The following is a 143716-nucleotide window of genomic DNA, read 5'->3' as shown; positions in this document are numbered from 1 at the left end:
GCCCGCCTCCGGCTCCGCACCGGCGCGCGGGCCCATCAGCGGCTCCCAGGACGCATGAAGCACGCAGGCCGCGGCGCGCCCTGTGACGCATGACGCCACGCGTCGCCATTGGCAGCGCGCCCCCGTCCTTTGTCTCGTTGGCAAGTGGGTGCGTGAGGGAGCCCGGGAGACCGCAGGCCCCGCAGTCACGGAAGTGGAAGGAGCGCCCCAGTTTCTGAACCTTCAGGACACACAGATTTTTCCATCTTCCTTATGCTATTTTGGATGTCCCTCTCTCTCTAGTTTAGGGCGGTGGGGCAGAAGGGCTTCCTTTCCTCAAGAGATTTGGTCTATATCAACAAATCTCCTCCCTTTTATCTTTTCGGTAAAACCCTCAAAGCTCTTCTGAGGATTAGGGCTTTTGGAAAACAAACGCTAGAAAGGCTTACAGGCTCTCTCGCTTTTATGCCCTATTTTCTACCTTTCCTGAGTAATGGAGTGCCAGTTGTATGCTTAAAGGGGAGGGAAAACAGAGAGGGGAAAATTAGGTAATAGTCTCAAAATACTGTTCAGGCATGGACCATGCTTCAAGTCCAAATGTTTTAACTATTAGGGCAGCGGTGCAAGGAATTCTGGAAGCCTTGAAAAGACAGGGGAGAGCAGAAACAGGTCATGGAAGAGGTGGCACTTCAGAAGAGCTTTGAAGGTTGCTGATGTAATTTGAATGTAGATATATTCCAGACAAAGGGACCCACATGAGCAGAGGTATTGAGGTGGAGATTTACAGAATACACTGGAAGAGTTTTTTCCAATCTTCCAAGCTTGATCTCTTTGCAGCACTCATAGCAAATGGGGTAAACAGAGGCAAGCTGCTGTGGCCTTGGCCATCCTGAGTTCCACCTGGCCACCCTGAGGCTGAAGGGCTCTATAACTTTGCACACCTGTAACCCTCTTCTGGCACACAGAATGGCATGCTGACTTGGGGGCATCAGACCAGAATTGGTTATACAGTTTGACCAGTCTTAGATTTATCAAGAACAGTTATTTACAGATCATCTCTGGGCACAGAAATGATCCATAAAGTCAACCACGGTAATGGGGTAATCTCACCACAATATCTCACCATTTTCACCCCACTGGTAGGTCATCACATCGGCTCTCCCACTCATCATGTGATTTTTCCTCTCAATATCCAGACACTCACTCTGAACAGTGACCAAGTCTTCCCCATGAACCCTCCCAAATTTGACAAGATCGAGGACATGGCCATGATGACCCACCTACACGAGCCAGGAGTGCTGTACAACCTCAAAGAGCGTTACGCAGCCTGGATGATCTACGTGAGTACCCTTCAACCTCTCTTTATTCCATTTCCTTCTCTTAGTAAAGTCAAGATCCATAGGTTGAATTTTCTGATTTTCTCAGACCTACTCAGGCCTCTTCTGTGTCACCGTCAACCCCTACAAGTGGCTGCCGGTGTACAACCCTGAGGTGGTGACGGCCTACAGAGGCAAAAAACACCAGGAGGCCCTGCCCCGCATCTTCTCCATCTCTGACAACGCCTATCAGTTCATGTTGACTGGTGAGTAATTTAATCCATATTTTTAAAAATAGTTTTAGTGAAGTATTCAAGTCCTTTAACTGCACTGGTTCTTAGTTAATTACTCGAGCCCTTCACAGGCTTTGGTCATCCAAACGGTGCAATGACCAAAGTGACCTCAGTAGATTCAGAGGATGTCAGGATGGAAAGCCAGGGGCGCAGTATCTTCCATTACCAGTCACGGTTCTTAAACCAGAGCTTGGGACTGAAGCCACACTAAGTACATGCTTCTCTGGGGGTGGATGTGAAGCACAAGGAGATGCGCTGCCCCCACCTCCAAAGAAATCCCCAACAGGAGCACACTTGGAAGAGAGACTATATTAGTAGCCACTTAGGAATGCAAAGTTGGAGAAATGGGCACAGCAACTTCCCTTCACCTGTTTTCTCAGGCTCCCTCTTTCTCCTCCTTAAATTTCCAGAATAGCAGATGAAATAGCAGAGATGTGGTAATACTGTCACCCTTGTCATGCCTAACATCACTTCGGTCTGTTCCACTTTCACCTGATTTGACTTGGTGCAGAGAGAAGAAGTAGAAGCAAGCATCTGAGATCTGAAGATGCTTAAAAGTCATCCAGGACAATGTTGCCCAAACTTCAGCCATTCCAATGTCACATTCGCAATCCTGGCCATTTCTGCATATTTAAAATCTTTCCTTATAGTGACTGAAGTTCCGTCCATTTCAAAAAGGAAGAATAGGGACTTCCCTGGCGGTCCAATGGTTAAGACTCCGCGCTTCCACTGCAGGGGACACGGATTCGATACCTGGTCAGGGAACTAAGATCCCACATGCCACGTGGCGTGGCCAAAAATAAAAATAAAATAGGAACCGAACAAATCTGCCCTTTGATCTGGAGGAAATCTATTTTTTTAAAAAAGGAAGAATAATATCACTATTAGTATTAGTTTCTTAGGACTGCCGTAACCAAGTACTACACACTGGGTGGCCTAAGCAACAGAAATGCATTGTGTCACAGCTCTGGAGCCTGGAAGTCTGAGATCAAGGTGTCAGCAGGGTTGGTTCCCTCTGAGGGCCGAGAGGGAGAATGTGGTCCAGGCCACTCTCCCAGCTTCCGGTGGTTTGCTGGCCATCCTTGCCATCCCTTGGCTTATAGAATCATCACCTTGATCTGCACTTTCATCTTCACATTGTGTTCTCATCTGTCTCCAAATTTCTCTTTTTATAAGGACACCAGTCATATTGGATTAGGGGCCCACCTACTCCAGTATGACCTCATCTTCACTAATTACATCTGCAATGACCCTATTTCCAAATAAGGTCACATTTTGAGGTACTGGGGGTTAGTTAGGGCCTCAACATATTAGTTTGTTGGGGGGAACACAATTCAACCTATAACACTCTTGTAAATGGAAAACCACGGTCACTGTCCACAAGTAGAAAGTAAAGATGAAAGAAAAAGGCAATGACAACAAATCAGTGTCCATAAATTCTAATTAGAAGCTGTGGCTTCTTACAAGTTCTAAGTCTGAGACTTGCTTTCTTTGTTGAAAAGGGAGATAAGAAAGCGCTATTGAGGAGGTAAAGATCTGTGAACACGAATAACTTCCACACTGTGGGACTCACCGTTCACTTCCCATGCTGCCCACATTACACATCCAGCATTTGGGAAATCTGCACAAATTGTCTCCAAGAAGATTCGACATGCCCAAATCATCACACCACTAGTTAATGGCAAAGCCAGAACTAGAACTCATGGGCTCTGTCTACCCCCAATGTTGCCTGATTTGTATATCCTGCCTGTATCTTGTTTATTTATTCTGTCCTGCTTCCTTCTGCATTTCTAGATCGAGACAACCAGTCCATCCTCATCGCGTGAGTAACCTGTGTTGTTGCCATGATAACTTGGAAGGGGCTGTCCATTCCTTCTGCTCTCCTTTAGCTCACTTACTTTTTAAAAAAAATTTTATTGAAGTATACTTGATTTACAATGTTGTATTAATGTCTGCTGTACAGCAAAGTGATTCAGTTATACATATATATTCCTTTTCATATTCTTTTCCATTTTGTTTTATCACAAGGTATTGAATATAGTTCCCTGTGCAATGCAGTAGGACCTTGTTGGTTATGCATTCTATATCTAATAGTTTGCATCTACTCATCCCAAACTCTCAATCCATTTGTCCTCCATTCCCCCTTTCCTTGGTCCCCTTGGCAATTACAAGTCTGTTCTCTATGTCTGTGTATCTCACTTTATTTTATTTTATTTTACTTTATTATATTTTATTTATTTTTGGGTGCGTCGGGTCTTAGTTGCAGCACTCGGGATCTTTTGTTGGGGCGCGTGGGCTCTTCGCTGTGGTGTACAGGCTTCTCTCTAGTTGTGGCAGGCGGGTTTTCTCTTCTCTAGTTGTGGCACGCAGGCTCCAGAGTGCGTGGGCTCTGTAGTTGTGGCACGCGGGCACCTGAGCACGTGGGCTCTGTCGTTTGTGGCACGTGGGCTCTAATTGAGGCGCGCAAGCTCAGTAGTTATGGCGTGCGGGCTCGGTTGCCCCGCAGCATGTGGGATCTTAGTTCCCTGACCAGGGATTGAACCCGCGTCCCTTGCATTGCAAGGCGGGTTCTTTACCACTGGACCACCAGGGAAGTCCCTCTCACTTACTTTTAAATCAACAGCGGAGAATCCGGGGCTGGGAAGACAGTGAACACCAAGCGTGTGATCCAGCACTTTGCAGCAATCGCGGTCACTGGGGAGAAGAGGAAGGAGCAGCGGCCGGGCAAGATGCAGGTGAGCAGCTTCCTGCACCTGGAAGGCTTGCTGGAATGAGTATAACTGAAACCCCAGGTGAGCCCCAAGTGTCTGCAGGGCTTTGTGCTCAGCAGAGATGCACAGCACGAGGTCCTGCCCCAGGGGGTGTTTACCGGGCAAGGCAGGAAATGGCTCCACCTTGTGGACTCGGGCTCTAGCACCAGCTCCATCAGCAACAGCCGAGTGACCTTGAACAACTCCACATCCTCCTTTGGCGAAGGAATGGTTTAGGCCAGTGGTTCTCAAACTGGAGTGCACGTCAGAATCACCAGGAGGGTTCGTTAACAACGGATTGCTGGTCCCCAGGCCCAGAATTTCTGACTGAAATTCCTGTCTCACATTCAAAATCCTGGCATGTTGCATTTCTGTCATGTTCCCATTGTTCATGCCCTGTCCAGGGATCACACTTTGAGAACCACTGGGCTGGACAGTAGTTTCCAAACAGCTCTGAAGTCAGAAAGGCAAGCAATCATGTGGGGAAGGAGGAAAGGTGAAAACTCTGCTTTCTATAAGTGGATTTCTACGTAATAATTCTCACAAAATATTTTATGCAACTTAAACATTTTTTTTGAGAACCACTGTTTCTATCATATGGGTCACTTTCATTGCTCACAGTCTGTTTCTACTTCTGAACCCGAATATCTGTATAAATGGGTCCTGGTGCATGCAGGAACAGAGGTCTATATTTTACAAATCCATAATTTATAATAAAATGTTATCAGAGAAGAAAGGCCATCTGGGAGATTGAGAGGTAGCGGGTAGGGTTCCAACCTGGAATCTGGTGTGGCCAGAAGCCACTTTGATGCTGTGCTAAGACTCCTTCTACGATGGGACCTTGAAGCCTCCTTGGGTGGGGTGGGGATGGGCCTGTGGGTACTCAGCACAACTGTACCTGCCACCAGCCTGAGCTGGGCGACATCTCTCCCTGGGACCTTCCCAGAGCATCCACACTTTTGAGTCACTGGGAAGTTACTTCGGAAGACGTCCAAAGTCCTCTCTTTTCCTCTTCTCACTTATTATTAGGGAACCCTGGAAGACCAGATCATCCAGGCCAACCCCCTCCTGGAGGCCTTTGGAAATGCCAAGACCGTGAGGAATGACAACTCCTTGAGATTCGTTAAGACTCAGTCCAATTGTCAATGACCCCCAGAAAGAAAACCCTCTCCTCCAATGCTGAATATGAAAAATGGCCACATAAACTAGGATATACCTGGCCTTAGTCTACCCCCAAGCGCTTCAGATCAAGCTGCCCAACCGGGATATTCTGATAACCCTTCAAAGAACATTTTGTCTTATTCCCAGCCGAAGGAAGATTTAGCTGTCCTTCCCTAACTAATCAGCATCACCTCAGAGCCTCCTGAAGTCACAATGATTCAAGATTCAAATTCCACAAGTACAAAATGACTTCTCTATGCTAAAATTGGTCTCTTCAGGTGGAAGCATTTTAAAATACATAAGTCCATTGAACAGTATCCACTGACTTATTAGCCATGAAAACCTTAGTGTGAAGTTAGTTAGCAGATCTGACCTTCTCCAAGTCAGGAGGTGCTGGGAGGAGGGAAAACCTGGTGGAGGCAGCAGAGCTCAAAAATTGGGAAGAAGTTGATACTGAAGATACTGAAGGATATGTCCCATCCTTCAATGTTTCGCTTAGGATTAGCTCAACCAAAGAGGCATTTACTTCCGACACTGGCAAATAAACAAGTATCCAGTCTCCTATCTAATTTCATTGGCCAGTAGAGCAAGTACCCAGAGGCACTTGCATTCAGCAGCTAGAACTCCTGAAGAGCGAACACATAATTCACATAAACCTACACTGGTCCTTCATTAACTCTTCTTAGGCTTCATTCAGAGAATACTGAGAATACTACTGAGGATGTACTACATTCCAGGGTCTGTGGGTGAACAAGCAAGGCAATATTTTTGCCCTCCAATTGGCTCACAGAGTGGTAGCGACCAATTAAGCAGATGATGTAAGAAGGGAGTATACACACACACATATATACTATATATAATTTCACCCCTTATTCCCCAAGATTGGGGGAACCCAAGTGCTGAGTGGGTCTTTGGGGAGCCAGGAGGCCTGGCCTGGGAGCTAGGTTTGCATGTAGTAAGTAGTAAGGAAAACTGAGGCAAGAAATCTCAGAAGTAACATCCAGAGGCAAAAAAGAAGTCAGATAGTCCAACCAGGTTATCAGTTCAAAGAGTTTGAGCAGGATAAAGACCAAGGAGACAGTCAGGTGTGAGGTGGTCCCAAACAGAGACTTGAGAGGGAGCCTGCAGGCATCCCCAGAGCTGTGGGAACAGGGCCAGGTGCTTTGGGCAGAGCTACCTGAGTCTTGGCTGAGCCGGCGTGGGGACCAGATGCCAAGCAAACAGAGAGGAGGAAGGTCCTCATGCTTCTGGCATCACCTCTTCCGTGAGCCTACACAGCCCACCCATCCTCAGTAGTACCTAACAGAAGCTGGCTACAGTACCATAGAAAGAAAATAACTGTGTTTTTCAATCTGTCTTTGGACAGGGGACGTTCATTCGCATTCACTTTGGAGCCACAGGAAAGCTGGTGTCAGCAGACATTGAAACCTGTGAGTCCAAACACTCTATCTGGCACCTTGGCTTTGGCCACAGAGGCATCTCCTGGGGACCCTAAAATCACATCGTTTTTTGTTATCTTAGATCTCTTAGAAAAATCCAGGGTGGCATTTCAGTTATCCCGTGAGAGAGGCTATCATATTTTTTACCAAATCATGTCAAACAAGAAGCCGGAACTTATGAGTAAGTTCCTTGGTTATCATTCTCATCTTCCAAATCGATCACATTGGAAAAAAACTCAGAGTCAGTTGTGCATAAGATGCTAAAGGGATCCTTCTGCTTCACAGACCTGCTTCTCATTTCAACCAACCCCTTTGACTTCCCCTTTGTGAGCCAAGGAGAGGTCACCGTGGCCAGTATTGATGACAGTGAGGAATTGTTGGCCACTGATGTAAGTATTTTGTGTGTTTATTTACTTAAGTAAGGAATTGTTGAATTTATGAACTGAGAGGTACCCATGATCTCAGGAGGAAGCTGGGATGCAGGGATGCTCAGTGATTAGACCCAAGAGCTCAGAGAATTAGTACAGATCACACCCCTCCCCCACTTGGTTCCATTTCAGAAGATTCCAGGAAATGGGAATACAGAAAGTTCTCCAAAATAGGCCTTCAGTTCCATTCTCCAGCTTTTGAGAGTAAATGTTTGCATGGATAAGGTCTTTAAAGTTTTTGTTGGAAGTTTTCAGGGTACAAAACCATCTACATGGTTCTTTTAAGAAAATCTAGAAAATACAGAAAAGTCTAAAGCAGGAGAAAAACAGTCCCGCTCTGCAGCAGCCGTTCCATTCCTCCGGCTACCTGCCACCTCGGGCTCACAGTAGGCACCCACCTCCTCAACACACCTGTCAGGCCTCTGGCCTTTAGCTTTGGGGAGTATCTCCAGGGTCAATAACCATAATATTAACTGAGTGCATTGAGCACTCACGCATGCTAGGAACTGAGAAAAGAGCTTTGCCTCAACAAAACCTCTGGGATCAGCACCACTGCTACCCCCGTTTCATAAAGGTAGAAGCTGAGTCTTAGGAAAAAAACACACGATTTGCACGAAGACAGTTTGTAAACGACGGTCTGAACCCAGATCTGCCCAACCCCAGAACTTGCATTTTTAACCCTAACCCTAAGACCCTGACCCTGACCCTGACCCTGACCCTGGCCCTGGCCCTAACCCTAACCCTAACCTCATAGTGTTGCTGACCCTTCCATTGATATAATTGTATGTAATTGAACTTATTCAATAAATCTATTAAACATCTGCCCTCTGCCCAACACCCTCCCAGGTGTTGGAAATGCAATGAAAATACTCCATAAGGTGCGCACCTGGTGGGCACATTGTTAACAGAAGGCTTTTACATTTTCACCAGTAGTTTCTCCTTAAGGTCATCACTTGCCAATTAATGACCATGCTGTTTAGGAAGCTCATTAAAAACCCAGGAGTCACGGTTCCCGGCAGGCTCTCCTGTTCTCCCTCGGGCACTCTTCCACCCTCTATAGGTTTCAGTTTCCAGGAACTCGAGCCTATTGAGAGAGTGAGGAAATAGCTAATCTGGTTTTTGGATGATAGACCATAAACCAGATTTAAAGAAAAATATGTCATTGCTGGTTTTCATTCAAACAGACAGGTATAATGAAGGAAGGAATCCCTCTGGCCCTCCAGGAGTTGCCTGGGAACCTAGTCTGCGAAATACTTATACATCAAGAGATGGCTCTGAGCTGGAATTCTACAAAAGAAGAGTAGAGCAACCCAGTACAGCTTTATACCCCCTCAGCCGCAGGAGGAGAATGGCTGCAGGCTACTGAAAGCCAGCAGCATTGACAAATTAACTCCCCCCAGCCTTTGCCAAACTACAGTGGTACCTCTGAGTTCTCTGTTTCCTTCTCTATTCTGACTCTTTTCTCAATAAATCCACATTTCTTAATATAGTGTCACAGTGGAAGCAAAACAGACCTTCAATTTTCAGACCTCAATTTATAAAGCAAAGGTTCTAGGCGTTTTGTTTTTAAATTAAAGGACCACATAATTTGAAAATTGTACAGGTTCTAATTCTTCAGTTCCAAGACACCAAACACACTGCATGCGGTCCCCAGGGAAAGGCCCCTCTCAGCAGAAGCGCCACCGATTCCACAATGAAAGGGCAGCAAGGTGCCCTTCTCCCTTCTCTGCTGCCTGGATGGCCCCCATGTTTTTCAACCCATGCCCCCTGGCAAGTTTCTAAGGTGCAATTCTGAGACCCTTCCCTTTCCCATCCCAGCAGGTGGGCAAGGGCCGGCCCGGACTGGAGACGTGCAGGAAGCAGAGCTGGGCCAGCTGACCAGAGTGGGGTTTGGGGGTTCTCAGCAGGAGAAATCACCATGCAGGATAAATCCCTTGGCCTTGCCATAAGCCAAGGGCAAGTCTCTCAGGGCTACGGGCCCTCTCAGGTTCTCCTTGCAGATACCTCACGTGGGGCACTTGGCTACTTGGGAAAACCGCGCGGGAGCGAGCTTTACACCAGCAGATGTTTTGTAAAATTGGACGGGGTAGGCTCGGGCCTGTCCTCAAAGCCTCTACTCAAAGGCGAGCCCTTCCTGCGGCCGCCAGGTTAGGGGGCTCCGCGACTGTGCCGAACAGCTCTGGTGTGAGTTGTGGTTCCCTCCTCCACCCACCCCCACGAGCCCCCGTCCCCTTACCTGCGGCCCGCGGTCCTCCGCTCCGCGCTCGGATGCCGCTGGGGTGCCAAAGACCCACGGGAGGGGTCGTTCCCGGCCGCCGCGCGCTGGCTCCCTGGACCCGCGCCGGCTCGCCGAGGACCGACGGCGAGGACCCCCAGGACGCCCCGCGCCAGGTGCGCTCTGGCCGGGACGCCCACATCCGGAAGGCGCGCTCAGGTGAGCCGCAGCCAATGCCGAGCGAGACCCGCCCCGCCGGCGCCGCGTCCGCGCGGCCCAGCACGGTCTCGACGCTCCGGGCACAGGCGCCTGGGGTCGGGAGTCCCCTCTCCTGCGAGCGCGAGGCAGGAAGCGGCGCCCCTGCGAGGCCGCTAGCGATGCCCCGGCGCGCGGGCCCCTGCGGCGCGGAGACCGCTCCAGGCTGGACTCAGCGAGGCCAAGGCCGCCAGGACGAGCGCTTGCCGGGACCCGGCTCGGGCGGCGGAGCTGAGGCCCCTGCAAACAACCCAGTTTTTTAAATGGAAAAAGGACTTGAAAAGACCCTTCTCCAGATAAGACATACAAATGGTCAACAAACACCTGAAGAGATGTTAAACATCGTTAGTCACGATGGAAATGCACATTAATACCACAACGCCATACCCCTCCACAAACACTAGAAGGCCTATAATCAAGAGAATTAAAAATAACAAATTTTGGCAAAAATGTAGAGACATTGATACAGAGTTTCCCATGGGGAAAATGAATGGGTCCAGGAGACGGATGGTGAGAATATTTGTACAACAATGTGAATGTAGTTAATGCCACAGAACTGTATACTCAAAATGGTTTAAATGGTAAATGTTAGTTTTAATCACAATGAAAGGAATGAATGAAGCACTGATGATACATGTTAGAACACGGATGAACACTGAAAACATTCTAAGTCAAAGAGCTCATGCAGAAAAGGTCACCCAGGTCATACTTAGCTCGTGTGTTTTAAATCCATAAAGGTTTTGAAAATGAGGGAAAGTCTCAATAATGGTTTCAGAAAAAGAACACTGGATCAGAATGGGAAAAGACATTTCCATAGAGTTGCAGAGATGGTGAATGTTGAAGTGGGCCCATGGATAGGATTATAAGGTGGAACCATAAAATTTCGTCTTTGGGTCTTTATGTGCTGGTTCCCTGGGAGAGGACCCCAGTACTGCATAAAACACACTGGAGTAGTTTATGTGAGGTGGTGTGTTTTGTACTGCTACTTACAGTTTTTTTATACACTTGAAATTACTGGGAAGTAAATTACTTTTCAAAAGAACCATGTCAAAACCATGCCCAAAAAAAGCAGAGAAAACATCCAACTTCATAATAGAGGCCAAGCCTTAACCAGATGCGGTTCACCTAAAGTGGTGACGCTCATCATTCTTGTAGGGTCCACGCGTTATTAACAGGCACCATGGGAAGATTATATTAGGAGCCACTATGCCTTGGGTGCTGTGGATGACCTGGATGTAGTAGAAACAGTGGGATATCTGAATTCCAGTTTTCCACATCAAACCACCAAAACCCTGTTAGAACTAACAATTGAATTCAGTAAAGCTGAAATCAATACACAGGGTACAAAATACAAAGGGTATAAAATCAATACACAAAACTCAGTTGTCTTTCTACACACTAATAATGTGCCATCAGAAAGAGAAATTAACAATCACATTTACAATTGCATCCAAAAAATACCTAGGAATAAATTTAACTGAGAAAGTGAAAGCACACCTGAAAACTGTAAGACACTGATGAAAGAAACTGAACAAACACAAATAAATGGAAAGATAACCAGTGCTCATGTTTGCAAAGAATATTCTTAAAATGTCCATTCTACCCAAAGCAATGTTCAAATGCAAAGCAAGCCTGGTCAAAACTCCAACGGCATTTTTCACAGAAACAGAACAAACATTCCTAACATTTGTGTGGAAACACAAAGGCCCCTGAATAGCCAAAGGGATTCTGAGAAAGGAAAACAGGCTGGAGGCATCTCGCTCCCTGACTTCACACTACGTTACGAAGCTACAGTCACCAAAAAAGTGTGGAATTGGCACAAAAATACACTCACACGCCAGAGGAACAGAGCAGAGAGCCGAGAAATAAACCTACAGGTGTGTGATCAGCTGATTCACAAGAAAGGAGCCAAGAACATACACCAGGGAAAGGACAGTCCCCTCAGTGAACGGTGCTGGGAAAACCGGACGCCACACGCCAAAGAACAACACTGCACTCTGTCTACACCACACACAAAAACTGGCTAAAAGGCCAGTTTTCCACATCAAGCCCTTCCTCTCCTGGGTCCACTAAAGACAGACACCCGCAGCGGTCAGCCACGCACAGGAACTTCTCCCCACTTTTCCTCACCTTTTCCCTCAGCGGCGTCACCTCCCGGCAGGTCCTGAGGAGACCAGGCTTCCATTACTGTGGCCTCGACGCCTGTCCTCCCGGAGCTGGGGCCGTCAGCATGGCCGCGGCCCCGTGTGTTCCAGAAGCCAGGGCTCCGGGGGCTCCTGAGGAGACGCAGCTCTTCTCAGCTGCCCGGGCAGGGCCAGGTCCGCGGCGGGTCGGGGAGGCGGGCTCGCGTTCCCCGCCAGCCAATGGGCATGTGCCGGCCAAGCCGCCCTCACAGTTCAGCAGAGGCCCCGCCCCCTGAGAGCACTTCTGCTGAATCCATTAAACTGCAGTTCAAACTGAAATAGAGCCAAGTATCCCATGACTTCTCCAAAATCGTTAAGGAAGAATTAACTGGAAACCATATGAAATGACTGCAGACACAAACTTTAAAACTTACACCAAATTCATTCAAATTTATGAACACACATTCAAAATGCAAAACTATCAGAATTATAGAAAAACATAGAAGAAAATCTACATGACCTTGGGTTTGTAGGGAGTGGGTGAGGATAATGAGGAAACAAGATTGGCCAAGAGCTGATAATTGTTAAAACTGAAAGATGAGTTCATGGGGTAATTATACTTTGTTCTTGACTTAAAAAAATCTTTTTAGGACTTCCTTGGTGGTCCAGTGGTTAAGACTCTGCACTCCCAATGCAGGGAGCTCAGGCTCGATCCCTGGTCAGGGAACTTGATCCCACATGCCGCAACTAAAGATCCCACATGCTGCAACAAAGATCCGCATGCTGCAACTAAGACCCAGCACAGCCAAATAAATAAATAAATATTTTTTAAAATGATTTTTTTTTTAAGATTTAATTCTTTTTAATTATTTATTTATTTATTTATTTATTTATGGCTGTGTTGGGTCTTCGTCCCTGTGCGAGGGCTTTCTCTAGTTATGGCAAGCGGGGGCCACTCCTCATCGCGGTGCACGGGCCTCTCACCATCGCGGCCTCTCTTGTTGCGGAGCACAGCCTCCAGACGCGCAGGCTCAGTAATTGTGGCTCACGGGCCCAGCCGCTCCGCGGCATGTGGGATCTTCCCAGACCAGGACTCGAACCCGTGTGCCCTGCATTGGCAGGCAGATCCTCAACCACTGCGCCACCAGGGAAGCCCTAAAATGTTTTTTAATTGAAGTATAGTTGATTTACAATGGTGTGTTAGTTTCAAGTGTACAGCAAAGTGATTTGGTTATATTATATAAATACTTTTTCAGATTCTTTTCCATTATAGATTACAAGATATTGCATAGATCCCTGTGCTATAGAGTAGGTCCTTGTTGTTTATATTTAGTAGTGTGTATCTGTTAATCCCAATCCTAATTTATCCCTCGCCCACCCCTTTCCCCTTTGGCAACCATAAATTTCTTTTCTGTGTCTATGAATCTATTTCTGTTTTGTAAATAAGTTCATTTGTACCAGTTTTAGATTCCTTATATAACTGATATCATATGATATATTTCTCTGTCTGATTTACTTCACTTAGTATGATAATCTCTAGATCCATCCATGTTGCTACAAATGGCATTATTTCATTACTTTTTATGTCTTAGGAATAATCCATTGTATATATGTACCACATCTTCTTTATCCATTCATCTGTCAATAGACATTTAAGTTGCTTCCATGTCTTGGCTACTGTAAACAGTGCTGCTATGACACTGGGGTGCACGTATCTTTTCAAATTAGAGCTTTCGTCTTTGCCGGATATGCCCAGGAATGGGATTGCTGGATAATACAGTAACTTTATTTTTAGGTTTTTTTTGAGGAGCCTCCATACTGTTCTCCACAGTGGCTGCACCAGTTTATATTCCCACCAACAGTGTAGGAGGGTCCCCTTTTCTCCACATCCTCTCCAGCATTTATTTTTTGTAGACATTTTGATGGTGGCCATTTTGACCAGTGTGAGGTGATGCCTCATTGTAGTTTTGATTTGCATTTCTCTAATAATTAGCAATGTTGAGTATCTTTTCATGTGCCTGTATATTTTTTTGTATATGCTTAAATTTATCCATAATAAAATGTTTAAAAAAATAAAGCAACCAATCAAACAATATAGAGAAGGTAAATGATCATTTCTATGTAAGAATGGAGAAATGGAGAGAACAATTAACCAAAAACTACACAAATGGCTAATAATATTTGAAAAGACAGACACACTACTTCAGTCATAATTAATGAGATGAAAATAACATGCTGTATCTAGCAGGTTGGTAAAGGTTAGTAAGTCTGATAAGGCCCAGTGTTTGTGATGATGTATGGAAACAGGCACTAACACTGGCAGACTGTGGAAACTGATGCAACCTTTTGGAGGCCAGTCTGGCCACATCAACATTTTGAAGACAAAATTCCACTTCTAGGAATTTATCCATCAGATATGCTTGGTTAAATATGCAAAAGGTATGTTAAATGACACTGAAGCAATATTTATGTCAAAAGTGGGAAAAAAACGTGAACGCCCATCAGTAAAGAACTGTGCATGGGATTTAGCTGTTCCCTCCCCACGTTTTCCTACCACCATCTAGGCTACATCAACTATCCAGTCCATGCATCTGTATGTTTTGTGTGATCCTCTAGGAAGGTGACCAAAAAGGGGGAAAAATAATTTAAATGTTAAAATTTGTGCCAGATGGGCTACCTCCAGCCCATCCCTACCCAAATCCATATTTAGAAAAAGTGATAAATAATTCTCTCCAAACCAATGTATGATTCCATCAGTTCCAATCAACATATCAATGGTTTTTTCTGGAAAATCACCAGATTGTTGAAAAATTAACAGAAGTACAGGGCCAAAAGGAGCAAAGAAATATTTGAAGAAACAACTTACCCTAACATATAGGGTGATCTGTTGTAACAAAATAGTAATGAAAAGAAGGTGATGATGGAATAATAATAGCAATAAGATTCATGAAACAGAACACATAGCCCTTAAACAGACATTCATATATAATAAACACTGAAATATATGAGTTGGTTCTGATAATGGATGGATAAAACTTTAATATATCCCTACATTATTTACATAAATGAATGCTAGATGGATCAAGTGATAAGAATGAAATATGAAAACATTCAATGCAAATTTTAAAATAAACACAATGACTTCAGAACAGGAGAAGATTTATTTAGAAAGATACAAAATACAAACTACAAAGAGTAGATTCATACTCTGCAACATTAAAGTAGTAAATCCTGTCTTGAAATAGTTTAATCTTTAAAGTAGAAGGATATATTGTAAATAACCATTATCCAGAACAAAATAAGGTCCAGAATAGACTTTTTAAAAATACAACTTTATAAACAATTGAAAATAACTCACAAATAATAGAATTATGACTACAACCAAGCAATTTGCAAAGAAGTAACTAAAGGTGGTGGGCAATATATTCCACTATAAACAGCATCATTAGTAATCAAATAAATGTAAATAAAATCAACAGTAACATATCATATACATATAATTCATAAAAATTTGGACATTAACCAGAGGAGTATAGATGTGGGAAAATGGAGACTCTCCTCCAGGTTAGTGCTGGTAGGATGGATTTAATCATTTTGGAAGACAGAAAAAATGGTCTGATAGAGTAAACTTGAAGATGCACAAAAAGATGCAGCAGCAACTCCATTCCTTGCGTTCTGTTTATGACAACAAAGATATGTGCCTAAAAGTATTCACAGCAGCATCACTAGTGAAAGGGAAATATACACCAGTGTATCTCTGTAAAGAAACAAAAATAAAACCCAATGACCTAGATATACATTTGTCAAGATGGTAATTTTTAGAAACAAATATCTGACTGAAAATAAAAGATGCACGTGTATTGGCACATGTACAAAGTTAGCATTAAATAGAGGGAAGAACAGAAGGTTGCAGGAGTGTTGTTTAGTGGTCAGGTAGTGTTCTGTCTCATCCCCACATGGAGAAAGAGGTATAGGATTTTTGTCTCTGAGACTTTATGACTTTTTTATGTCAAGAACATAGATTTTTTTAGAATTTTATTGAAGTATAGTTGATTTACAAGGTTGTGTTAAATTCTGCTGTATAGCAAAGTGATTCAGTTACACATACATATACATTTTCATGTCCTTTTCCATTATGGTTTATTATAGGATATTTAATATAGTTCCCTGTGCTATACGATAGGACCTTGTTGTTTATCTAGTCTATATATAATAGTTTGAACCTGCTAATCCCAATCCATCCCTCCCTCACTCTTTCTCTCCCTTGGCAACCACAAGTCTGCTCTCTATGTCTGTGACTCTGTTCCTATTTCCTAGATAAGTTAATTTGTGTCATATTTTAGATTCCACATGTAAGTGATGCCATATGGTATTTGTCTTTCTGACTTACTTCACTTAGTATGATAATCTCTAATTCCATCCATGTAGCTGTAAAAGGAATTATTTCATTCTTTTTTATGGCTGAGTAGTATTCCACTACACACACACACACACACACACACACACACACACACACCCTACATCTTCTTTATCTATTCATCTGTCAATGAACATTTATGTTGTTTCCATGTATTGGCTATTGTAAATAGTGCTGCTATGAACACAGGGGTGCATGTTAGTATTATACAAATTATAGTTTTGTCTGGATATATGCCCAGGAGTGGGATTGCTGCAGCATATGGCAACTCTCTTTTTAGTTTTTTGAGGACATGCCATACTGTTTTCCATAGTGGCTGCACCAATTTACATTCCCACCAACAGTGTAGAAGGGTTCCTTTTTCTCCACACCCTCTCCTGTATTTGTTATCTGTATGCTTTTTAATGATGTTCATTCTGACTGGTGTAAAGTGGTATCTCATTGTCCAACTTTCCCAGCGCCACTTGCTGAAGAGACTGTCTTTTCCCTATTGTATATTCTCATCTCCTTTGTCTAAGATTAACTGGCGGTAGGTGTATGGGTTTATTTCTGGGCTCTCTATTCTATTCCATTGATCCATATGTTTGTTTTTGTGCCAGTACCACACTCTTTTGATTCCTATAGCTTTGTAATATTGTCTGAAGTCTGCAAGGGTTTATGGCTCCTGCTTTGCTCTTTTTCCTCAGGTTGCTTTGACAACTCTGGGTCTTTTATGGTTCCATATACATTTTAGGATTTTTTGTTCTAGTTCTGTAAAAAAGTGTCATGGATAATTTTATAGGGATCACATTAAATCTGTGGGTTGCTTTGGGTATTATGGCCATTTTAACAATATTAATCCAAGAGCATGGAATATCCCTTTCTTTGAATCATCTTCAATTTCCTTTATTAATGTTTTGTAGTTCTCAGCCTATAAGTCATTCACCTACTTGGTGAGGTTTACTCCTAAGTATTTTATTTTATGATATGATTTTAAAAGGGATTGTTTGTTTACATTCCCTTTTTGATATTTCATTGCTAATGTAAACAAATGCAACCAATTTCTGTATGTTAATCTTGTATCCTGCTACCTTGCTGAATTTGTTTATCAGTTCTAGGAGTTTTTGTGTGGAGTCTTTAGAGTTTTCTATTTATAGTATCATATCATCTGCATATAATGACAATTTTACTTCTTCCCTTCCAATCTGGATACATTTTCTTTTTCTTGTCTGATTGCTGTGGCTGGGACTTCCAATACTATGTTGAAGAGAAGTGGTGAGACTGGGCATCCTCATCTTTTTCTAAATTTTAGTGGGAAGGCTTTAAGCTTTTTACCATTATTATACTGGCTGTGGGTTTGTCATAAATAGCTTTTTTTATTTTGGGATATGTTCCCTCTATGCCCACTTTTGGAAGGGTTTTTATCATGAATGAATGTTGAATATTAGGAAATGCTTTTTCTGCATCTCTTGAGATGATCATGTGGATCCTGTCTTTTTTTGTTTTTGATGTGGTATATCACAATGATTTGTGTATGTTGAATCATCTTTGTGACCCTGGGATAAATCCAATGTGGTCATGGTATATGATTTTTTATGTGTTATTTAATTTGGTTTGCTAATTTTTTGATAGTTTTTGCATCTATATTCATCACAGATACTGGCCTTAATTTTTTTTTTTTTTGGTAGCATCTTTGTCTGGTTTTGGTATCAGGGTGATGGTGGCTTCACAGAATGACTTTGGGAGTATTCCTTCCTGTTCAATCTTTTGGAAGAGGTTGAAAACAATTGGTATAAGTTCTTCTTTGTATGTTTGGCAGAATTTGCCTGTGAAGCCATCTGGTCCTGGACTTTTTTGCTTGTAGGGAATTTTTTAATTTACTGATCCTATTTCACTTCTAGTGATAGGTCTGTTCAAATTTGTCTGTTTCTTCTTGATTCAGTTTTGGTGGGCTGTATGTTTCTAGAAACTTACCCATTTCTTCTAGGTTGTCCAATTTGTTGCCATATAATTGTTCACAGTATTCTCATGTTGTTTTTTTTTTTTTGATTGTTGTTGTTATTTCTGTGGTATCAGTTGTAGTTTCTCCTCTTTTATTTCTTATTTTGTTTATTTGGTTCCTCCCTCTTTTCTTCTTGGTGAGCCTGGCCAGAGGTTTGTCAATTTTGTTTACCCTTTCAAATAACCATCTTTTGGTTTATTGATTTTTTTCTATTTTTTAAATCTCTTATTTATTTACTCTCTGATTTTTATTATTTCCTATTAACATTTGCCATTTTAATTATAATATGTTTTGGTGTAGGTCTGTTAGTGTTCATCTTGTTTGGGACCCTCTGTGCTTTATGTACCTGGATATCTGTTTCCATCTTTAGGTTTGGGAACTTTTCATTCTCTCTTCAAATACATTTTTGATCCCCATTTCTCTTTTTTCTCCTTTGGGGATCCCTATTATGTGTAGATTGACATGCTTTATAATATCTCATAAGTCTCTTATATTGCTTTTATTTATTTATTTTTTCATTTGGCTTTCTGTTTGCTGTTCTGATTGGGTGATTTTTCATTACTCTATCTTCCAGATCACTTATTCATTCTTCCACATTATTAATTCTGTTATTCATTACCTTTAGCTCAGCTTTTGTCTTGACAAATGAGTTTTCTAATTTTTCTCGCTTCCTCTTCACTTTCTAGTTTCTTTTTACAATAATCTGCATTTCTGTCACTAGCTCTTCTTAATTCCCTCAATATTTTCATTATCTCTTTTTTGAACTTGGTGTCTATCAGCCTGAATAGGTCTGTTTTATTGTTTGTTCTTTCAGAGAAATTCACTTTATCTTTTAATTGTGAGCTCTTCCTCTGATTCTTCATTTTACTTATATTTCTCTTCATCTATGAGTTTAGGAGAAACAATTATCTACTTTGGTCTTGGAGGGCTGTTTTTATGTACAAGCATCCCTCTGTAGCCTGTGTGAATTTAATATTTTTGGTACAATGGCTGTTTTTAGTATGAATGCCCACCACATCTTTCCTCAGTGTGTGTGACCAGTACCTCCTTGATGGGGGTATGACTGGTGTTGTGGTGACCACTGCCTGCACTGGATATGGAATGGGGCCTCTTTGCTCTGTGGTTGTCACAGCTCTGTCAGGGGCAGGGTCTGCTCCTTGGTTGTTGGAGTACAAGCCCCCAGATTCATTTCTAAGCTGCAGTGTGAGGCAGGATGGATTGGAGCGCTCCTGCTGGGACAGGGGCCACTGAGTATTCCTCCTCTGGAGCTGTCCACCAGGGAATGTGCTCTGTGGCATCACCTGTCACCCATTGTGTGGGCTCACAACATACACTGTTGTTGGCATTGCCCTCAGCCCCACCTCAACTGTGGGAATGCAGGCCATAGGCCCTCGTGTCCCTCAGGTGCATTGCTCACACAGCCACCCACACAGATCCATAGGTACTGATCCACCGAAGTCAGGTTCCAGGACCACAGTTGTTGCACACATGGACCCCCATGGGAGCATGAAAGCAGCCCACACCTCAGCCCGGCCCAGCCTCCATGTGCCTCCATGTACACACAAGGCCCACAGCTGCTAAGGCCAGACCCATTCCAGCCATGGGAGCACCCACTGTCTACTCACATGCCCCACAGGCACTGAGTTTACAAAGACAGTGCAGTGGTATAAATCCATGTATTGCCCAGCCACAGGGATTGGCCTTAGGTTTCAGCCCTGCTTTCCAAGTTGCATGGTCCCTGGAGATCAGCTCTGATTTCAGCCCCACCTCCACATGTGGGCAATCTGCTGGCGCTTGCACTCTCCCAGAGCTCATAGAGGTGGCACCAAGAAAGAGGCTGCTATGGTGGCCATACACCTCCCTTCATGCCCCTCCACAATGGTGCTTTACTTCTATGGCAGGCCCAGGCTTCTTGTGCATACACATCCAGTTGTGGCTGTACCACACTCCAGCCCCTTCAGGCTGTCTTCTTGCAGCCAACCACAGTTCTCTCCTCAAGTCTGTTCTCTGAAGCCCAAGTTTCAGCACCCAGCCCCTGCATGTACTCGCAGGCATGTTTCTTGGGCTGGGAACAGCAGTAAGGGTAGCACAGATCCTCTGTGCCAGTCTCTCTCTGCTTTGCCTGCTGGAAACTTGCTGCTGTCTTCTCCTTCAAGCCTCTGAAGCTCCCTTTCTGTCCCAGCTTATCTCCCTGCCAGTGAAGGGGCTTCTCAGGGTGAGGGAACCTTTCCTCTTTCACAGTTTCCTCCCAGGGTCACAGGCTCTGTCTGGTTTCCTTTTTTTTTTTTTTTTTCTTTCATCATATCTGGTTACGTGGAGATCATTCTTGCACTTCTGAGCACCTGAGATCTTCTGCTAGTGTTCAGTAGGTATTCTGTGAGGACTGTTTCACATGTAAATGTATTTTTTATGTATTTGTGGGAGGAGATGAGCTCCATGCCCTTCTATTCCACTGTCTTCATTTGATCACTATATGACTTTTTTACCTGTTATCTTCTACTTCAGGAAATCAAATGATCAATGCCTAAATGAGACTGACCAGAGACCTAAATTTCAAGGTCATCACACAAACATCAGCCCCATAGAACCTCTGAATCCCAGAACCTGAAGAAGTAAAAGAGGGGACAAACTACCTTAAAAAGGATATTAGACATGTATACTCCCTGCAAGAGTATATCAAAGGACTTGTTTCCACTGATTTTGACAAGAGATACTACAAAGGCACTTTAAGTTTCCAACATAATAGGAAAAACAAACAAACTATTACCGTGACATTCTAATGTATTTTTCCCTGAACATCATTGAGGTTGGATGCCTTTTCATATATAAAATGAGTACTTTTATTTCTTTTACAGTGAAATTTAATTTCATATGTTCCAAATATTTTTATTTGTTCACTTCTGGTTTTTCTCTTCATTGAGAGGCAATTCAGTTATAATTTATGTGTGTGGCGTCTCCTCCCACAGCATCCTTACAAGCTAATTACTATCCACACAGCCCATAAAAAAGTCGTCAAGAAACTTGTTTTCACAGGTCATCTACCACTCAAGCCACCTGATATGAGGGCCATCTGCCTTGCACAGCATTACATCAAGGGTTCTGTACTGAGCTCTTTGCTCTCAACTTGTGGACCAGATAAAAGACTATAAACCAAAAATCAATAATAGATAAACACACACAGAACAAACAAACATACAAAAAAATGGAAAGAAATCCAAACATAATATTAAAGATAGTCCTTACATCACAGGGGAAGAGAATAAAAGAAGAAAGGAACACTGAAGAAATTAAAGAGGAATTCCAAAAATCTCTGGAGACAAATGAAAATGAACACTGAACAATCCAAAATCTATGGGACACAGCCAACAGTGATACAAGTTTAATCTCAGGAAACAAGAAAAATATCAAATAAGCAACCTAACATTACATCAGAAGCAACTAGAAAAAGAAGAAAAAGCAAAACGCAAAGTTAGTAGAAACATAGGAATTATAAAGATCAGAGTAGTTTTTTTTTAATAGCAACTAAAAATTCAATAGAAAAGATCAATGAAACTAAGGGCTGGTTCTCTGCAAAGATACACAAAATTGATATACCTTTAGCCAGACTCATCGAGAAAAAAAAGAGAGGGCCCAAATCAGTAACAACAGAAATGAAAAAAGAGAAGTTAAAAAAACAACACAACAGAAATACAAAGGATCATAAGAAAATAATATGAATGACTATATGCCAATAAAATGAACAAAGTAGAAGAAATGGACAAATTCCTAGAATTGTACTATCTCCCAAGACTGAACCCAGAAGAAATAGAAAATATGAACAGAGCAATTGCCAGTAATGAAATAGAATCAGCAATAATTTTTTTAAAACTCCACAAAAAACTCAAGGATCAGATGGTTTCTGAGTTGAATGCTACCAAGCATTTAGAAAAGAGTTATTAACACATAACCTTCTTAAACTATTACAAAATATTGCAGAGGATGAGGTCAGCATCATCCTGATGCCAAAATCAGACAAAAATATCACACACACACACACACACACACACAAATTACTAGGCAATGTCACTGATGAACATACATGTAAAAATCCTCAAAAAATATTAGCAAACTGAGTCCAACAATATATTAAAAGAACCATACACCATGGTCAAGTGGGATTAATCCCGGGGAGTCAAGGATGGTTCAATATCTTCATATCAATCCATGTGATATACCACAGTAACAAACTGAAGAATAAAAACCATATGATCGTCTCAATAGATGCATAAAAAGCTTTTGACAAAATTCAACAACGATTCATTATTAAAAGCTCTCCAGAAACTGGGTATAGAGGGGACATACCTCAACATAATAAAGGCCATTTGGAGAAGGCAACAGTTAACATAATACTCAATGGTGAAAAACTGAAAGCATTTCCTCTAAGATCTGGGACAAGACAGGAATGCCCACTGTTGCCACTTTTATTCAACATAGTATTGGACGTCCTAGGCACACCACATCAGACAAGAAAAAGAAAGAAAGCAAACCAAATTGGAAAGGAAGAAGTACAACTGTCACTGTCCACAGATGACACAACACTGTACATAGAAAATCCTAAAGATACCCCCAAAACAACTAGAGCACATCAATGAATTCAGAAAAGTTGCAAAATGCAAAATTAATATACAGATCTGTTACATTTCTAAACACTGACAATGAACTATCAGAAAGACAAATTAAGGAAACAATACCATATGCAATCACATCAAAAAGAATAAAATACCCAGCAATAAACATACGTAAGCAGATAAAAGACATACACAGAAGACTATCAGACATTGATAAAAGAAGTTGAAAGCAACACAAAAAAGATGGAAAAATATACCATGTGCATGGTTTGGAAGAATTAATATTGTTAAAATGACCATACTACCATATATACGTATACATATATATATATATATATTCAACATATATCCCTATATATTTTGAATGGCCATCTCACATGCTCTTTCATTTCATGTAGCTATTCCTACAATTCCAGGCCAAGTTTATTTCTAGGAAAATGTATTATTTCAGATACATATTTACACACTCAAAACTCCTCTGTAATCCCAGATTATCTGAGACTACTGCTTGACACTGCCTAGATTCTGAAGCTTCACTACAAGCATTAATAAAACTGTATTTACATAGGTATTTATATGATAATCAAACAAGAATGCATTCACAATTGTATTATGATTTATTGCTTCTTTTGGAGCATAAGATTGTCTTATTTGCCACTCTCTTGTAAATGACTATTTACAAATTATACTTAGAATTTAGAGAGGAATGAATATATGAAAAACTGACCAATGTGCAAATATCATCAATTTATACATATATCACAAGATTAGGAAATTCTCTAATTATTATCAAAGAAAAATAAAGCCTGGGTGCTCTGCAGTCATGATCAAGGGAACGCAGGGGACCACACTTAAGAAACAGACAGTGATCAGTGCAGCAGCGTTCACCACCTACCAGCTGGGATTACTTAAAGCAGCCGAACAAATGTGAAATACGGAGATGACGGTTACAAAGACACAAAAGTTCCCACCAAGACAAGGACGCTTTGGGCGGCTCTAGGTTCAGGGGGGGATCTAGGGGAGATGTCAGTGCTATGGATGTGTTGAATCTGCTGCCTGTGCCTATTCAAGATGAAAACCAGAGAGACCTGGATCAGATCATGAGCACCTAACAGGAAACACGCCAGGGAATACTAACCGTCCTACAATCAGTAACATGGTGGTTCTGTTATGAAATAAATGATACATACAAGTCCCAAATCCTTTTGCTGTTGAGAAACCTAGCATACTTAATTACTATGATATACTTACAAATCTAGTTAGCTGTGTTCTTCCAATAGTCTAGATATATATTTATCTGTTTTCCTAACTTGTCATTATAGTTTAAGTTGGTGGTAATTTATTTTATTATTTTAGTACTGACAAGTTTCCATTTAGGTATAAAGACTCATTTAATAGGCCAATATCAATTATTCAGAAGATTTAGTGATCTTAATAGAGATGCTCTCATTGTAAAACTACAGAAACCTGCTACATGACAAAGTTGGATTTAATACATGCAAGACAGCCTCAATATTAGGACAGCAACAGAAAGAGTCATTTGTTTCTGTGCCTGAACAAAATGGAATACCACCTATCACAGGAATTGTTGAATAGTACCATAGTGTGCCTTAAAGTAGCTGTTATGAATCACTAATATGAATAAAATGGTGTAGGGTAAAGAAATCACAAATTTTACATCATATTCTCATCAACTTATTAATATCTGACTGAAGTAAAACTATTAGCAATGAAGGTAGAGGTGCCTTTTATGTTATTTTAATATACAAGATAGTTATGCAAAAATGGAATCTCCCATGTGTAAAACCTTGTGCATCTTATTAAATTGAAATCATACATTGTTTATTGCTAGAATACTTTTAAAACAGAGCAACTATCACAAGGTACATTTGAGCCTGACTTCCACTCTCTGAAATTCATGATTATACATTCACATTCCTTAAGGACTGATTCCTTTTCTTCAAGAGGGAAGGCCACCTCATCAAGATGAACTGACCACTGACGATGGCAGCAGAAGAGAGCTTGTGTCTCCATTGAGCCCTCCATACACCCTGAGCTAGAGGACACATTTCTCTCCAGCAACTACCATTTGGATACAACGTTCTGCGCAGGACTGAATGACTTAACATACGTTTCTCTTAGTCTTTACCATAAGCATGTGGTGTTACAGGCTCAAACCTGCAGTGATCTTGAACATTTAGTCTCTGATTCCAGTCATTAGTACGAACAAGAGATTGGTTTCCACACTTAAAAGTATGTTAAAAGTCATGTTTCAGCATTACTTGGATTCAGCACCAAGAATCAAGGTCATTGTGAATTACACTAAACTACATTAGAAGCCACAATGGGCTGATGCAGGAACTATAATCCCAAATTCTCTTTACTAATTCAGCTTAAGGTTCAGAATTATTTCATCTTCCTGTGTGGCTTTGGCACTGGACCAGAATCAAACCCTGAAGAATCACTTTTTCTGAAATGAACACTTACCTACATTCCTGACACCCTCCCTTCCATGGAGAGCCATCCTTTCAGATATAAAGAAAACATTGTCACCTGACTCCTTTCTGCTGCCGGGATGGTGGGCTCAGTGGGAGGGTCAAGACAGCCAGTACCTACTCTGGAGGGAGACAGGCATAAACCAAGTGTAGGCTGTGATTCTCAGGCCTCATCTCCCCTCAAAGCTGCACAAATCCTTGCACCTGTAGGTGCAATAAGAGAACAGTTTGGGGGAACGGAGGATACTTGTGAAAAACTTTATCCCAGTTGTTAATTACTAAAAACAACTACAATCTACTAGTTATTTCCAAGGAGATCATTGAAGAGTTTTGAGAGACTCCTTTTTGTTCTGTTTTACTTTATCCCAAAAGTAAAAGTCAGACAGAGTCGTATGCGAATGAAGCAGGAAATACTGAGTTGACTGTGGAAATTGGAAATACACAGGAGACTGGAAGATCTTAAAGAGGTTATAAGTAATGCTTGAACCAAAAGTTTGGTGGCGCATCATGGGGAAGTAGAATCAAACTGAAAAAGCTCCCAATGGTCAAATGTAGATGAACTTGAACAACAAAATAAAGAGCATGGAACTGAATGATAATACAAAGTATTCAATAAATACATAGGATTCCATATCAATGTTAAAAATATAATTATAGAAATAAATGGGGAAAAGGAATACATTCCATACATAAGAATGATGAATAATACAGGGAGCGATTCCTCTTTTAAAGTGGGGAAGCTTGTTTTACCCCCTCCAGCCCCTCCTTGCATTTGAGATGCACTTAGTGATTTCCCTACAAAGAATAGAGTATGGAAAAGAAAAACACAGTAACTTCACAGTGGAGAAACCTGGCAAATACTTTAAACAAGTGATTGACAACCTTAATGATAAATCATGTCAATTACCAAATGATATGACATGATGAGAGGTGGAATCTTTCTCCAGAATAACTCATTTATTCTAATCATGAGGAACACATAACACAAACTCAACTTCAGGGGTAGTCTAAGCAGTGTCGTATCTGTATTCCTCAAACTTGTCAAGGTCATGAAAAATAAGGGAAGACTGAGAGAGAGTCATAGAGCACAAGAGACAGGGAACATAGGATGAATATATGTACCTAATGCTCTGGACTGGGTCTTGGAAGAGAAGAATGACATAGGGTCAAAATTCGTGAGATGCAAATGAAGTCTGGAATTCAGCTAACAGTATTGCACCAGTGTAGATTTCCTAGTTTTCACAAATGCAGCATGGTAATATACAAGGGTAACTATAGAGAAAATTGGATGAAAACATATTTGCGACCTCTCTGTATTATCTTTGCAGCTTTTCTACAATTCTGAAATTATTTTTAAAATAAAATGTTTACTTAAAATTATATAAAATTTTATAATTTAACCACAAATATTTATGTTAACTGATTACCTCTTTGAATTTATACCCTTTTTTATTTTCTATGGAAGGCATTTTAACTCTTTTCTTGATTTCAAAAATAAACTATTAAACAAAATAGATTCATATATTTTGCCTTCTATGTTGTTCCAAATTGAATGAAAAGATCCTCTATAAATGTGTTTTCTAAGGTCAGAAATGCAGGAGTTCATCTTGCAACCTCTTTATTTGTCAATAAAGGGGGTAACACAGGAAAATCTTCCTTCTGCAGATTATGAGTCCATTTTTCATGTACAGCAAATTTCTAATCGTTTCCTGCCACATGCTGTTTCCCTAAAATTCAGCTGAAACATCTTCCTCCATTCTTTTAGTGACCCCAGAGCTCATTCTTCCAGCGTTTACTGGAAATTTTTCAGTAAATTAATCTATGTCAGTAAGCATGATATTTCAAAGGTCCACCATTCATGACAGCAAGAGACATAAACCTAGGCTTCTCAAAATAATTTCCATTGAAGCAGAGCTTCCCCGACCACATTTTAAAGCCTAGCTTCCTCCTTCACCTTTGGACATCACACCTGTGCTATCTGATTTATTCATTCTCACCTACCTGAGTGTATATGACTGTTGTCTCCTTTTCTTCACATTCCGGGTCTTTCCTCTGCTCAAAAAAGGTGACCAGGTTCAGCTTAGAGATGGCAAGACCTGTTTATTTTAAAAAGGAACATGACTCGTCCCGGGGATTCTACAATTTCCAATCCAGTACTGTGCTCAGCAGAGAAGAGAGGATACTACATGTTATAGAAAATTAGTTCACCAAATAGTATTTCCTGACAGCCCCTGTAAAATCAGAAGCATTTCTAATTTGCAGATCCTTAACTCTACTTCCAAAAATAAGGAACTCTATCAAAAACAGGGAATGGATACTCGACTTTAAGATGTGGGCAACAGTATTTTATTTCATTTTATGAATATCTAGAATTATCACTAATTTAGAGTGAAAGATGCAGATCAACTCAAGAAATGAGAAGGATAAGAAGAAATATCTTGAAGATTTTCTTTGCATCAACAAACTCCTATTTCCTTTAAATGATTTCATTTCTCATTTGTGCTGATTATAGCATTTTAAGATACTTGAACATATACTATACAACTGTTGTTTTCTTTTCCTGAAGATACAAAAAATAATAAAGAAGTGAATAACTGCGACATGACAGTGGAATTAAATAGAAATTTACAAAACAGTTACTAACAAAAGCCAGTGTCTCCACTGAACAAAGGTGAGAGCTGTGATTTTCCAAAGCAATCTACAAGTAAAGGGAAATGAAGTAGAAAGGGGGAATTTTCAGATGAAATGCAATTGTTTATGCATATCTCTTATAAATTATAATTGGAAAATTATTAGCTTCTCAGTTGAGGAATCTGGCAGACAGCCCCTGAACCAAGTGAACAAAATTAATGTCAGCCGTACTTGAACAAATTGAAAAACTGGCCAGTGCACACAGGACTCATCATTGCTGTGATACTGTTTTGCAAAATAATAATAATGATAATAATAATAAAAATAATATAATCATAAGAAAAGTATTAATCAAATTTAAAGCCACATATAACTCTCATATCCTGTACTCTAGTGCATTTTAAAGAGTAACTCTTCCCTTGAGGCAATTTAGGGCTCTGTTTCTTTTTCAGAACTTTGACTAATTCTGGGCCATACAGCAATCTGCTTTATTGGTGCATTTTCATAATCCTTTTCTACATAGACTGATGTTGCATCCAGACAGGACTAAATATTACATATTCCCCTTCTTCACTGATATCCCAGGACTCAACCCCATATTTGGTGGGAATCTAGTGTATCAACACATCCCCAAGGTGATCTGACAAAAAGGGAACATCTTCATCACCTGCACATCAGTAATTTATGGTAGGAATTCTTCAGGCTGTAAAGGGAACCTGGAGGAAAAGAATGGAAAGAAGGGTCTAGGATATGAGTGGAATATCTTAAAGATCTACCCTTGGCTATCATTAGGAAAACAAAGTAGTAGAAACAAACGTGTTAGGCAGGACCACCAGAGATAGAGAAGTAAATGTTTGCAAGTGCTACATACATGGGATTTCAGCAAGAAAGGGGGACACAGCCACTGACCTGGGTCACAATGTTTACCTGAGAACCTGCCATTTCTCCCTCTTCCTCCGCATTTCTAGGTTCCCTCCTCAGACCCTGTAATACAGATAAATCACACGTGTACAAGTTTGAAGCCACCAGCACAGCGCCTTCACATGCTGCCCCCCCACTCAGAGGCAGCAGGACCTGGAAATGCAGAAAGGCCAAGGTCCCCTATCATTGATCATGCGACAGATTCAGGAAAAAATGAGCTCCTACATGGAGACCAAAAGGTGCCTTTCTCCTGCCCTGTTTTCATGTGCCCTTCTATCCCACAGTCAACCACTAACTCTGCTGCAGCAACGGGGAACGTGGGTTGCAGGGACCTGACCCTCCCACACAGGCTCTATCACCTTTCCTTGAACCAAAGGATGGAGTCACCTCTCACACCACAAATATATTTGAGAGCCCTCTTGCTTAACGCTGGTTTCACCCTGAAATTGCCTGGAGCAGGTAGTTTTTTAAAAAATGTATTTGTAATCTAGATAAATTATGTTGTTCACCTGAAACTATGTTGTACACCTGAATCAAATATAATATTGTAGGTCAATTATACTTTTTTTTTTTTTAATGTGCCCCTCAGGCAGAATCTGTGAAGGAGGTCACAGGTGATACGGGTTATTAAAACATGTCTTCTTTATTGTAAGCCTAGAGTGCTAAGCAGTTACGTAAGCCTTACCTCTCAAATTTTAATATGCATACAAATCTTGCCAGGATCCATGGAAGAAACTGTGATTCTTCAGGTTTGGAGTGGGGCCCATGGATCTGTATCTTCATCAAGTTTCTTCTTTGTGACCACGCTGCTCCCCAGAGCCATTTTTAGTAGCACGACACTTGCACTACGTAATAACCATGAAGATGTAGTTACTGGGCTCACCTTTCTGTCTCTTCTTCTGTTTCCCTATCACTGATTTTAGAAAACGTTTGCATACAATACAAGCTAACTATAGATGGTGGAGGCATACAGGAAGGAAGGGTAAACTTGGAAGTTCAGAGACTTGTCATTGCTTTGTGTTTACTTTCACTTTTTTTTCTAATAGGGTAGATAAGGTTTTACGTTGATTGGTAAAAGTCAGTTAGTTTTCCTAACTGGTTGTATTTTTTATTCTCCCATCAGCCATACGGGAGGTTAATTGCTATTCATTCTCACTAACATTTGATGCTCCCGATTTGTGATTTATTTACTTATTTAATTTAGGCATCTAGAAATTTGAGGTGCCATCTGACCGTTGTTCCCCTGGTGTCTAACATAAATAGATAAAGAAATGTGATATATATGAGTGAATATTATTCAGCCTTAAAAAAGAACACCCTTCCTTTTGGGACAACATGAATGAACCTGAAGGACATTATGCTAAGTGGAATAAGGCAACGCAGAAAGGAAAATACTGTATTATCTCAATTATATGTGGAATCTATTAAACTCCAGCTCATAAAACAGCAGAATCTTGACTGTCAGGAACTTGCTGTGGAGGAGATGTGATGTGGTTCTGCAGGATGAATAAATTGTAGAGATCCAAGTACAGCCTGATGAGACAGTTAATTATAGGGTACAATGTACTTGAGATTTGCTAAGATTGGGAGTGTTCTCATCAGAAAAAAATGCAAATAAGTGAGATGACACATATGTTAATTACCTGGAATGTGGTAATCATTTCACAACATACATGCACATTTTTGAAATTGAACAAATACTGGATCTGCAGGAATGGAAAGCAAGGTGCTGGAAGGTATGGATCTTGAAATGTGGAATTAAATGAGAAATTAAGACTGCAAAACATACAGTATTTGCTCTTCACATTATCTGCTTGTGGGTTTCAGCAAAATGCGAGCATCTTCCACTGAGATGTGGGAGGAGCAGCCAACCAAACATCGATCTCCTGTAACCTGTGCAGTGAGGGGAGGACCCAGGGTGGGGACAGACCTGCGCACGGCCTCCTGGGGGGCGGGGCTGGGGAAGGAGCTTGGTCTCTGCACTGCTCTCCCTGTTTCTGGGGTCCTTCCCTCACTGTCTTTCCTAAGCCTGCCCATCAGAAACTTAACTTTAAAAGTTCACAGTAATTTTAACTCATTTCCCTGCCTATTTTATAAAATAAAATAAAACAAAAAAAATTTAACATAAACACAATTTTCTGGGACAATTATACTAGAAACTCTCCTCAGCAAGTTCAGAGAAATACAAATCATTGTCATGATCATCACCTCTCCCGTCAGTTGATGGTCCTTCAAGGGGTGACATCAGGACTCACACACAGCAGAGAAAGGGAATTGGCCCAAATGAAGCCCATGTCCCCTACACACCACTCCTTTTTTTTAACCATCCACACCATCCTGAATTCAAACAATTAACCACTTGCAACGTCCTTTGTGTCAGGCTCTGAGAAAGAGTTCAGGTCACATCAGCCATTCACAAATATCTTTTCATATGTCCGCCTGTGCTACAGAACATGCATTTCCTTAGAGCGGCCACGTGATAGAATTCTGACCAATGATATAAAGAGGATGATGTTCCCTAAATCAATAAAAAAAAGTGGTTTCACAGCAAAACCCCTCTGTGCTATCAGATTCCCACAGCCTCCTTCTCATTGCATGGAACATGGTTTGATGCCTGACGGTGAGGCAACCACACTGGGTTATATGTGCAAAGTGCCTGCATGTAGACAACGCCACAGAGAAGTGAAAACAGAAAAGGTACCTCATAAGTTTTCTCAGCCATTTTTGTCCACTATGAGCGTCTACCTATGCACTGTGTACATCACACCAAATATACATCTTTTCTATCCATATGCAGTAGTCCATTCTTGGTATAACTGAAATCAAACCACTAGTTACAGAAAAAGACACAGATTATAGTTCACTTATACCAATGTTAAAAGTGAGCATAAACTGCTACCCAAATCCATTGTATCAATTAGCACCACTGAAAAAATTCCTCTTTCCATTCCAGGCAAGGTTGGTAAAAAGACAGCATGGGTTATCAAAAATCTCGGGAACTTCTAGCCTAAAAACTAAATAAACTGTTTGAAAAAGAAATACCCACTGCCTCTGACTGATGAACTTTTCCCCCAACTATTTGATGTCTGGTATAGAACCCAGAGCACATGACAAGGCCATGGCTCTGTTGAGAGGAAGTGAGGCTGCTCCTTGCCACTTGTGGGTCATCTTCCCCGGAAGGTCACTCATTTAAAGTAGATATAATTTGGGGGAGTTCCCTGGTGGTGCAATGGTCAAGAACCCGCTGGCCAGTGCAGGGGACATGGGTTCGAATCCTGGTCCAGGAAGATCCCACATGCCTCGGAGCAACTAAGCCCATGCGCCACAACTACTGAACCCACATGCCACTACTGAAGCCCGCGCACCTAGAGCCCGTGCTCCACGAGAGATGCCACCGCAATGAGAGTCTGCAGTGAGTTCGCGGCCTGTTTTCTAGTGCATGTGCTCACAGGAATGGCTGGTATCAGTTCAAGGCACCTGCAGGTTGCCTGGCCACACAAAACGATTGCTGAGGAAGCAGTATCAGGCAGTAGTTTAAGTAAGCTCTCAACAAGCCTCTTGTATAAACCTTACTATAACTACCATAATGTGCCAGCAGTTACAAACAGGAGGAAAAGATACAATATACAAATTATGAAAAATATAATCTCAAACTATTTGAGTGCTAAAGCCAGTAGGAAAGGGATTACTATAGGTGTCACCCCACTCTGTTCACAAATAGTTTTTTTGTGATCATCTGTTACCTAAAATAATGCTTAAATAATGTGGAAGAAGTTAATTTGCATTTATTATACAAGTTTATCATATTATTTTTAAACCATTCAGTTTTATTAATTAACATACATTAAGTTCACATACAGCCTAAAAAAACCTTTAACAATCCACCTGTGATTCTCTGTCAAAATACAGATTACAGAAATTCAGAAGCATTCTTGTTCTTCTGATAGAATGATCTGAGATTGTGATTTATATGGTTTACAAACATGAGGTTAATTATTTAGTGAACATGAATTATTTAGTACATTCATTTTATAACCACTTATGGAAGGGTTACCTATACTTTTCTTGGATATCAATAAAGTAATTTGAGAGTTGGATTATATTAATTATTGTTTTCAAACAATCTCAAAGCCAATATAAATAAAGATATTGATAACAATTATACCTGTCCAAACATTCATCCCCTTGACCCTGTGATCAATATCAACAAATAAATTTTATAACTGTTTGTCTTTAGATTATTTTCTACAATATTCTGATTTAAAGTAATGCCAAAAAAGGGTTATTGACTGAATGCTTTCTACTATGTATTCTGGTACTTAATTAGATTTTATTTTTGATTAACTGCTTACATTTTTTCACCATTCAAGTTTCTTTCCATTATGAACTCTCAGGTGTTTTCTAAAGTATATATTTAGGACTAACATCTTTAATCACTTACTACATTTGTAGGGTTTGTTTCCACGGTGGACTCTGCGATGTCAAGCAAGGTGACAATTGTGGTTAAAAGCTTTGTCATATTCTCTACATTTGCACAGTTTTCCCTAGTAGGAAAATGTCTAGAAAGTTTTGAGAGCCAGTTAAAGGCTTTGGCAGATTCCCTGCATTTGCGAGGTTTCTCTCCAGCACGAGATCTCTAACGCTGACTAAGATATGAACGCTGATTAAAGGCTTTGCCACATTCTTTACATTTGTAACATTTCCCTTCAGTATGGATTTCCCTACGTCTTCTTAGATTTAATGATTGATGAACACCCTTCCCACGTTTATTACACTTGTTAACGTTCCTCCCTAGTATGAATTCTCTGATGCTGAGTAAGACTTGAAGACTGGTGAAGAACGTTACTGCACTCACTGCGTTTGTAAGTCTTCTCTCCAATACCAACATGCTTAATACACAGTAAGATTAGAACTTTGATGAAAAACATTTCTACATTGTTACTTTTAGAATGGTTCTCTGAAAATTGAATTCCCCGATGTTTCATAAGATTTGAGTCTTGGTCAAAGTGATTCCCCATTTCAATGAATGGATAACTTCTTGCTCCATTATAAATACTCCTGTGATTGTTGAAGATACAGCTCTTGCTTAAGGCCTTACTCATTTTATTACACATGAAAAGTTGTTTCATATTACCTATACTATGATACCTATAGAACAACGTTGGCTGGATAAAGACCCTCCCATTATTATCAACATTACAGGTTTTAGAATAGGGAGAAATTATTTGTTGGTTAAGGTATAAAGAACACTTGCTAATGGATCTCCCAAATTGATACTGGGAATTTTTTTTCTTCATTCTTAAATCTATTGTTTTCAGACATGAGTATTTGCAGTATAGACTAGATGACTTTCCAAGTTTTCCAAATTTTCATTCAGAGATTGTGCATAATTTTAAAAATTATAGGTAGTTCCCTGGTGGTGCAGTGGTTAAGAATCCACCTGCCAATGCAGGGGACATGGGTTCAAGCCCTGGTCTGGGAAGATCCCACATGCTGCAGAGCACCTAAGCCCATGCGCCGCCACTACTGAAGCCCGCACGCTCTAGGGCTGGCATACCACAACTACTGAGCCTGCATGCTGCAACTACTGAAACCTGTGCGCCTAGAGCCCATGCTCTGCAACAAGAGAAGCCACTGCAGTGAGAAGCCTGCACAGCGCAATGAAGAGTAGCCCCGCTCGCCGCAACTAGAGAAAGCCCGCGCGCAGCAATGAAGACCCAAAGCAGCCAAAAAATAAATAAAAATTTTAAAAATAAATAAATAATAAAAAAGATACACATCTTTATGTACAAAAACATATTTTTCTGCCAAAGTTACTGACTTAAATTGGAGTTTTTCCCAATTTGATTTATATCCTTGATTTATTTTGGCAGTAATGTTTTTCCTATGGGAAATTGTCCTAATATGATTATATCCATAATAACATCCTTTTAGTCCTTCACATGCCTGCTTACATTCCCAGTCTTTCATTAAGTTTAAATTTCCAAGGCGACAGCTTTCTTATTTCCTGAACAGCACTTTTCAGAATAAATCTTCTATGCCTGGCTTTTTTTGGCATCAAACCCAGGATGTCATGAAAAGATATAGCTGAAAGATACCAAATAAATTATCCCACTTAATAATCTCAGTGAAAATACTCTACATTTTATGTATACTTGACAAATAGTTACCTAAATTAAGTAAAACAGAAGTGACCCAAGTAAAATCAGAAGTGAAAGAAGAGATATAATAAATGGTACTATAGAAATAAAAGTAATTATAGGAGGCTACTATGAACAATTTACAACAACAAATTTGACACTTAAAAAAATTACATGAATTTCTAGAAAGATACAGCCTACTTAGAATTTAGCATAAAAGAATTTTTTAAAATCACAATAAACTTACAATTAGACAAAAATACTAATTTTAAAGAATTCCCAACAAAAAAAATCTATGAACCAGATGAATTAACTAGATAATTTCAACGACATTTCAAGAAAATTTAACACAAATTCTCAACAAATATTTCCAAAGTGTGAAGAGGAGATAAATTATCAGGACATCTTCTATGAGACCAGGGTTACCCAATATAAATTAAAGCAAACAACCAGAATATAATGAAGATTATACATGAAAAGACCACAATTATCAGTATATTCAATAGTGGAAGACTGAAAGCTTTTCCTCTATATTCCAGAAAAATGTAAGAATGCACATTCTCACCACTTGGATTCAATTTCCTAGTCAAAATGATCACGCAAGGAAAAAAAGGCATCCAAACCAGAAAGGAAGGAGTAAAATATCTCTGATTACAGATGACAAAATCTTATGTAGAAAAACCTAAAGCATCCACATTAAAAAGCAAATAAGTACAGAAATCATAAACAAATTTAGTAAACTTCAAAATACAAAATTAAACAAAAATTAGTTGAGTTTCTATACACTAACAGAAAATAATCCAAAAAAGACATTAAGAGTATATTTTCGGGGCTTCCCTGGTGGTGCAGTGGTTGGGAGTCTGCCTGCCAATGCAGGGGACGCGGGTTCGAGCCCTGGTCTGGGAGGATCCCACGTGCTGCGGAGCGACTGGGCCCGTGAGCCACAACGGCTGAGCCTGAGCGTCTGGAGCCTCTGCTCCGCAACGGGAGAGGCCGCGGTGGTGAGAGGCCCGCGCGCCGCGATGAGGAGTGGCCCCCACTCGCCGCAACTGGAGGGGGCCCTCGCGCAGAAACGAAGACCCAACACAGCCAGAAATAAAAATAATAAATAAATAATAAATAAAAAAATTTTTAAAAAAATGTATATTTTCATTTATACTAGGTTCAAACAGAATAATATATTAGGAGTTAATGAAGGAAGTGAAAAGCTTGCATGATAAAGATTGTAAAAACTGCTGGAAGTAACTTGAGAAGATATAAATAAACAAACACACATTCCATATTCCCAGATGGGAATACTTATATTAATTGTCAATACTACCCAAGGTGATCTATAGATTCAGAACAGTCGCTTTCAAAATCCCAATGACAATTTTGACAAAAATAGAAAAGTTCCTTCTAAAATGTATGTGGAATATTACAAAACATTGAATATCAAAAATAACCTGATAAAGAAAGTGAAAAGTTGGAAGCATTACACTTCCAGATTTTAAATATACTACAAAGCTATAGTTATCAAAAGAGAATAGTGCAAACATACAGACAGAAAAAGAATAATCGATCAGCAGAGAGAGCACAGATAGAAGGTTCCATATTTATGTCAAATAATCTTCAACTAGGGTGCCTAGAGCACACAATTGGAAATGGGTAGTCTCTTAAACAAATGGCGCTGGAAAAATTGGATGTTTACATGTGAAAGAATTATGTTGGACTCTTACCTAATGCCACATATAAATGTTAACTCTGAAAGGATTGAACTGGGACTTCCCTGGTGGGCCAGTGGGTAAGACTCCGTGCTCGCAATGCAGGGGACTGGGTTCGATCCCTAGTCAGGGAACTAGATCCCACATTCATGCCTCAACTAAGAAGCCCACATGCCTCAACTAAGAGGCCTGCATGCCGCAACCAAGAAGTCTGCATACCACAACTAAAAGATCCCACATGCTGCATAAGACCCAGTACAGCCAAAGTAAATAAATAAATAATTTTTTAAAAAATAAAAGGATTGATGATTTAAATACAAAACTATAACTATAAATCTCCTAGGAGAAAACATAGGGGATATTTTTTATGACATTGGATTTGGCAATGATTTTTTGGATATGAAACTGAAAACTCAGGCAAGAAAAGCAATACAGTTGAATGGGATTCCATCACATGTAAAAACTTGCACACATTAGAGGAAACAATCAATGGGGTGGAAAGGCAACCTACGGAAAGAGAGAAAATTCTGCAAATCATATATCTAATAAGGAGGTAAGATCCAGATTATATAAATAACACCTAGAACACAACAACATCAAAAAACAAGTAACACAATGTATGGGCTGAGGATTTAATAGACATTAATTCAAATAAAATATACAAATAAACAACAGAAATGTGAAAGATGCTCAAAATAAGTAATTATTAGGGAAATAAATGAGACCACAATGAGGTATCACCTCATACTGATTAGGAAGACCACTACATATATATATACATACATATAGTATATAGAAAATGTTGACAATGATATGGAGAAATTGAAATCCTTATACATTGTTCAAGAAAATATAAAAGAATATAACCAGCAAAAAAATAATATGGAACTTTCTCAAAAAATTAAAGATAGAATTATGATATGATCCAGCCCTCCCACATCTGGGTATGTATATAAAGGACATCAAAGGAGCATCTGTTAGAGATATTTTCACACTCAGTTACTTTGTAGCATTACTCACAAAAATCAGTAATATATGAAACAGCCCAATATTCATGAATATATTTTAAAATGTAGCATATACATAAAATGGATTATTATTCAGCTTTGAAAAAGTAACGGATCTTGTCACATGATGCAAAGTGAATAAATCTAGAAGACAGTATTATTTTGTGATATACAATAGTCACAAAGGAACAGACAGTATATGACTTTCTTTAGGTGAGAACTCTGATAAAGAAAAAGTGGAATGTTAGTTGACAGAGGCTTGGAGCAGAGGGAAATGAAGAAGCGTTTGTTGGGGGCTTCCCTGGTGGCTCAGTGGTTGAGAATCTGCCTGCCAATGCAGGGGACACGGGATCGAGCCCTGGTCTGGGAAGATCCCACATGCCGCGGAGCAACTAGGCCCGTGAGCCACAACTACTGAGCCTGCGCGTCTGGAGCCTGTGCTCTGCAACAAGAGAGGCCGCGATAGTGAGAGGCCCGCACACCACGATGAAGAGTGGCCCCGCTTGCCACAACTAGAGAAAGCCCTCGCACAGAAACGAAGACCCAACACAGCCAAAAATAAATAAATAAATAAATAAATAAATAAAATGGTTAAGATGATAAATACTATATGTTTTTCCCACAGTTAAAAATTAAATAATACCGGGCTTCCCTGGTGGCACAGTGGTTAAGAATCTGCCTGTTAATGCAGGGGACAAGGGTTCGAGCTCTGGTCCAGGAAGATCCCACATGCCGCAGAGCAACTAAGCCCACACGCCACAACTACTGAGCCTGCGCTCTAGAGCCCGTGAGCCACAACTACTGAACCCGCGTGCCACAACTACTGAAGCCCGCGTGCCTAGAGCCCGTGCTCCGCAACAAGAGAAGCCACCGCAATGAGAAGCCCGTGCACCACAATGAAGAGTAGCCCCCGCTCACTGCAACCAGAGAAAGCCTGCACACAGCAATGAAGACCCAACACAGCCAAAAATAAAAATAAAATTTAAATGAAAAAAAATTATTTTTAATTAAATAATACCAAAAATAGAAGTGTAAAACTTTTCAAAAATTACTTTTCATTCAAAATTTTCTTTCACAAGGTAATAAATTCATTTAAAAAGTAGATGAGAAATTAAGACTATTTCCAAAACTACTCGCCAAGTCAGAATAAAGCAAACAATGATCAATAACCAAGAAGACAAATAAAGTTGATAAGTCATAAGCACAGTAGGGGTATAATTAAACAAATAATCACATATATTATTGGCAACATATGGGAGATTCAAATTTGAATTCAACACCACATTGTCTTAAGTGTACTGAGTTGAAAATTGTCTTTTACAGACATGAAATATAAGTTAAAAACAAAATGAGATTAACTAATTTGGGAAAACACACCTTATAAAAGGAAGCATATTGTTTGTAGAATTTCTAAAGAAAAATAAGAGAAAATTTATTGCCCTGAATTCTGAATACAACATATATGTACTATTAAAAAAGAATCTTTTTAGATGAGATGATGTATGTTAACTAATTGTATTGTGGTAATCATTTCACAATATATGTATGTCAAATCATAGGTCAATTATATCTCAATAAAACTGGAAAAAGTTACATCAGCTTTACAATAATGTCTTTGAAATATACATATATATAGATAGATATAGATCTATATATCTATATATGTATATATATATATATAGGACCAAAATAAAATGTAAATACAACTTAGCAAAACTTACAGGACGCAACAAAAACAGCTGTAATTAAGAAGTTTATCATTATAAACAACTACAATAAGAAAAAAGATCAGAAATAAACAATCTAACTTTACCCTTAAAGGAACTAGAAAAAAAAGCAAAAAACTAAGCACATAAGTAGCAAAAGGAATGAAATATCAGAGCAGATATTAATGGAGACCATGAAAACAATAGAAAACATCCATGCAAAGTGTGCTTTTTAAAAAAGATAAGCAAAATTGACAAACTTTTATCTATACTAAGAATAAAAGAGAATACTCAAATACACAAAATCAGAAATGAATGATGAGAAACTGCAACTGATACAACAGAAATACAACATCATAAGTGACACATATGAATAAGTATACTCCAACAAATTGGATAAACTAGAAGAAATAAACAAATTCCTAGAAAACTACCAAGACTGAATCAAAACAAAATAGAAAATCTAAACAGATCAGTGATGAGTGAAGAGCTTGTATCATTAATCAAAAACCTACCAACAGAAAAAAGTAAAGATGAGATGGCTTCACTGGGAAATTCTACCAAACACTTAAATAAGAATTAATACAAATCTATCATAAACTCTTCCAAACAAATGAAGAGGAGGAACATTCCCAAACTCATTTTATGGATCCAACGTAACTTTGATACCAAACCTACATAAGAACACTACCAGAAAAAAAAAAAAAAAAAAACTGGGAAGTATCCCTGATGAATATAAATGCAAAAATTCTCAACAAAATACTAGCAAACTAAATTCAATGGTATACAAAAAGGATCATACACCATGACCAAGTGGGATTTATCCCTGGGGTGCAAGGATGGTTCAATGTAAATTAAATAAAATATGTAAATTAAAATATGTGATGCACCACATTAATAGAATAAAACATATAAATCATATGGTAATCTCAATAGACGCAGAAAAGGCACTTGACAAAATTGAACATCCTTCCAAAATTGGTTTAGAAAAATGTACCTCAACATAATAAAGGTCATAAAGAACAAATTCACAGCAAACATTATTCTCAATGGTGAAATTCTGAAAGATTTTCTGCTAAAAATAGGAAAAAAAACAAGCATGTCAACTCTCATCACTCCTTTTCAATACGGTGCTGGAAGTCCTAGCCATGTCAATTAGACAAGAAAAGGAAATAAAAGAAATCCAAATTGGAAAGGATGAAGTAAAACTGTCTCTGTTTGCATTTAATATCATCTTATATATGAAAAATCCTAAAGATTCCACCAAAAAACCATTATATCTAATAAACAAATTTAGTCAAGTTGCAGGATACAAAATCAACGTACAAAAAACAGCTGTGTTTTATTTTATTTACTTATTTATTTTTGGCTGAGTTGGGTCTTCATTGATGTGTACAGGCTTTCTCTAGTTGCTGCGAGCAGGGCTACTCTTCATTGCGGTGCGCAGGCTTCTCATTGCAGTGTTTTCTCTTGCTGTGGAGCACAGGCTCTAGGCGTGTGGGGTTCAGTAGTTGCAGGACGCAGGCTCAGAAGTTGTGGCACATGGGCCCTAGAGTGCGTGGGCTTCAGTAGTTGCGGTGCATGGGCTCAGTAGTTGTGGCTCGTGGGCTCTAGAGTGCAGGCTCAGTAGTTATGGTGCATGGGGTTAGTTGCTCTGTGGCATGTGGGATCTTCCCAGACCAGGGATTAAACCCATGTCCCCTGCATTGGCAGGCGGATTCTTAACCACTGTGCCACCAGGGAAGTACGAACAGCTGTGTTTTAATATACTAACCACAAACAATTTGAAAAAAGAAGTAAGGAAAACAATCATATTTACAATGGCCTCAAAAATAAATAAAACACTTAGGAATAAATTAAACCAAGTAGGTGAAAGATATATAAAACTACAAGACCTTGATGAAAGAAACTTAAGAAGATACAAATAAATGGAAAGAGTTCTTGTGATCGTGCATAGGAAGAATTAATATTGTTAAAATGTCCATACTATACAAAGCCATCTATAGATTCAATGCAATTCCTATCAAAATTCCAATGACTTTTGCACAGAAATAAAGAAAACCACCCAAAAAGCTGTATGAAACCACAAAACACCCCTAATAGCCAAATCAATCTGGAGAAAAAAGAACAAATCTATAGGCATCACAATTCCTGATTTCAAACTTTATTACAAAGCTATAGTAATCAAAACAGTATGATACTGGCAAAAAATAGAGACATAGACAAATGGAACAGAATCAAGAGCCCAGAAATAAACCAACTCATACATGGTCAACAAAGATTTGACAAGGGAGCCAAGAGATGCAATGGTAAAAGAATAGTTTCTTCAATAAATTGTGCTGGAAAAACTGGGTAACTACAAGCAGAAGAATGAAATAAACCACTTTCTTCTACCACTCACAAAAATTAACCCAAAATGGACTAAAGGCTTAAATGTAAGACCCCCAAACTATTACTTCTTCTGTTACTTGAAGAAAACCTAAGGAATAAACTCCTTGTTTTGGTTTTTTTTTTTTTTATTAATGTCTTTATTGGAGTATAGTTGCTTTACAATGGTGTGTTAGTTTCTGCTTTATAACAAAGTGAATCAGCTATACGTACACATATATCCCCATATCTCCTCCCTCTTGCATCTTTGATACTGGTTTTGACAAAGACTTTTTGGATATTTGTACCAAGGGTGCAAGTGACAAAAGCCAAAATAAACAAGTGGAACTTGTTTCAAATGAAATAAAAACTAAAATAACAAACAAGCAAAAAACATTAAAGTAAAAAACAACACTTCTACATAGCAAAATAAACAATCAGCAAATACAAAGGAAACCTACAGAATGGGAGAACATATGTGGAAACCATCTTTCTGATAAGGGCTTTATCCAAAATATATAAAGAATCTATAAAGCTCGATGGCTAAAAAAATAAAAAATAAAAAACTGGGATAAAGACTTGAATAGACATTTCTCCAAAGAAGACATCCAAACGACAAACAGGTACATGAAAAGATGCTCATCTAAATATCAGGGAAATGCAAATCAAAACCACAATGAGATATCACTTCATACCTGCTAGAATGGTTATGTGAAGAAAAAAAAAAGGGCAACTCTTATGTACTTTTGGTCGAAGTGTAAACTGGTACAATCGTAGGAATCAAAAAGAATGGAATTGGAGCCTTATCTTACATCACTCACACAATTTAACTCAAAATGGATTAAAGATTTAAATGCAGGACTTGAAACAATAAAAATCCTAAAAGAAAATATAGGAGAAAAGCTCCTTGACATTGGTCTTGGCAATAATTATTTTTTGCATATGACCCCAAAATAACAGGCAAGAAAAGGAGAAATAAACAAGTGGGACTATGTCAACCCAAAAACCTTCTGCACAGTAAAAGAAATAATCCAAAGAATGAAAAGGCAACATATGGAATGGGAGAAATTAACAAACTGTCTTATCATAAATGGTAATTACCGAAGTATATAAAGAAATCACACAACAGCAAACAAACAAAAACAAATAATCTGATTAAAAATGGTTAAAAGATCTGATTAGACACTTTTCCAAAAAAAAAAATACAAATGTCCAACAGGTACATGAAAAGATGTTCAGCATCATTCAACATCACAGAAATGCAAATCAAAACCGTAATGAGATACCACCTCACACCTGTTACAATGGGTACAGTCAAAGAGACAAGAGATTACAATTGTTTGCAAGGATGTGGACAGAAGGAAATCCTTTTTGGTGAAAATGTAAACTACTACAGCCACTATGAAAAACAGTATGGAGGTTCCTCAAAAAATTAAAAGTAGTCATTTTGTTGTCCCAGTACCATTTGTTGAAGAGACTATCATTTGCCCATTGAGTATGTGTGACTCCCTTCTCAAATATTAGTTGACTTTATATGCAGGGGTTTATTTCTGGGCTCTCTATTCTGTTCCACTGATTATGTGACTATTTTCTTGCCAGTACCATACTGTCTTAATTACTATATCTCTGTAATATAGTTTTAAATCAGGAGGTTTGATGCCTCCCAACTTGTCCTTTCTCAGGATTGCTTTGGCTATTTGGGGTCTTTCATTTGACAAAGTTTAAGGTTTTTTTTTCTATATCTGTGAAAAAGGTCATTAGAATTTTGATAGAGATTTAATTGAATCTATAGATGTGTAGTATGGACATTTGAACGATATTAATTCTTCTGCTCCATGGGCACAGTATATCTTTCTATTTTATTTTTTCTTCTTCAATTTCTCTCATCAAAATCTTCAAGTGTTTATTGTACAATTATTTCCCTTCCTTGGTTAAATTTATTCCTAACAATTTTATTGGTTTTGATGCTATTGTGAATGGAGAAAGAATAGTGTCTTCAACAAATGCTGTTGGGAAAATTGGAAAACCACATGCAGAAAAATGAAATTAGACCCTTATCTTATAGCACTCACAAATATTAATCAAAATGGATTAGAGACAAACATAAGGACTGATACCCTAAAACTCCTAGAAGGAAACATAGAGAAGAAGTACCTTAACATTGGTCTTGGCAATGATTGTTTTGGATATGACCCTAAAAGCATAAGCAACAAAGGTAAAAAATCAGTAAGTGGATCTACATCTACCTAAAAAGCTTTTGCACTGCAAAAGAAACAATCAACAAAATGTTAAGGGAGAATACAGAAAAAGGAGAATATGTTCTCAAAGCTTATATTGGATAAAAGGTTAGTATCCAAAATCTGTTTATACTGAACTCATACAACTCAATAGCAAAAACAAACAAGCAAAAACAGGAAACAAAATCCAATTTAAAAATGGGCAGTAGAATTGAATACATACTTTTCCAAAGAAGACTTCTAAATGGTCAACAAGTACATGAAAAGATGCTCAACATCCCTAAAAAGTAGGGAAATACAAATCAAAACCACAATGAGGTATCATCTCACAGCTTTAGAATTGCTATTATCAAGAAGACAAGAGATAAGCATTGGTGAGAGTATGGAAAAAAGGGAACCCTTGTGCACTGTTGGTGGGTATATAAATAGTTTAGTCACTATGGAAAAACTGTAGAGGTTGCTCAAAAAATTAAATATAGGACCATATGCTGCAGCAATACCACATCCTGGTATATAGCAAAAGGAAATAAAAGCAAGGTATCAAAAATATATCTGCACTCGCATGTTTATTGCATCATTATTCACAACAGAGGAATCAATAAAGAAGATGTGGTGTTTACATACAATGGGATATTATTCAGCCTTAAGAAAGAAGGAAAAAAAAAGAAAGAAAGAAGAAAATCCTGCCATTTGAGACATCATGGATGAGCCTTGAGGGCATTATGCTTAGTGAGATAAGCCAGACAAAGACAAATATTGTATGTTACCTATATATGGACTCTAAAACCAAACCCTTAGCAACAGAGAGTAGAATGGTGGTTACCAGGGGGTGAGGAAGGGGAGAAATTGGGGAGATGTTGTTAAAAGGCACAAACTTGATACCAGAAGATGAATAAGTTACGTAGACCTAACACACAGCACAGTGATCACAGACGACAATACTGTTTTATGTATCTCAAAATTGCTAAGACACTGGATCATAAATGTTCTCACCAAAAATAAAGTATAATTATGGGATGTGATATAGATGTTAAGTAAAGCTATGGTGGTAATCAGATTGCGGCATATAAATGGTTCAGATCACACTGCAAACTTTAAAAAAATTAAAAGTAGGGCTTCTCTGGTGGTGCAGTGGTTAAGAATCCACCCGCCAATGCAGTGGACACGGGTTCCAGTCCTCGTCTGGGAAGATCCCACATGCCACAGAGCAGCTAAGCCCATGCGCCACAACTACTGAGCCTGCGCTCTAGAGCCCGTGAGCCACAACTACTGAGCCCACGTGCCACAACTACTGAAGCCCGCATGCCACAACTACTGAAGCCCGCGTGCCTAGAGCCTGTGCTCTGCAACAAGAGAAGCCACCGCAATGAGAAGCCCACGCACCGCAACAAAGAGCAGCCCCCGCTCACCGCAACCAGAGAAAGCCTGCGTGCAGCAACGAAGACCCAACGCAGCCATAAATAAATAAATAAATAATAAAAAAAATTAAAACTAGAACTGTATAACCTTTTATGTATGTGTATTCTAAAAGAGCCAAACTCAGAGAAACAGAGAATAGAACGGTTGTTGCCAGGGCCTGGGAAGTGGGGAAAATGAGGAGATGGTGGTCAGAGAGTATAAACTTCCAGTTATAAGATGAATAAGTTTTGGGAAATCCAACGTACATCATGGTGACTATAGTTAACAAAACTATTATATTCTTGAAAGGTGCTAAGAATGTAGATCTCAAATGTTCTCATCACACAAAAAATAAATAGTTAAATAACCTATGGTCATTGTTTCACAATATACAGGTTTATCAAATAACTACGTTGCACATTTTAAGCTGACAAAGTGTTATGTCAATTGTATCTCAATAAAGCCGGAAAAAATATTTCAAGATGGTGACAGCAGAGCATGAAAACAAGCACAGGATTTTCTGAGCAAAGGACCCAGTGTGACAGCAAAAGTGTCACACCTGTGGGGCTGGCCCTTATTGAACCTGCAAAGACACACCTAAAACCTGCCCCCTTGTCCCCATCTCCACGGCTAACAACCTGCCTGAGCTCCCACCTGGGTCACTACGGCAATCTCCTAATCGGCCCCCTGATTCTCCTTTTGCCCCTTCAGACCATTTGTGGGACAGCAGCCAGAGTAAGTCAGATGATGTCCTTTCTCTGCTTAAAACCCTTCCCTGGCATTTCACCCAGAGTAGAAGCCAAAGTCCTTTCAACGGCTGACAAGTCTCTTCACAACCCCCAGGACTCTCTCCCTCGCTCACTTAACTTCAAACACACAGCATTCCTGACGGTCCTCAAAAAAGCCAGGCACGTCCCTTCCTTGTGGCATGTCCCCTTGCTCTTCACTCTGCTTGGAATCTCTTTGCCACCGGTGACACTCTGCATGTCCTCCCTCACAGCTTTTGAGTCTTACTCATTGACAAATATCTACGGAGCACAGACTATGTGCCAGACACTATTCAAGGCACAGACGGCTGCATCCAGCGTCCCTCTGATCATTACTAAGGTGGAGCATCGTTTCATAAACTCACAGTCAATTTTACAGCTATTTTCCTGGAAAAAATAAATAGATAATATGGGAGCGTGGGAATCTTTCAGGCATAAACCCTAAAAGTTAATATAAATGTTATAACTGTCAGGGATGTGGAGCACAGCTTCCCACTCCTTAAACATGGGCTGTGCGTAGTGACATCCTTCCAAAAGGTACAGACAGAATGGACTGGGGGAAAGAGGAAAGTTATAGTGCAGGAACCTGACAAGCCCTCCTTCAGCCAGGGGACCAGGGTCACATCAACGGTAAAAAGCCACAGGGACTTCCCTGGTGGTGCAGTGGTTAAGAATTCGCCTGCCAATGCAGGGGACATGGGTTCAAGCCCTGGTCCGGGAAGATCCCACACGCCACGGAGCAACTGAGCCTGTGTGCCATAACTACTGCGCCCGCGAGCCACAACTACTGAACCCGCATGCCACAACTACTGAAACCTGTGCGCCGAGAGCCCGTGCTCTGCAACAAGAGAAGCCACCATAATAAGAAGCCCGCGCACCGCAACGAAGAGAAGCCCCCTCTCGCCACAACTAGAGAAAGCCCGCGCACAGCAACGAAGACCCAACACAGCCAAAAAATAAATAAAAATTTAAAAATTTTTTAAAGAAAGGAATAAGCCACCCTCAGAGCTTTTGCCCTGTATATGGACTGTTGTGAATTACTTTTACCCTCTGTGGTTTTCCCCTCCAAAAACACAAAGCCCCAGGCTAATCACAAGGGAGACACCAGGTAAAATTCATGCTACAAAATTCCTGGCAAGCACCCTTGAAAATGGTCTATGTCATCAAAAACAAGGGATGTCTCAGAGACTCTAACACTGGAGACATGACCACTAAACACAGTGAGCTATCCTAGATGAGATCCTAGAGAAGAAGAAGGTAAAACTAAGAACTTTGAAAAAAGAGTGGACTGTAGTTAATAGTTGCATATCAACATTGGTTCATTAATTATGACCATGTACCCTAATTATGGGAGATGGTATTAAAATAGGAAATTCGGGCAGGGCTACTTGTGGAATCCTGCACTCTCTTTGAAAAAATTTTTTCTTTCTTTCTTTCTTTCTTTTTTTGACTGCACAGGGTCTTATTTACAGCACGCAGAATCTTCATTGCAGCACTCGGGATCTTTTTTTAGTTGTGGCATGCAAACTTCTTAGTTGTGGCATTTGGGCTTCTTAGTTGCAGCATGTGGATTTCTTAGTTGCAGCATGTGGACTCTTAGTTGCGGCATGCGGGATCTAGTTCCCTGACCAGAGATTGAACTCGTGCCCCCTGCACTGGGAGCGCAAAGTCTTACCTACTGGACCACCAGGGACGTCCCACAAAATTTTTATAAATCTGAAAGTATTTTAAATTAAAATATATTAATCAATACATCAAGTTTTTACATTTTTCTAACACTTTATCTATTGTCCTACTAGTAATTACTATAATTTTCCACTGTCACCTAGTTTTATTTATTTATTTATCTATTTATTTTATTTTATTATTATTTTTTGGGGGGGCTGTGTTGGGTCTTCGTTTCTGTGCGAGGGCTTTCTCTAGTTGCGGCAAGTGGGGGCCACTCTTCATCGCGGTGCGCGGGCCTCTCACTATCACGGCCTCTCTTGTTGCGGAGCACAGGCTCCAGAGGCGCAGGCTCAGTAGCTGTGGCCCACGGGCCCAGCCGCTCCGCGGCATGTGGGATCTTCCCGGACCAGGGCTCGAACCCGTGTCCCCTGCATTGGCAGGCAGATTCTCAACCACTGCACCACCAGGGAAGCCCTAGTTTTATTTTTTTAATTGGATTCATGACACAGTAAAGTAAATAACCCAGGATAAGACATAATTTCCTATAGCACCCATATGGCACATTTTATATTAAATTATTAATGCACATGTGGATAATAATTTATTATACACTATGTTATTTAGAAGTATTCTTGGTTGTTGTTGTTTTACTGGAGCGGCTGTGTCCTGGGTTCACTCTCTAAAAAGCCTGTCACCATAGATGTAGGTCAGGATTCAGACTGACGTGAGTCTATTTCACTTCATGGCTGAACATATTCAACAGGTCAGTTTATAAAATAAAAATAAAATGATTAACGATTCATTGTGACTGGCTGGTTTTAATTTTGTTTCCATGTTTACATTTCAGGACTAATAGCACAAAATCAACTATTTGTCAACTCAAATACCAGTTTAGAATAATGAGAAAAGTTGTGACCACAAAGATTCAATTTATCATCATGATTTTTTCTAATCCAAAGTGTTTAAAAAATATTCAAAGTCATCAGTTCCTAGATGACAGGAGAAAGTGACAAAATCAGAGGACCAACAATGGCAAATTATCTTGCAAGTGATTTCAGATGCTGCTACATTTTGTGCCAGAAATAAGTTGACTCTTAGAAGATCAGATGGAATTACTGGAAGCTCAAACCCTGGAATATTTCTTTTTCTTTTTTTTTAAGACTTATTTTATTATTTATTTATTTTTTGGCTGCGTTGGGTCTCAGTTGCAGCACACGGGATCTTCACTGAGGCATGCGGGCTCTTCGTTGCAGTACACGGGCTTCTCTCTAGTTGAGGTGTGTGGGTTTTCTCTCTCTACTTGTGGCGTGCAGGCTCCAGGGCATATGGACTCTGTAGTTTGCGGCACGCAGGCTCTCTAGTTGAGGGGCGTAAGCTCAGTAGTTGTGGCGCAAGGGCTTAGTTGCCCCGCAGCACGTGGGATCTTAGTTCCCTGACCATGGCTCGAACCTGTGTCCCCTGCATTGTAAGGCAGATTCTTTACCACTGGACCACCATGGTCCAGTGGTAAAGAATTACATGTTGGACTTCCCTGATGGCACAGTGGTTAAGAATCTGCCTGCCAATGCAGGGGACACGGGTTTGAGCCCTGGTCAGGGAAGATCCCACATGACGTGGAACAGCCAAGCCCATGCGCCACAACTTCTGGGTCCGCGTGCCACAACTACTGAAGCCTGCGTGCCTACAGCCCGTGCTCTGCAACAAGAGAAGCCACCGCAATGAGAAGCCCACGCACCGCAACAAAGAGTAGCCCCTGCTCGCCTCAACAAGAGAAAGCCTGCGCGCAGCAACAAAGACCCAACGCAGCCAAAACTAAATAAATAAATAAATTTATTTAAAAAAAAAAAGAATTACATGTTATTACAATGTCCATCCATATAGTTAGCAATGTAAGTCAAGATAAAGAGTGATCTGTTCCTATATGTGCACCACAATTCAAAAGAAACACATAGTGCTCCTAAGAAATCAGGTTAGATATTAAATAGAGTTGAAAATGTAAAAAGCAAATACTTTTCCTTGCTTTGATTGTACAAAAGAAGTGGCCCAGGCTTCCTTGGTGGCGCAGTGGTTGAGAATCTGCCTGCCAATGCAGGGGACACGGGTTCGAGCCCTGGTCTGGGAAGATCCCACATGCCGTGGAGCAACTAGGCCTGTGAGCCACAACTACTGAGCCTGCGCGTCTGGAGCCTGTGCTCCGCAACAAGAGAGGCCACGATAGTGAGAGGCCCGTGCACCACGATGAAGAGTGGCCCCCACTTGCCGCAACTAGAAAGAAAAGCCCTCGCACAGAAACGAAGACCCAACACAGCCAAAAATAAATAAATAATTTTTTTAAAAAAAAGAAGTGGCCCATGTTAAACAAACACATCACCTGATAAGGTATGTTCATCTTAAGAACACTTCCATCTTTCTCAAAAAACTGAAAATAGAGTTGCCATATGATCCTGCAATCCCACTTCTGAGCATAAATCCAGACAAAACTATAATTCAAAAAGATATATGTACCCCTATTCACAGCAGCACTATTCACAATAGCCAAGATGTGGAAACCACCTAAGTGTCCATTGACAGATGAATGGATAAAGAAGATGTGGTACATATATACAATGGAATATTACTCAGCCATTAAAAAGAATGAAAGAATGCAATCTGTAGCAACATGGATGGATCTAGAGATTATCATACTAAGTGAAGTAAGTCAGAAACAGAAAAACAAATACAATATCACTTATATGTGGAATCTAAAATACAACACAAATGAACTTATCTATGAAACAAAAAGAGACTCACAGACATAGAAAACAGACTTGTGGTTGCCAAAGGGAGAGGAGGGTGGAGGAGGGATGGACTGGGAGTTTGGGGTTAGCAGATGCACACTATTCTATAGAGAACAGATACACAACAAGGTCCTACTGCAGAGCACAGGGAACCATGTTCAATATCCTGTAATAAACCATCATGGAAAAGAATATAAAAAGAACGTCTATATATGTATAACTGAGTCACTTTGCTGTACAGCAGAAACTAACACAACATTGTAAATCAACTATACTTCAATTAAAAAAAAAAGAACACTTCCATCACCACAGAAGAAAGATGTATTGATTGTATTGAAAGAAAAAACTGATATGCTGTAACTTAGGTAATTATTAGTAAATTGGAAAAAGATAATGTTGGCTTAGAAATGCTCATCGTCACACATATTTTACATGAGTGACTCTGGCAGTTGTACAAAGTGGTAGAAGCCATATTCCTCAACTGTATATGATTATGGCAAATGTGTTCAGCTCATAATCTTAAGAGACAAAATTTCTGCTCCTATAAATTAAATCATGATAACCTTTAAAATACTGTACAATTTCTTTTTTTTTTGGAAGCCCCCGCAGCTTGTGGAATCTTAGTTCCCCAGCCATGGACTGAATCCAGGCCACGGCAGTGAAAGCGTGGAGTCCTAACCACTGGATTGCCAGGGAACTCCCAAAATATTGTACAATTTACAAACATGTTTTGCAAATTCAGTGAGTAGATTAGATATTTTCACATCTGTTCTAAAAAGCACTTAAACACTGATAAGAATGCCCAACGGGCATCAAGATCAAATGCAATCAGCTACCATCCCAGGCAAATTAATGACATTGAGCAAATGTTAATATATGTGTCCACTTATTTAAAGCATATATTAGTGTATGATACAAAACAAAGTCAAATACTATATGATTATATTAATATTTAAAATAAAATCCTATTAGGAAATGCAACGTGGTGAAATCAGAAGCATCTTGGTATAAATATATTACAAATATTTATGCAGGATTCATGATGGGATGATACTGTGAACCAAGTGGAAATTGATAAGAGAAAAATCCTGACTCTATATAAAATGCATGCTTGTTAGAAGGCCTTTCCCCTTGTTTACAATGAGAGAAAACACCTTTGAAATATGTTAGAAAAATGAAAAGCTTTAACAAGAGATAGGCATACACTTTCTGACATAAAAATTAAACAAAAAGGAAAAGTAAAGAAATGGGGAATGAAGAATCTACAAATAAAAGTATCGATTCTTTTTTTTTTTTTTTTTTTTATCTTTTGGCCATGCTACACAGCATGTGGGATCCTAGTTCCCCGACCAGGGATGGAACCTGCACCCCGTGCAGTGGCAGCACAGAGTCTTAACCACTGGACCGCCAGGGAAGTCCCAAAAATATCAATTCTTATGGGAAAGGAGCTTATGATAAAAAATAAGATTATAGATATCCTAATTTACCATTGAAATATACAAAATTAATCTAAAGCCTTGAGATTTTGAATTTACTAGGAGAAAGTTTATTTGCAATGAAAGTATCTACAAAAAGCACCCATTGTCTTGGCTCTTAAATATGCTAAAGTTTTAAGTTTTAATATATTTTGTCTTAAATTGTCTTAAGTAGTATGCAATGGCTAGTATTTTAAAAATCACAGCTGTATGTGGATCTTCTAAAAGTGAGTCACAATATTTTCATTATATCTTTATAAAAAATTTGGTAGTGGGCTGGCTATTATTATTTAACACTTCTAGTCACATTGGAAATCTGCCAAAGACTTTTCAATGTCCTAATATTTACGAATATCTAAGATGGTCACTGTGTTAAGAGAAACCGTCAAGCATGGCAATATCTTAATCTGGAAACAAGGTAAGTTAAGAAGTATATTTTAAATATATTTTAGATAATTTGTGTTCCTTTAAAGCCAGGGAAGTAAAATTATAGAAAATTCTGAATTGGGGGCTCCTCTGGTAGCACGGTGGTTAAGAATCCGCCTGCCAATGCAGGGCACACGGGTTCGAGCCCTGGTCCGGGAAGATCCCACAACTGCTGAGCCCGCGTGCCACAGCGGTGGGCGGCCCTCTGAGACTGGGTCCAGGCGCTGTGATGCTCTGGTTCTCTCGCTCGGGGTTCTCTGGGCATCGGCCTGGTCCCCCCCTGCCGTGGTTGGGCGGCCTTACGCCAGGAGGAGGGCTGAGGCCACGCACAGCCCAGGCTGACAGCCCCGCCTGGGGGAACCCAGAGGAAAGGGACATGCGCAGTGTACACATATGAAGCCCGGGACTGCCCTGTCTGGGTTATGTTCCCACCCCTGGGGCCCATCGCTGTTGCTGCCCTGGGCCATGCGCCTGTTGCCATGGCCAGGGCGTGGGATTCTGAAATCGTGGCTCCAGTGGGATGGAGTGGCAGGGACGGTGGGAGAGGGTCAGTTTCCCCGACCCGGGAGAACTGGGCAGAGTTGAGGAGAGGCAGCGGGGTGCCAGCCTTTGGTGCAGGACTTAAACGTGGGTTCTTTGACTGTAATGCCAAGCAGAGGCCAGCAGAGGGAGGCATAGTGATTTGCTGGGATCTTGTGGGGTCCTGCCCATAGACACGACTTGGGAAGCCACATGTATCCCGTTTGGGACAGTTCTGTTGGTGGCAACCTGGGGTGAGTGGCCAGGAAGAGAAGAGCGACAGAAGGTGGGCTCCCTTGTCTGCAGCACCGCCCAGCCCGGCCAGCCTGCCCTGGGCAATGCGGCGGGCAGCCTGAGAGCCCCAGATTCGCCATTCTCCTGCTGGGTCCAGTCCCCGCTTACATTTTCCCCAGAGAGAGGCATTTCCTGGTTCCCTGCTCAGCGTCTCAGCAGCTGGGCAGTCTCTAGAAAATACCCGCAGTAGATTTGTGAGACTCTTTTTTTTTTTTTTGGCTGCACCGCCCAGCACGTGGGATGTTAGTTCCCTGACCAGGGATCGAACCCACGTCCCCTGCAGTGGAAGCAAGGAGTCTTAACCACTGGACTGACGGGGAAGTCCCTTGTGAAACTCTTTAAAACGCCTTTACAAAGTGCCCAGGATACGAGCAGTGAGTCAAGGTTGTGGGTGTCCTGCCAAGGTTCAGGGCTGACCCTGCAGAGAGTTCTGGATTTAAACCCCAACCTACCATTACTGTGTGTGTGCCTGGGCCAATTGCTTGACTTCTCTGTGCTTCCGTTTCTCCCTCGAAACCGAAGATTGTGATAGTACCTGCCTCAAAAGACTGATGTGAGAAAAAAAAAAAAAAAGACTGATGTGAGGAATAAATGAAATTGTACGTTCTAGCATACTCGGCACATGATCTAGTACATAACAAGCACTTGACAAATAGTATTATATTATTATGCCACCAACACAAACCCATACATTAAATCATCTGACTGCACATAAATCAGTCTTCCAGACACTTGCAGCTGCCCCTTGAGGCACAGGCACTCCATCAGTAACGGGTAGAATTCAGTGCTTTGTGGGCTCCCCGTCTTCTTAAGCAAGAGTGAGCAAACTTTTCCTATTGACCTGAGGTCAGGAGAACATCAATCAGTATAATTAATTAATTCAATAATGGCTTAACTTGGGAATGCCCTGACGGTCCAGTGGTTAGGACTCCGTGCTTTCACTGCTAAGGGCCTGGGTTCCATCCCTGATCTGGGAAATAAGATCTCACAAGCCACGTGGTGCAGCCAAAAAAAAAAAAAAAAAGTAAATAATGACTTGACTCTGGCTGTTGAGGAGTTTTGGAGGGCTTCATCCTTTTTTTAGCTGAAATTGATTGACTATTATGTTTAGCTTCAGGTCTACTGAGGGCTTATTTCTTGGTTCTCACTTGTGTTTGAGACGCGAAACTGTCAAGTAAATGCCCTTTGGACAAGCAAGGACAGCGTCTGCCTCTGGGACGCGTGTGTGAGCAGCTGCGGCTGTGCAGGTCCACATGTACACACACGCAGAGACGTCTTTGACTCACAACAGTTACCTACACAAGGAGCCGCCCTCACCCTCCACTTCGGAACCTGCACTGCTCTATGAGCAGTCACAAGCCAACCAACAAACCTCCAAGGTCGAAATATCTTCTGTGAACCCAGAAGAGAAGAGGGTAGGGTGAGGAACTAAGGAAAGCAGAAAGCCTTTAGGATAGAGGTTTTCAACCTCAGCTGCAACTAAGCCAGTGCACCACAACTACTGAGCCTGCGCTCTAGAGCCTGTGAGCCACAACTACTGAGCCCGCAAGCCACAGCTACTGAAGCCCAAGCACCTAGAACCCGTGCTCCACAACAAGAGAAGCCACCGCAATGAGAAGCCCGTGCACTGCAACGAAGAGTAACCCCCGCTCGCCACAACTAAGAGAAAGTCCACATGCAGCAAGGAAGACCCAACGCAGCCAAAAGTTAAAAATAAATAAATAAGTATTTTTTAATTTAAAAAAAATAAAGCAATAAGAAGCAATGAACCAGACCATTCAAACTTTCCTTACTGGGACCCACCTAAGAAATACTTTTTACTTTGCAACCTGTATCTATCTCTTTTTGAAAAAAAATTCATGAAACAACATTTACCCTAATTATGTTTGAGGCACTCTGATATTGCCTATTACATTGTATTCATTTATTATAAGTGGTGATTATGCCCCCGCCAAATTGATCTCACCAGCCGCTACTGGGACCCAACTTATCATGTATAAAACACTGAATTAGATTTACACATATACCAACAGGGGTGGCCTCAAATCATGCTGTTGGGTGAGAATAGTAGGAAACAGAACAAGATTTATAGCATAATGCCACTTAGGAAAGCAAAAATCACACACACACACACACACACACACACACATACAAGGATACACAATGGTTAAGGATATACATCAAACACATTAGAGGCGGTACCATTGGGGGAATGAAAAACGGAAAATAAACTCCAGGAGGATCTGGATGCAAGGATGCCCGCGTGCTGTGATCTGAGAATGGTTGGCTAGGCTCGGAACTGGAGTCCAACAAAACAAAAGACGGGGGGGGGGGGTCATTTACTGGAAAAGTTTGAGAATCACATAAATATCCAGAAAATACATAGGAGCTGGAGAATGTCGCATTTAGAATTCTTGAAATGTATTTAAAAAATCAATTCATAAGGTCAGAGACAAAATATCATCCAGGGCAAAGTTGGAAGAGAGGAGGAAGGGTCCCCTCACCATCGACAAGGTGATACCAGATGAAAAGGAGGTGGTCGGCTTGGAGGCTGGCAAGGAGCAGGGTCCGAGAGGCCTGGCTGGTCAGTGCACCCCCGGCGCACTCCAGGGGAGGGGGCTCATGGCGGGAGCCACAATGACTCCAGGGAGGGGCTCTCTGTCGAATGTACGGCCCCTGCTTCATTGCTCTCTCGCCCAGAGCCCCTGCCGCCCAGGAGGCTGCCTGCCCCCAGCCCTTGGTTACAGCTTTTCTGGACCAGGATGGACCCCTAGCCCCAGAGTCACCAGTGCTCAGACCGTCTGCTTGCCTTTACACCCAGCAGCCTCGTTCTCCTGGACTAAGGAGATTCTCCTTCGGGAACCTGAACCCAGAAGGGGGAGACCATTGCCATCGGGGTGAGGGCTGCAGCAGGAGGGTCTGGAATCTGGGCAGGAGAGACTGGTCTGGGGAGCGGGGGGAGCAGAGTTACAGGGAACAAAAACTGGGGCCAGCCAGGAAGGCGGTGGTGGTAGTGTGGAAACAGACCCTGAAAGCATGGCTGGGTTATTTACCAGCACAACACAGAGCTGGGCTTATAAAGGGAAATCCTACGAGGGCCAGGCAGGCAACACAGAAGAGTGAACCGAACGGGGGGGCGGTAAGACTGGGGGCCCCCCAGAGCACAGCCCATGCAAAGGGCAGTCACCCAAAGTGGCCACTGCTCCCATGCAGAAAAGGGACCCTTGGGGTCCAAACTGTCTCATTTTCAAGAGAAGCCAATAAATCCAGAATTTAGTGTAAAACCTCCCAATTCATTTTATTTTAATTTTTTGGCCGCCCCGTGAGGCATGCGGGATCTTAATTCCCCAACCACGGATTGAACCTGTGGCCCCTGCAGTGGAAGCGCAGAGTCTTAACCACTGGACCGCCAGGGAAGTTCCAAACCTCCCAGTTTTTGAATTGACGACACTTTTTTGCTTTTAACATGTCTACAGACTGAGGTGGTTAAGTGGCCAGACTCCCAGACCCTGCTGGTTCAAGGCCCGGAGGCTCCCCACAGCCCACCCCTCCACTCCCCGTGGGGGACCATCCTTCCCTCCCTTATCACTCCTCTGGACCCTGTGACAGCATGCCTTCCTTGTAAACGTCAAAGCTAATACACGGGGTGGTGGGGTATTTCCTGGGCTTCCCCAGAGCCTAGGCAAAGCCCTGCCTAAAGCTTTTAACTTCTCTTGTCATCATTCCGTGCTCACCACCAATTCCTAGTGTCTAATTTTGCTTCCTGGACCCTTTGATCCGGCAGGCGGGGTGCCCTGATCAGGGAGGAGCACCGGCCCATTTTGGGAAGGGACGGGCTGGCAGTCTGCTCTATACAACTGCCCTGGGTGTGCCTGGTTAGGGGGACCATCCCCTAGAGACGCGGTGTCTCAGAGTGCGCTGACAAGTCCAGGGTCCACGCCTGCAAAGAAGGTGCTAGAAGTCTCCCCAACTCTGCCTGGAAATCTGCAGGTCCTGGTGCCCTGGAGGGGCCCCCATCTCAAGGACGGACTTGCCTGTAGAAAGGGAGACCCTACAGAAAGGCCACCCTCTGAGCCCACCTACATCCCTCCCCATCCTCTTCAGACAACGTGGGGGGAAGTTCTGATATATGGGGGCGTTCAGGAAAGATGCCTGCATCCTGCTGCACTCGTTCCTCCCTTCAGCCGGTCAGTCCCCTTCCCCACCGCCCTTGCCCCCGTGGGGAACTGGTGCCCTGGGGCCCTCCGAGGCTGACACCCTCACCCGCAGCATAAACATCACACCTGCTACCCGCCTGGCCCAGAGGGAAGCGCTGTAAAGCCAAGCCCCAGGGCAGGCGGGGAAGCCCCTGGGCCACTATGATGCCTAAACAGGAGGTTGGAATGCAGGGCTAGAGCTTGAGGCAGAGGAGGCAAAGGGCAGGGGGAGGTCTGGCGTGGAGGGGATGGAACCGGCCTGGAATCAGGAAACCTTGAGGAGGGGGCTGGGAGAAGAGAAAGACCCAGTGGGTGAAGGCAGGGCGGTGGGGAGAAGGTGGGGAGAGGACGGGAAGGGGACAGGGAGAGGCAAGTGGGCTGGTCCACAACACGGAGGGACCAGAAGTCCAGGCTTCGGGCAGGCAGAGTTAGTCATCAGCTTTGAAACTGCCCAGTGAACTCGGCAGCTCCTAGCAGACTCCCCGTTATTGCCTCTGGGTCTCCCCATGTGTCTGCCCCAGCTCACCTCAGAGACCCCACACCCCAACAGCTCAAAGGAGAAAAACCCGGGGCAGGGGTCTCCCTAATGGTAGAGTGGAGCCTGCCTCAGCTAAGCTTCTCTGGGGTCAGGGGTCAGTGCCCACCCTGCACCAAGCAGTTGACACACTCACTGCCCCCGTGACCCTCGCAACACCCAAAGGATGCGTGTCCCCATATGACAGAAAACCAGGGCTCACGGAGGGGAAGTGATTCGCCCAGAATGCATCTGAGGCTGCTCCATCAATCAGCAAGCGTATGGACCAGTCCCTGCTCTTAGAACTGGGCATGCGGGGGTGAAAGAGAGACAGGCCTAGCACTCAATTGTGTACTGTACTTTAGAGAGGGAAACGGACAAATAGAGAAGTTCAGCTAATGATCAAGAAAATACGAAGGCCCACAACATTGTAAATCAACTACATTTCAATAAATTTAAAAAAGAAAAAGAAAGAAAGAATGAATGAGACAATATATACAAAAAAAAAAAAAAGAAAGAAAGAAAACAGGAAGGTAACAGGGTCAAGCACGTGTGGGGTGCTACCCTGGCTGGCGAACTCAAGGGAGGCCCTTGAAGAGGTGACAGCCTGCCCAGCAGACCCCCAGGGAAGGCCTGTCACACAGAGGGAACCGTGAACACAGCAGCCCTGAGACTGGACAGAGCTTCCCGCCCAGGGCACAAGCGGGCACGTGCAGCTGGAGCTGAGGGCAGAGGGGTGGGCCTGCGGAGAGAGGGGATGGGAAACTGCAGGACAGAGGCTGAGAGTGGAGGCAGGGAGGCCCAGCAGGAGGCTCTTACGCAGGCCTCCACGTCAGAGGTGACGGGGCCTAGAAGTGGGGAGAGGATGGCGCGGACCAGGGGTGCAAGGGAATAGAGAGAAGGAGGATGTGGGCCTGAACTGGGGAGGCCGGGGAGGGAGCAGAAATGAAGGGGAGGCAGATTTTGACCCTAAAACCCAAGCATCTTACCCCTGACGGGGACTTTGTCTTTTTCTCCTTTATCGTCCCTCATTAGCCAGGACAGCGGGTACACAGTAGGTATACAATTAACTCATTCATATATTCAATGAATATTTATTGAGCACCTACTATCGTGCCTGGCAAAGGCCCTGGCCTCTTGGATTTCACACTGTGGAGAGAGAGGGGGCACGCGTGTGGTGATGGAGGGAGGGAGAAGAGAACGGAGGACCTTTGTTTCAGGTGCGGTGGTCACTGCAGGCTTCTCTCCCACCTCCTTGGGGGAGTGAGGCGTTGAGTCTTGGCCGTGAATATCTTGAAGTGCACCTCAGGCAGAGGAAGCGGCAAGTACAAAGGCGCGGAGGTGGGAGGGTACTCACTGAGTTTGTTGATTCATTCATCGGTACCTGTGCCCTTGCCTTGGAACTTTCTAAGATCAGTGCCTGGGTCTTTCTCATCAGACAGCAGTGGTCAGAGGGCTGAGTGGGGGCCACGTCCTCCCTTTCTTTACGCAATTCCTCTTTCCCCAACGCTGGCCAGGCCTAGAAGCAGGACAGGTGGAGGAGAAAAGGCAGAGACAGTCAAGCAAGAGGGTGGGTTCTGTGCTGTCCCACCACTCAGCCCCAGGCTGTTCCTGGTTTTAGCCCCTGAAGGTCCCACCCTGGCATTCCCCTCCCCCCCACCTCTGCCCCTGCCAGAGTCCCCCTGGCACTGGGAACCCCCTGCCCCTCACAACAGTCACTGCTGCTGAGTGGAGCGTCTGTCTCTCACTCTGCCACACCCACTCTGCTCAGCCCCGGCACCACGGAGGGACCTAGGGGAGCCCGGGAACCTACGGTGCAAATGAAGGGCCGGCCCAGGTGAACCCTAACCGCGCCACCTGCAGTGCAAGTGCGGAGTCTTAACCACTGGACCGCCAAGGGAAGTCCCCCGGCTTTCTTATGCTCATAAAATAACTGGAAGCGGACCATCACTTCCTCATTATCACTCCTAAGTCATTTCTGCTTCTCCAGCAATCTTGCTGACATGTCGCTCTGAATTCCACCGATTCAAGACTTTCTATTCTTACCAAGAAAGCGTAACAGGCAGCAGATCCCCAAACAGGCCTGACCACACACGGAACAAGGTGGGCGCTAGGTTAACGGACCTGACACGGTTTCTGCGGCAGCGAAAGAATCAGATGAACCTCTGACAGGGAGATGCACGGGATGGGGCGGGGGGTGGGGGTGGGGGTGGGGGGCGGGAGCGTTAGGTGCCAGCTGAGAACGTCCCCGGGCAAAGTCACCGGGGAGCTGCCTGCCTGAATGGGCCAAGTAACTTCCCTCACCCTGCTTCGCGACGGAGAAAGGAGACCCTCCTTCACCTAAGCGGCACCCCCCACCCTGTTTATCAACAGCTGAGAAGGGCTGGGAGAGTCTCAGCTGGGATTTACCCTTCTTGGGGTGGGGACGTTGTGCGCTGCCCCCTTGAGAACTCAAGCCCCATCAAAAGTCCAGGAAGAACAATGACTTTTGTTTTGTCCTATTTGCCTTCTGGATGGTCCCTGGGGAGGCGAGGAGGCGAGCAGGGCTGTACGGCCCCCTTTGGGGGAGAGGAAAGGGACGCAGGAAAGACTGCCCGGGGGAGACACTCCGTTCACACTTACCGAGGCCTCGCAAGACCCCGCCCTTTCACAGGTATCATCTCATTTACCGCCCGTGGCTCAGAGACGGAAACAAGAGCCCAGGATCACAACGGCCCAAGGTGGTGGAGCTGCAGAGCCCCGGCGCGCGCCTGCCGCCTGGACGCCGCCTGGACGCCGCCGCCTCCCCCGGACGCTCGGGCGGACCCGGCTCCTCGGCCCCGGGCCCTCGAGGAATCGGCGCCGCGGGCACAGCCGTGCCCTGAGACCGGGGAGCGACTCCGGGCCTGCAAGTCGGCCGGGTCAGCCCTCCCCCAGGGCCCGAGCCTCCCCTTCGGGCCGGGTTCTGGCCACCCCCCTCCCCGGGGGCTCCTCCGGCGGCCCCGCTGACTCAGCACAAACCGACCCGCGGCGCGCGGGGAGGGGCCCGGCCCGACCAGCCGCCCGGGGGCAGCAGTTCCGCCCGCCCCTCCCCCGGCCCGCCCCGCCCCCGGGAAGAGGTCCAGAGTCGGGAGCCGCGGCCCCGGCAGAGCGGCGCTCGGGAGCCCCGAGGGAACCAGGCGGGAGCGCGCAGCCGAGCCCCGGCGCGGGATGACAGCCCTCGGCGTGCAGGTGGGCGAGAGCCCGGGGGGGGGGGGGGGCGGGGAGGGGCCCGGCTGGGGTCGTGGGGGGGGAAGCCGCCCAGGGCGCGGGCCCCTCGAGGTCCTGCGGCCACCGAGGCTCCCAAACGGCTGGGGAGGAGTGTTGTGCTTCTCTTTGGGGTCCGCAGTGTCCATCCGTTAGGTGCACCAGAGGGGTCCCTCCTGTTAAAAGGGGGCGCGTCTGGGGCGGAGGATGGACGGAATCCACTCGAAAATGAGGCTCGCCTTGTCACACGAGGAAGCATCTCTGGGGAAGCCAGGACTTTCCTGGGCGGGGGCAGCAATACCGTCTCCCCTCCCGAAACTGATTTTGGGGGGCGGGCAAGGGGGTGGACTCGCTGGGGCACGCGGAAACCTCAGGACAGGCTGTAGAGAGGGGAGGGGCCCGCCTCGCAGAGATGGGGTTTCTCCTTAGAAGGATGCCAGGGGTCCATCCCCACGCCTACCCCCCGGGCGTGCGGCTCTCCGCTGCCCTGCGTCGAGCTTCCCTAGCGGACGCGTCCCGCCTCCTCACCTCCCGACTGGACGGTCCGGACGGTCAGAGCGGCCCGCAGACTCTGCCCGCAAGTGCTCGGCGCCCCGCAGCGCAGACTCCGGCTGATCCCAATGCGCCCACTTTGTAGATGCGGTGACCGAGGCTCAGGTGAAGTAACCCGCCCGTGGCGGCCAGCTCAGCGACAGAATCGAGTCGAACCAGACTTCTGGGCCCGAACAGGAGAGACTCCACCCACAGGCCGCGCCCCCAGCCCCTTGTGGCCGGGACACCGCAACCCTAGAGCCGGATGCAGCGAGTTCCTCTCGTGCTGGGCATAATCTGGGGTACCGGCCGGGCCGCCTCCGGGACCGGCAGTGAGGAGGGTGGGAGCGGGTGCGGTCCCGCCTTCGGGAGCCGACGGCCCTGCGGGGGAGAGACGTGCACACCGGGATTTCGGAGCGGTTTGGGGGAAGCGAGTGCTAGATTAAGAGGCGAAGAAACTGCGGCAGGATTAACGGGGGTGGGGAGGGGCAGGAGAGTAGCCAGGTAAACAGACTTGACCTTTTAGTGAAAGAAGGGGGGCGGGGAAGATGAGGTAAAACCCTGGGGCGCTACTGCCGGCGGCGCGGGGCGGGGCGCTGTGCTGGCTTGAAAATCGCCGCTGATGCTAGGAGCACGTAACCGCCGGCCTGGGACTGTTCTAAGCAGTTGGGGTGCTTAGGTCTCGTTTCGGCTCCACCCGGGGGCCAGGAGGCAGGTACTGTTATCTTCAGGGGGTAAGTAGCTCGCCGGAGGTCAAAGCGCTAAAAGGCAAGCAGGCCGGCTCCTGCGCCTCCCTGACCGGTGCCCTGCGGTCACGCAGGCGGAGCGGGCTTACTCTGTAGGAGGCTGTAGAAGAGATTTCCAGCTGAGGAGGAGGAGGGCCTGACCTGGGCCTGGGCTGAGCGGGCAGTGGGAAGGGGTGGGGGGTGGGGGGGAAGCGCAGGGGCGCGGGGCGGGGGGTTGATGTGGAGAAAGCGTAGTGAGCAGCCCAGAGTGTCCACTACTTAGGGGTTGACGGGATCAGATGGGGTCCTGGGTTACAGAGGAGGACAAGACCTTGGCACTGGACTCAGTGGCCCAGGAGTGCCACGTGACACTGTTCTACAGGTCACTACCTAATCATTCGGGGCTCTGGATGAAAAAGGGAAATGCTTCCATTTTTCTTTTTTTTTTTCAGTGGAGACAGTCCAGGCCCTAAGAGATTAAAGTGATTTGCCCAAGGTCACAGAGCTAGAGGCTGGTGGGTCAGGGGCAGGGCTAGACTGCCCTCATACCCTCTGGTCCACGGACCTTCCACTGACCACGCTGATGCCCAGCTGCCCTCCGGGAGAGGATTTCACGCCCTGGATCACTGAAAGTTCACAGAGGTGCTGGCAGCCGGGGTGTGGGGCAGTGGTGAGGAATAAGGACTCCCAAGATACCTTATTATTGTTACTAATATTAATCAGGAACTGCTTCTGTGCTGGGCACCTTTATATACATGATCTCACTTAATCCTTGGGAGTTTTACTGGTGTCAGGGTTTGAATGATGCCCTCCTTTGGGGTGGGAGGGGGAAAACGACCTGATGTCAGCTGTCTTTTTCTGATCCCAGTGTGATGTCTGAGGGCCTGGAGATTAAAGTCCACTCTGTGTGCAGGACAGGTGGGGCTGAGGGTAGGATGGCATGTGCTTTTTCTCCAGACAGCGTGATGTCTGAGGTCAAAAGGCCTCTGGGTGCTGCGTTCTTGTGACTTGTTGCCTGTGTCTGGGGTTTTCCCATCCTAGAAACTTATCAACCTGTAGGGAGTTATATAACCTCCGGGTGCCTTCATGGCTACTCTTTCCTGCAGGGATCACTAACTCCTGCTACAAAATGCAACTGCGGAACCCTAGATGAGAAAATAAGGGCCAAGGAGGTTAAGAAACCGCGCAAAGACAAACACCTTTATGGTTTGTAGTCCCAGAGGTTTCCAAGTTCCCTTGGTTTGTTTCTCAGTAGAGCCATTTTTTCCTAATGAAATCCAGTACGGACTCTTAGATTCCCAGCGGCTCCAGCAGGTAAGAGGGACCTGCTGTGGGTGAAGTGAGGGGCCGGGAGCTGACCCGCTGCCCCCTGCTTTAGCACCTGGAGGCCTCCAGGAGACGAGGGGATGCGGTTTGAGAACCAGAGCCCAGACTCCCCGCCCGAGTGCTCTCTACAGCGCCCCAGGCTGCCTTTGTCTCTGGTCTGAGTCGGGTCCTGAGCCCTTGGGCGTCCCTCTGTCCTTCTCCTCACCACATACTGAGCCCCTCACACGAAGGCCCCAGTGGGTATTCATCGGTTGCGTGCATCCCCCCCACTACACATGATACAGCTGTCGGGCAGCTGTGCCAGGCTTTACTGTGATCTCGGTGAATGCTCTTGGGCTGGTCCCCTGACCTATGTGTGAGTTTCCCTTTTTACATACCCCGCCCCCCCCATGGAGCATCTCCACCAGACTCAGGTTTAAGAGTGAGACAGGACCCTGACTAGGCAGAAGTGCTGAAAGCAAGCCGGGTCCATAAGGATCCTGGGGCCTCCCGGGAGCGTGGCTCTGCTGTCTGCCCCTCCCCAAGAGGGGTACCCCAGACCGCCTCTGGAAGCCTCCACTTGCACGTGGCATAGGGCTCACCCCCAGAGTCCCCTTTCGGTTTGCTTTCGAGCAGTGATCGTCACGCATGAGCTGTGTGCTTTGCTTACCTCCCAAACTGGGGCGGGACCTGGGCTGCTTCCACACACACTCTAAAGGGCGTAATTTATGACTGGGCAGGAGATGGTTTAAAGGGAGCTTCAGATGGAAGTGACAGCGGCTGCAAACTCGACCTCGTGGCTCTTGAGCACGGCACCACGTGCTGGGGACACGGTCCTGCCCTCCCACTACGAATCAGACAGGAATGGAAAACCTGTCAAAACGGTTCCTGATGGAGAGTGACCGCAGGGGTCCATTCTGGGTTGGGTGGGCAGGACGGACCCCTCCCAGGAGGCGATGTTTCAGCTGAGACATGAAGAATGGAGAAGGGGGGGGGGCAGCCGGGAGAAGAGCCTTTCAGGTGGAGGGACCAGTAGGTGTGAGGAGGAAAGTTCTAGGCTTGTCCTAGGCATGCGAGGTGGGCAGGAGGATGCCCTGGGAGGGCTTGTGGGCCGTCTAAGGAGTTTTACCCTTTGAAGCATTCCTTTTGCTTCCGGGTTGGGGGTTGGGGACGGTGGCTTGGGGGTGTCCTGGGGCTGTGAGAAGGGACACCTCACTGGACGCTTGGCCCAGCTTGCCAGGAGAGAGGATGGGGTGTACTTTTGCAGGGCCGAAACCATAGGCTGAAGGGGAGCCTCAGGGACTCCCCCACCCAGAAACTTCTAGAACAGACAGTGGTGCCATGTCCTGGGCGGAGTACAGGCTGAGCCAGACTGAAGGGCAAAGTGCAAATATCACTGCGCACTGAAGAAAAGTGCTGAAAAAGCTGGGTGCAGATTAGAATGAAACTGGGGAAGACCAGGGGCCAGAAGAGGGAGCTATGTAACCTTCACTGATGTGCTAATAAAGTCTAGTGCAGTATTCTTGTTTTGCATACAAAGAAGCCAAGGCTGGCTGCTAGCTCAAGGTCACATCAGCCAAGCCAGACAGGTTTGCTGACTTCAGAATGGACTAAGATTTGCCTGTCAATACAATTTGGGTTTCTTACTCATTATAAAGATCATTAAAGAAAGGTCAGGAAACTCTTTGCCTGATGAATAACTGGATCCACAGGCAATGCTTACAGGTCTTGAATGGAGGACGGACGGGGAACAGGTAGGATGGGAGGCGGGTCCCCCCCCCCCCCACCAGGAGGTGGGTCTGTGCTGTGACTAAGGGGGGCTTCCCGGGCATCCTGGGAGACCGTGGCTGTCGGAAGCTACAAGGTGTGTTCTGGGTCTTCCCTGAGGAGGCTGGTGGGCTGTGGCGGGGGCCCTCCCTCATGCTGCCCCGTGCTGTCTTCCAGGCCCAGAAGTTGCTGGCCCAAAGGAGGCCCCGCCGGTCCTTCTCTGACCCCTCCATCCGGGCGCTCATTATCTTGTGCGCCTCCCTGGCCGTGGTCCTCTCCTCCCTCTCCATCTGCGATGGCCACTGGCTCCTGGCCGACGACCGCCTCTTCGGGCTGTGGCACTTCTGCACCACCTCCAACCAGGCTGAGCTGCACTGCCTCCGAGACCTGAGGCAGGCCCACGTGCCCGGGCTAGCCTCGGGCATGGCTGTGGCCCGCAGCGTGGCCACCTTGGCCGTGGTGGTCGCCATCTTTGGCCTGGAGCTCCTCATGGTGTCCCAGGTGTCCGAGGACCCCCGCTCGTGGCACAGGTGGGCCGTGGGCTCCGCCCTCTTCCTCCTCGCGTTCATCCTCTCCTTCGGGGGCCTCCTGAGCTTCCTGACCCTCCTCAGGAACCAGGTCACGCTCATGGGCCTCACGCTGACGTTCTGGAGCGAGTTCACGGCCTCCTTCCTCTTCTTCCTGAGCGCCGTCAGCGGCCTCCACGTCAACAGCATCAGCCGTACTGACAGCGTCACGCAGCCCTGGGGCCTGCCCGCAGAATTTTAGGCCCCCCTGCGAGGACACTGAGTTCTACCAGCAAGTGGGGTCACGATGGGACTTCTCCAACATGGGACATTCAAACTGCCGCCTCTTGGCCTTGGGGTGGTCGGGCCAGTGGCCTTTGCAGCCCAGAGGCCAGGTGGGTGCCTCCGAGCCAGCAGCTGCACCAGCTTAGCCACGTTATTAGGATGTTGATTTTACAAGAAGAAACATATTTTAAAACCTTTTCTTGAGTCCTTCCTGGGATGGGAATAGACGTGGAAGCAGCTCAGGTAACTGGTGCTCAAGCTGGCTGCACAGCCAAGTACATTTCACACCTGTTTTACTGACTCTGCCGGGATATGGGCTGTAGGGTCCCTGGGGCCTCCTGGGTTGCTAAGAGTGAATCATTCGTCAGCAAAGGGTGTCCAGTCAGTGCCTAGGACTTTCTTCACCAGCTCAAAGGGCCTTGTGCAAATTCCCTGCTTTAGCTTTGGTCATGTCAGGGAGGCAGCGTTCAGGGCTGCTGGGGTGTAGAAGCTTTTCAAACCGTTCGACTTTATTTGAGCCCTGCCCTTTGTCGGGGGTACCCCGTAATCCCTGGATAACCCCAGCTTCCAGCAGCTGGCTGTGCCTCGGGACTCTCCCTGTGAATCCCGCCTGAAGCCCTTCCAGGAGGGCCCGCCTGGCTTCTAATACTGTCCTCTCTGAGGTAAGCGTGTGCATCCATCTTTGGTAAGGGCCAGACAGCCTCAGGGTACCATTTTTATCCTAGAACACACTTCAAAGAGCACGTATCTGGAGCTGCTGGACTCCAGGGGGTACTGGGGACTGGCCCGACCTCGGGTAATGATTAACAACCACCCTGGATGCAGAGGCCGGCAGGTGGAGGGGACCAGGAACCAGTGGAGATTTCCACCCTTGCTGGCCACCCTACATTTCTGTGCATCAAATTGGCCCCTGTCCAGTCCCTTTTCTGCCCAGTAGGTGGGTTTGTGGCCCTCAGCCCATTTCACTCTACACTAGCCCCATGCCCCTCCCCCACCTGATGAATTCAGGCCTTTCCTGGTTCATTCCGGCTGCCACTGATTGCATGGGGTTTTGGTCTCTGCCCTGCCAGGTCCTCTTTCTGGGCTGGACTTGGGTGCCTCTACCTCTCCTGTGATTTTACTTTTTTTTTTTTAACTTTTTGATTCCAAGGTGTACAGAGTCCATGAAGGTCCCTGGAGAAAGCCCTGGAAAATGGGTACCTGGCCTTCTCACCCCAGTAGCAGACTATAAGATGCAAAGGGGGTGACCCTGTCTGCAGGGGTGAGATGCAGAAGTTGGGGGCCAGGGCCACTTGTCCAGGGTCACCCAAAGCCAGGACTAGAGCTGGGCCCACCTACCAGCAAGATGCCCTCTTCTCTAGCCGCGGGGAGGGTCGCCTCTGCTTCTGTCAAGAATGCTCTCCCCTGAGCACGCAGGCTTCGTTTTGTAAAAGGGTTCAAATATGTAGTCCTTTAACCCTCACATGGCTGGCAGGGAAGGAGTGCTAATAATTGAGGGAACTGAGATTCAGAGTACAGGGGGAGACTTAAAATCCCCAGTGGGGCGGGGAGACAGGCCCCTGTCCGCCCTTGCCCAGGAGCAGGGGAGACAGACAGCCTTGGAGGCTGGGGATTTGAAACCAGAAGCCCTGGACCGAGCTGCCACTTCCCTGCTGAGTATCTTGGTCAAGTCACAGGACCTTGGTGAACCAGTTTCTCTTCTGTCAATGGGACTCTGCCCCATTTCCTGCTGTACTGCAGATAGCTTAGCCGAAAGCAGGAAGAACGGGTGCCTCATCCCATGCTAGGGCGACTGAAAGGGCCGGGGCTCTCCTGGGCTCCCTGTGACTTGGCTGTCAGAAGGCTCTGGGGGAAGAGCGACCGGGTGGGTGAGTTGCGGCGAGGGGTGGGGAGGGTCCACCTAGGGCCGAGGGCCTCAGTCTCCGCTAAGCTTGTCCCTGAAAACTGGAGCAGGGGGACCCGGGCAGCCCCGTCCTCCAGCAAGCGGTGGGGACAGCATCCTTCACCTTGTGGCTCCAGGGCAAGAGGACTGGCAAACACCAAGTCTCATCCCAGTTACCGTTTATTCCCCTGCCCCCTCCTGGGACCCCTGAAGTCTTCCCAGAAAACTCAACAGACCCAAATCCCAGGCCCTCTTCCTGCCCCAGGTCCCTGCGGTTCTGAGGAATTACCACCACGCCCCCGCCCCGAGGCCCGGGGGAGGGGTGTTATAGTCACAGGAGCGATCACACAGCATCTGGCAGGAATATGGGCAGCCGTCAGCCCTCAGGACCCGTCTTGGCCTGTCTGGGTGGCCCTGATCCAGCCTCAGATGACACTGGTCCTGCAGGTACCCCGGCTCTGCTCCGAGGGGCTGGCCTTGGTGCCGCTGCTGAAGGAGCCGAGGGCCACCGGGTGCAGTGGGAACTCACGCAGGTGCCACTGCCGCCACTTCTTCTGAACCTCCAGCTGCACCTGCCCCCAGAGACCAGCCGTCAGCCGGGAGGAAAGGATGACCCTGGCCCAGGGTCCTGCTCCCCTGGGGCCTCGTTCGGGCTCTGCCACTTCTGCCCAGCGGGCATGCCTTCCCCTCCTGCAGGCCGCTCAGATTTACCACCTCGACGTCCAGTAGGTATTGAGGGCCCCCTTTCCCTTGGGTCCTTTCACCTGCAATCTCCGCACACCTGTCCCGAAGAAGGGGGTTGTTCCACAGTCTCCAGATTGGTCACCTGGGGCAACTGGACACATCCCCATGAAGCCACCCAAGCTCGGAACTTATCTGGGGGCCAAAGGACTGCTCTTTGGGAATTTCCTTCACAATCCCCAGCTGTAGCAGCAAAGCCTTTGAGGCCAGACTTGATGCTTAATTTTTGGAAAACATCAGAGGCTACCCCGCATTCAAGTGGGGCAAACCAGGTGATCAACAGTCACGGGAAGGCTTTACTTGTGTGCAACACCGTATCCAACTAATGTCAACTGCACGGCCTCCGTGCCAGGAACCTCACGTCCCGACAGTGCTCTGGGCAAGGGCAGAGACCTCCAGCTAGGGGTGCAGCCCCCCGCCCTGCCAGGAGTCACACTCTCTGGAGGTCTCAGAGGACGGAGCAGCAAACGTTTCACCTGAGTCACTCATTTTACAGATGAGAGGCCTGAGGCCCAGAGCAGGGCCGTGACCGACATCACCCATCAAGCAAGCAGTCAGCAGCCGCGGTTAGGGCTGGGGTGCCTGCACTTTCCTCCATTTCCTGAACTTGCCCAAGGATAAGAATCACCTGGGGTGCTAGGTAAGACGTTCTCAGCCTCCAGCCCAGACTGACGGGACCTGTTTTTGCTGGTTTAGAAACAGGGCAGGACCCAGCAGTTGTTTTAACAAGGCCTGCGGGTGATCCTGGGGCTCCCATGAGGTGCGCCCAGGCTCCTGGAAGACAGACCCAAGCCGGGAGAGCCCGGCCTCCCCCACCAACGCCACCCCCCACTCCCCACCACCCCTTCCGGGTGCGGCTGTGAGGGAGCTGCCCTGCACCCCGGCAGCCCAGGACACTCACCTCCCCATTGAGGAAGCAGTAGAGAACGGCCACCACCAGGCCCTGCGGAAGAAGCCGGGCAACGGGATGAGTGCGGGCCCGGCACCCAGCCTCCTACCCGCCTGGGGCCCTTTCATCACCAGCCCCAGCTCACTGCTCCCCACAGCTGTTCCAGAGCCTCCCCGCGCCTCTCCCCCTCCAGGGGAAGTGGAGGCTTCCTCTTCCGGCCCTCAGTGCCCCAGCTGTGCTGGCATCACCCACACAGACTGACACGCTTGGGGGCAAGGACCTCCCCCGTGTCCAGGGAGGGGCCCTGCACCACGGTGGTGCCAGTTACGTTAAGTGGAGGCCACAGGGACCAGGCAGGTCGCCGGAATTAGCGAGGCGGGCCATCTGGGAGAAGCAGCAACAACGGCACCTGAGCCATGCCCATCCGGCCCGGAGCTGAGCGGGTGGGGCAGCCCATGGGAGCCCCTGGGCCTGGGTGGGCTCACCTGCAAGACGAGCTGGAAATCTGGAGAGGTTTAAACAGGGCCAGCTACTCACGTTGAAAGACAAATGTGTGGCGTGTGGTCAGAACAGCTGGCGTGCAGGTCGCAGGCAGGTACCGGCCAGCCAACAGTGGGGCGTGAGCCCCCCTCACGTCCAGGTCAGAGGCCTCAGGGCTACGTATGCTTTAGGTTCCCTGGGATGGTGGGGGTCTGTGCCTATCAGGGCCCTCCCCCGCTAGCATCCGGAGCTCCTCTCTTCCCAGTGGGACCCCCGGAGTCCTGGCGTGGAGCCTGCCAGGCGGGGCTGCGGGCGGACATGCGGGATCTGAGCCGAAGAGGCCTGCGTGGAACCGTGAGCTACGAGCAGGGTCTCGCAGTCGGGATGCCCTGCTCACCTCAGGGCCCTCCGAGGGCCGGCCTGTCCTTCCTAACAAGCCCCTGCCCTCAGGCTTCCCACAGAGGCCCGGGTGCCACAGCCCTGACCTCGGGTGGCCCAGCCCCTCCCCCCAGTGCCAGCCAGGCCTGCCCCTGGCTACTTATGACATGGACAGGACCCCAAAGAGGGGTGAACCTGCCTGTTTATGGTGGGCTTCATCCACACGACTGCTCAGGAGTGCTGGTGTTTTTTTGTTTTGTTTTGTTTTTTAATTTTAGTTTTTTTTAATTTTTGGCTGCATTGGGTCTTCGTTGCTGCGTGCGGGCTTTTCTCTAGTTGTGGCGAGCGGGGGCTACTCATCGTTGCGGTGCACGGGCTTCTCATTGCTGTCGCTTCTCTTGTGGCGGAGCACGGGCTCTAGGCACACGGGCTTCAGTAGTTGTGGCACTCAGGCTCAGTAGTTGTGGTGCACGGGCTTAGTTGCTCCGCAGCATGTGGGATCTTCCCAGACCAGCGCTCAAACCCGTGTCTCCTGCATTGGCAGGCAGATTCAGAACCACTGCGCCACCACAGAAGCCCAGTCCTGGCGCTTTAACAAGAGTTACAAACTAGAAGGATCTGCTCTAAGAGTCTCAGGTGTGGTTGATGCCACATGGAACGGGGACCACGGGGGTGGGGCGGGGGCAGGAACACGGACTCAAGGCAGCGGTTTTCAAGTTTTGCCACACATAAGAATCACCTGGGAGCTCTGGCTCAGGGTGCAATCTGTGCCCCAACTCCGAATGTCTGGGGTGAGACCATCAGCAGCTCTGAAAGATGGTTCGAAGGGGCACCATTGATTAGGAGCCGCTGTCAGAGGGTGTGAAAGCCGGGCTTTGAAATAAACGAGAGCTGGGTTTGGGGCGCAGCTCAGCCTGTGTAATTTTGGGCTTCTGGGTTCCAGGTGCTTCATTCAATCCTTGCAGAGCCCTAGGAGGTGGGTGGGGAGGACCCCCGCTTCACAGGTGAGGGACTGAGTCCCGGGTCGGCAGGCCAGGAGCTGGTGGTCAGGCTGCTGCCACCTCACAGGACCAGGGCTGCCACAGCCTCAAAGGTCCAGAGACACAGTCTCACTGTTGAGGTGGGGGCAGCCCCGGGTGAGGGCCGGTTAGACGTGCCCCAGGTACGCAGAGGGCGGCCTGCCTCAGCCAGCAAGCTTCAGAAATTCCACGGTTTGTATACAGTCATTAAGAATATGCAGTCTTGGACCTCCCTGGTGGTGCAGTAGTTGAGAATTGGCCTGCCAATTCAGGGGACACGGGTTCGAGCCCTGGTCCGCGAAGATCCCACATGCCGTGGAGCAACTAAGCCCGTGCGCCACGACTACTGAGCCCGCGAGCCACAACTACGGAAGCCTGCACGCCTAAAGCCCGTGCTCCGCAACAAGAGAAGCCACAGCCATAAGCCCGCGCACCGCAACGAAGAGTAGCCCCCACTCGCCGCAACTAGAGAAAGACCGTGAGCAGCAACGAAGACCCAACACAGCCAAAAATAAATAAAAATTAAAAAAAAAAAAGAATATGCAGTCTTTGAAGAATTTTAATGACCTGGAGAAACGTTCATGATGGAATGATAAAGAATTAAACAGAACAAGGAGGATATAAAAGCCACACGTCCTGATCTCAATTTTGTGTGTGTACGTGTGCGTGTCTTCTTGGATAGAAAAGAGACAGAAGTAAACACACTGACGTTTTAACAGAGGTCATCATATCGGGTTATGAGATTATCGATGGATTTTCCTTTTTCTTTTAACTTTTCCTTATTTTCCAAATTTTCCTCAATAAGCAAGTATTTCTACAATTAGGAGGAGCTAATAAACTTTCGTTTTTAGAAATATATGACAGTGATCATAGCATTATGTTTCTGTGTGTGTTCTTTAAGCTCTCGTCTTTTAGAAATACATGCTAAAATATTTACATTTGAAATACAACGATGGCTTGGGGTTGCTTAAAATGATGTGGGTGGCGGTAGAGGTGAAACACGACAGGCCATGAAAGGGTAAGGGCCACACGGAGGTTCATTATATCGTCCACTTCACTTTTGTATTATGGAAAAATTTTTCCATAATACAAAATTTTAAAAATATGCATACAGTATAAATGTATAATATATAATAAAATGACATCTATGTTTGTATTTGAACAGTGGTTCTTTTTTTTAAAAAAAGTCTTAAAGATCCTTTTTCTCTGTAAACATTTCAATGGGAACATTTAGGCAAGTGCTTTTGGTTTCCTCCTAACAAGCATTTCCCGAGGGGAGCCGAACAGCCTTCACGAGCAGTCTGCAGCCCCAGCTGCAAGCCCAGCTCCAGAGACAGGAAGTCCCCACCCACGCAGGATGACACCTGGGTCTCCAGGTCCTCAGCGGGGTCACTACCCACTTCTGTTGGCCGGGTCATGACCTTCCACCCGTCTGGACCTGGATCCCCCACCTGCTAAACGGGCCACGGTGAGCCCAGCGTCCCGCACGTTATGTGGAAGCTTCCTGGCCCAGAGCAAAAGATCACGGATTACACAAGAGACTAGGTGCTCTGCAGGTCTGGGGTGCTGGCCGGGGTCTCTGGGCAGAGAAGGGGCTCAGAGGGAGCAAAGGGGACAGCCCTGGGGTGGGGGTCTGAAGGCGTGGGTTAGGGCCAGACCCCACTCAGGAATGTGTTCCCAGTGACGCGTCCTCCCTGGAAGTGAGCTGTGACAGGAGGACCACCCTGGGCACACCCGTCCTGAACAGAACTCCAGGAATGAGGGCGGCGTTGAGCCCCGCCCCAAGGCCGAGGCCTGCCCAGGTGAGGAAGACTGCGGGATGGTCAGTGTTGTTGAAGACAGGCTGGCTTCTTCCGGAAAACCCACTGGGAGAGAGTTCTCTCAGGCCGTTCCCTAGGGACTAGCCTGCTTTCATCTAAATCTTGAAAGAGTGTGTTTCTGTCTTTGCTTTGGCTACTGGGAAGCTCCAAACCAAATTTATGACACACCTCTCCCACCTTCAGAAAACTTGATCAAATTTGTTTCTGTGTATGAACTCAGTTTGGGCTTTATTTTCTTTATTCGCTGATCCCTCATCTACTTATTTTTTGTCCTTTGTATGTTTTCCCTGAAAGCTACATCATATTATTTTTGGAAGGAGATAGTTATGAGTAAATAAACAACACTGTGAAGTTTGGGATTCATGTTAAAAGCCCCTTCTGTCCAAACAGGTTTACTATATTTTTTAACTTCGCAACATCTTGTTGAATTAGAAGGTAGGTGGTTTCTCCCCCCCCACCTTTGTTTTCTTTTTTTAAAGTTGGCTTTTATTTTTAGAAAATTGTGTATGTAATTGGTTTCAAAGAGTCAAATGTCTCTTGTCACAAAAAAAAGAAACGAAAAAACAGTAAGCTGCTGACACCCCTGCCCCATTTCCTGTTCTCAGAGGCAGCGACTTGGAACTCTCTTGACTGATTCTGAGTTTTATGCGGATGTTGCTACTTCTGAATTTTTCAGCTTGGGGCGGTTTTTATGGACTTCCCAGTGTGGAGAGGAGGCTATCCTTCTTTCGCACAGCCTTCCACCCCCCGCCCACTCCCCCACTACACTCATCTTCCTGTCCTACTCCTTGATGGCTGAGCCCGAGCCCTCGGTGCTTACATTATTCTGACTCTAATTACCGAGACTTGTGCGATCGTGTGTGCTGGGCTACGTTCCCTTCGTCTTCCCTGGAGTCAGTCTCTCTCTCCTTGCTTGCATCTCCCACCCCCGCGTGACTGGTGGGGAGCTTGGGTCCCACTGTGGGTCACGCAGCACGGTGAGGTCCTGCCCCTGCGTCTCGTGGGTCTCTGCCAAATGAGGCATCCCTCTGCCTCCGGGAAGACCTGGCTTTTGGCCTCTCCACTTTTCTCTCAGGAGAGAGAGAGAACACTTCTTCCCACCGTGAAGCCACAGCCCCTGGAGCTTACCTGGAAGGAGCCAAGGGCCAATTCAAAGAACAGCTGCATCTCCATGGCATCCTCCGGGGAGAAGGCAAAGACTATGTAGTGGACTCCGAAGAGGGGGACCAGCAGGAGGGTGGACTTGGCCAGGCGCCTGAGGACACAGAGGCGCTGCGGTCTCGGGCCCCTCCATACCCAGGGGCACCCCCATCTCGCCTGACTGCAGGAGGCTTTGCAGCAGTGTCCCCGCCGCTTGTTTGTTTTTACTTCCGTTTCGGAAAATCTCCAGCTCCCACGTACCCGTCACCCGGATTCAATACTTATCAGTCCACGGCCAGTCCCCAAATTTCTGTTCATGCGCCCTATCAGTAAAACGCTTTGAACCCATACCCACATGAATAACTTTATTGATTTATAACGTATCTGCATGTACTACTATCACGCTGTGTCTTATGTATTATTAGCAAAACCAGCATTCTCATTTGTTTGATAATAAATATCTGTCAGGAGAAGCTCTTTTGTTTTCTTCCCAGGTTAGGGTGGCCAAATTTAGCAAACAAAAATACAGGATACCCAGTTCAATTTGAATTTCAGATAAACAATGGATAGTGTTTTTTTTGGTGTAAGTACTAAAAAACTATTTGTTGTTTATCCAAAGTTCAAATTAAACTGGGCCTCCTGTATTTTATGTGGCAACTCTGTCCTGGATCCCCAGCTGCCCCCTACTTCGGAGCCACTACTCCAGTGACATCCCGGGGAATCTGTCACCCGGCAATCCAGGCCTCTGCCAGATTCTCAAAACTCAGGCCATGACAGAGAAAGCCTCTGTTGGACACTGATTTGTCTTCAACATTGGTCATGGGCTGAACTGTGTTCCCCCAGAATTTTAAGTTGAAGGTCTAACTAAGCCCCAGTACCTCAGAATGTGACTGTACTTGCAGACAGGGACCAGTTTAAATGAGACCATCAGGGTGGGACCATAGTCCAACCAACTGGTGTCCTTGTAAGAAGAGACACCAGGGATGCAGGTACACAGAGAAAGGCCACGTGAGGACCCAGTGAGAAGGCGGCCGTTTACAAGCCAAGGAGACAGACCTCAGGAGAAACCAAACTTGCCAGCACCTTGATCTTGGACTTCCAGCCTCCAGAACTGTGAGTAAATAAACTTCTCTTATTTAAGCCAGCCAATCTGTGGTATCTTATTGTGGCAGGCTGTGCAGACTAACACAGCATCTTTCTTGAACATCTTAAAGGTTTTAAAGTATTTTTGGATCACATTATCTTGAAAATCTGGTGAAAGCTAAGGTCTGGTGAAAGCTAAGGTCTAGTGAAAGCTGGAAAATACAGTCGACCCTCGGCATCCACGGGGATTGGTTCCAGACCCTCCGCAGACACCAAAATCCTTGGATGCTCAAGGCGTTTATATAAAATGGGGTAGTATTTGCATATAACCTACGCACATTTCCCCATATATTTAAATCATCTTTAGATTACGTATAATACCTCATACAATGAAAATGTTTTGATTGGGAATTTTTTTTCCCAAATATTTTCAATCTGCAATCCAAGGTTGGCTGAATCCTCAGATGCAAAACCCACAGACAAGGAGGGCCACTGTCCCTGTAAAGATTTGAATTTAGGTCCTCGAAGCCCACTCTCTGACTCCCTAGCCTTGTCCCAAGGGTAAGATCTCTGCCTCCAGAGATCCTGCTTAGATTTCTTTTCTCCCCACCCCCAGGGCTGGGTCTCAGGGTCACATGGACCCATTCTCCCTTCCCCTGGTCCACTGTAAACTCCCAGGTCCCGGATTTTCCCTTTCCTCCACCTCCAATAGTGCCCAGCACCAGCTGGGTAAACAATAGGTGCTCAGTAAATGCCTGCTGACTGACTGAGCGAGCGTGCCTAGGTCTTGGCCCTCCACTTACTTATAGTGGTTCCCTTCACTTCCTCTTGTTTCTTGAGTTCTAAGTTTCCTCATCAGGATCCTTAGAATGTTTATAAAAAGGATGAAATTAATCTGTAAAACACAAGGCAGAGGTGGGGCTAAGGGTGATCTGCTCTCCCAGCACGGCCCCCGGCCCTGGCCCCCGGGCAGGGAAGGCGCTGCAGGCCACACCAGGACAGGTCAGCTCGCCACTCCCTCCGCCACCCCCAGACCTTCCGGGGGCTGGGCAGTGTGCTGCTGAAACACACCGTCTGGGCAGGGACGGCTGCCACAGCACCGCCCCCCCGCCCCTGGGATTCAGGAGCTCTGAGGCCTGCTCAGCTGCAGCATGGATTACTCACACTTGGAATGCGTTGGAATCTTGTTAAAAGGCAGACCTGGAGTGGGCCTGAGATTCTGCATTTCTAGCAAGCTCCAGGGAATGAATGCTAAAGCGGGTCCTTGGACTACGCTTTGAGTATCAAAGGCTTTATAGCAGAGGTTCTCAGAGTTTAAGGTGCAGATTGCTGGGCTCCACCCCCAAGGTTATGGTTTAGTAAATGCAAATTAGATTTGCTTTTTTTTTTGGCCACACCACATGGCTTGCAGGATCTTAGTTCCGCAACCAAGCCCTCAGCAGTGAAAGCACGGAGTCCTAGCCACTGGACCGCCAGGGAATTCCCAAGATTTGCATTTTTAACAAGCTCCCAGGTGAAGCTGCTGGTTTGGGGACCACACTTTGAGAACCACTGCTTCGGAGACTTACAGAATCTCTGCAGGTCAGTCGCCAGCTCCAGGAAGCCTTCTTGTACCTCCTTTTCCTGATTCACTGTAGTTAGGGATGACGCTACTCCTAAGAGCACTTGAAATACTTGAAAGGGCCAAATGCAAGCATGCGTGTGCGTCCACTGATCACCAGTTCAATCCTCACTTTCTAAAGGACAGGAACGCAGTCTATTTCTTTCGGTGTCCCCTTCCCCAACTCCAGTGCCCAGTGCCAGCAACACTATGAAGCTGCCCGTGCGTCGGCCCCTCTCCTCCCCTCCCCCACCAGCTCTAGATCATTTTGCAGAAGCAGGATCAGTGGAGCTGACTGGCTGGGCCCCCTCATTGTTCAGACAAGTAGCCTGGGGCCTGGGGACGCTGGCCAGAAGACACAGGATTAGCGGCCTCTCTGGGACCCCAGCCCAGCGCCCCTGCTTCAGGACACTTCTCAGCTCGCTGTTTGTGCATCTTGCTCTAAGCCGTGCGTGGTGTAAACTAACAAAGGCTCTTTTATCTTATTTCATTTTTTGCCTTTGCATTGTATTTAATTTAATAGGGAGAACTTGAAAGCAAGAGGGAAAATCTTAACTACCCCAAGGATGAGTCTTAAATAGTGGAATTCTAGGCCCCGTGACAGGCTGGTAGGGAGAAACTTTGCATCAGTAGTGCCCACCCAACATCCGTCAGTCACTAGAGAGACTACAGTCTAGTGAAAGCAGCCTGGGCCCTGGGGCTCTCGCGGGCTGGGCTGTGCAAGCCCCACAATTACAGCAGGGTAACTGGCTCGGTGTTATGCAGCTACAGCACATCAGCTGGTCAAATAATTTCAAATGACGTGGGAAAGATGACATCTATTGCTAAGTGAAAAAAACAAACTAGGACACAAAACTATATTAAGCATTTTTGAAAAAGTACATGTGCTCAAAGAAAAAAATAGGAAGGAAAAGCACATGATCACAATGTGCATCTAGGCACTAAAAATATGGGTGATTTTATTCCCTTTTTAAAAATACATTTTGTATTTTCCAATTTTTTACATGAATTCCATTATTATTATTTTAGAAATGACAATATATTTTGATTTTTCAGAAAAACAAGTACATTCTTATTAAAACATAGTGATAGAGTCAATATTTTTCCACCACATTATCAACCTAATAAAAAAGGTTCTGACATTATCTAAATGTGACAAGCTGACAAAAAACAACTTTTGGTAAATAATAGCAGATTTCATTATACTGTTTTCAGCGTATTGACTGTAGTAGGAAATGAAAGCTTAGTATCTTTCATTATCCCTTAAGCTTCAATTTAGTCAGATTATAAAACACTATGCTAAGGTTAGCAAGTAAAAATGATAATCAAATTATTTGTTACCATAAAATGACTTTGGGTAGCAGTGTCTTAGGGGAGCAAAAATAAAGTCTTGTTTAAAGTACTAGACACTCCCTGTGCTAGCAGTACACCCTGCATTACTACGGTGTCAGACACCCTCTTCCCTGAGTGGTTCCAGATTAATGAACGGCCCTCACACCTGCTAAGAAAAGCAGAAATAGGAAGTCGTTGTACTCTCCTGAGCTACTCAGTGGCCTAACGCGGCTGCTACTCGGCTTTCTCTACAATTTCCAGCTCTCCTATTGCAAGTCGAGATGGTAGGGAGCATCAAATAAAATTCTGTTATTTTTGAAAAAAAAAGAAGGTGGTCACGGATGGCCCCAGGAGGCGAGCCCTTCAGCCATCAGCAGAGGAGGGGGCTGCTGCCCTGTGCTGCCCTCCTGTGAGCCCAGGAGGGGCACGTCCTGTCACCTGGCTCTGCAGCCTTGGCGCTCCTCCGAGCCTGTGCACATTACTTCCGGAGAGGGGCTGCCCCAGTGTGCCCCCCGCCCCACGTGTCTTTCTTGTTCTTATCCAGGCCCACAGGCTCAGCTAAGGGCCTCTGGATTGCAGAGCACAATCACCTGGGAACTTAAAACCAAGACGAGCCCCCAGGCCCCTCCCCAGGACAAGGAGACCCTGCACCTCTGCTATCACCGTTTTTAGAAAGCTCCCAGGTTGAGAGTCCAGCCAGGGTCGAGACCCCTGAGCTCCCCTGTCCACGAGTCCCTCCTGAGTCTCTCCGCTGGGGCCACCCCTCCGGGCCTGTCCCTGTCACAGCACCACAGGGGCCCAAGACCAGTCTGGCACTTGGCTTTCCCCAGGTGCAACCCCCCTCCTGTGATCCCAGCTCAGCGAGCCTGCCCACTTTAACCAGAGAACACCGAGAAAACGATCAAGCGCCAGTGCTCTGCACCAGGGGAGGGGGAATCTCAGGCCAGCCTGAGCCAGATCGGGGAAGGAGCTCTGCTCGCCACACCGCAGCTGCCACCGTGGACCAGGCGAAGGCAAGCTCTCGCCACCTGCCTCACTGCCCTCCCATCCACCGGTCTCTAGGGGCGGAGCTCCCAGACCCTCCTGCCACTGCCCAGCCCCCGGAAGGTCTGGTTTATCCCTCCGCACACCCAGAGGCAGCAATGCTGGCCTTGCCCTGGCCCTCTGCCCTGCAAGCCGGTCCTGTTTTGGTCTCTCCCGCTGGAGCCCAGCTCAGGGGGACGGCCACTTACCAGGACGGAGACGATCACAGGCCCTCGAATGATCCACCAGATGGACGCGTTGGCATTGATGTCCCAGCACCTAGGGAGGGAGAGCCAGGCATCACAAGGAGTGGGGAGCTGGCTGACCAGAAGAGACTAGTTCTCTGACGTCCCCTTTGCGGGAAGGACCCACACTGTGGTCCTGACCCCGGAGGCTGTGTGCTCAGCACCCTGAGAACTGGCTGTCCTCTGCGGCCCAGGAGCACTGCCGGGGCCAAGGGAGCATCTGGGAGCAGAAGCGTGCGGACCTGAGATGGAAGATTCTGGGCCCCAAAGCCAGCACGCTGTCAGATGCATCGGGGAGCATGGTGGCCGGGCAGCTGACCTCAGGGAGTGAAGTGTCCGGGTGACTGACGTGTGACCTCGGCCCCGGGGACATCAGGCACAGGGGCACTTGGCAACTGGAGAGCCTGTGCTTGGTCTAAGGCGGCCACAACTCTGTCCAGCTCATTTTTGCCACAAGGGCACATAGGAAATGTTTCCATTTGTTCTAAAGAAGCTGAAAATCCAGACTTTTTTTTAAGGGAATTTATTCAATCAAAAGGATTATTTGGGGGGCTTCCCTGGTGGCACAATGGTTAAGAATCCGCCTGCCAATGCAGGGGACACGGGTTCGAGCCCTGGTCCAGGAAGACCCCACATTCTGCGGAGCAATGAAGCCCGTGCGCCACAACTACTGAGCCTGCGCTCTAGAGCCCACGAGCCACAACTACTGAGCCCACGTGCCACAACTACTGAGCCTGCGAGCCTAGAGCCCGTGCTCTGCAACAAGAGAAGCCACCGCAATGAGAAGCCCACGCACCACAACGAAGAGTAGCCCGTGCTCGCCGCAACTAGAGAAAGCCCGCGTGCAGCAACGAAGACCCAACACAGCCAAAAATAAATAATAAAATAGATACAACATTAAAGAGATAAAAAATGTTTTAAGAAAAAGAAGGACTATTTTGGACTGAATTGGACTGCAAGACGCATGCATGCCTCGTCTGCCCTCGTCCACTCTCCGGCCTGGCTGTGTCATTACACTGACGACACACGGCCTCCCTCCCCCTCGGCCCAGCTGCCGCACCTCCTCTCGGGCGTCTTCCATGCTTTCCTTCCACGAGCCCGCTCCCAGGAACCCCCGGGCTTACCCTGTCCCTGAGCCCAAGTCTTTGGAGAACAAGACTAGAGCTCTTGGTGCCCGTCAGGGCTGTAACGCTGCTCTCCTGCTCTCCTGGGCCTGCGGGACTCACACACCCGTGTCGGAGGAGGGAGCTGCCAGGAGAGGAAGAGCTGGGGTGGCCCTTAGAACAGCTGCCAGTGTTTCACAGCTCTCGTCGGGCACCTGACCCAACCACAGAGCGGCTGGGCCGGCCCACCCCAGGAGGGCTGGGCATTCGGCAGCCTGCGCTGCAGAGAGCTCGCCTGTGGCCCCAGGCCTGAGACACAGGCCCCTCCTAGGTAACAGCTCCAAAGACGGATCCATCCTGCTGGAAGCGCTGGACAAGATAAAATATACCCTCGCTACCTCCCTCCGTCCACCAGCTTACCCGACATCTTCCAGAAAGTGTCTGGTGACAGCCCACGAAGCAACAAAAATGGCTGGGGAACCTGAGGGTTAAAAATAAAGGGGGGGCGCAGAAAGGAGAGGACTCAATTTTCAGCACCCTTATGAGAGACAGGACAATCAGTGATTCCAGGCCAGGGAGCAAGCAGGTGCCAAGGTCTGGTTGCCATGGAAACCCCCTTGCCATCCTGTGTAAATCTGCAGCCTCCCGCTTCAAGGGTGCCAAGGAATCCCTGGGAAGGGAGGCAGGATCAGACAGATCCTGAAGGCCACTGGGGGGCAGGGGGCTCCTGGGAGCTTGGGCCAGATTCCGGAGGACCTCTGCGGGGGAGAAGGGAGGGGACCAGGGCCCCTGGGCAGGCCCATGGAGCTTGTGGAGGCCACTGGTGGAGCCCTTTTCTCAAACTGGGATATTTGGGGGGGGATGCAAGGCCACAGGAGAACATTTAGTTTTATTTGAATATTGGTTTGTAAAAAGCTTGGCCATTCAACTGGTAATGTAAGCTATCAATGTTATGTAAACAAAAATACATTTTGGACTAGAGAATTGTTAAGTACACAGGAAATTTAAAGATAAAATACAAGAACACTTCCTGACTTCTGGCTGAACATGACAAACTGAACTTATACATTTATCTCTGTTTCTCACTGAAACCCCCCCAACATGAGAGTAAAGAAATAAAAAAGCTACAAGCCCATAAGCACAAAGAATGGGCAAGGAGGGTACAGTGCACGAGAGATGTCAGCACACTTAGGAACCTGGGAGCTGGCAGAGGAGCAGTAACTGATGTCCCAGAGCAGACGAAGCTGAAACACAGCGCGGCATGGGGGCTGCTGCTGGGAAGGCGCCCAGGCCCGGTGGTGAGGGCACCCGGGACGCCAGCAGGCAGGAGAGAGGGCGGGGCTGGAAGACAGGAAGCACGGAACTACCCCAGGTGACCAGCACCACCCTCCTACAGCCAAAGAGTTCATCCCCGACAGAAGGGCATTCTCTGGAGAAACAGAGCCAGGGGGAATGGGGCTCTGGCCCAGCAGAGGGTGGGAGGGGTGCTCAGCTGGGCACGGGGACCAAGAGATGGTCTACACCTGTGCTGCCACGTGTGGCCACTGAGCCCTTGATACGTGGCTGCTCTCAGATGAGCCGTGCTGCAAGTGCAAGAGAGCAGATTTGGAAGATGTGCAAGAGTAAAAGACTGTAAAATGTGTTATTAATGATTTTTAAAATTATACATCGAAATGTTAATATTTTGGTTATACTGGGTTAAACAAAATATACTACTGAAATTAATTTTACTAATTAATGAAACTAATTAGTTTCTTTGTACTGTGTTTACCGTGGCTACTAGAAAATTTTACGTTATATAAAATACAGCTCAGACTCTATTTTTAATGGGCATGTCTGTCATCCGCTGACCGGTAAGAGCCCACCCCCAGGCTGCTCAGTTCTCAGACTTCTAACAGCCGGGATTGCACCCTTGCTCGAGCTCTCCAAACCCCACCCCAGGCAGGAGATGACAGGATTCTTCCCTGGAGGAACCAAACAGCCCCAGACAAAGGGCCTCTAGTACCGATGCTGAGGACCCACGAACACAGCGGCCACTTCCAGCCCCGTCTCCCTTGAGAGACATGTCCCCCCACCCCCCCCCCCCCCCCGCTCCCCTCCACACCCACACAGAGGGCCTTCAGTCAACACCGAAGTGACTCACTCTTAAATATGAATAGTCAAGGTCATCAACATCTGAGGAAAGCTGATTACATAAAAGACAAGGACCAAAACAACCAGAGAAAAGGAACTCAGAGGAAACAGACCATACAGGCTGTACGAGGAACTTGAGCAAAACAATTCCAAGGAATATCATCAGCGAGATTAGAGGGACGATTACTTCTCCAAGACACAAACAGGATGCCGAAAACAGGGAGCATTCAGAGAATAAGGAAGAGGGCTTGGAAATTCAATATATGATGATCAAGATTTTTAAAATTCCATAGATGGGATGGAAGATAAAGACCAGGAACTGCCCAGAAAGCAGAACACAAAGTGTGGAATGAAACGTAAGAGGAAAGAAACGAGAAAATTAGAAGCCAATTCCAGGATGTGCACCATCTGATTAAAAGTTTCAGAAAAAGAGGATTAAAAACCAGAGGGAAGGAAATGATCAAAGGGGCAGTGTAAGAACACTGTCCAAGAAGTGAAGGATGTGAGTTTCCAGATGAAAGGACCACCACATACCAGCAAAAGGATGAAAACAGACTTGCATGAGGGCAATCCCTATGATATGTCAAAACACCGGAGACAGAGAGAAGATTCTACAGATTCTACAGCTTATACAGAGGTGAGTAAAAAGGCTCAGGAAACAGAATGACATGGCATGTCGCATAACACCAGATGCCAAAACAGAAGGCCTTCAAAATTCTGGGGGAAAATAACTGTCAACCTAATTTCTATGCCCAGCAAAACTACAAATAGGGCATGAAAGTTGAACAAAGATATGTTTAGATATGCAATGCAAAAAAATGTAGCTTCCAGATGTCCCTGGTGGTGCAGTGGTTGAGAATCTGCCTGCCAGTGCAGGAGACATGGGTTTGAGCCCTGGTCTGGGAAGATCCCACATGCCGCGGAGCAACTAAGCCCGTGCGCCACAACTACTGAGCCCATGCGCCACAACTACTGAAGCCCACAAGCCTAGAGCCTGTGCTCCACAACAAGAGAAGCCACCGCAAATTAGAAGCCCACACACCGCAGCGAAGAGTAGCCCCCACTCGCCGCAACTAGAGAAAAGCCCGCGTGCAGCAACGAAGACCCAACGCAGCCAAAAAATGTAGCTTCCATGCACTCTTTGTTAAGACAGACACTGGAGGATGTGCTCCAACACGACTGGACAGTAAACAAAAGAGAGGCAGACAAGAAGTCAAGGAATAGGCTTCGTGGAGGAAAATGAAGGAAATCTCAGCCTGAAGGTTAAGAGAGTTGAGCAAGTCTAGAGAATGACCAGCCCAAATAGAGCAGGAGGGCAGAAGGCTCTTCTAGAAAGAACATGGGTGGGTGTATCACGTTAAATAGCATCCCCCCCCAAAGGTTCATATCCCTAGAACCTTAGGATGTGACCTTTTCTGGAAATAGGGTCTTTGCAGGTGTTATTAGTTAAGATGAAGTCATACTTATAAGGACCTTAATCCAATATAACTGGCATCGTTTTAAGAAGGCCGTGAGATACACACACAGAGAGGAGACATAGAGGGAATAAGACCATGTAAAGATGGAGGAAGAAATTGGAGTGAGGCTCCTACAAGGCAAAGAAGGCCAAAGACTGCCACCAACCACCAGAAACAAGGGGAGAGGCATACAGCATATTGTCCCTCAGAGCCCTCAGAAGGAATCAGCCCCGCCAAGACCGGACTTTGAACTTCTGGCCTCCAGAACTGGGAGACAATAAATTTCTGTTGTTTTAAGACAAGTGGCAACTTGTTACAGCAGCCCTAGGACACTAATACAGCAGGAATAAACCAAACAAATAGGAACTAATAGACTTCACGTTGTTGCATTTGATGATGGGGAACCAGCACTGGGGGGTTTTCCAGTTCTGTTGAGAATTTGGGAGAATTAATGACAGCAACACAAAATGAGTCAATAAAAAATGACTCCATAAGTTTGGAATTAACACACACACACTACTGTAAATAAAATAGATAACCAAAAAGGACCTACTGTATAGCACAGGGAACTCTACTCAATATTATGTAATAACCTATATGGGAAAAGAATCTGAAAAAGAGTGGATATATGTATATGTATAACTGATCCACTCTGCTGTACACCTGAAACTAACATAACATTGTAAATCAACTATACTCCAAAATAAAATAAAAATTAAATTAAAAAATGACTCCATAAAATATAAAAACTTAAATACTGGAAGTAAAATCAATGTACACCAGTTGGCTCGGTAGTAAACAATATCTACATAGACATGATGATATATACATTGAATATTGTGATTTAGCCCCAAACTGTGAAAGACTCTAACGGGAGGATGGAGGTGGCAGATGAAGAATTTTATACCCTTCCCTTTAATCACAAGGAGTCAACAAATAATGCCTCAGGACTTCCCTGGCGGTACAGTGGTTAAGAATCCACCTTCCAATGCAGGGGACGCGGGTTGGATCCCTAGTCTGGGAACTAAGATCCCACATGCAGAGGGACAACTAAGCCTGTGTGCTCTAGAGCCCGCACGCCGCAACAAAAAGATTCCGCGTGCTGCAGCGAAGATCCTGCGTGCCACAACTAAGGCACGACGCAGCCAAATAAACAAATAAATGTTTTTTAAAAAGCGGGCCAAGGATGTGAATAGACAGTAAAAAAAAAAAACAGTGCCTCAGATGGACAAATCAAGACACAGTAGAATACTGTTTAGAAACATGAGAGCAGATATCAACGGGAGCAGCTAAAGAGCTGGAGGGTGTTACATCTGGTGGCAGAAGTGGGAGCCTCTTCAGGACCTGCTTGCTTTTGTTTGTTTTTTCATTTTAGACTTGTAGTTCTATTTAATTCTTTAAACCAAGTACACGTATGGCTTTGATAAAAAAAAATTCTCTGCCTCAATTGCAGGTACTCTGGGCAAACATGGATTCTGAGGGCCACCTGTTTATGATTATTTGTCTTACATCTTTAACAGTGAGTCAGTGGAAAAGTTTGAAAAGCAGATAATGGCTTAAGTCGTGGTTCTCACTGTGGTCCCTGCAACAGCAGTATCGGCATCACCTGGGACCTGGTTAGAAATGCAGAGTCTCAGGCTCCACCGCTGGCCCACTGGACAGAGACTGTGGGGCGGGGCCCAGGCAACCAGGTTGACGTGCCCTCTGCGTGGTTCCAACGCAGCTCCAGCTGGAGCATCACCAGTCTGAGATCCCTCAGTGAATGGGAGTTTGACGCAGCTCCTATAAAAGCCAGAGGTATCACCCTTTCCTGGGCACAGACTGACACCCCAGCCACCTTGAAAAAGTAAAAGCTTTGGATAAGTAATAAAAACTTCAAAAGCTTGTGCCTTCTGACTCAGGGGTCCCAATTCCAGGATTCTCTATTACACATGGAATAAGCTTTGCCCACAGAAGTATTCCTCACTGTGTTATTTATCACAGTGAAAAATGAGAAACAACCTAAACATCCAAAAAATAGGTATTTGGTTACATACATCCACACAGTGGTTAAAAATGTTTACTGAAGATTTGAAAGAATACAGAGCATGCTTCTGTGTTCATGGAAAGAGGCAAGATCCAAAATTCTACATACAGGACGACTGCAACCATGTGGGAAAAACTGGGAGTATAAAAGAAGTCTGGAAGGAAACCCCAGAAAATGTTCAATAGATGGGACTACGGTAATTTCTTTTCCTACTTTAAAAAAAAATTTTTTTTTTTGCAAAGTTTTATGGTGGCCACATACTCATTTCAGCAACCTATCTCTGGGGAGGGGGGTGAGTACAAACTGAGGCAGGGGCCGCTGCTTTTGCAAGACAAGAGCCTCTCGCAGACAGCTTTAGACCTTCCTGAGTCCCTTCATGTCCCCTGGGGGTTGTGCAGGTAGAGAGGCACAGAGAGAAGGAACCCCTGCTGTTTAATGTGCTGCTCTATCCCCAGGGCCTGGCATATAGTAGATGCTCAATAAATATTTGAGGAAGAGGGACTTCCCTGGTAGCCCAGTGGCTAAGGCTCTGCACTCCCAATGCAGGGGGCCCGGGTTCCATCCCTGGTCAGGGAACTAAATCCCACATGCTGCAACTAAAAGATCCCACTTGCTGCAACTAAAGATCCTGTGTGCCGCAACTAAGACCCAGTGCAGCCAGATAAATAAACAAATATTAAAAAAATATATTTGAGTAAGAAAAGAAGGCTCTCATTATCTCATTTAAACCTCCTAAAAACCCGTGATGGAGATATTATCACAATGCACTTTTGTCTCCTTGCTAGACTACAAACCCCTGGAGCGATGGAGCCTTTTTTGTTTTTGCTTTTGTAATCTCCGTAAGCCCTTCTGAGCACAAAGAAGTGCTCAAAGAAAGTTCAGCAAATTATGATCCTGACATTATAGATGACAAAACTGTCCATGTTCATACAGGGAAATCCTGGCAGATCTGGGAGTCAAGGCCCAGTGAGTTGGCTAGACACTGGGGGCATCTGGGGCAGAGTCAGCAGCATAGGGCAAGCCCCTTGTCCCAGGCTCCCTGGAACTACTGGCCTATGTGGAAATCCAGATCTGCAGAGCCCTACATCTCCTGCTGACTGAGGGTCATGTGCTAATCAGGCTGCCAGAGTTCCGAAGCAGGAGGGCTCAGTGAACTCCGCTGGTTCAGGCAACTTCCCTGACGGTCTGGTGAGGAGACAGAGCCCTTGCACATAAGGGTTTAGACAAGCGGGAAAGACAGTGGAGGGCAGTCCTGGCAGGAGCGCTTCTTTTTTTTTTTTTTTTTTTTAATTTATTTATTTATTTATTTATTTATTTATTTATTTATGGCTGTGTTGGGTCTTCGTTTCTGTGCGAGGGCTTTCTCCAGTTGTGGCAAGTGGGGGCCACTCTTCATCGCGGTGCACGGGCCTCTCACTATCACGGCCTCTCTTGTCGCGGAGCACAGGCTCCAGACGCGCAGGCTCAGTAATTGTGGCTCACGGGCCCAGCTGCTCCGCGGCATGTGGAATCTTCCGGGACCAGGGCTCGAACCCGTGTCCCCTGCATTGGCAGGCGGATTCTTAACCACTGCGCCACCGGGGAAGCCCAGGAGCGCTTCTTAATTAAAGGCACCGAGAGGAAAGTAAATGAAGCTAATGGCTATTACACACGACTACCCCTGTAAGCCTGTGAGTCACTCACAGAAACCTGACTCTGTCTAGAACCCAGTGGGTAACTTACATATGTTTATCAAATGAACAATTGACGGATGGAGGGAGGGAGGGAGGCAGGAAGGGATAGAGGGATGCATGGAGGGATGGACGGAGGGATGGTGGGATGGATAGGTGGATGGATGGATGGAGGGATGGTGGGATGGATAGGTGGATGGATGGATGGAGGGATGGAAGGATGGAGGGAGGGATGGATGGATGGAGGGAGGGATGGATGGATGGATGGATGGATACAGGGATGGATGGAGGGATGGACAGGTGGATGGATGGATGGAGGGATGGAAGGATGGAGGGAGGGATGGATGGATGGATGGATGGATAGAGGGATGGATGGAGGGATGGACAGGTGGATGGACTGACGGAGGGATGGACGGATGGATGGAAGGATTGATAGATGGATGTTTGTTTATGGCAGAATAAGAGTTAAGGGGCTTTGCAAATAGACAGGCCTTGGTTTGAATTCTGGTTCTACCCTTGTCTACAGTGTGAGCTGAGCATGTTATGTCATGTCTCTGAGCCAAGGTTCCTCTAAGAGGCCTCTGGAGGTTGTTGTGATGATTAAATAATGCATGCAAAGTGTTGCGCTCAAAGCCTGGCATACGGTAGGTGCTCAAGAAATCAGAATTATTATCATCTTCATGGACCAGAAAGGAAAGGGGGAAGAGAAGCAGTGGGGCCTGCAGTTAGCTGTCTTACTACCATTTCCCCTCCTTCCTGGAAACTGAATCCGGAATTTCCTTTGGGAAGCTATGTGGTTTGAGTAGCTTAAGCCAATCAGTGTATTCCATTCTCTCAGGCCCCTGTGATTGGTTCAAGGATGTGTATAACACTTCAGCTGGTCCAATCAGAGTGAATCTCAGAGTATTTGCTGGGAGTGCTTGGACACGGCCTCTCTCTTTCATCAGATTTAACAGTGAAGCCAGGAAGAAGCCCAGAGCTGCTGGCAGTTACACTGGGAGCACCTAATGATAACACTGACGTTACAGGCGGCAAAGCAGAAAAACAAAAAGAAACGCTGAGCTGCTGGCTTCAGCCTCACCTGAAGCTGGTAATCCCTGGACTCGTCAGTTATACGAACCAATTAATTCCTTTGATGTTTAAAGCCTATCGAAGGCAGGTTTTCTGATACCTACAGTCAAAAGCACCCTAACTGATACAAAAGGAAGCAGGAATGAGGATGTATGGATGCGACGTCTGGGGAAGACGAGGCAACAGTGTTGGGGGTATCAAACTGTAAAAGGCTTTGGATGCCAGAAATTGGGGCTAGGTTTTAGCTGTTTTTTCCCATGTGACAGACAAACTGAGGCCAGAGAGTTAACCATCAAGCAACTTGTCTAAGATCACACAAGTTCACGAACTTAACTAAGTATAGAGCTGAAACTGGAACCCACACCCTTCTCCTTCTGCCTCAGTGCCCTTTCCCACATAGCATGCAGCCACCGTACCCCTGGAGAAACATACCCCATCCGAGGGCAATAAATCCCTGGAGCCATTTCCTTTCTGAGAAGAAGGAGATGATGAGGAGTGTGTGAAGGTAGAGGCCTTCCACCAGCAGCCAGGAGTAGTTGGCCATGATGCAGTACTGGAAGAAGACCATGACCAGCTTACAGCCCACCTGCAAAGAGAGGCAGCTGAGTCCCAGGCTGGAGACCCTGGGCTTCCCTCCAGGAGAGGTGGGGTGCGGTAGGGGTCAGCAGCCAGGCCAAGGAGCGAGCCTCTGGGGCTCACGGCCATCCCCTCTGGCCTTCCACTATGTGAAGACCAGGCTCATAGAGTTCTCTAGAGTGGAAATCCACAGGCCAGCAGGCTTGGTCAAGATGGCCAAAGGGCTGTTGCAGCAGCAGGAACGGCATTCAAATTCTGGAACCGGCTGCCAAGTGTCAAACGGTCAGACATCGCCCAATTCCCAGTAGCAAATGAGGGCATTTTTCAGATAAGGAAACTGAGGCCTAGAGAGGGAAAGGGATTTCTGAGCAAAAGGTTAATAAAATCCTTTCCAGGTTTAGTTTTCCTGGAAATAGATGAAGAAGGGACAAGCTGACACTGATGAGAGTACACGACCCTGCCTGGTGCACTGCGTCTGGACTGCAGGCCTCTGAATACCCGAGGGGGGTGCCAGGGTTGGCCCTGCCTGATGCTGTGACTCTTTTGGCAGGCCTGTGCCTTGCCGGGATCCCTGGAAGCTACGCCTGTGGGATTGTCGGGCCGAGGCTTCTACGCCAGCACGGCTCCCACTCCCGCACTGTGAGGGCCTCCTCTCCTTTCACCGCGCTGTTCCCTGAAGAGAGGACAGCTCCTGGGATGGCCTGAGGGCTGCTGCCCAGAGCGCAGGTCACGTCCATGTCCACGGGGGGGAGCGCCCAGGGCCGCCTGTGGCCTCCCAGACACTCCGACTCCAGGCATGGCCTGTGGCTGGCTCGTTAGTCTGCGGGTTAGTAGACCCTGGAAAGGTTCCCTGCTGGGCACTGCTGGACTTCTCCACTGGTCAGTGATGGGGTGGGGCCTGAATCTGTCTTCTGACTCCCAGGAAATCTCCCTGAGACACAGGGGCCCTGCTTGAGGGACCTCTCAGTCTTGAGTCAGAAAACACACACATACACACACGCACACGGAAAACTATAAGCAAGGCAAACCTGACAGATCTGTGAGCAATTACAGATGTGAGTGGTGGGAAGTGGCGGGCAGGCTGACTAAACCAATCTCGATTTCCAGTCCCCTTCTCCCCTGCTGGCTTCTGCTGTGGAGACTATGATGGTAAAATACTCAATCTCCCAGCTTCCTTTGCAGTTAGATGTTGTCACATGACACAGTTCTAGCCCGTGAGACGTAGACATAGTCTTGGGAAGAGGCAAAGCCTCCCAAAGAGAAAAAAAGTTTAACCTTGACTTTCCTGCTTTTTGCCTGGACCATGGATGTGAGGCCTGAGGTTGCAGCAGCCATGTTGCTAACATGCAGTGTAAAGCATGGGATCAAGAATGGCAGAGCAGAAAGGGAAAAGGACTGTGTCCATCATGGCATGGAGCCACTGTGCCACCTCTGGGTCGCCCATCTGTGGACCGCTTCTGTGGGGAACAACCCCCATTTGTTTAAGGCACTGATGTACAGTTTTCTGTTACGTACAGCGAAAGGGATCCTCAACTGGTACACAGTGATACTGCAATGAACGAAGACTCATCTGAGCTTTCAGAAGGAGGACGAGGGTTAGATTTAACAAAACGATCGTTCTACTGCACTTCTGGGTGTGCAGACACACACGCATATGCTCACCTTTTTCTTTCTACAACCCCAACCCTCTAGCTTTAATCATCTGTCTACATTTGGGACTTGGCAGGAGCAGGGAAAGGAGGGGATTGCTATGCGTCTAATTCCCAGAATGGCTAATCCACTCCGGGACACTGGGAGTTGAACAGCAGCCCCATGGGCTTCTCGACAAACTGCTTTCATATGGGTCCCAGACTGCGCATGTGGGGACATGAGCCTCCCTGAACCTCCCCAGCGCTGGCCCCTTTACTCTAGGCATTAAGTGCAGCCTCAGCAGGGACGGCGGGGGCAGCGGGGGAGCAGGCAGGCCTGGCCACACTGTGGGCCACGCAGGCGTGTTACCCTGTGGGCATCGCAATGGGCGACGTCGTCGTCGGAGAAGAGCACGGCATCCTTGATGAAGTTGGACAGGGCACGCAGGATGAAGGACACAAAGAGATGCATGTGGATGTAGTTGCGGGTGCAGTGGAGCTTCCTGGAGGGAGAGGATGCAGGGCCGGAGGCGTCAGAGCCGGAGGGGCCCAGGGCTCAGCCGCCCACCCTCCCCCCACCCCACGCACCACGGAAACCCAGGCCCTGGACGTGACAACTCTCTAAATCTCCCTGTTTGCAGAACCTGAACGAACCCAGGCCCCCAGGTGCCCAGCCTACTCTGTCTCATGTTGCAATTAAAAAAAAAAAAAAAAAAAAAAAAAGCTGGGGTTATAAGGGCGAGATCCTATTCTGCCCCGACCACCACCTCCAGCTCCCAGAATTGTCAGAAGGGGGTGGGGAAGGGGGCAAGTGGCACAGAAAGAACACAGGCTGTGGGGAGAAATCAGACCCGGGCTCTGCCACTTTTCAGCTACTCGACCTAGAGCAAGCCCTTCACCACCAGAGCCTAGGTTTCCCCCTTGCTGTAGGGACAGAAGTCTGTTAACTGCTCCCCTCCTTCCGCTTCGGGAACGAGGCTTCCTTATGGGGAGTGCATCCCAGCTCTGGTTGGGGAAGATGCTACCCCTACCCGCATGACAGACCTGACCAATCAGAGCTCCATACCTGGCTGCAGTGATTGGCTCAGGGATGGGCATGTGACCCAAGCCAGCCAATGAGAATTCCCCCAGGACTTTCATTGCAACTAACGGAGAAGGGGGTCTCTTGGCCCTGGTGTCGCTGAGCTGGTAGAATGTACGTCTGCAGCTGCTGGTGATTGTCTGTGCCAGCCCCGCGTAAAGCCTGCCTGAGGCCAGTGCAAGGTGAAGAAATGGCAGGAGACAGACTCAGTTCTGCTGATACCTTTGAGCACCTAGATCCAGGCACACCTAAAGCCAGATGCCCCTGAACTTGTCAGTATGTGCATCAGGTCACCTTTATTTTTCTTAAGGTGTTTTAAGGCGGATTTCTGTTTCTTGCAACCAAGAGTCTGGCTAATATACCTGTAAAATGGGGATGATACCTATCTCACAGCATTGTGTGAAAATTAGAAATGATACATGTAAAGCAACTGGTGCAGTAAGTTCTAGTGATGTTCAGTAAATGTCAAATGAATAAAGGAATGAACGAGGTCACAGAAACTTCAAAGTTTTGCCACAGGTAAGCTTTAGATCAACAGGGGGACAAAGTGGCCCACCCAGACCTTCCTCTCTCTGGTCAGAGCAATTAAAAGAGACCCGAAGTCTGTGCCGGGGAAGGCTGGGAGGATGGAGAGCTGGCAGCAGGTTCTTACCGAAAGGCACAGAGGACGCTGAGGGCAACCAGCAGCATCACCAGGGAGGAGCTGTAGCCCACGGTGTACATGACCTTCAGCTTCAGGAGGTACTCGTACTGCAGAGAGAGAGGACTGTGTCAGCCCCGCCCGCCCACCTGGCTGCACCTGCCCTTTTCTGCCACAGAGTGTACCTGCTCCAGGCTGCCGAAACCCCTTCCGCTATTCTGTTCACACCCCAAGGACACACATTCATAGACTCACAACATTTTGGCTTGGGAAAAGACCTTGGGGATCATCTGATACCAGTTCAAACTTCTATCCCATACACAGGGCCCCTGACCATCACCCTGAATTCAAGCCTTTGCTTGAATACCTCCAGGGATGAGGAGCTCACTGCTTTTTGAAGAAGTCACTGGGTATACAACAGTGCAAAGTATTAGATAATTTTTTCTCAAGTGAACCTAAAATCTATTACCTTTAAATTGTACCTATTGGTCCCTTTTCTTCTTCTGGAGTCACTGAAAATAAATTGAATTTGTCTTGCACCTAGAGCCCACTATTATTTTAAAAATAAAATTTTCACTGTAGAATAGCTTTAGACTTATAGAAGAGTGACAAAGATTCTACAGAGAGGCCTGTCCTTTCTGAATACAATTCTTCTGCCCATCTGCCCCCCACTTATCGTCTGGGCATTAAATATTTCCTGTGTCTTCAATCTGTTTCCATAACCCTTCACCATGTTTCTCAACTAATATGCTCCAGTTTGTGAATGTCCTTCTTAAACAAGACACCCAGAACCAGATAGCTGAAAAGCTCCAGATGCATTCTCTGACCAGGAAGAAACAGAATGGGACCATCACTTCCCCTGATCTATACACTGCACCTTATTAATGCAGCCAAGCAGTCATTTACTTGTTCAGCAGCCAGCTCACACTATTGGCTCATCTTTGATTCAAGAAGATCTCAATGGAATGGAATAATGTGACATATAGAAATAAATGTGAAGACCTGTATTTTTAAGGTTCAAAAAAAAAACAAATTGTACAACAGTCTTAAAAAGAATCAAGGAAATAAAAAGTAAAGCAATAATGCCATACCATTTTTTTTTTTTACCAACCAAATTAACAAATATTTAAAAGTACTAATATTCTATGTAGGTGAGGGTATAGTAGGAGTGAAAATTGGTTCAGTCTCTCTGGAAAGTAGCATGTATCAAGAACCTCTGAAACATGCATTCCTTCTGACCACCCCTCTACCTCTAGGAATTAATTCTAAGAATTATCAGAAATATAAAAGCATATTTATATATAAAGATGTTCATCACAGAACCATTTTTGATGAAAAACACACAAATGTCCAACAACAGAAGAATAGTTAACTAAATTCTTTTAAATCCAAAGGTTAGACTGCATTAAAAAATGGTGCTTACCAAGAGTTTTAAAAGATGTCAGGACATAATGTAATGTTAACTGAAAAGGCAGAATACAAATTTTACATGTACAGTGTGATTTCTGCTTTATGTAAAAAAAGTGTTAAGTTGAATTGTATGAAACTGCCCTTTTCTGTACATCGAAAAAGACCGCATATTGGCCATCTCATGTGGTTCAATCTCATACACACACAGAAACAAGACTGTGAGGAGGTGTGTTAGACATTATTAGTGGTTAACTTTGGAGTATAAACTTGTGGATAGAGTCGTTATTTTCATTTGTATTTTTTTCTGTACTTTTCATTTTTCTTCAGTGGGTAAGTACTATCTTATAACCAGAAGAAAAGGGTAATAAAAAACAAAGAACCACAGGCACAAGAATACTATTGGGGAAACCTGACAGTGGTTCATATGAAAATGACCTTGAGGTTTGAGTGGCCCAAGCTCCATGGCATTAAAGAAGTGTATGCAGAGAGAACATGCACAGGCTTCAGAGCCAAGAGACAAGGGTTCCCAACCCAGGACTGCTACTACTCACCAGCTGTGTGACCCTGGGCAAATTACTTAACTTCTCTGAGCCTCAGATTCCTCATCTGCAAAATGGGGATAATATCTACCGTGCAGGCTTTTTGGAAGAACAAATAGGGTATCAGGTAGAGTACCTAGACAATGCCTGGCACTTGGAAGACACGCAGCACATGTTGATTCTTCCCCATCTCCACCCTCTACCCCTCCAACCACCGTTCAGTCTGAGGCAGCAGTCTGACAGTGCCGGTGTGAGGTATGGGTATGGGGTAGCTGCCAGGACAATTAGGTCTCTTCTCAGTTACATTGATGCAGTGCTGTGCAGCAGGCCACGCTGGAACGTCTGGAGTGTTTGGTCCAGCTCTGGGCATGTTACTTTAAGAGGAGCATTAGTAGAGTGGAGCACCTCGGGGGGAAGGTGACTGTCATCTGAACTGGCTACACTGCACCCTACAGGAAACAGACAAGCTTAGGGAAGCCGAGTACTAAACGCCTGAGACCTCATTGTGAGCCCCAGGGGTAGGGGAGTAACCACAAAGCCCACTGGACTCAGACGGACCGAAAGTTTCCTGGCAGCAGAGGGAACCTTTGACGGCTGGCTGCCATGTGACCCTGCGCTTCGGCACTGAGGCGACTGCGACTCCAGAAGCCAGAAGCCGCCTCTCAGCAACAAGCGGGGAGCCACAGCGGCAGAGGTTGCATTGGATGAATGGTTCCTAGACTTGGGGACGTCAAAGAGCAGCGAAATGTCAAAAAGTCGGAGGACCAACGTGTCAGCCTAGGATCTCGTCACGTGTGGGACGTGCCCCACAGCTGAGGGCGTCGGCCTCACCCCGGGGACGCCTGGGTCTGCAGCCCCGGGTCAGGAGCACATCGGGTCAGCCTGTGGCAGCGTGAGGAGGCGTGGGGTGACAAGCGTGCAGGGTCCGCACTGAGCATCCCGTGCTGTCCTGTGGCTGGGTTATTGTCTGCCGGGTCACCCTCAGGACGCCCTGGCCAGCTCTGCCTTTGTCTGTAAGATCTGACCCCAAAAGAGCCCTGTTCCCAGGAAGCCAGATGTGACCTCTGCCCCAGGCCTCAACCTCTGCAGCTGTGTACCCCCTGCCCCCCAGAGGGCTGCTGCCTGTCCTGGATCAAGCTGCCCATCTCTCTGCTGTGTGTCTCGACTGGGCCCCCTCCTTCTCTATCCTCTGCATCAGGAGACAGCAGACGTTTTCCATAAAGGGACAGACAGGAAACATTTTAGGCTCTGGGTACTATTCGGTCTCTTTTGCAACTATTCAACTCTGCCCTTACAGTGCCAATGGGTGTGGCTCTGTGTCAATAAATCTTTACTTGCGAAAGCAAATGGTGGGCTGGATTTGGCCCAAGGGCCCTAGTTTGCTAACCTCTGCTCTCGGTAAGCAAACTCCATTTTTTTTACCCAAGTGGCAGCTTTGCCTGGTCTTTCTGCTAATCTGTCCACTGTTGGCAATTGGTGTGGGCCAAGTCAGGAAGTTGCAAAAAGACAACCAACAAATACATACTTTCACCATCATTTGATTAAAAGAGAAAAAGACATTTCAACACTAAGAAAGGATGATTCAATTCTCAGAATAAAAGAAAAAGTTTGTGGGAATTCCCTGGCAGTCCAGTGGTTAGGACTCCACGCTTTCACTGCCAAGGGCCTGGGTTCAATCCCTGGTCAGGGATCTAAGATCCCACAAGCCTTGGATTTCCCTGGTGGCGCAGTGGTTAAGAACCCGCCTGCCAATGCAGGGGACATGGGTTCGAGCCCTGGTCCGGGAAGATCCCACATGCCGTGGAGCAGCTAAGCCCGCATGCCACAACTACTGAAGCCAGAGCGCCTAGGGCCCGTGCTCTGCAACAAGAGAAGCCACCGCAATGAGAAGACCGCTCACTGTAATGAAGAGTAGCTCCCGCTCGCTGCAACTAGAGAAAGCCCACGTGCAGCAACAAAGACCCAACACAGCCAAAAATAAAATAAAAATTAAAAAAAAAAAGACAAAGTCTGCGCTTGTCTGTGGACTGGCATTTAAGGACCCGTGAATCACAGTGAATCTCATGGTCTGGAAACCCTTCCACCAGTCTTAGGGATTCGATTTTATTTTTTTATGTGAGCTGACGCCACGGTAGGGCTTCTTTTTACTATTTTAGACAACTGATTTTCTAAGTCCAGAACTTTGCATTTATCTTTGTTTTAATTTATTTAATTAATTTATTTTTGGCCGTGTTGGGTCTTCGTTGCTGCACGCTGGTTTTCTCTGGTTGTGGTGAGCGGGGGCTACTCTTGGTTGCGGTGCGTGGGCTTCTCACTGCGGTGGCTTCTCTTGTTGCGGAGCACGGGCTCTAGGTGCACGGGCTTCAGTAGTTGTGGAATGCGGGCTCCACAGTTGTGGCTCGCGGCCTCTAGAGCGCAGGCTCAGTAGTTGTGGCGAAGGGCTTCGCTGCTCCGCGGCACGTGGGATCTTCCCAGAGCAGGGCTCGAACCCGTGTCCCCTGCATTGGCAGGTGGATTCTTAACCACTGCGCCACCAGGGAAGCCCGCATTTATCTTTGTTAAATCTCTGCTCCTTCCTCTGGCATTTTACAGTTCCAACCCGGCCGTGAATAACACGGTTAAGGCCCTGGGCTCCGTGCTTGCCCAGCTGGTTAGTCTAAGCCAACAGTCCTTATATGTGGTTTTCACAGACATAACTCACAAAACCAAAAGCTCTTTAGGGCCCTCAGTAACTCCCAAGGGTGTAAAAGGATCCCGAGGCCAGAAAGTTTGAGAACTGCTGGTCCAAGCCAAGCACGTGTCCCAACCCTCTGCCAGGGATGGTCTGGAGGTGGACAGGCTCAAGTCACGTTGGGCCAGTGAGACGTGGGGACAGGCTTGCTGGCGGCTTGCGTAAGAAACTTTCTTGCTGTTAGCAAGAAAAGTAAGGCCGCCCCTCCTGCTGGACGGGCAGGCCTGGGGAGTCTGCGCTACAGTCACCCACGGCAGGCACCTGACAACAGGAAGCGAGCCAGCCTTGGGATCACCCACCAGGCTAGCCGGAGGAGAGACAGAAAGAAGCTGGTCCTGGGTGGCTTTGGGGTACTGCTCACGAAAGGGTCCTGAGGCCCGTTCTCCGCATCCCTAGCTACGTGAGCCACGTTAGCTTACGAAGCCAGTTGGAAATTTCTGTCACTTTCGAACCTCCGTCCTGCCACCCACTATACAAATGATCCCTCTTAATCTTATGGACTTTACAAACGTGATACACATAAGCCTCCTGTCTTCATATAGGTCAGTGACAGAAATGGTAATCTACAGAGGTCAGAGCCCATCCACTGGCCCTCCAAGACCACAGGTATCCTTACTAAATTACTCCCATCGGATCTGAAGACCTCATGTGTCTTCCCTAACTGGATGATAAGACCTGGGAGAGAAGAAACTCCATCCTCCACGTCAGGCCCCACTCCATCTCCTTCGGGAAGGGCTCTGAACCAGACGGCCCCTTCAGGGAGCCCACCACACCAGCGTCCTGTCTCAAACCAGGCCTGCCCACCGCCGGGCTCTCCTGCCTCTGGAGCCCAAGGCTCCTCTGAGAAGGGACATTTGTGAGCAGGCACTGCGGCCAGGCACCCTTGCCTGCACTTCCACAGGTTCATGAGCCTGTGAGGTCAGGACTATTACTAACCCCATTTCCCTGATGAAGAAACTGAGGCACAGAGAAGTTACATCCTGCCCAACCCCCAAGGTCACAGGCAGGTTCAGACTCACCACCGGACCCCAAGCATTTAGCCCCAGTCTCTGCTCTTCGGGTTTCACGCCTGCCCGACCCCAGCGTCCCGATGGCACGTGGCGGTTCTCACTGTGCCATGCTCCTCAGGACCACCACCTCTGGGCTGGTGGACCAGGGAGGGGAAGCGGGCCCATCCAGCCCAGGGGAGCGAGGAGGGTGTGGGGCTGAGAGGGGCAGCCCGGGGTCCCCAACCTCGCCCTGAGCCAGCCTCACTCTCTCCTCCCCCAGCCACCTCTGCCCCGCAGGGAGGTGTTGGCAGGCTTACCCTCTTCTCGTTGGAGGAGTCGTTCACGTGGACCCCACAGGCCAGGTCGGGCCTGGGGAAGGTCTCTGACCAGCCACCCGGCGTGCAGTTCCGAAATATGGAACCTGTGGGGGCCAAGCAGCCTGCGGTGAGCAGTGGGGACCGGACCCAAGGCCGGCTCTCCAGGGGCCCTCGCCGCGCCTCAGGGGCAGCTGGAGCTTCCTTCCGTCACCCTGTCCCTTTCTCTGAACCACACAGGCAGCTGCAATTGGCCCAGCTGGCCCTGGAAACCTTAGTAAGAGTCAGTCAGGAAAAGTAGTGGGAAAGGTGCGCAGGTAGATGGCCTAGAGCGGATGCGCGAGCGTGGGACAGACCCGCGGCTCCCGGATACGTCGACCTGCAAAGCTGGCCGGCCCTGCCCCGATACCCCTCTGGCCCCCGCCCCACGCCCACTGTGCCAGGCACCGAGCTCCACAGTGAGGGAGACGACTGACACATGCCCCAGGCGCAGGCCCAGCAGAACTTCCAGCGTCACTACTCGATTCCCTGGGGGCCCCCGGAGAACCTTCAAGCTGGGAGGCACTGCAGTGTCTCCTATGAGGAGAGAGGCTGGATGCAGTGCTTAAGAAAGGCAGGTTACACGCCTTGGATCAAACACTGTTGACCTCACACTAACGGCTGTGTACTTACTCAGCTATAAAATTTCGTGCTCTAGTGTAACAATACACGGTCACTGCTACGTGCTGGGCGCTGTTCTAAGCGTGTGATGTGTGTCATCCTAACAAGACTAGGAGGCCAGCACTGTTACTTTTACAGTAAAATGTACTGTAACATGGAAACACTACACCCATTTTACAGCTGGGGAAACTGAGGCACACCGTGGTTAAATAACTTGCTCAAGGTCACACCACAGTAAATGGGGGACCTGGGATTTGAACCCCGGGGCTCAGGCCTATACTCTTAGCCGCAGGCTTTGTTCTAATGCCCTTTCTTACTCCTGGTCTTCCTGCTCCCAGGCCCTGCAGCCATCTAATGGGTGGGTCCCCCGGAGAATCTGCCTGGCTGCTGAGGACCCAGCCCCGCCCACAGTGAACCCTCCTCAGGCCCCGGGTCCTACCCCTGCCCTAAGAGGCTCTATTTCACACCCAACCTCGCACCCCGCTCCGCAGCGTCTGCAAAGCAGCAGCGCCAGCCCTCCGGGCAGCCGCCCCTGAGGAGGGAATGATCAGCCCTGTAACCAGACACCAGGCCACACCTCTGCGTTTCTCCGCGTTACAAATCGCAAGGTAGCCGCAGCCCTCCCTCCCTGTCCCGGGGCTCACCGCCCCAGCCCTCCAGCACACGGCTGCAGCCTGCGCCCCACACGGAGGTGACAACGGCCCCCCTGCCCCCCTGGCAGACGACAGTTCCCGAAGGCTCCCCAGGGCCCGCCCAGAGCGCTTGCTCATCAAACATTTGCAGGCTGGCTGGCTGGCTAGAAAAGCAGATGGGGGGCGGTGAAAAGCCTGCTCCACGCATTTCTACAAGAGGAGAGGGAAGAGTCCCGCCCACGAGGAGCTCTTAGAACAGGAGCCCGAAGACTGGGGTAGAGGAGCTGCCAGCCAAGAAGGAAGTCTGGGAAAGCTGGGGGAGCCGCCCTGCTTGCACCGACCGGCCCAGCTGCATCCTCCTCTCCGGGCTGCCGAGGAGGGCCGAGTTCCGGTCCCCGGGTCTGGCTGCTGTGGAGGCTGCGGGGGTGCAGGGAGCTGACCCTGTACACAGGAGCCCTGCTGCTCCTTTCGCTCTAACCAGTATCCTGTCCAGGGCCCCCAGCCACCCCAGCTGGGCCTGGTGTGTTCCTCTCTGACAGGCCCCAGGGTCTGGGCCACTGGCTCTCAGGGTTCCACTGAGCTGGAGAAACATGGCGGGCATCTCTAGGACCAGCCACTAGGCTAACGTACTGATTCTGATCTCATCGTCACAGCGCCCCACTGAGGGAGGTGCTGCTGACCTATCTCACAGACGAGAAAACCAAGGCCCAGAACTGGGCAACAGTGCGCAGCCAGGATGTGGCCCATCACTGTACGGCCCTCCTGCCTGGCCCTCTCCCTGAGGTCCCAGGGGCAGCTCTAGCCGGAGACCGTGGCCTTTGGGCTCCAGGCGTGCCAGGTCTAGGATGGCTCATGAGACCTGGAGCACTGGTGTAGAACCAGCCAGATCTGAGTTCGAAACCCAGCGCTGGCTCTTTGTTGCTGTGGACCCTCAGGTGCATCACTGCTCTGTGCCAAGTGGGAATAATCACCCACACTGCAGGACGCGGCAGGAAACGCGACAGCACACGCACGTCACTCAGGCTGGTGCCAGACACAGTGGGAGCCACAGGGCTACTTCCCTGCTGCTTTTGGCCTCTCTAAAATGGACCAGGACGGTGGGGCTTGGAGTCTTGGAATTCAGGAGATGGATGGAAGGTTTCTGTCATTAATCAAGCAAGCTAGGCTGTCAGAGAGGAGAGAATGGTGGTCAAAGGTACACTGGTTGGATGAGAAGGCTGAATTAAAAGCACACACACTGCCTGGAATCCAGAAGCGGTTATCAGACAGCGTGTCCCTGGAGGCTGGGCTGCCTGTCTGGGGGCCTCTCTTCACAGACCCCACAGGATTCCCAAGATGATGCTGCGTGTGACCCAGGCCAGGTGCCCAGAGCAGTAAACAAGGCAGTGCCCTCTGCTGACAGGGCTCTTAGTAGAACTGCAGAGGAGACAAGGGGTGGGCTCCCTCTGGAGCCCCTTCCTCCCACCCACTTCCCCTGGGTTTAATTCCTAATAGGTAGGGGATTCTGCCCCAAGTTCAGGTCAGTGAACACCTCAAGGGCCCCTGAAACTACAGTCAGCATTTCTGTTCACACGTGTGTGCAGTCTGGGGAAGAGCCAGGCCAAAGCTTTTATCTGATTCTCAAAAACCCCCAGGACCCTAGTCAGGTTAGGAATCTCTGCTGCTATAAGGCTCCCATCCCCACCAAGACAGAAGGGAAAAAAAGCCAAGGCCTGACCCCACTCGGGAAGTGTGCTTTTTAATAAGAAACTCTGGAACACCAGTGCCCTTTTAAGCATCAAAGGAATGCATCCTAGATGGAACATTCTAGGCCCTGGCACAGACAGACAGATATCTGGAGGCAGAATCCAGCCTGCAGTTTCCCCAGTCACACAGACACTCATTCCGTCTGGGCCCATGTAGCAGGTGCCCTGAGAAAGAATTAATTTATTCTGTTTCTTTCTTCTTTCAAAAGGAAGGGTCTGGAGCACCAGCTTGTCCTCACTGGGTGCTCCTTCCCTGCCCTGGCTGGGGAGCCCTGGAACCCTCGGGACACCACCGAGGAGCCTTCCTCCAGACCCCGGACCCGAGGGGGCTCCATGGGGAGGGAAGGGGTGGTGGGAGGATGGTTCTCGCTACCTGAGGCTGGACTGTCCCGACCTACGCTCCTGGGCTGGCCGATGCCCAGGACCTGCTGCTGGGTGTGAGCACAGTGGGACCCAGGCTGAGATGATCCACCCACCCTCAGCCCCGTCCCCCAACCAGCCCCGGACGCCGGGCATCGCACCCAAGGGGCAGCGCCTCCGTGCCGACGGGCAGGTGGCGGGTCCTGCAGCCCCACAGCGACACCGTGTGGCAGAGAGGAGAAACTGCAGTCCCCGCCTCCCCACCTCCCAGCTGTGAACCTGAGGGCAACGGCTAAACCCCTCGTAGACGCTGTTATTTTTACTCCTTAACTGGGTCAAGCGCAGGGAAAAGGTCTGTGCTTTGCAGGGGTTTTGTGATGACTGAGCAAGCTCACATCTCTAAAGATGCCTGGCACGTGACAGGGCTTTAGCCAGCCTTAGTCCCTGCGTGTCCCCTGTCTGAGACGACCTCCTCACTTCCTTGCCTGAAATGAAGGGAACCCGTATAAACTGCAGCTTTGCCAGAAGCTTCCAGGGAGGGCAGAGTTCACCAGCAGGGCCTGGCCGAGAGGGCACAGAGGAAGTAAGTGTCCTGGAAGGCCAGCCTGGGCCCGGTGTGACCCAGACACGAGGGCTGGAGCAAGGGCCCCGGGTGCTAAGGGGGCAGAAACGTGGAAGGGAGGAGGGGAGCCCCTTGATGAGGGCACCGGGCAGAGAGAAGCAAGCCTGGCCTCCTTCACCACTTCCCCAGTCTGCGGCCCCCAGCCCCCTTGCTTGGCGCCCTGACAACTGAGGCCACACCGCACCTCCCCAGTCAAGGCTTCCAATCCCCAACGACGACCACCCCCACCCTTCCACTCACTCCTTGTCCCCAGAGAAGTCTCCTCGGCCTCACGCCTCCAGGCCCAGGCCCACCCCGGGGGCCGCCCCACCGCCTCCCAGCTGGGCCCCTGGGCTGGGCGGTTACCGTTTCTGCCCACGAGCATCCAGAGGAACCGCGGGCAGGCCACTTCCACCGTCTGTCCCGGCGCAGAGGAGGGCCAGCAGCTCGTGTTGTCCCACAGCCCCTGGCAGCCTGCCGAGGAGAGAAGCGGCGTCAGACGGGTCGCAGCGTGGACGCAGGGCCTCCCCAGCACCGTGGCACCAGCACCGGCACCCGCGCCTGGGTGTCCCCCCTAGGTGCACTCCCGTGACCAGGAACCACGGCGTCTAACGGGCCCTGTCACCTTTGGGGCGGTGGCCTCGGCATCTACACGGTGAGGGCTCGGTGCTGAAGACACACAGGGACACGCTGTCTCACAGAAGCCTCGCAAGGGCAGGGCTGGGCTCCTCCAGAGCAGAAGATGGGGCATCTCCTGGCCTCTGCTCGCACCCGCTGACTCCATGGCAGTGAGCCTGCCTCCTGGCTGCACAGTACAACCACCGGAGAGCTTTAAAAACATACCTAACCGGGCCCTACCTCCAGGGACCCTGATTTCATCGGTCCTGCGTGGCGCTCAGGCATGATGCGGTGTTAAAGCTTTCTGGGTCATTCTACCGTGATGGCAGGGCTGAGAACTTTGTCCCATGACTCTCAGACTTCAGCTTGTATCAGAATTATCCAGAGTGCTTGTTAAAACACAGATGGCTGGGACCCCACCCCCAAAGTCTCGGTGGAGCCTGAGAATTTGCATTTTTAACAAGTTCCCAGGGGAGGCTGGTGTTACTGGTCTGGGACCACACTTTGAGAACCGCTGCCTTGGCTATGGAAGCAGCACTGCATTTGTGGTAGGAACGTCATCGAGGATGCTGCTTTCACCTCACTGGGTTCCCTTGATGAGGCCCCCTACCCCCCCACCCCCGAAGGAGAACATGGTCTCAAGGCAACGCGAAGCTGAACTTACGGTGAACAACTAGTATACATCTGTCCTTATAAACACTGAATTTGAGGCTGTTTCCTTTTTGCTTTGTTTGGTTGCTAGGAAGCTCAGAGCCAGATCTGTGGCCCACTTCTGGTAACTGAAAGGCTTGGAAATGAAAAGATTATCAGGTGTCTTCAAAGCAAAACTAGGCGTTGTCTAATCACAGCCTTCTGGGTTAGCTGATTCTGTGGATCTCTGGCCTTTTACGTCTTTGAGCTATTTTGCAACTCTATAAATTGTAGACAACTGATGTCCTGTCTAAAGGCATTTGAATCCACATTTCTATCTCTTCCTTTGCATTTGCATGACTATCGGTTATCTACAATTTATACATAATTGTTTTCAGCCAGTTTTGCATCTATTTGTAAATTCATTTTACCATTCTGCCTTATACTTACAGTACTTTGAGTTCTCCTGTGAACCAGTGGTAATATCTTACTGGTTCTCTCATTACTTAGGTACAATGTTTGGCAGGTATTCATTTTGTATTTGCCCGTGAGTTATAATTATACTCTGTTAAAAATGATCATTTAACATACCCACCCACCAATTCTCCCAAAGTTGATCCCGGGGGAAGAAAGCCAGGGAAATTGCTCCTGTGACAGGCTTCTGGGGGCCCATGCCACCTGGGAGGGCATCACCCGGGGAGGTCTGGAGCAGACCGGAAATTGAGCCGAGGTGACTGACACCCATGAGGTCAGCAGTCACCCCACATCTGGTTTGGGGAACACAGAGCAGACCACACTAACCCGGAGCCCCAACCTTCAGAGAGAACCCAGACCCTTGAGGCCCACAGACCTGGGCTCCAATCTGCCTCACCACACACTCGCTGCCCGAGCCCGGTTCCTCAGCTCTTTTGGGGGAAACAGATGCCTTCCTCCCGAGGTTGTCCGGGGGAGGAGGAGATCAACCTCACACGGAAAGCCGGCCCTCCGTGGGTGCAGGGGAACTACAGCTCCCTCCTGCCGTCCTCCCCAAGCCCTTTCTGGTTTCATCCTGGCAGGGGGAGGGCAGGCCAGGCTGGGTCCTCTGAATTGCCGGGCAGTTTTCAGCTCCAGGGACTGGCGGATGCGCGTGGTTTGAAGGGGCCCTTGGGTTCCCAGATGGCGGATGCCCAGCTTTTGTGAAGCGCAGGGGTCTCTTTCCAGGCATGGGTAACAACCAGGCTCAAAGCATCAATATCCCCCTCGACACCCTCGTCCACGCCATGTAAAGCCCCCTGGTGACCTGTCCCACTTCAGAGGCTCTGATCCTGCAGTGGACATCAGAATCACCTGGGAGGTTCTAATTCAATCATCCTGAGCCCCAGGAATCCGCATGTGAAGACCTCCCTACAGGCGCTGCTGTATGTGTCATTAGGCTCTGCCTTGAGAATCTTCGCACTGCACCTCCGCACAGCGAAGGCCCCTGCTTCCGGGCTCAGACCAGCCTTGGGCTCCCAGGAGCACATCCAAGATGGTGGCGAGAGGCCAGGGAGGTCGCAGTGGGGGGCCGCTCCTCCTGGTGCCTGGGTGCAGATGGCTCCCCCCACCCCGGGCAGACAGTCGGGAGAGCAGGAACCTGTCTGATTGCTGACTGCTGGACGCCTGTGCCCGCAAGGGCTGGGCAAGGCACAGGCGTCCACAAGCGTCTAAGGAATGGATGAACGCCCCAGCCTCCGGCCCCTTCCCTTCCCCATCACCCATCCCTCGCAAATGGGCTTTCGCCGTGACGCCCACTTGACTTCCGAACCCCACGCTAAGGTCCTCCGCCACCAGCTCCGCCTCCAGCTCCGCCACCAGCTCCGCCTCCAGCTCCGGTCCCGGCAGGAGCCACCAGCTCCGCCTCCAGCTCCGCCTCCAGCTCCGCCACCAGCTCCGCCTCCAGCTCGGGTCCCGGCAGGAGCCACCAGCTCCGCCTCCAGCTCCGCCACCAGCTCCGCCTCCAGCTCCGGTCCCGGCAGGAGCCACCAGCTCCGCCTCCAGCTCCGCCGCCAGCTCCGCCTCCAGCTCCGGTCCCGGCAGGAGCCACCAGCTCCGCCTCCAGCTCCGCCTCCAGCTCCGGTCCCGGCAGGAGCCACCAGCTCCGCCTCCAGCTCCGCCACCAGCTCCGCCTCCAGCTCCGGTCCCGGCAGGAGCCACCCCGTGCTTCACTGAGTGCGCAGCAGTGCTGCCAGGCGCCCGGCTCTGTCCTCGGTTTACAAACGAAGCGGCAGAGCAGGGAGAGGCAGGTTCCTGGACTCACACAGCCAGGAATGGAGGGGCTGGCAGGCTCCGCCCACCCGCCTGTCTCCAGGGCATCCGCCCCAGCTCCCTGGAGGAGCGTGACTGGGGGCTCTGGAGGTGGAGAGCCCCGGGAGGGACAGGGAGGCTGTGGCCCCGGGCACGGGGAGGGGAGGGCGATGGAGGAGAGCCGCCATGGGCACACAGGGCGGGGCCTGGATGGGGCTCCCACAAGGACAGTGAAGGCATCCAGGTGTCCAAGGACCAGCTGTCTGCATCCTTCGAGCAACGTGGGACTTGAGACCCCCTTGGATATTCCCGAGGCTTCACCCTAGCTCTCACAGTGCGCCCTGAACGAGGGCGGGCTGGACCTTCTCTCTTCCTGAAACTCCCCTGGGCAGCCAGGCAGGGTTCTGCCACTTCTGGGCGCCGGTCCTCCAGATTCCCACCATGGACGTGGCTCACCAGGCCCCCGGACGCCCTTGGGACAGTGACACGGTCCTGAGGGCCCTGCGCAGACGAGCACGGTTTGCCTCTACTCTGAGTTCTCCCGCACCTGGAGGCTGGAGGGTGAGGGGACCCCACGGCCTCGTTGCTTCTGAAGAAGCCCCACCGGCTCAGGCACACCTCCTGGGAGCAGACGGGGCATTTCCCCACTGTGGAAACACACGGGAGCCTCTTCCCTCACTTTGGGAGAAGTGGCTTCAGGGCTGAGGCTGGCCAGGTCAGCCAGGGCACTGGCCCATGGCCCCAGTCCACGAGGCCGGACGACCCATGTCCGGCTGGCCAGACAGATGGGAAGGGGGCCAGGGTGTCTGGCGGGCTTCCTGAGCTGGGGCATGTCAGGCCGGGCCCACAGGGACACTGGCCTGTGCTGGCAGAAGGCCGGGCGGGAGCGGCTGGTGGGGGCTGGGAGGGAAGCGGGGCCCCCCTACAGCTGGTTCACACCCATGCCCTTCCTATCAGCCAAGTAGGGAGAAGAGGCTCGGAAGGGGCCGTCCAGCCCTGTGCTGGACACACAGCAGGCGCCGTGCGCCGCGGGGGTCGAGCAGGGTTGCTGTCCCACGGCAGACACGAGGAACCCAGGCCCCAAGAGGCGAAGTGGCATGCAGGGTGACAGCAGGACTGGCAGAGCTGAGATCCCACCGCCGGGCTGACCACTGGCAGTAGGAGGCCTGGATGCTGACCCCACACGGCCTCTCTCACGTCCCGAGCCCTGTGCCATGGCCACACTCTCCCAGCCCTGGCCTCGCCGTCTGGGCACAGACCCAGGGGACCAGCGTGTGAGGAGCACATGGTGGCGGTGTGCCCCTTAGGCTGGTACATGGTGGAACACTTTTAATTGTAACAGTTGTACATTTTTAAAAAGAGAATTTAATACGCATTAAAAGGTTATAGAAGAAGCACATCACAGCTGTGACTTTGAGGGTTACTACTGTTTAGGATGAGGCTAAGTTAAAAAAAAAAGTCAGTTGAAAAAATAGGGAACCCTCATGCACTGTTGGTGGGAATATAAGTTGGTGCAGCCACTGTGGAAAACGGCATGGAGCTTCCTCAAAAAATGAAACTAGAGCCGCCATATGACCCAGCAATCCCAGCCCTGGACACACACCCAAAGGAAATGAAGTCACTATCTCAGGAGCGATCTGCACCCCACACGCACTGCAGCGTTATCTGCCACAGCCAAAGTATGGAGACAGCCTAAGTGTCCATCAAAGGGTGAATGGGTAAGGAAAAGTACAGTGAAATATTATTCAGTGGAATATTATTCAGCCTACTGGGATTCCCTGGCGGCCCAGTGGCTAGGACTCTGCACTGCAGGGGGCATAGGTTCGATCCCTGGTCAGGGAACTAAGATCCTGCGTGCCACGCCGCACAGCCAAAAACAAACAAAAAAAAGGAAATCCTGCCATGTGTGACAACACGGACGAACTTAGAGGACATTATGCTCAGTGAAGTAAGCCAGACACAGAAACACAAATACTGTTATCATCTCCCTGGTATGTGGAATCCAAAAAAGTCAAACTCACAGAAGCAGAGAATAGAATGGTGGTTACCAGGGGCTGGGGTTGCAGGGAAAGGCGGAGAGGTTGGTCGAAGATTCCAGAGCTGCAGTCAGGTATGATGAATACGCCTAAGAGCTAACGTACAGTGTGCTGAAAAAAAGTCAGCCAATTGATTTAAAGGAAAAAATATTAAGGGAACCACAGTACATAAGGTACATGGTGCAAGCGGCTGGAGGGACTACGGCCGGGGGAGCAGGGGGTCTGTGCGGCCCCCTGGCTGCTTGCAGGGGCCCCTTTTCTGCTGCTCCAGGGTGTGAGTGGAGGGCCTCAGACCCCACTCCCCACAGGCTCCTGCTCTGAGTGCGGGGAAGGCTGCACAAGTGGAGCAGGAAAGGGAGGGGGGCGTCCTGGTCTGGCCTCCCCTGGGGCTCTGGCTCAGAAGGGACGAAGCACACAACTCGGGTCACTGTGGGGGGCTGGGAGTTTTAGACCCAGAGCAGCAAAGCTCAGTGCCTGAGCCAGGGTTGAGGGGAACCCATGAGGTAAAGGATAGGGGAGCTTTGTAAACAGAGCCACTAGCGAGGGCTCAGCGCCTCTGGGAGGGCAGGGCTGGAATGAACGTAAACTGGCTGCTGCAGGGCAAGCAGGCCCCAAGGCATCCCCCCAACCCTCCAACATCTCTGAAGTCACCTGCTGACACTGACTGCCTGGCTGGAGGGGAAGGGATGGAAGGGTGTGCAAGTGTAAGTAGGGAAACAAGAAAAGACACCATGGGACCACAGACGTCATCTGGAGGGGCCAGGGGGTGCCTGCCTGGTGCCCACGGCACAGCACGGCATCCTCGGTTGAAGTGAAGTGTGGTGGAGACGGACTGAGCTTTGGACACGCCACTTACCTCTACGAGCCTCACTTTCCTCATCTATAAAATGGGCATAGTAACGTCCCCCAGGATTTTGGTGGGAATTAATGATTTGTGTTTGCAGTGCATCTTTTTTTCCTCCTGGTTATTTTTTTCCTTTTTTCCGTCCTTCCTCCTCAGATTACTAGTTCACAGTCTCCGAGGAGGGCAGGAAATCTTACGATCTCCCTGACTTGGGTTTCCAAAGGTCCCTGGGGCAAGGGGATAAAGAGGAATTCTGGTGTAATCAAAACACTTGGGAGAAAACAGAAAAAGAGCAAGACTTCCCCCAGACTAGGGAGACAAGGGGTGATGTGATGAGCAGGAACACAGAAGGTTCCAGAAAGAGGCATGAGTGCCCTGCTGCCCACTCGCCCCAGATGGCAGGAAAGCCCAGAGGAGAAACGGCTACAGGAACACGTCCAGATGGGCAGGACCGACAGCCTGTTTCCTGGCTGCATCATGCCCCCTCTGCCTTCTGAGCCCACCCCCAGGGGCAACCTGGGGCGGTCTCCTTGGCTTTGCAGTATTTACGGTATGTAGGCGTTGCCCTGCTTGTGATGGCTGGACCACACACAGAGGTGGTCAGCGTGGGTTAGAGGAACTGAAGGCCCAGGGTGGTGACGGCGTTTAAAAGCATGGCACAGGAGGGACAGCAACGAGTCTGGGGGCGTTCCTCTTTAAACCAAGAAGCACAAACCGTTCCACAGAACTATCTTGGGGAGTAGTGGGGTGCCCACCCCCTAGAGTATTCAAGCAGAGAGGGTCATGCAATTAGGAGGCTGCCTGGGACGAGACGAAGGACTCTGTGAATGTGAGGCTGAGCACCGCTTCCCTGGGGCAGGCTGGCTCTTTCCCCCCCGGGAGTCTCGCTCTAGGTGGCTTCTGAGCACCGGACGCTGAGCCTCCCCTCCCCCGAAAGTACAAACTGCACCCGGCCCAAAGAGCCCTCCTAGTCCTCCCTGGCTGAAACGCTGCCTTTCACGCCGCCTCTCACACTAAATAGACAGTAATTGGTATCAACAGTCTCTTTCTTCCTTTTTTTTTTTTTTTCAAATGCCAATCTTTTCTTGGGAGGGTGAGAATATCAGTCCCTCTCAGCTCAGTCTGGATTGTAAAATAGACAATCCTCAGGATTTGCAGTCAAAAGATATGGGCTGAGAGTCCTGTTTCAGCTCTGGGTGATCCTGTGCCTCTAAGAGCCTCAATTTCCTCATCTGTGAAGTGGGGATGACAATGGTACTTACTGCACAGGTTGTTTTAAGAACTGAAAAAATATGTCGAAAATGCTACATGAACATAAGTTACTTGTTTCTGAAAAACGAGCCCAGATCAGTAGTGCCAAGGAAAGGGTGAAGAGAGCTAGGCTCTGGGCAGGGGAGGGAGGTCCCAGGTTGCCTGGCTGCCAGTGGCCCTCAGGAGCCAGGAGAAGCCAGACAAGGACTGGAATGTTTGTTAGGGAAACTGCATTAAAGGCCAGCACGTAAGACACAATGATAGCAGTGCCACCACGTGGATGACCCTTGGAAACATTAGTGGAAGGCGGTGACACAAAGGTCACGGACTGTGGCTCCATTCGTTGTGAAATGTCCAGAGTCAGCGAAAGCATAGAGACAGGGAGTGGGTGCATGGTCGCCCCGGGCGGAGGGGGGGCAAGATGAGGAGTGACTACTCAGCGGGTACAGATTTTATTTTGGGGCCATGAGAATGCTTTGGAGCTATGTAGAGGTGGTGGCGGTTGCACTGTGAATGCACCAAACGCCACTGAGTTGTTTGCTTTAGGATGGTTAATGTTGTGAATTTCACTTCACTAAAAAAGCACTGCCCCCCCGCCACCCGCTAGAAGCCAGCCCATGTTCTTTGGGAGTGGGTAACCAGCTGGCAGAGGCAAGAGGAAAAGGGGATGCTGCGTCCCCATTTTGAAGGCGAGGACACAAAGGTCCAGAGAGGATCGGGGTCTTGCCCAAGGTCACACGGCCCTAAGTGACAGAGCAGCACACCTGCCCAGGTCTGTCCAAACCGCTAAGCCCACATCTTTCCTGCCACTGCACTGTCTCTCGGGGAACATTCTTCCTTAGGGAGAGGCAAAGCCCTTCACCCAGCCAGCTCTGAGGGGGTATCAGCTTCTGAAAACAGAGCAATAAATAGCCGGGTAGAGCACGCCACGCAGCTCTTAGGGTGACCCTGAAATGTTCCCACAGAACGTTCCGAAGGCCGTGGCCACCTAACCCGGAACAGCTGAAGAGGTGATTTTTTATGCGTGGTGAGTGCGCCGGGCTTGGCGCCAGCCTGGTGAGCGGCATCTCCTGGCACTCTTCTGGCGCTCAGACATTAACCTCCGCAGGGAAGGCCGGGCAGCTTAACCATTAACCTACACCCCCCACAGAGCGTCCGCCGGCCCCTCCCCGCCTCAGGCGCCAGACAGAGCCTTGCTGGGGACGGAGGGCCTGTGGGCCCTGGCGCCCAGGACTTCAGGAGTCGTGCCCCTGAGAGGAGGTCATGGGGCCGGACCCCCCCAGGCGGCCTCAGCCCCGGCCCGCCCCCGCAACCCGGTCCTGATGGGCGTCCGCGGGGCGGAGCCTGACCGAGGGCTCTACGCCTTTGCTGTTTCTTCTGTTTTCATGCTTTTGAGGGAATCTCCCTCCGCGGCCACCACGTCGATTCTAAGCTCCACGATGGGTCTTCTGGCTCAGCTTTCTCAACCTGTCAGCGGAACAGGCCTGAAGACTTTCCCAGGAGTCCGGGTCCTCAGAAGACTTCAGAAGACTCAGAAGTCTTCTGGCTCAGGGGCTTTTAAACCAGGTTTTCAAAACAACAGACCCCTTTTCCTAAACGAAAATTGCAGAAGGCCAAAATGCACAACAGATCCAGGCGGCCTGGGCCTTTGTGCTGGGACGGCGCCGCCTGGCCCCGTTCACCCACCTGCGCGGCCCGGCCAGACACAGTTGCACTTACTGCGTGTGCCGCACGGCCCCATCGCACACGAGGAGGGCGAGGTCTCCCCAGGGAGCGCACGGCAGAACCCGGCAGGAGTCCCACTGCGCCGTCTCAGCCCTGGGTGCACAAGTAGGACCACATGGGAGCCCCTGGGGACAGAAGGTGGCTAGACCTGCTCCAGGTCGGTCAACCTGGGCACATCCGCAGCCTCCCAGGAACTGCAATGTGAGGTCGGCAGCCACAGGGTGACGGGCCCCCAGGTCGGGCTCTGGGCAGCACTCCCCATGGGTGACGTGGCTACACTCCTCACCCCGGCTGGTCTGTGACGAGCTGGGCAGGCCGGGGGCGTCCACGTCCTCCGCCGCAAAGGCTCTGCTTCACCTCCCTCTCTCTCCTTCCAGTCTCCTCTCTTCCTGCTCTCAGTCAAACGTCTGCACTCACTCATTCACCCAGTAAGTCATCAACAAACACACACCAACTACTAGGTCTTGCAGGCCCTGTGCCCCGCGCCGGGGAAGAAGAGGAGAGTGACACAGTCCCTCCCAATCCAGGAAACACAACCCTACAATGCAGTGCAGAGGTGCCAGGAGGGAGAGAAACAGAGGGTCCTGCAGAAGTCCGGGTGGCCAGCTGCATGGGGAAAAATCGTTCCTGGAGGGGTCTGAAAAGGAGAGTGGTTGGCAGAGTGGGAAAGAGGGAATGGTGCTGAAGCAGCGGGATCAGCATGTGCAAAGGCCCAGAGGCATGAGAGAAGCGGACACAAGTCAGGAAGCTGTAAGCGATCTGGTTGAGCCAAGTGGAAATGTTTGGGATGGATGTGTGGACAAGGGAGTGAGGAGCTGAACCTCATCCTGGAGCCACTGGGGAGCAACAGGACATTTAAACACTTCAGACGCTCATTTTTAAAATAACCGTCTGTAACCTCTCAGTGTGAACTAAAGTTCACCATCATCTCTCCCAGTGGCTTGCCATTCTAGGCTTTATCCCTCAGGCCTGAATGCAAGTCCCACGCCCTGTCACGGGAATTTTTGGCATTCACCTTGGGGACATGCAGACAGCTGTAGTTTCTGGGGTGGCAGGAGGGCCCAAGAAGTCAGGAGGCTGTGGCTCAATGGTGGGCCCCTGTGAGCCGTAAGACTACTGTCTGTCTCCCCCAAAGCACCTGCCACAGCCAGCAGAGGGGAAGGAGGGCTCAGCCTACGGAAGGAGCTTGTCATCCTGCCCCGCCCCTCACGCAGAGGACGGGTGACTCGACTGAAGCCCATCGCAGCACCCATACTGCTGGGCCTCTGCCGCCCGCGGCACCATCCTCCTCCTGCCCCTGGCTGCTCCTGACGGACAGAAGATGGCTAGACCTGCTCCAGGTCGGTCAAACTGGGCACATCCACAGCCTCCCAGGAACTGCAATGTGAGGTCGGCAGCCACAGGGTGACGGGCCCCCAGGTCGGGCTCGGAGCCCCCTCGGGGGTCCGAGGCCGCTCCTGGGCCCTCTCCTCCTCCCCTTCCCTCACCCTCTCCTCCTGCAACCTCAGCCTCAGTTGCCAGCCAAACAGAAGCGTTCCCCAGCCCGGCCCTCCTCTGAAGCCTCCACTCCGTGTGTCTAGAACTGAACTCATGACCTTCATCTCTTTTTCCCCAGAATACTCCCCCCTCCTCCCTGGAGGTGCCGCAGCCACCTTACGACCAGGAGGCGAATGCCACACACTGAGCAGAAAGACAGGAGGAATCTGGAATCTGAGGGCGCCTGGGAACTCTGCGCCAGCTCTGCAGCTTTTGTGATGTCTAAGAAACCAACCCCTATTTGATGAAGCTCGCTTATCAAGTCTCTGCCACATGTGCAAAAACACATTCCCAAGCCATAAGAGAGGAGTCCAAGCTCCTCCTTTCTCACCATTCTCACCTCACAACAAGAAGTGCTAACTATTTTTTGAATGAATGCTTTCAATTTCACACCAACCCCATAAAATAGATGTCGAAACTGAGGCCCAGAGACATTAGGACTTGTTCAAGATCACACAGCCTAATTTAAAAGCCTGGACCTCCCCTGCACCCCTCTTCCTCTCTCTTTCTTTTGGAAAATACAGAGATGGGGCTGCCTTCCCCTTGCAGCCACACACATGCCGCTGCCATCGCCACCAGAGGGCAGACCGTTGTCTTCAGGGAGCGAGACGCGCGACAGGAAGGGAGGAGAGGGGAGGGTCTGGCGGACACAGCTGAGAGGACAGCAGCACAGCGGGAGCAGCGGTTTGGGTGGCGGCCAGGTTCCTGGGAGGGTTGAGCACGGTGGGAGGGGGGCTGGGAAGCAGTCACCGGCCTGGGCATGGGGCATGAGAAAGTGGACGACCAACAGCCCAAGGATTTCAAGAACAAAGGCCATGACTTGGAGATAAGAGTACTGCAAAAGGATCTCTCTGGTCTGTACACCAACAAGCCGGATAACCTAGATGAAAAGGATCAATTCCCAGAAACACACGACCTACCAAGACGGAAGCGTGAGCAAGGAAAAACTCGGAGCAGACCTCTAACTAGTCGGGAGATGGAATCTGTCATAAAAAATCTCCCAACAACAAAAGCCCAGATGGCCTCACTGATAGAGTCTACCAAACATTTAAAGAGGAATTAACACTAAGCCTCCTCAAAGGCTTCCAAAAAACTGTAAAGGAGGAAACACTTGCAAAATCATTCTATGAGGCCAGCATTACCCTGATACCAAAGCCACACAAGGACTCTACAAGAAAAGAAAACTACAGACCAATATCTCTGATGAATATTGATGTAAAAATTCTCAACAAAATACTAGCACATTGAATTGAACAGCACATTAAAAGAATTATACACTATGACCAAGTGGGATCTATTCCTGCGATGCAGGGATCGTTCGAAATGTGAAAACTGCTCAATGTGATACACCACATTAACAAAATGGAAGAACAAAAACCACAGGATCATCTCAGCTGATGCAGAAAAAGTATTTGATAAGATTCAACACCCTTTCATGATAAAAAACACTTAAACTAGAAATAAAAGGAAACTATCTCAATATAATAAAGGCCATATATATAAAGGCCACAGTGAACATCATACTCAATGATGAAGCCTGAAAGCTTTTTCTGTAAGATCACGAACAAGACAAGGACACCCACTTTTGCCACTTGTATTCAGCATAGTACTGGAAGCCCTAGCGTATAGCAAGTAGGCAAGAAAAATAAATAAAAGGTGTCCAAATTGGAGGAAAGAAGTAAAATTATCTCTGTTTGCAAACGATGTGATCTTATATGTAGAAAACCCTAATGATGCCTCAAATGGGCTCACCAAAGTGACAGGGTAGATATAAAATCAACACACAAAAATTAGTTGCATTCCTATACACTAGTGAGGAACAACCTACAAAGGAACTTATGAAACAAATCCATTCACAATAGCATTAAAAAGAATAAAATACTTATGAATAAACCTAACTAACAAGGTGAAAGACGTGCACACTGAAAACTACCAAACACTGCTGAAAGAAATTAAAGACACAAATAAATGGAAAAACATCCTGTATTCATGGATTGGATGACTTAATATTTTTAAGATGTCAATAGTACCCAAAGTGATCTACAGATTCAATGCAATCTGTATCAAAATCCCAATGACAGGGAGTTCCCTGGTGGTCTAGTGGTTAGGATTATGGGCTTTCACTGCCATGGCCTAGGTTCAATCCCTGGTCAGGGAACTGAGATCCCGCAAGTGCATGGCACAGCCAAAAAAAAATAATAATCCCAATGACAGAAATATTTTATTTAATATTTATTTATTTAATATTATTTTCAGAAATAGAAAAATTCATCCTAAAATTCTTAATGGAATCTCAAAGGACCTGGGAATAGTTAAAAACATCTTGAAAAACAACAAATTTGGAGATCTCATACTTCCTGATTTCAAAACCCATTTGAAATCTACAGTAATCAAAACAGTGTGGTACTGGCATAAAGACAGACGTATAGACCAATGGAATAGGAAAGAGAGCCCCCAAATAAACTTTCACATATATGGTCAAGTGATTTTTTACCAAGGTGCCAAGACCATTCAATGGGAAAAGGACAGTCTTTCAACAAATGGTGCTGGGAAAACTGAATGTCCATGTGCAAAAGAATGAAGATGGAACTTTACCTTATACCACACATAAGAATTAACTCAAAACTGGACCAAGAACCTAAATGTAAGAGCTAAAACTATAAAATTCTTAGAGGAAGTTTCATGAGATTGGATTTGGCAATGCTTTCTTGGATATGACACCAAAAGAAGTGACAACAAAAGTAAAATTAGATATATTAGGTTATACATCAAACTTAAAAACTTGTACATCAAACGACACAATCAACAGAATGAAAAGGCAACCTAGAGAACGACAGAAATTATTTGCAAATCATATATCTGATAAAGGGTTAATATCCAGAATATATAAAGAACTACAACTCAATAACAAAAAACCAAACAACCCTATTTAAAAATGGTCAAAGGACTTGAAAGGACGTTTCTTTAAAGAAGACATAAAATGGCCAAGAAACACAGGAAAATATGCTCAACATCACTAATCATCATGTAAATGCAGATCAAAACCTCAATGAGATACCATAAGCCAATCACAAAAAGACAAATACTGTATGATTCCAGTTATTTGTGGTACCTAGAACCATTCAATCCATAGAAACAGAAAGTAGAATGATGGTTCCCAGGGTATAATGGAAGAGAGGAAAAGAGTTGTTGTTTAATGGGTATAGAGCTCCAGTTTTGCAAGATAAAAGGTTTCGGAGATTGGGTGCACAGCAATGTGAACTTAACATAACTGTACTGTACACTGAGAAATGGTTAAGTTGATGAAATTTACATGTTTTTTTAAACTACATTTCTTCAAAGAAGACATACAGATGGCCAACAGGCACATGAAAAGATGCTCAACATCACTGATCATCAGGGAAACACAAATCAAAACCACCACAAGATATCACCTCACACCTGTCAGAATGACTATTATCAAAAAGACAAGAAATAACAAGTGTTGATGAGGGTGTGGAGAAAAGGGAACCCTCGTGCACTGTTGGTGTGAATATAAATTGCTTCAGCCACTGGGGAGAAACTATGGAAAGTCCTCAAAAACTTAAAAAATAGAACTACCATATGACCCAACAATTCCACTCCTGGCTATTTATCCAAAGAAAACAAAAACACTAATTAGAAAAGATACATGCACCCCTATGTTCATTGTATTATTTACAATAGTCAAGATACAGAAGCAACCCAAGTGCCCATCAACAGATGAATGAACAGATAAAGAAGACGTGGTACATATATACACAACTGAATATTACTCAGTCATAAAAAAGAATGAAATCTTGCCAGTTGTGACAATATGCATGGACCTAGAGGGTATTATGATAAGTGAAATAAGTCAGACAAAGACAAATACTATACGATTTCACTATGATTTCTATGATTTTATAGATGTGGAATCTATAAAACAAATGAACAAACATAACTAAAAAGAAACACATTACAGAGAACAAACAGGTGGTGGCCAGAGGGAGGCAGGGTGGGGGAGGAAAGAAATAGGTGAGGGATATTAAGAGATACAAAGTTCCAGTTGCAAAACAAATGAGTCACCGGTATGAAATGTACAGAGTGGGGAATACAGTTAATAACTATGTAATATCTTTGTATGGTGACACATCATAACTAGACTTGTCTTGGTAATCATTTTGAAATGTATAGAAATATTAAATTACTATGTTCTGTATCAGAAACTAACATAGTGTTGTAGGTCCATTATACTTCGAAAACGAACAAACAAATTCACAGACAAAGAGATCAGATTTGTGGGTACCAGAGGCCGGGCTGGGGGGAATTGCAGGAAGGTAGTCAAAAGGTACAAACTTCCAGGTATAAGATAAATAAGAACTAGGGATGTGATGTGCAGCATGATAAATACAGTTACCACTGCTGTGTGTTATACGTGAAAGTTGTTAAGAGAGCAATCTCAAGAGTTCTCGTCACACCATTTTTTCTATTTCTTTAACTCTGCATCTATAAGAGATGATGGTGTTCACTAAACTTCTTGTGACAGTCACTTCATGATGTATGTAAGTCAAATCATTATGCTGTGCACCTTAAACTTATACACTGCTGTATGTCAACTATATCTCAATAAAACTGGAAGAAAAAGAAATAAAAACAGTTAAGACAGTGAAATTTGTTACATGTATTTTACTACAATTAAAAAAACAAAGCAAAACACTGACAACATCAAATGTTGTCAAGGATGTGGAGCTACAGGAACCCTCATTCACTGCTGGTGGGAAATTAAAATGGTGCAGCCACTTGGAAGACAGTTTGGCAGCTCCTTACAAAACTGAACATGCTCTCACCATACGATCTAGCAACCATTCTCTTTGGTATTTATCCAAATGAATTGAAAACTTATGTCTGCACAGAACAACTTGATTTAGAATTGCCAAAACTTGGAAGCAACCAAGATGTCTTTCAGTAGGAGAATGGATAAACTGTGGCACATCCAGACGGTGGAATATTCTTCAGCTCAAAGAAGAAATGAGCTACCAAGCCATGAAAAGACATGAGAAAAACCTTAAATGTATATTACCAAGTGAAAGAAACCAACCTGAAAAGATTACACACTGCATGATTCCAACTATATGACTTTCTGGAAAAGGCAAAACTATGGCGAGAGTAAAAGGATCAGTGGTTGCCAGGGGTTAGAGGAGAGAGAAGGAAGCATCGGTGGAGCACAGAGGGTTCTCAGGCCAGAGAGACTACTCTGTATGGTGGTATAATTGTGGATACGTGCAATCATACATTTTTCAAAGCCCACTGAATAGGAACACTAAGGGTGACCCCTAATGTAAACTGTGGACTCTGGGTGACGATGGTGTGTAGGTTCATCAGCTGTAACAAAGGTAGCACCTGGTGCAGGATGCTAACGGTGAGGGAGGCTGTGTGTTTGGGTGGGAGGGAGTAGCAGAGAGTATGTGGGAACACTCTGTACTTTCCGCTCCACTCTGCAGGGAACTGCTCTAAAAAATAAAGTCTATTAAAAAGAAATTCACATCACATAAAATTAACCATTAGCCATTTTAAAGTGTACAATCAGTGGCATTTAGTACATTCACAGTGTTGTGTGACCGGCACCTCTATCCAGTTGTAGACATTTCACCACCACCAAAAGGCAGTTCCTACACAATTACTCCCCAGCCCTGTCCCCTGAGCCCCTGACAACCACGAATCTAACTTCTGTCTCTATGAATCTGTCTAATCTGGACATCTCATACAAGTAGAATCATATAACACATGGCCTCTTACAACAGACTTCTTTCACTTCACGTTTTTTAAAATTTATCCACGTGGTAGTATGTATCAGTACTTCATTCCTTTTTAAGACTGAATACTGTTCTGTTGTACGTACAGATCACATCTTCTTTACCCATTCATCAGCTGACAGACACTTGGGTTGTTTCCACCTGTTGGCTACTGTAACCCGTGCTGCTAAGACCTTGCCTGTACAAGTCTTTGTCTATCTGTAAAGGATTCTTCTCCTAATGCCACATCCCTCCCTGCCCTTAGATGAGTGAAAGCAAAGCAGATAAGTGAAGGAAGGGAATAGAAATAAAATTAACATGTAAATATCAAATTAATAATATTTACAGTCCTGACTAATAATAACAAATATTTAAATTAATAATATTTAAGAAACACCCGTATTAACATACTTTATCTCATATATCTTTATAATTCTGATGCAGACTTTATAATTCTGATGTAGACTTTATCACCTGCGTTTTATAGATCAGTAAAGCGAGACTCGGAAGGTTAAATAATTTGTCTGTGTTCACACAGCCAGTGAGGGTCAGCCAGCAATGGACTCCAAGTTTTCCAGACCCCACGCTGCCTCTCCCATCAAACTAGCAGTAGAGGTGAAAGAATGGGTGAGAAGTACACCGCCTTGATAAGTAACTCTCACCAAACGCTTACCTTGGTGAAGTCATCATGCAGAAGCTAATGGTTCAACAACCCTGGCTGTAACCACAAACTCAGAGAACCAAAGAGAGGCGTGGTTTCTCTGGGTGTGTATAGACTGGTCACCAGGGTCACTCCAGGCCCTTCCCCTCAGCTTACTCTCTGAAAGGACGCAGCTGCTCCAGCCCCTACCTGCCCCCAACCCAGTGGACCTGGATGCAACGCACATCCCAGAGTGGGCCCAGGTGTGCACGTACCTGGGGCCGGGTGCCTGGCCCTCTCCTCGGCGAGTCCCTGCAGACACTGGTCCCGCTCTTCCCGCAGCACCTGCAGCACAGCGCACAGCCGAGGGAGGGCTCCCACCTGCAAGCCCAAAGCCAAGAATGCTTGTCACTGCCACGAAGCTGAGTCTAGTACGCAGGGCAGGGCCAGACAATGGAGACTCAAAACGAGGAAGACAAACCAGTGAATATAACAAAAAAAGAGCATGCTCACAGATACAGACAACAAACTAGTGGTTACCAGCAGGGAGAGGGAAGGGGGGCAAGCTAGGGGCAGGGCAGTAAGAGGTACAAACTGCTAGGTATAAAATAAGCTACAAGGATACGTTGTACAACACAGGGTACAGAGCCCATATTTTACAATAACTATAAATGGAGCATAACCTTTAAAAGTTGTGAATCCCTAATTGTACACCTATAGCCTATACAGTATCGTACAGCAACTATACTTCAATAAAAAAGACTTGTAAAAAAAGCAATGTAAACTAGAGACTTTGGTTAATGTATCAATATTAGCTCAACGATTGTAACAAATGCACCACTTTTATGCAAGACATTAGTAATAGGAGACACTGGAGAGGAAGGGTTGAGGGGGTATATGGTCATTCTTTGTACTTTCTGCAGAATTTTTCTGTAAACCTAAATCCTCTCAACAAAATAAATTATATTAATTTTAAAAAAATAAGTGGGAGGAATCAGTTCAGCTAGTTTAAAGACTCGCTGTATAGCTACAGTAATCAAAACAGCATGGTATTAGTAGAAGAATAGGCAACGGTGTTAAAGCGACTGGACAGCTACAGATAACAAAATGAACCTTGAACTAAGACTCATACCTTGTACAAAAATTACCTCAAAATGATCATGGATTTGAGCGCAAAACATTAAACTAAAACTTTTAGAAAAAACATAGAAATTCTTCAAGATGTAGGGCCAGGCAAAGATTTCTTATACTTGATACCAAAAGCACGATCCATAAAAAGAAAAACTGATAAATCGGACTTCACTAAAATTTAAAACTTTTGCTCCAAGAAAAACCATGTTAAGAGGATGAAAAGGCAAGCTACAGATGAGGAGACGATATTTGCAATCTGCAAATTAGAACTAATATCTAGAACAGACAGAGAACATTCAAAACTCAATAGTAAACAAATTAAAAAATCTATTTAGGGACTTCCCTGGTGGCGCAGTGGTTAAGAATCTGCCTGCCAGTGCAGGGGAAGCAGGTTCGATCCCTGGTCCAGGAAGATTCCACATACCGCGGAGCAACTAAGCCCATGCACCACAACTACTGAAGCCTGTGCTCTAGAGCCCACAAGCCACAACTACTGAGCCTGTGCTCTGGAGCCTGTGAGCCACAACTACTGAGCCCGTGTGCTGCAGCTACTGAAGCCCGCACACCTAGAGCCTGTGCTCCACAACAAGAGAAGCCACCACAATGAGAAACCCACGCACCGCAAAGAAGAGTAGCCCCTGCTCGCCACAACTAGAGAAAGTCCGCATGCAGCAACGAAGACCCAACACAGCCAAAAAAAAAAAATCTATTTAGAACATAGGCAAAATGCATGAAAAGACATTTCAGAAAAGACACACAGATGGCAAATAAGCACATGAAAAGATGTTCAACATTATTAGCTATTAGGTAAATGCAAATTGAAATCGTAATGGGGTATCACTACATGCTTATCAGAATATCTAACATAAAAAATGACGACAATGCTAGCAAGGTTGTGGTGAAACTAGGTCACGGACACATTGCTGGTGGCACTGTAAAATGAGGCAACCACTCTGGAAAACAGGTTGACATTGTCTTAAGAAAAGCTAAACATGCAACTATCATATGACCCAGCCATTGCACTCTTGGGCATTTACCCTGGAGAAGTGAAAACTTATATTCACAAAAAAACCTGTACACTACTATTTGTAGCAGCTTTATTCCTAACAGCCCCAAACTATAACAGTCTAGATGCCTTTCAATGGGTAAATGGTTAAACAAACTATGGTACATCCATACTATGAAATTCTACTCAGCAATTAAAAGGAACAAAGTAGTAATACATGGACCAACTTAAATGAATATCCAGAGAAATATGCTGAATGAAAAAAGCCAATCCCAAACGGTTACATACTGTATGATTCCATTTATATAACATTCTTTTTTAAATTTAATTATTTTATATTGGGGTATAGTTGATTTAGAACCTTTGTGTTAGTTTCAGGTGTAGAGGAAAGTGATTCAGTTATACGTGCATCCATTCTTTTTCATATTCTTTCCCCATACAGGTTATTACAGAGTACTGAGTAGAGTTCCCTGTGCTGTACAGTAGGTCCTTGTTGGTTATCTATTTTATATAGAGTAGTGTGTATATGTTAATCCCAAACACTTAATTTATCCCTCCACCCCCTTCCCCCTTTGGTAACCATAAGTTTGTACTCTATGTCTGTGAGTCTGTTTTGTAAATACGTTCATTTGTATCATTTTTTTTAGATTCCACATCATTTATATAACATTCTTGAAACAGCAAAATTATATCTATAGAAATGGAGACCCTATTAGTGGTTGTCAGGAGTGAAGGGAGGGTGAGGGTGGGAGGGAGGGAGGTATGACTCTAACAGGGCACCATGAAGGGTCCTCAGGGTTGCAGACTTGTTTTGCATCTTGACTGGATCAACATCAGCATCATAGCGGGTCAGTCAAACCCCAGCTCACTTGCAAACACTAAGAAAGAAGTAAACATGCATTGCTATGTGCCACTGAGTTTTTGTGACTTACACAGCACAGCTGACTGGGTAGGAGTGACGTTTCCCGAAAGTGGGTGGCCATGTGCATTGCTGGAAATGAAGAAAGGGGCGCTGAAGCAAAGAGGGTCTTGAGAGCAATGGAACAAGATGAGGAATGAGGGAACACCTACAATGAGAACCCCTCCAAGAAAAACTTAACTTCCTCTGTGTTTTTCCCTGGGACTATGGAAAAATAAACATCAGAAGACAGTTTAACTTTTTCATTCTACATTTTTCTTAAGTTGTAGTAAAATATACATAATATTTACCATTTTAACCGTGGTTTAGTGTACAGAGTTGTACAATGATCACCCCTATCCATCTCCAGGACTTTTCAACTGGCCCAACAGAAACTCTGTACCAATTAAACAGTAACTATCCGTTACCCTTCCTGCAGCCCCTGGTAACCTCTATTCTACTTTCTGATTCTATGCATGTGTCTGTTCTAGGTACTTCATATAAATGGAGTCATGCAATATCTGCTCTTTTGTGTCTGGCTCATTTCACATCCACATTGTAGCATCTGTCAGAATTTCATTCCTTTTTAAGGATGAATACTATTCCATTGTATGGACAGGCCGCACTTTGTTCATCCATTCATCGCTGGGTTGTTTCCACCTCTTGGCTACTGTGAATAATGCAGCCAGGAACAGAGGTGTACAAATATCTTTTCGAGTCCCTGCTTTGAGTCTTCTGCGTACATACCCAGAAGCAAAATGTGTGGATCATATGGTAATTCTGTGTTTACTTTTTTAAGAAACCACCACACTGTTTTCCACAGCAGCTGCCCCATTTTACCTTCCCGCCATCAATGCACAGAGTTCTAATTTCTCTACGTCCTCATCAACCTTTGTTATTCTGTGTTAAAAATATCCATCTTAGTGGGTACAAAATGGATCATCCCACATTTCTTTTACCCTTATCCTTCCATTAAAATTGAATAAACTGGGGCTTCCCTGGCGGTGTAGTGGTTAAGACTCCGCGCTGCCAATACAGGGGGCCAAAAAAATTTTTTTAAGACAAAAAAGAAAAAAAAAAGATGAAGAAGAAAAACAACTATCCTCTATAGTTCACCCCCTTTAAAAAAAAGTATTAAATATAATTTTACTTAAAATTCACAGAAGAAGAAACAAGTGAAGGTGAAAGTATTGCTAAAACTTATATAACATTTTCCTCAAAACAAGAGCTATTAGTACTGAAAAGTTCCCTTTAAACAGTTTTTAAAAATCAAGTTTGTCTCTCAGGGGAAAACATAGGCAGAACACTCTATGACATAAATCACAGCAAGATCCTTTTTGACCTACTCCTAGAGAAATGGAAATAAAAACAAAAATAAACAAACGGGACCTAATGAAACTCAAAAGCTTTTGCACAGCAAAGGAAACCATAAACATGACGAAAAGACAACCCTCAGAATGGGAGAAAATATTTGCAAATGAAGCAACTGACAAAGGATTAATCTCCAAAATTTACAAGCAGCTCATGCAGCTCAATATCAAAAAAACAGGGGCTTCCCTGGTGGCGCAGTGGTTGAGAATCTGCCTGCCAATGCAGGGAACACGGGTTCGAGCCCTGGTCTGGGAGGATCCCACATGCTGCGGAGCCACTGGGCCCGTGAGCCACAACTACTGAGCCTGCGCGTCTGGAGCCTGTGCTCCGCAACGAGAGGCCACGACAGTGAGAGGCCCGCGCACCGCCGTGAAGAGTGGCCCCCGCTTGCCACAACTAGAGAAAGCCCTCGCACAGAAACGAAGACCCAACACAGCCAAAAATAAATAAATAAATAAACTAACCAGTCATTCTCAACTAATTCTTCAAAAAAAAAAACAAACAAACAACCCAATCCAAAAATGGGCAGAAGACCTAAACAGACATTTCTCCAAAGAAGATATACAGATTGCCAGCAGAAAGGATGCTCAACATCACTAATCATTAGAGAAATGCAAATCACAACTACAATGAGATATCATCTCACATCAGTCAGAATGGCCATTATCAAAAAATCTACAAACAATAAATGCTGGAGAGGGTGTGGAGAAAAGGGAACCCTCTTGCACTGTTGGTGGGAATGTAAATTGATACAGCCACTATGGAGAACACTATGGAGGTTCCTTAAAAAACTAAAAATAGAGCTGCCATACGACCCAGCAATCCCACTACTGGGCATATACCCTGAGAAAACCATAATTCAAAAAGAGTCATGTACCAAAATGTTCATTGCAGCTCTGTTTACAATAGCCAGGACATGGAAGCAACCTAAGTGTCCATCAACAGATGAATGGATAAAGAAGATGTGGCACATATATACAATGGAATATTACTCAGCCATAAAAAGAAACGAAATTGAGATATTTGTAGTGAGGTGGATGGACCGAGAGTCTGTCATACAGAGTGAAGTAAGTCAGAAAGAGAAAAACAAATACAGTATGCTAACACATATATATGGAATCTAAAAAAAAAAAAAGGTCATGAAGAACCTAGGGGCAGGACAGGAATAAAGACGCAGACGTAGAGAATGGACTTGAGGACACGGGGAGGGGGAAGGGTAAGCTGGCACAAAGTGAGAGAGTGGCATGGACATATATACACTACCAAATGTGAAATAGATAGCTAGTGGGAAGCAGCCACATGGCACAGGGAGATCAGCTCGGTGCTTTGTGACCACCTAGAGGGGTGGGATCGGGAGGGTGGGAGGGAGATACAAGAGGGAGGAGACATGGGGATATATGTATATGTACAGCTGATTCACTTTGTTATACAGCAGAAACTAACACACCATTGTAATGCAATTATACTCCAATAAAGATGTTAAAAAAAAAACCAGTCCTATTCGTTTTCCCCCCGGAGCCCTCCCTCCCACAGACCTCCTTCCTCTTCCCAACACCGGCCTGTGGTTTTGGGGGCCTCTCCCCACTCCCCCGGCCAGAGTTCCATTTCCTGGACTCCCTTTTTCTTTACTCTTCTTCCTTGTTTTACAGAAGCATGTTCTCTAGTAACTTCCTAAGAAAGCACACGGAGGAAGTAAATTTTTGAACCTCTGAAGGAGTGAAAAAGCTCTTATTCACTTAATTATCAAATTAATTAATAATTTGGGGATAGAAAAGTCCAACCTGCAGAGAGAAAATAACGAGACAGACCCCAACATAAGAGAGGAAAGATGTCAAGAGAGGGTTCTGTGAGCTATTTTGGACTCTTAAATCCGAAAAGGTAAAATCTGGGAGGAGATACAACGAAAACCTGTTGAATTCTGAAGGAGGTGAAGAAACGCATCACTTTGCTCATCACACTTTACAATATAATTACTCACCTGCCAACACTGAGACTGGAAAGGAATAGCTTCAAGGGGGAAACAGAAATACTAGTTTATAGGATGAGAAAGAAAAAGAGGGAACTCGATCTTACAACCAGTTCGAAGCACAAAACGTCATCAAACACTTACTGGGCCCCCAGGACGCCCCGCAATCAAAGGCGAACGGACGCGGGTCCTGCTCCCAGAGCTCACCGGCTCCAAGGAGTCAGAGTGGCCCGAGGCGGGAGCGCGAGGGGAAGGCAGCCGCCAGGTCACGATGGACCACCAGCAGCGGCAGGGGCCCCCGGGAGGAGGCTGCACCCGAGAAGTCATCCCACAGAGCGGAGAGGATGCGGACGGACGTGACAGAGCCGGCGGGGGCCTGAGGGCCGGCTGAGGGCAGGGCCGGCGTGGCTTCCATGATGCGTCTGCTCTGGGTGCCTCGATAGCTCCAAGAACAGGGAAAACAAGGAAACGAGATGTAGGCCTGGGAGCCGAGGTGAGAGAAGTTTGGTTGAGCAAGACTGGGTTTGTGACGCGGTAAGACGGCCAAAGAAGCTCACACGGTAAGAGGGAGCAGACCCAGAAGACCAAGGGCCAGAGACAGAGAGGCTCGTGGAACGACCCGCACAAGCTGGGAATAATAGCGTAAAGAAGGACCACGCCAGAGGAGGGACCTTGCGCGAGGAGGAGCCAGCCACGCGAGAAGGAACCAGCCACGCGAGAGGAGCCAGCCACGCGAGAAGGAACCAGCCACGCGAGAGGAGCCAGCCACGGGAGAGGAGGGGCCTAGCCACTGGAGGGACCATGCGAGAGGAGGAACCCCTGGAGAGGCGTGGTGGGAACAGCGAAAGGTAGGAGCCAAGGCGGGGAAAGGGACAGGGTGTCCTGGCACGGAATGCTTCCAAGAGGCTGGGGTCCCACGGGTGTCCTGCCCAGTTTGACCAGGACAGTCTGGGTGTGTGCCTGCTGCCTTGATCTCGTTATTCATTAACGTCCAGCCCCTCTCATCAGTCACATGGTTCCCGGGTAGACCAAAGACCGCACCCTGTCTAATGAATGTGGCAACACAGGCACTGGTGACTGAAGCCCGTGGGTGGCGGGTGGGAGCCAGGGTGCGGCTGGCTGAGAAATGGGCGGAGGTGGAGGCAGGGATCGTGGACGCTTCTTCTAAGACGACGCTGGCCGTAAGAAGTCAGAGATGGAACTGTGGCCAGAAGGCCCAGAGTGCAGGGGGAGGACCCTGTGCCACCAGGCTTGGGAAGGTTGAGCAGCTGATGGAAAAAGCCAGTCAAGAGGAGGACAGTGAGGACTGGGCTGCCTCTGTGTCGGCTCAGGACACAAGTCACTGAGCGTGGTGGGGGCAGGGGTGGGAGCACGGGTGCAGGGATGGCCGTGGGCCGGAGCAGAGCCTGGATGTGTTGTGGACAGGATATCTGTGTCCCCCAACGAATACATTGGTGCCCTAACCCCGGGTGTGGCTCTGTTTGGAGACGGGCCCATAAGGAGGTAATTAAGGTCAAATGAGGTCTAAGGGGGTGGGGCCCAGATCTGATAGGTTAGTGTCCTTATGAGAAGAGACACCAGAGGGCTCACTCTCTCTCTGTGCCCGCTCAGAGGAAAAGCCATGTGAGGATAAGGCAGTCGTCTGCAAGCCGTCTGGGGAGGGAGGGCTCCCCAGAACACGACCATGCTGGCCCTAGATCTGGGACTGCCAGCCTCCAGAACTATGAGAAGATAAACGTCCACTGTTTAAGGCCCGCAGTCTGTGGTGCTCTGTTATGGCAGCCCTTGTGAAGGAAGGGCAGGAGGAAGGGCACAGGAGGGTACCATTCAGACATATCTGTGAGGGCAAGATGTTGCTCAGAGGAAGTTCTTTCCCTGACTCTCAGGAAATGGGAGATAGACCCGGTCTGCTGAAAATGAAAGAGGAGGTGGTGAGGTCAGAAATCTGAGAAGACACCAGGGGGAGCCTCTGGGAGCCAAGGTAAAGGGAACTGATGCGGGGCACGCAGGGATTCTGGAGAAGTCTGGAAAACTCAGGAATCCTGGCAGCACGACGGGCAGGACATGATGCACCGGGGAGGTCCCTTCCCCAGAGGCGCCTTGGACTCTGTTAGACACGGCCTGTTGAAACTGGGTGGGTCCCAGGAGATCCCTGTTTTCTCGTGTCCTCTCGAATGCTGGGCAGCCCTCTGTTTGTCATGTAAGCAAGCAGATAGGATCTGAGTGTTGTGGGGCTTGCCTTGGGCTGCAGGTTGTTCCAGAGCCCGAGCCAAGGTCAGTGGTGAGAAACCTCAGCTTGCTAAGGGCAGGGGTGCAGGCACCAAACCAGGGGCCACTGCAGGGGCTGTTCTGTGGGCAGAGCTCCAATCCTGGTTATTAAGTCTGCACTTTCAACAAGGGGTGCCAGGAAGAAAGCTCTGCCCATCCCTGGCATGCGGGGAATACTGGGGACGGGACAGAGGGAGGGGAACTCTATAGCATCTCCTAAAGGGGGTGCCAAAGCCTGGAGGACTCCCCTAAACAGTGTGGGAAGCGCACCTCCTGCTGGACTTCGTGACCCCAAGCTCATCTCTGGCCCCTCAATAAAATGCTGTGTGTAATCCAGTATTTTGTTTATGTTTTACGAAGTGATTAGATTAAACTGAAATTAGTGCCATTTTGCGGTTTGGGAGAGAATTTCACGACAGCGCCTTGGGCACCAGAAACCAGAGCGGCCTCTCTTTGGGAGCAGACGCACATGCTGGCTACGAACAGCTGGGTTTGGGTCCTCACGCCACCGTGTCCAGCTGGGTGACCTTGACCAATGGCTTCACCTCTCTCTGAGCCTCTGTTTCATGTGCACAGCGAGGATACTGATTGTTGGTGTGAGAAGTAAATCAGATAGTGTCAGAAGGACGGAGCAGAGTACCTGGTGTGAAGTAAATGCTCAGTAAGAGAAGCCTTCACCATCTTCACCATCATCGTCATCAGTCACGTTAATTTAGGGACAGTAAACACTCAAAAAGAAACCCACAAATACTTCCTCAGAATATTGTCCAAAACTCCCAGTGACTTTCCTCTAAGAGGCTGCAGTAGCCAGATCCTCCTGTGACCTTTGCAGGCCTTCCTAAAACTCTGCTCACCCAGCTGTCACAGAGCTCGTCAGCCTCTGGGTCCAGATGCAGCCCAGAGAGGAGTGGGGACCACCATGTGTGCCAGACCCCATCCTTGGAGTTTCTGTGTTTCTGAGCCGTCAACTGAGAAGGAATGAAGGGGGGGGCGGGTAGTGGGAAGGGAGGGTGGAGAAGCCCAAGGAACCCATGCCCTGCAGAAGTCTTCTTGTCTGGAAATGGCTCTCCATCGGGTACACCTGCTTCTGTCCTCCGGCTCAGATTCCCTGTCACCAACCGCACTACCCTGAATCCAACATCCAGTGACACCTATTGTGAATCCTGTTCACGCATTTCCGCTGAAACATAACATTTAAGACAGTGGTTCTCAACCAGGGCAGTTTTGCCCTGCCTGCTCCCCGAGGACATCTGGCAATGTCTGGAGACACTTTGTGTTGGAACGACTTGGAGAGGTGGTACTGGCTTCTGGTGGCTAGAGTCCGGGGACGCTGCTGGACAGCGCACAGGGCACAAGACAGCACCGCCTCCGCCCCACCCCCTGTCTCCACCCCCTGGTTCCCTCCCGTGCCAGGGGAGGGCCTAGCTCTCTTCCCAGCACCCCTTGTGAAAAGCCCAGGTTTAATATCCAGAATTACCGCGTCAAAGTTAAGAAACCCTGCTTGAAGGAAAAAGCAGCCCTGCACCCCGCTTAACTCAGGTTCTCGGATGGGCAGCTTGCCAGATGCCCTGGATTAAAAAGCCCTCCCGGGGCTTCCCTGGTGGCGCAGTGGTTGAGAATCTGCCTGCTAATGCAGGGGACACGGGTTCGAGCCCTGGTCTGGGAAGATCCCACATGCCACGGAGCAGCTGGGCCCGTGAGCCACAACTACTGAGCCTGCGCGTCTGGAGCCTGTGCCCCGCGACGGGAGGGGCCGCGATAGTGAGAGGCCCGCGCACCGCGATGAAGAGCGGTCCCCGCACCGCGATGAAGAGTGGCCCCCACTTGCCTCAACTAGAGAAAGCCCTCGCATGAACCGAAGACCCAACACAGCCAAAAAAAAAAAAAAAAAAAAAAAAAAAAGCCCTCCCCTGAGTGACTCCTCCTCCTTTCCTGACACATTTATGTACAGTTTTGTAAGCAACGATTGCTTTCAAGATGTCATGCTTCACTACCTGTTGCTATATGAAACTGTCCCAGCTGAGGACAGCCACTATGGATAGCACCATCATTTCATTCACTCACTCATGCATTCATTCAGCCCACACACACTCTGACTCCCCCTTACGCTGGGACAGGCTCTAGGGACACAGGATGAGCGAGACTAAGTCTCAAGGCTCAAGCTCGAAATGAACATATTGGGGAGGACAGATGTGCTGGTAAATAATGACAATAGTGTTCCAGGTAGAAGTCCTCATGAGAGACACGGGTGGGGACAGGCGAGCTGTGGCCAGGGTTTCCTACCCAGGTCTCAGAAAACTGCCCCATCAGCCATCAGCACTTGTTAGTCCACTGGCAAGGGACCCTCCCGACATCACCCTGTATGGAAAGGCGGGGGAGGGGACAGTAATAAGCATTTGGCCTTAGTGACTGCCCCCCCGCAGTTAGAAAGATGCCTATGATTTCCCTCAAGAGGGAGCACGAAATGAATAAAGAATTGTTTGAATACCCTTCAATTTCAAAATCGAATGTCTGACGCCTCAAACAAACAGGAAAAAAAAAGCAGGGTTTCATAGGCTGGGAAATACTCCAACCGAGGTAGGTCAATTCCACTCCTATTTGTTGAAGGAGTTCTCTGCCAAGAACTGTGAACCTCAGGTCTGGATAAGCCCATAAAATCACCAGAGAACCAAGACTTACACACAGGAATCCACCTCGAAGAACACAAAGCGGTACAGGAGTGGATGAAAATGCACGTGAAGACAAGGGGCGTCCCGGACAGAGCTCTGGGCTCTAGTCTCAGCGCTGCCACGAACCAGCTGATGTGGAGCAGGTCCCTGCTCTCTGGGGGTCTCAGTTTGCTCCCCTGTAAAAGGAGGTAACTGGACCAGGGCATAATAAGCATCCTTCCAAGGCACACAGAAGACTTGAACCAAGGGGAGGCTCTCCTTTCCCCTCTGTTTATTCCTGAGATAACACCGGGGTCCCCTTGAGATTAAAATGTAGTTTGAACCTCAGTCCTGAAGCCCAGCTACCTGTCGATTTCTTCTGATAACCGCAGAGTTACTGCAGGTACTTAAAAAGGAGGCTGGGAGGATCACCAAGCGGGAGCGGCTGCCTCCCAGCCCTGGGCACCGAATAACAACACACCTGGAGGCTGCACTGGGCTTCGAACTGTCCCCACCATCTCAGGTGGCGTTTCCCCAAAGTGGGAGCTCAGACTAACGAGCGGGTGCTGTTGCCCTAGCGCCTTCCAACTCCAGCCCTAGGACAAGAGGCTCCAAGTTACAAGCGAGCTGGGAACAGAGCCCCAAAGCCCACCCTGGATGCCACAGAGCCGCCCCTCCTGCGTGCCAACACTCCCGTCAGCTCGGGAAGCAGGTCATTCTTGCAGTCAAACAGGACAGGACTATAGGAAGGCGAGGTCACTGGATGCCAGGAAGGACTCGCCCAGGACAGAGACTGCAGACTCGGAATTAGGTTCCCAAGTGCTTTCCCTGGGAAGTTTCTTGCAACAGAGGCCCCGGGGGCCAGTTTGGAGGGCTGGTGGGAAAGAGTGGTTCTGGAATCTGTGCGCCCACTTCCCAACCCCCCACCCTCGCTTCCAGCCAGCCAGTCTGGGTGCAGCCACTCTCCCATTCACAAATCCCACAGGGAGAGGCCCGGATTCCCTGGAGTTTCTGAGAAAGAAAAACACGCCACCCACTCTGCTGCCTTCTCTTTTCTCGGCCAGCTCCTCCCTGGGCCTGGTTTGGGGAGACCAGCTGCTCCCAGGAGTCCCCAGACACAGACACTGGGGAGCCAAACCCACAGGAGAGGCGCGGGGGAGAGCTGCAGACCCGGTCCCATCACGGAACCAGCAGCGGCTGCGGCCAAAGCTTTCGGAGGTCTTCCCATCCGCAGCCCGGTGTGTGTGCAAATGTCAAGGCTTTGGAGCAGACGGATTGGGTTCCAGTTGTCTTTTCTCGGGGCAAGATTTTTGGTCTTTCCAAGTCTCGCTTTCCTTGTCCGCAAAGTGAGGGTGAAAACAACCTCGAAAGGCGATGATGAGTTTTCACGGCAATAAACGCAGGCAAAGCGCCCGGCACACAAAACGCACGGCCAGGGGCGGCTCCAGAGCCCCGCCTAGGAGGGCCCCGGAGGCGCAGCCGGGGGGAAGGGGTGGGCTGGAGGGCAACGGGGTTATCTCGGCGCTGCCTGCGCCCGCGCTCACGCCGATGGTGTTTTGGAGGAGCGGGCCCTCCGGAGAGGAGCGGAGAGAGATCGTAGCTGTGGGGGACGCATGCGGAGGAAGGGCTCCCACTCCCCAGCGGAAGATCTGGGGGCCCCCATCCCCCCACCCCGCGCGGGACCCGCGGAGGCGCGCGTACTCACGGCGTGCGCGGCGCAGGCGAGCAGCAGCAGCGGCGGCAGGAGGGCGCGCATGGTGCCGCGTGAGCTCCCTGGGCGCCCCGACGGCCGCCGGCCCGCGCGCACCGCCCGTTCCGGGCTCAGCGCTCCCCGCCTCCTCTCGGACCCTGGCCGGCCGCCGCGCCCCGGGGAGCCATGGCCCCACCCGGGACTTCGCCTCCTCGGACCAGGTGGCCGCGAGCCACGCCGCCCGGCCGGTTGATAAGGCCGCGGCGCGGCGTGCGCTCCTCCGCCCACCGCGGCTGGCTGAGGGCCCGCGCGGAGGTGGGCGGCGGAAGAGGCAGAAGGAGGGCGCGGCCGCAGTGGCTCCCACGGGCTCGGCCTGCCCGCCGCCACACCCCCACGGACGGAAAGGGCCCTCCCCGAAGCCCGGGTCAGCCCCGCCGCCGCCGCGCAGCGTGCGCCGCCTTTTAGAGCCTCTGTTCTCCGGAGCAACACGTCTAATAAAACCCACCTACCTTCCGGTGAAAGAAGGTGGGGCGAGTGCCCTGTGACACAGCGGGCGCTTGGGAAATCGCTATGGCATCTATTCTGGGGGGGCAGCTACTCTATTTCCGATTTTCACTTTATTTTTCTTTCTGATTAGTTACACACGCTCATTCCAGAAAGTTGCACACCCATCACACTGAGAAGCCTTTGATGATCAGGTGAGACGGAGGAAGGCCATCCGGTGTACCCAGGCGTTTGGGGCTGTGCTGGGGGCTTTGTGCTTCCTGGTGTCCCTGGGAGGCTATTTCAGCATCAGGCAGGTGTGCCCGGCAGCCGCTCACCCTGAGTCTGAGGCCTCAGATGTCCTGGAGGCTGGCTTTTAGCCTCTCGGTACAAGGCATCTTCAAATGGCTTCTGTGGACCCAAGTTTTTCTTTTTCTGCCCTGGTGCCCATTCCCTTTCCTCGTGTCTCTCCTATCTAGATCTTTCTCTCAGGCACTTAAAGTCCGTCAGCTCACTGAATTCCCCCCTCCCCCCACCCGCTCCCGAACACGTGGAGGTGAGGCGAGCTCTGCGTGATTGACGCATTTGGGATAAGGATTGGCCTGAGGTTCTGCGCCCGTGCGCACACGCACGCGCACGCACAGCGCTCCCACTAGCAGAGAGCCCATAACTGGATTGCCCTGGGCCAGGCTGTCATTGGAGGTCAAGGTTCTGACTGCCTTGATCCAGTGTGGTCAGTGGCCGGTGGTGGTTTTTATCTCACTCCAGCCCACAAGGATAAGCCACATTCTCCACCAGTATCAGTGACAAACCCACTTGCCCGCAAGTATAAGCCATATTCTCCAAGACCAACGTTATCACTAATAAAAGTGATATTGGGCCCCATCTGTCTTAATCGTATTTCTCAACTGGTTCAAGATTCAGGCTGGAAAAAAAGTTATCAACTGGGTTTCCCTAAACCCTGACGTCATAAACATGCATTAGAAAGTGCATGAGTTAAAGACGTGCCATTCTTACTGTATAGACTTTCGTGTTACTTGAATAGTTTCTGTAACCACTGTGGGTATTGCTTTTTCGATGGAAAGACAAAAAAAGGAAACAATACAAAATGCAATCTGTGCTCTATACCGGAACCTCGTGATCGCCAGTGAAAAAGCAAAAGGACATTTGTTCTGGGCAATTCAATCAATTTCTGGCTTGTGGCAAGCCATTATTCCTTAAATAGGACGCTCTGTCTCTCAGGGTATTGAGAAAAAGATCTGAAATGCTCTGTGGGAAGCCGTGGATGCAGTCAGGGGCTTTGTAAAACCTGCCTGAGAAAACAGTTTCAGAATAGGAGTGGAAGGGAGAAGGTAGGTAACTAACCACGTATTTAATACCCGCCATGTGCTAGGGAGTCTTTTAATAATTTGGGGTGTTACCGTAGCCAGTCCTCCAAGACTCAGTGAGAGGCATTCACTCTCTTTGATGAATAGGATGGGAACTGGAGGCTTGGGGAAGATAAACACTTGCCCCAGTAACACAGCCCAGGACTGAGCCCAAAGCCCCGGCCCTGCATCCTTTGCGGGGCACTAGGATTTCTCTCAGTCGTGAAGATGACTTCCTTACCCTCAGGGTTTCCAAAGCTCTTTTGCCTGCAGCATCTCATTTGATCCTCGAAACAACTCCGGGGGTCGGTAGGACCAACGATCAGGGGCTGCAGGAGAGGGAGACCCCATGGCTCACGTGGTTTCATTGAAGAGTTTAATGAAAGGACACCGTGCAGAGGTGTGGGCAGGACTAAGGGAACCAAGAGTGGACGTGAGGTGCCAGGGGTCAGCAGCAGTGGGCCTGACGGGTGACAGAGACTCTCTCCTTGACCACACTGTGGTCGGGCTCCTCTGAGCCTCTTCTCGACTAGGCTCTGACCTTGGCCCCATCTGTCTTTGGCGTGCACGCCCAGCCTCAACAAGACTCCGGCCGTCGGTTACTGGGAATCCTCCCCGCTTGATGTCTGGTCGAGCTCCTCGTCCCCCACCTCTGATGTCTCATTCTGCCCTGCCCTCAGCAAGAAGGCTGTTCACTCAGTTTAGCAGGAAGTCTCCCCGCCTTGACGTCTCCTCTTAGTAGTCTTCCATACACTGCCGCCCTCACCCCGCTCCCTGGCTACGAATCCCCCCGTTTGTTCTTGTTGTATTTGAAGTGGAGCCCCAGCTCTCTACCCTATTGCAATACCTCTGTTGTAACAGTCTTTTTTTAAATTAATTTTTATTGGAGTACAGTTGATTTACAATGTTGTGTTAGTTTCTGCTGTACATACAGCAAAGTGAATCAGTTATACGTATACATATATCCACTCTTTTTTTAGATTTGTTACCCATATAGGTCATTACAGAATATTGAGTAGAGTTCCTTTTGCTATACAGTAGGTTCTTATTAGTTATCTATTTTATATATAATAGTGTGTATAAGTCAATCCCAACTTCCCAATATATCCCTCCCTCCCCTTATCCCCTGGTAATCTGGATGTTTGTTTTCTACAGCCGTGACTCTACTTCTGTTTTGCAAATAAGTTCATTTGTACCCTCTTTTTAGATTCCACATATAAGCAATATCATATGGTATTTGTCTTTCTCTGTCAGACTTAACTTCACTTAGTATGATAATCTCTAGGTCCATCCATGCTGCTGCAAATGGCATTATTTCATTCCTTTTTATGGCTGAGTAATATGCCATTGTGTATATATACCACATCTTCTTTATCCATTCCTCTGTCTATGGACATTTAGGTTGCTTCCCTGTCCTGGCTATTATAACACTCTTGAATAAAGCCTCCCTTACCGTTTTAACAAGAGGCAGAATAATCTTCCTTTAACAAGGAGCAAAGAGAGAAAGCAGTGTCCCCCGAAGCTGGCAAGAGCTGCCCTTGGGAATGCAGCCCCTGTCACAACTGAGGCCTGGCAAGGGGTCAGGTTGGGATAAATACCCTGACCTCTCTTCTGCCCATGGAATCTCCTGGCGATGTCTTCCATCGGCTGGACCCAACCCAAAGCCAGAAACAAGGCAGACAGAGGGGGAAGAAACTGTCCACAGAGTTTAACCTCCTGCATGGAGAAGGTAGGGATGAGGCAAAAGGAGAATAACCCCACTTGGATATATCATTGTACCCATTTAACAGATGAAGAAGCCAAAGGTCCAGATCACACAGGACTGTCTGTACTGAAACGCTGGTCTTTTGATTCCCAGCCCTGAGTTGTCTCCATCACGCTTATACCCCTTACACCTGAATCTAGTGATGGACAATCAGAACAATGATTTACTATCCTTTCGAAGTCCTGGGGACTAACTGGGCTCGGCAGGCAGTTCTGGTTCGGGGTGTCTCACGTGGTCGCAGTCAGAGTCACCGTAAGACATGCTTGCTTGGATGGCTGGGGCTGGAGTGGCTGGGGTTCCTCGGTGTCCCCCTCTACCTCTGCGTGGATCTCTGCGTGCTCCCTCCACATGGTCCCAGCGTCAGGCAGCTTCAGGGTGCCTGGGCTTCTTTTTTTTTTTTAACTTATCTTTTATTTATTATTTATTTATGTATTTTTGACCACACTGTGTGGCATGTGGGATCTTAGTTCCCCGACAAGGGATCGATCCTGCAGCCCTTGCATTGGAAGCCCAGAGTCCTAACCACCGGACCACCGGGGAAGTCCCCTGCCTGGGCTTCTCACATCGTGGCTCTTGATCCCCAAGGTGCTTGTCCCAAGAGAGAGCAGGTGGACAGTGTACTGTCATTTATGACGCAGCCGCGGAGGTCATGCAGTGCTGCTTCCGCTGCTTTCTGTCGTCTAGACAATCACAGAAGCCGCCCCGGTTCAGCGCGAGGCAGGATAGATGCCGCCTCATGATGGGAGAGTAGGCAGATCCTGGAGGAGCACGTGAGACCCTAAGTACTGCTAGGTGGGATGTGGAAAGAAACTGTATGTCCACCCTCTAAATTCATTATAACCCCTATGAGCGACAGAGAGGGGCGTCTCTTTGATTTTGATGATTTTCTAGGTCTTCAGTTCTATCCCTTTCTCCAAGTTACACTGCAGAGGTGGAGTGGGGCATATAAACCTAAGTCATGACCACCTCAAACCCTAGAAGTCATGTTCTCACAACAATAACTTAAAAGTTACCCTGAAACTCTAATTTGAAAAGATATATGCACCCTAATGTTCATAGCAGCACTATTTACAGCAGCCAAGACGTGGAAGCAACCTAAGTGTCCATCGACAGAGGAATGGATAAAGAAGATGTGGTATATATACACAATGGAATACTACTCAGCCATAAAAAAAGAATGAAATAATGCCATTTGCAGCAACATGGATGGACCTAGACATTACCATACTAAGTGAAGTAAGTCAGAAAGAGAAAGACAAATACCGTATGATATCATTTATATGTGGAATCTAAAATATGATACAAGTGAACTTATTTACAAAACAGAAACAGACCTACAGACATAGAAAACAACATAAGTTTACCAAAGGGGAAAGGGGGTGGAGGAAGGATAAATTAGGAGTTTGGGATTAGCAGATACAAACTGCTATATATAAAATAGATAAACAACAAGGACCTACTGTATAGCATGGGAACTATACTCAATATTTTGTAATAACCTCTGATGGAAAAGAATCTAAAAAGAATATCTATCTATCTATATATTATATATCTGAATCAGTTTGCTGTACACCTGCAACTAACACAACATTGTAAATCAACTATACTTCAATGAAAAAAAATTTTTAAAGTTACCCTGAGGATGGGAGATCCCGTATTTGGTTCCAGGGTAACTTGTTCCCTAACTGTTTCATACAGATATTCTTATCACCCCTGTAAGGCAGAATGTAAGGCTAAATACTGAAGGGCACCAGAACATCACCCCAAATGTGCCACTTTGGCATAAGGATTCTTTTGAGCTAAAGGGAATTGAGAACCAGCAGACACAGGAAACGCTCTTCACCTCCCCAGAACTGCCCAAAAGCAAAATACAAAGGTGCCCTTTTGTAAAGGAAATTTCCATTTATGAGAAGTCTCTAGCAGGAAGAGAGCTACTCCTGAAGACGAGTCTTATCACCTGAGAGAGTCTTACCTGCACAGCGAGACAAACCTCATTCACCATCCAGCCACCCCTCCTTCCTAGCTCACCTCCCCACCCAGAAGCCCCGAAACCACTTTTCCTTTGTTTAGCCTAAGACGGTATATAAACCTCAATCATCTGGGGACTTCCCTGGTGCCCAGTGGTGAAGACTCCGCGCTCCCAAAGCAGGGGACCGGAGTTCGATCCCTGGTCAAGGAACTAGATCCCACATGCCGCAACTAAGACCCGGCGCAGCCAAATAAATAAATAAATATTTTTAAAAATAATAAATAAACCTCAATCATCTGGCTGCCTCCTGGACTCTGGTTTCCTTGTGAAAGTCCGTGCATAAGTGAGTAATTAAAACTGTTTTTTTCTCTTGTTAATCTGTCTTTTATCAGATTGATTCTCACAGGCTTCAGCCATTGAACCTGGGAGGGGAGAGGGAATAAGATTTCTCCTCCCCTACAATGCAAATCCCCACCCCCTACCAAAATGAAATATAAACATTTCCCTGGCATCAAAAGGGAAAGAGAGCTTTTCTTCTCTCCCTTTTCTTCCAACATTTCCTCTAGAAAACTTATAAATCCCATTTGTCTCTTCGAGATGTATGTAAATGTTTATAAAAGCTCAATAGCCTCTTGCCAGTTTTGCAACCCAGGAATGTCTTTCATGAAGGTCTTGGAACCATCTCTTTGCAATGTGAATGTCAAGGAGGATGGTGCCCTGTCTTCCTAATACTGTGGGAGTTTAGCCCAAGCACTTGGCTCCAAGTTGTAATTTCCTGCTTGTCAAAAAGATAGGAGAAGTTTTATTTTTCCTTTGGTAAAGACAATTAGCATATGCGCTATGGATTGTATCTGTCTGGCTTTATAGAAGGGTAAGACTTTGTCTTTGCCATGGGATTGCCAGTGATGTGCATCAGAGTCTGGTTATTAATGGTCACTCAATAATAAAACTGATTCATTCTTTTCTTCGTTTTGTAGAGAGGGGTCACGTGGTTGACTGGAGATTTATTTTTAACTACTTCAACAAGAAATTAGGAGATAGATATATATATATATATTTTTTTTTTTTTTCTTGGCCTGTTGTCAATAGCGATAAACACTTGTTAGAGAACTTAACTAAGCACATCCACTCAGTGCTTATTTACTGAGCAGCTACTCTGTTCCAGGTGCTGTGCCACACCAACAGAGGCCTGGGGAAATTGCCTGCACGAAGCCCGTGGTGCTGATTGTACCCCCCTCCCAGGAGGCCGGGAAGGATGACTGAGGCTGGTGGTCAAGACTTCAGAAGTTTGCACAACCACACATTTAACAAACCTATTGGTTGGCTGAAGTAAGCAACTGCAGAATGTATGGTGGGTATCATAAACTGGGATAAATTCTATGGGAGTGTATACATACTAAAGGACCAGACTAAGCCTTGAGGGTTAATGTATTAGGCTGTCATGTCACTCATCACTTTTGTAGATAAATTACATTTGGATAGTGATGATTTTACAAGGTTCAACCTCCTAGGCGTGTGTTGGTTGTGTCTGGCCAACCGCCATTCCCTCTTCTTCTGCTACAAGGAGCTCCCTTGGCCATCCCCACTCGCAGACCACGTGGCTTGGGTGGGGCTTGCACCACCGGCAACCCAGGCGTGAGCATGTGACCCAGACCTGGGCAAGGAGAGTCGCCCCCACCAACTGACCACAGTGACTGCTTCAGCGATGGACACACGGCTGAAGCAGGGCCAATAGGAGTGGCACCAACAGAACCTACGTGATGGCATATTACGCAGAAGCTGGTAGCAAGATGGCAGCCTTTCAACGTTATGGAGAGACCCAAGGGACAAAGAAGCCATCCTCTGGCACCTGCACGCAGCTCTGGCGGACACCTCGATAGATAGGTAGGTAGGTAGATAGATACGTAGATAAATAGATAATTTTTATTACTTTATTTTATTTTTAAATGAAGTATAGTTGATTTACAGTGTTGTGTTAATTTCTGCTGTACAGCAAAGTGAATCAGTTATACATAGATATGTATTCTTTTTCATATTCTTTTCCATTGTGGATTATCACAGGGCATTGAAGAGAGTTCCCTCAGACTGATAGTTTTTAAACTTTTATTTTTTTAACTTTTGAATTCATTTCTGTCACTTGTAACAAAAAGAGCCCTGCATACACTATGGAAGCTTCCCAGGGCAGTGATGCTTGAGCTGCAGGGGCTGGTTTGGGGGCGGGGGGACAAAGAGAGTGCTAGGGGAGGGGTGTGGGGGGGTGAGGAGCTGGCCTGGGGGTCCAGCTCTAAGCCCCCTGAGCGACTGCACCAGTGAAACCTCACTGAACTTGCTCTGCCCCTTCAGCTACTCAATAAACCAAACAAAAAGGTCTGTTCTCCCCTGCGTGTGAGCTCCTCTGGGACTCAAGCTAATGTATTATTGATGAGCCATAAATGATGGGGCCGGCATGCTTTCCTATTCAGTGCTGAAGTGCAAAGGTGCACGCTGACGTTTGCATGAGGTTTTAGGGCTCGGGCTCACTGGTTACTGTGGCATGGGGGCTGGCTTTTTCAGGAAAGCAGATTTTACTTGACCTCTCTAACTTCCCTCCTCCATTTGTCAGCATCCTTTTAAACATTTGTATGAAATATTAGCATTAAAACGGATCAGATAAAAGAGAGCAAATAAAACCACATCTGAAAGACAGTGTTGCTAGTGCTGTCCAGGCCTTATCTTCACTGGACGGAGCAAAGGAAGGTCAGGTGCACGCTGGCCTCCCGGAGGCTCCCCGCGTTTCTGCCTACTAAGGCAGTTTGACTTGGCACACAGAAAAGAAGGTTGGCAGCAGACAAACTTGGATTCAGTTCCTAACTTCGTCATCAATTACTGTGACCCTGGGCAAGTTACTTTAGCCCTTTAAGCCTCGATTTCCTCATCTGTAAAGTAGGGAAAATAATACCAATCTTTCAGCATTGCATGAGGTTGAAAATAATCCAGTGCAATTAAATTATCTAGCGATACTAATTAAGATGCATGTGGTGGGACTTCCCTGGTGGCACAGTGGTTAAGAATCCGCCTGCTAATGCAGGGGACACGGGTTCGAGCCCTGGTCCGGGAAGATCCCACATGCCGTGGAGCAACTAAGCCCGTGCGCCACAACTACTGAGCCCATGTGCCACAACTACTGAAGCCTGCTTGCCTAGAGCCCGTGCTCTGCAACAAGAGAAGCCACTGCAATGAGAAGCCTGCACACCGCAACGAAGAGTAGCCCCCGCTCACTGCAACTAGAGAATGCCTGCACTCAGCAACAAAGACCCAACTCAGCCAAAAATAAATAAATAAATAAATTTTAAAAATTAAAAAAAATAAAAAGATGTGATACACACACAGACACACACACACACAGTGGAATACTACTCAGCCATAAAAAAGAATGAAATAATGCCATTTGCAGCAACTCAGATGGACCTAGATATGATCATACTAAGTGACATAAGTCAGACAAAGACAAATATCATATGATTTCACTTATATGTGGAATCTAAAAATATGATACAAATGAACTTATTTACAAAACAGAAATAGACCCACAGACAGAAAACAAAATTATGGTTACCAAAGGAGCTAATGGGGGGTTGGGAGATAAATTAAGTGTTTGGGATTAACATATACACACTACTCTATATAAAATAGATCACCAACAAGGACCTACTGTATAGCACAGGGAACTCTACTCAATATCTTGAAATAACCTATAAGGGAAAAGAATCTGAAAAAGGATATATACATATATATGAATTACTTTGCTATACACTTGAAACTAACACATTGCAAATTAACTATACTTCAATTTAAAAAAATTTTAAAAAGGAAATACAGCTTAAACCTGGCTCTCTCCTGGGATACTTGCCCTGTGAACCCAGCAACCACGTTGTGAAGAAGTCCAGGCCACTTGTTGGTATTTTGGGCAAGATCCTGGTTTACGCTTGCAGCTGGCAGCTTTAGTGTCAACTGCCTTCCAACAACTTCACCTCCCCGATTTCGGGTCTTCCAACTGAAGCCCCAGACTTTATGGAGCAGAAACAAGCCATCTCTGCTGTGCCCTGTCTGAACTCCTGTCCCACAGAAATCGTGACAGATAGTAAGTGCTTGCAGTTTTTTTTAAAAAATATTTTTTGACTATTTACTTATTTATTGGCCACACCACGTGGCATGTAGGATCTTAATTCCTGGACCAGGGATCGAACCCATGCGCCCTGCAGTGGAAGTGCAGAGTCTTAACTACTAGACCATG

General features: G+C 47.4%; 3 protein-coding genes and 1 long non-coding RNA gene across 8 annotated transcripts in view; 2 read left to right on the top strand and 2 right to left on the bottom strand.

Annotated features, from left to right (window-relative positions):
* The window catches only part of LOC132358202 (myosin-13-like), a 12733-nt gene extending 3489 nt beyond the window's left edge, over window positions 1-9244 (top strand). Inside the window, exons 2-11 of the mRNA XM_059912066.1 lie at window positions 1176-1319; window positions 1405-1561; window positions 3383-3410; window positions 4212-4323; window positions 5368-5460; window positions 6866-6929; window positions 7021-7119; window positions 7224-7331; window positions 8427-8461; window positions 9188-9244. Of these exons, the coding sequence (XP_059768049.1) occupies window positions 1176-1319; window positions 1405-1561; window positions 3383-3410; window positions 4212-4323; window positions 5368-5460; window positions 6866-6929; window positions 7021-7119; window positions 7224-7331; window positions 8427-8461; window positions 9188-9244 (897 nt within the window). The remainder of the gene's footprint in view (window positions 1-1175; window positions 1320-1404; window positions 1562-3382; window positions 3411-4211; window positions 4324-5367; window positions 5461-6865; window positions 6930-7020; window positions 7120-7223; window positions 7332-8426; window positions 8462-9187) is intronic.
* A 50039-nt stretch (window positions 9245-59283) lies between these two features.
* LOC132358185 (uncharacterized) lies at window positions 59284-62843 on the bottom strand. Its single transcript, XR_009500471.1, has 2 exons — window positions 61959-62843; window positions 59284-59724 (listed from the first exon to the last, which is right to left on the bottom strand). It is a non-coding gene; the product is annotated as an uncharacterized LOC132358185 (long non-coding RNA).
* Window positions 61301-66742, top strand: TMEM37 (transmembrane protein 37). 3 transcript variants are annotated; one of them, XM_059912034.1, is made up of 3 exons: window positions 61301-61415; window positions 62068-62087; window positions 65936-66742. In XM_059912034.1, exon 3 carries the CDS (start codon window positions 66182-66184, stop codon window positions 66524-66526), a length of 345 nt encoding a protein of 114 aa, XP_059768017.1. In that variant the 5' UTR covers window positions 61301-61415; window positions 62068-62087; window positions 65936-66181; the 3' UTR covers window positions 66527-66742. The 3 variants fall into 3 exon arrangements, with proteins under 3 accessions (XP_059768017.1, XP_059768016.1, XP_059768015.1); XM_059912033.1 differs by lacking the exon at window positions 62068-62087 and having other exon boundaries at window positions 61314-61415; XM_059912032.1 differs by lacking the exons at window positions 61301-61415; window positions 62068-62087 and adding an exon at window positions 63335-65745.
* Window positions 66743-68593: 1851 nt separating this feature from the next.
* SCTR (secretin receptor) lies at window positions 68594-134010 on the bottom strand. Of its 3 annotated transcripts, XM_059912029.1 has the most exons (13): window positions 133875-134010; window positions 121157-121262; window positions 103914-104021; window positions 99553-99656; window positions 93579-93676; window positions 92216-92348; window positions 90074-90227; window positions 81705-81765; window positions 80146-80215; window positions 76785-76876; window positions 74887-75013; window positions 70074-70115; window positions 68594-69003 (listed from the first exon to the last, which is right to left on the bottom strand). In XM_059912029.1, exons 1-13 carry the CDS (start codon window positions 133923-133925, stop codon window positions 68857-68859), a joined length of 1293 nt encoding a protein of 430 aa, XP_059768012.1. In that variant the 5' UTR covers window positions 133926-134010; the 3' UTR covers window positions 68594-68856. The 3 variants fall into 3 exon arrangements, with proteins under 3 accessions (XP_059768012.1, XP_059768014.1, XP_059768013.1); XM_059912030.1 differs by lacking the exons at window positions 68594-69003; window positions 70074-70115 and adding an exon at window positions 71422-71451; XM_059912031.1 differs by lacking the exons at window positions 74887-75013; window positions 76785-76876.
* Window positions 134011-143716: the final 9706 nt, after the last annotated feature.

The sequence above is a fragment of the Balaenoptera ricei genome (assembly GCF_028023285.1).
Source record: "Balaenoptera ricei isolate mBalRic1 chromosome 7 unlocalized genomic scaffold, mBalRic1.hap2 SUPER_6_unloc_1, whole genome shotgun sequence".
NCBI classification, from domain to species: Eukaryota; Metazoa; Chordata; class Mammalia; order Artiodactyla; family Balaenopteridae; genus Balaenoptera; species Balaenoptera ricei.
This window is presented reverse-complemented; position numbering and strand designations above follow the sequence as displayed.

Coding starts and splice junctions, on each gene's coding strand:
- TMEM37 (XM_059912032.1), top strand. CDS start 65,707: ATGCTTACAGGTCTTGAATGGAGGACGGACGGGGAACAG. Junction 65,746..65,935: donor GGAGGACGGACGGGGAACAG/GTAGGATGGGAG, acceptor GCTGTCTTCCAG/GCCCAGAAGTTGCTGGCCCA.
- SCTR (XM_059912029.1), bottom strand. CDS start 133,925: ATGCGCGCCCTCCTGCCGCCGCTGCTGCTGCTCGCCTGCGCCGCGCAC. Junction 99,657..103,913: donor GATGCTCGTGGGCAGAAACG/GTAACCGCCCAG, acceptor TGGCCCCCACAG/GTTCCATATTTCGGAACTGC. Junction 81,766..90,073: donor ATTTATTGCCCTCGGATGGG/GTATGTTTCTCC, acceptor TTTAACCCTCAG/GTTCCCCAGCCATTTTTGTT.